The 122783-nt window shown below is 48.7% G+C and overlaps 6 protein-coding genes and 1 long non-coding RNA gene across 20 annotated transcripts in view; 2 read left to right on the forward strand and 5 right to left on the reverse strand.

Annotated features, from left to right (window-relative positions):
- AQP8 (aquaporin 8) overlaps positions 1 to 536 on the reverse strand; it is a 14376-nt gene extending 13840 nt beyond the window's left edge. The window contains exon 1 of the mRNA XM_083799400.1: positions 1 to 536. This exon is cut by the window's left edge and continues 830 nt beyond it. The gene's annotated coding sequence lies outside the window, so the exon portion shown is untranslated.
- Positions 537 to 9975: 9439 nt separating this feature from the next.
- On the reverse strand, positions 9976 to 26318 carry LCMT1 (leucine carboxyl methyltransferase 1). 2 transcript variants are annotated; one of them, XM_083799647.1, is made up of 12 exons: positions 26148 to 26318; positions 25422 to 25513; positions 24678 to 24799; positions 24197 to 24273; positions 23489 to 23550; positions 16829 to 16931; positions 15225 to 15345; positions 15031 to 15112; positions 14345 to 14478; positions 13835 to 13926; positions 12184 to 12281; positions 9976 to 10901 (listed from the first exon to the last, which is right to left on the reverse strand). In XM_083799647.1, exons 1-12 carry the CDS (start codon positions 26243 to 26245, stop codon positions 10879 to 10881), a joined length of 1104 nt encoding a protein of 367 aa, XP_083655773.1. In that variant the 5' UTR covers positions 26246 to 26318; the 3' UTR covers positions 9976 to 10878. The 2 variants fall into 2 exon arrangements, with proteins under 2 accessions (XP_083655773.1, XP_083655774.1); XM_083799648.1 differs by lacking the exon at positions 15031 to 15112 and having other exon boundaries at positions 14345 to 14446; positions 26148 to 26315.
- A 244-nt stretch (positions 26319 to 26562) lies between these two features.
- ARHGAP17 (Rho GTPase activating protein 17) lies at positions 26563 to 68849 on the forward strand. 6 transcript variants are annotated; one of them, XM_083799639.1, is made up of 22 exons: positions 26563 to 26717; positions 44667 to 44706; positions 48801 to 48905; positions 49715 to 49791; positions 50867 to 50978; positions 51171 to 51247; positions 51401 to 51512; positions 52490 to 52558; positions 52723 to 52804; positions 54868 to 54995; positions 55374 to 55485; positions 56019 to 56100; positions 56560 to 56640; positions 57455 to 57568; positions 57931 to 58022; positions 58165 to 58321; positions 59570 to 59812; positions 61828 to 61991; positions 62384 to 62995; positions 63979 to 64002; positions 65901 to 65945; positions 67928 to 68067. In XM_083799639.1, the coding sequence occupies exons 1-20, from the start codon at positions 26665 to 26667 to the stop codon at positions 63999 to 64001; spliced, it is 2535 nt and encodes an 844-aa protein (XP_083655765.1). In that variant the 5' UTR covers positions 26563 to 26664; the 3' UTR covers position 64002; positions 65901 to 65945; positions 67928 to 68067. The 6 variants fall into 6 exon arrangements, with proteins under 6 accessions (XP_083655765.1, XP_083655766.1, XP_083655764.1 ...); XM_083799640.1 differs by lacking the exon at positions 63979 to 64002 and having other exon boundaries at positions 67928 to 68849; XM_083799638.1 differs by lacking the exon at positions 65901 to 65945 and having other exon boundaries at positions 67928 to 68068.
- A 140-nt stretch (positions 68850 to 68989) lies between these two features.
- TEX47 (testis expressed 47) lies at positions 68990 to 78503 on the reverse strand (the record flags this gene model as incomplete). 4 transcript variants are annotated; one of them, XM_083799656.1, is made up of 7 exons in its annotated part: positions 68990 to 69129; positions 75042 to 75201; positions 75317 to 75518; positions 75967 to 76031; positions 76425 to 76528; positions 77394 to 77468; positions 78302 to 78503. In XM_083799656.1, 7 exons carry the CDS (start codon positions 78501 to 78503, stop codon positions 68993 to 68995), a joined length of 945 nt encoding a protein of 314 aa, XP_083655782.1. In that variant the 3' UTR covers positions 68990 to 68992. The 4 variants fall into 4 exon arrangements, with proteins under 4 accessions (XP_083655782.1, XP_083655781.1, XP_083655780.1 ...); XM_083799655.1 differs by lacking the exon at positions 68990 to 69129 and adding an exon at positions 72091 to 74630; XM_083799654.1 differs by lacking the exon at positions 68990 to 69129 and adding an exon at positions 72091 to 74663.
- On the forward strand, positions 78159 to 82386 carry LOC310881852. 2 transcript variants are annotated; one of them, XR_014572637.1, is made up of 3 exons: positions 78159 to 78289; positions 79943 to 80064; positions 82249 to 82386. It is a non-coding gene; the product is annotated as an uncharacterized lncRNA (long non-coding RNA). The 2 variants fall into 2 exon arrangements; XR_014572638.1 differs by lacking the exon at positions 82249 to 82386 and adding an exon at positions 80339 to 81099.
- SLC5A11 (solute carrier family 5 member 11) lies at positions 78275 to 93735 on the reverse strand. 4 transcript variants are annotated; one of them, XM_083799643.1, is made up of 16 exons: positions 92212 to 93733; positions 89594 to 89769; positions 88781 to 88852; positions 87962 to 88066; positions 87585 to 87644; positions 87196 to 87300; positions 85790 to 85895; positions 84857 to 84937; positions 84240 to 84445; positions 83644 to 83779; positions 83441 to 83548; positions 82903 to 83053; positions 82227 to 82395; positions 81296 to 81511; positions 79916 to 80078; positions 78275 to 78810 (listed from the first exon to the last, which is right to left on the reverse strand). In XM_083799643.1, the coding sequence occupies exons 2-16, from the start codon at positions 89723 to 89725 to the stop codon at positions 78593 to 78595; spliced, it is 2028 nt and encodes a 675-aa protein (XP_083655769.1). In that variant the 5' UTR covers positions 89726 to 89769; positions 92212 to 93733; the 3' UTR covers positions 78275 to 78592. The 4 variants fall into 4 exon arrangements, with proteins under 4 accessions (XP_083655769.1, XP_083655770.1, XP_083655772.1 ...); XM_083799644.1 differs by lacking the exon at positions 92212 to 93733 and adding an exon at positions 90308 to 90840; XM_083799645.1 differs by having other exon boundaries at positions 78671 to 79546; positions 92212 to 93735.
- A 419-nt stretch (positions 93736 to 94154) lies between these two features.
- On the reverse strand, positions 94155 to 120420 carry GRID2IP (Grid2 interacting protein). Its single transcript, XM_083800732.1, has 21 exons — positions 116850 to 120420; positions 113291 to 113545; positions 112734 to 112819; positions 112347 to 112416; positions 111353 to 111447; positions 109501 to 109684; positions 106932 to 107086; positions 105134 to 105551; positions 104756 to 105080; positions 104197 to 104314; positions 103714 to 104039; positions 103110 to 103523; positions 102158 to 102245; positions 101090 to 101167; positions 100165 to 100361; positions 99566 to 99721; positions 98701 to 98787; positions 98107 to 98236; positions 97104 to 97222; positions 96510 to 96674; positions 94155 to 96201 (listed from the first exon to the last, which is right to left on the reverse strand). Exons 1-21 carry the CDS (start codon positions 116882 to 116884, stop codon positions 96130 to 96132), a joined length of 3573 nt encoding a protein of 1190 aa, XP_083656858.1. The 5' UTR covers positions 116885 to 120420; the 3' UTR covers positions 94155 to 96129.
- Between the last annotated feature and the right edge of the window lie 2363 nt (positions 120421 to 122783).

Genomic DNA, 122783 nt, shown 5'->3' on the forward strand with positions numbered 1-122783 from the left:
TTTTCTTTTTCATTTTGTTTTGTGGTGTTTTTTGTTTTTGTTTTTGTTTTTGTTTTTGTTTTTTTGTTGTTGTTGTCATCATCGGTCTAGGGTTTTCTGCCAATGTGCAGGATGCAATTCCTCCCATGGTGTGAGCTGTGGGTAGCCAAAATGCTAGCACCTGTTTGAAGCCCAGCTGGCTTGCTTTCCTGGGCAGCCTGCTGTTGCTGCCAGAAGGTAGGATGTGTGAGAAGCCCACAACACTGCCTGCACAGGGGCATGCATGTGTCCAAGAGTTCCCCAAGAAATGGGGAGAAAGCCTTTCCTTTCCTCTGCTCACCAAGCACTTGAAGTCCATGCTTCTTGCCAGGGCTTAACTCTCCGTGAGGAAATGGAATCCAAGCCCAGGCTTAACATGAGAAATGTGGGCACCAGAGCCTTCAGTGCCCTTCCTGGCACAGTGCTATCGGGTGCCCCAAAACATGTGCAGAAGGGGGGTAATGGGGTTTTCCTGGCTGGTGCTCAAGGAGCAAGCAGAGCGCTGCACCCCGGGAAGGGGCAGCAAGCCAACGCGCTGCGGAGCCAGCCCAAGGCTCGGAGCAGCCTCTGGGTTCAGGCCTGGGGGGCAGGCACCCCCTTCAAACACCACCCCATGTCATTATGCTGGTGGTTTGTATGGCACTGACTCTGTGTTACTGCATTAACACCAAAGGGCTTTAAAACCTTAAGGGCGGGATTGGCACGGACAGACCTTGATGGCAAGGGTGTCCAGGGATCCACTGGCAGCTTTGCAAGCTGACATTGATCCAGTACCAACTCCCTTATGCCTCCCCACTGCAGAAGGGATCGCTGCACAGAAATCCTGACCCAAGCCCCAGCGGAGGGCACAGAGATGCCACCAGCACTTGAGATGGGGCCAGGAGGCTGCAGCGTGGCAAGAGACCCCGGGGGACCGCTGTGTTGCTGCCAGGGGCAGAGCAGGCACAGCCCTGGTGGCACAAGGGCTCGGGGCTGTGCAGTTGTCCTGCATCAAGCAGCGGGGACACGTCCATCGTCCAAACAGGGACGGATGCTGACCACCCACAAGGAGACGAGTGCTGGGGCTTTTCACCTCCTTAAGCAATCGCTTGCAGTGGTTCGTGTTTGTGGTGGGTAATTAAGGATTGGGGTTTACTGGTATTTTTTCTCTTGTAAGCAAGGGTAAAGAACGCCGCAGATGTTTTATGATGTTTTCACAAGATGCTGGGGATAGGAAGGAAATTTCCACTTGCCTGTCTCACAGGGGGCTGCTGCTGGCCATGCGCAGACACAGGCCAGGCCGGAGGGAAGAGGGAATCCCGCTTCAGGCACCTCTGTCAGCTCGCTTCCCTTTCCGAGATTTTGTTTCCTGCAGACAAAAGCTCTTGGCCAGAGGTTATAGAAGTCACTGGAACATTGAAAGTCGGTCGTGAGGCTGGCTGCTCTTTGGGCTCCTCTTTGCCCCATGACACAGGACAGTGCCTGGTTCGACGCCCTCAGCTGCCGAGCACTGAGCTCGAGCAGGCTCCCAGCAGGTTCGCCGAGCCCCAGCACCGCGCCTCGCAGCGCAGCCAGGTGGGAGTTTCACTGAGAGGGGTTTTAACTCGGGCAAAAGGAAGCAGAGCAGCTTTATTTTTCAGGGTGTTCATGAGAGCTGCAGCACACACCCAGATCCCACCTGGCACTCCTCACAGCGCCTTACAAAGCCCTGGCATCGCGGCATCGCCCAGCGCCTGGCGGCAGCTCAGGACCAGCACCACGAGGCTGCTCCCCGGCTGCCGTCGCTTGCAGCACCGAGCCCTCCCGGCGGTGCCAGCCCGCCTCGACAGGGGCCGCAAAGGCTTCGGCAGCATTGTCCCAGGGGAGCAGTGGCTTCAGAGCACTGGAAGGTCACAATCCAAAAGTGAAGATTAACTCAGCGTCCTTGGCTTTTAAACATTTACCATTATTGTTTGGGGAGCAGGGATGTTTGGCTGAGCCTTCGGGAGGAAATGCTCAACATTCAAACAACAAAGAAATCATTTTTTACTAAGCACGGGACTGAAACCGAACAGAGCAGAAGCACAATATTGAGGGATTTTTTGGCCTCTTGGTGCAAGTTTCAGACAAAAAGCTCTACGCTACGTGCCAGCCAGAGCTGCCCGGGCAGCCTGTACCTGCCATGTGGGACTGAGAGACTGCCAGAGCAAACTGGCTCCAGAAATTTCAGCACTGTGCAAAATCCTGACTGATTTAGTTTGGGAAGATTAGGGAAAGGAAGAAAAATCTGCACGGCCATAGCTGATGTGCTGTGATCAAAACAGTTCAATTTGGAGTGTTGTGCCTTCTTCCTGGACCCCAGGGAATGCTGCTATTCTTTCATCTCTCCATCTCGGCGTTACGATGGTTCCAAGGGAAAATAACCCTCCCCATTTGTAATTCAAGTTAACCTTAAAAACAAAGACTAAAACAAAATGATAAAACAGTGTAAATTTCTTCAGCACCTGTCAGCTGCAGCTCCTAAAGCGCTCTGGAGCGCACAAATCCTCAGCGTGCCTCCTGCCAGTGCACGAGCCTGGCACTGGCTTGGCTCCGCACCGTGCCCCGTGCAGCCCCAGGCAGCAGCACCCAGCACAGGTCGGCTGTGGGGTGCACGGAGCCTTCGGCCCTGCAATGCTGCGGATAAAAGTGCTGCGGGTTGCTCAGCAGGGTCAGAAAATTTGTATCTCCAGCAAGACCCCGGGCAAAGCCAGGAGCTGCTGACTGAGCGGTCCTCAGAGAGGAATGGCACCCCAGCACATTCTGGGCTCCCTGGGCACTCCCATGCAATCAGCAGTTTACAGCAGCCACATAAATGATCTATATTTATCATCAGGAGTTGGCAGAGGTGGCGTTGGGTTTCCTTTATGTTTACTCTGAACAGTGACTTCCCCAGACTTACAACTCTCCAGCATAATACGATTTAGGTAATAGGCAGCAAGATTACTACAGACCCAATTTAAGCTCAGTCTTAACACAACACTACCCAATGCCAATCTTCAGACGAGGTTGCTCCTACACCTGTCTTTTGCTCAGAGATGCTACAAACACATGAAGAAAACAGCCCTGCTCGTAGCACCCTTTGCCCCTCACGGATAAGATTAAATGCTTGGAAATAAGGTTTATTCAGCAAGCTTAATACAATCTGCACTCATGGAAAAAGGCGTGGGGATAAGAACAGATAAATCTGCTCATATTATCAGACATTTATTTTTGTCCTTGTTTGTGCTTGCACTGATAATGTGGATTTGTTAAATAAGTGACAACAGCAACTGTGTCAATTAGTACAGGAAATGGCAATACAAAACAAGCAACAGCTTAGAAAAATCCTTTTTAGGAACCATAGAAGACATTTCTCACGTCCGTCTATCTGTACAAAGAAGTCTGAACACCTTTATTAAGTCCTGCACCCCCAAAAATGTTTCTTTCTCTTTCTTCCTGCTTAATTACGGAGTTCCACAGCCTTTCTTTTGCATGCTTTTTGATATGAACAACAGTATCCCAACTCAAAGATTCCAAACTCGAAGTACTTAAACAAACACTTGACTCAGAACGCACTCAAGCACCATTATCATTCGACAGTGCCCAGCTGCGGGACCTGAGCATACCTCAAGTCTGCTGAATCAGCACGGGTATGTTTGATGGGACAGAATTCTGACTGGATGTCTATAAAAATTGTCAACAAAATATTTAGGGGCTGCACGATGGCATTGCTGCAATGAAAGACCCCAGCATAGCCAGCATCCACGTTCAACTTTTGAAAAGCAATAAAGAAGGCAAAGGCAACTCACTTGTCACTGCCTTATCTTTACAGTATTTATCTTGGAGACTGATAATCTAATGATTACACAACTGTTACTGAATGAGAACTTGCAGTATTATTTGCATCTCGTAGCAGTAACACAGGTTAGCTGACCTCTGCTCATTTATAGATCCTGTTGCCTAATAGCTTTACTTCAGATTGCTACAGTAATGCTTGATGGAAATTTCCAAGGGTTCCTAAGACAGACTTACCTTTTTCTGTTAGAAAACGGGGACAGATTTGGGTCAGTTCTGCAGACTCGGTAGAAAGAATGGAAAATAACCAGCAGGATGAAGCCATACTTAGACCTTAATCCTGATATTTAAAATTAAAATCCACCAAGCTCTCACCGAAGGGAAGGATGCTCCTAGCCCTGTGCAGTGCGTGCATCTTCCCCGCAACAGGTAACGCCGGGCTCCCGCGGGTGCCCCGTGGGGCTGGCTGTAACGGAGCCTTTCAGTTCTCAGGGACCCCGTTTCCCTGTGCCACAGCACCAGAAGTGAGAAGTCTTGTAAGCATGAAATTAAGGACTGGTAACTTTTCAGAGAAGCTTGAAACGTTATGTGCTAAGCTAGCAACTGCTTTACATTCAGTTCCTAGATATGAAGAGATGTGTAATTCCCGTGAAGAATTAGTTAATGTGATTCTTCAGAAGGAGACTTATTGATCTTTCACAAGTGAGTAGGCAATGCTCAGGCCCGGGTCACTCGAAGGTAAGACAGGCACAACAGAGCTCTGTCACCTAAACAGTGGTTGAAGCCTGGACAGAGCGAGGATCAGTCCCAGGACCCGGCACAAGGATTTTCTTTGATCTGCCTGGAACAGCTTGTGGCAGGCACCTTAAAGGCAGGTGGGGGATGCGTGCTCCAGCCCCTTTGGTTTGCCACAGCAACTGGACTCAGACCCCTGGCTGCATAACGCTCCTCAGCCTCAGACCTGTGGTGAAGCAGGGAGCACCAAGCGTGTCTCGCTTGAGAGCAGCGAGCAAGAGCAGGCAGCAACTCCCACGGCCCCCGCTCTCCACATCTCCCCTGCAGCACCCCACTGCCCAGACCCAGCTCCGTGGCCAGCAGGATGTGTCCCCTCAGGGGGACGCATGGTGCAGGACAGGTGGCAGATGCGACTTTTCAGGTGCTCCACAACCAGTTAGCGACGGAGCAAGGAACAGCATTACAGGATTGCAGGGGAACTTTTCCTGTCCACACGCAACCTCCTGCCGGCACTACATGCACAGGCACACAAACCATGTTCAGTAAGACAGAGGAAAGTATGTGAAGTGCTTTTAAACGACCTTTCACAAAATGACACAGGTGTGGCCATAGCGTGAAGACCAGAGCTAAATTTAGGGCTGACAGGAGGTACCCTCGTGGCAAAAATGACAGTGCCGTGCCCTTATCTAGGGGTGGGGCGGCCATCCAGTTTTGGCTCACGGCCTCTCCAGTCAGCACAAAGTGGCTCTGGCTCCGCTCTGTTCACCCCACCGAAGACAACCTGAGCTCACGCAGGCAGCACCTGACGAAAGTCCTTCAGGAAGCTGGGGAAGCTGTGAGCGGGCAAGGGGACTGCGAGGGGAACAGACCGAGCTGCTGCGCTGCAGGGGGCTGCTCTGCAGGCGACTCTCCCCTTGCAGCTTGCCCAAGCATAATTCTTTTTTTTATTTATTCTCTCAACAACCCATTTGCAGGGGTGAATTGTACTGTTCTGTCGGTACCAACAGCCTGGGCAGAAGGCTGGGGTGCATGCAGAAAACAGAGGCAGAAGCGCATCGTGCGGCTCTGGGGAGCCCCTGCCGAGAAGCGGGATCACCCAGACCACAGCGAGAAGCAGCTGAAGGCAAAGGCTGTCTCCATCTCTCTCGGCTAGAAAACCCTTCTGTCTTCTTCTGCTGGTGAGTTTCCAGCAAAGTAGCATCGTCTCAGCCCCACCAGGCACTCTCCAAAACCAAATATTCCCTGAAGAGAGGTGAAAGATTTATTTATCTTAGCATAATCATGAGAGCTAGACTGCCCACACCCATCTTCCCCCCACAAGCTCCCCGAGTATCACAAATTCTTTTGATCCTGTTGTAACCCTGCAGCACAACATGACCTACTTTCTCTACCACAGTTGGCAGCCGAGCCAGAGGAGACTCGTGAAGAGTTCTTACAGGACTGATTTCCCATCTCTGGGCTGGATGTGGAACCTTTCAGCTGACAGCTGCAAGATGGAAAGTCAGATCCAGCGAGACAAAGATCAGCCAGGGCACCTACCGCACCTTTCATCCCACCTCACCCATCACACCTATGCTGCATTCTTCCATGCTTCCCTCAGATGAATGGATTATGCGATGACCTAAAAATGAAGTGGGTGAGCAGAAATCCCGCCGGTATCTGCCTCATGCCAGCAGAGACATCTCCTCACACAGAGAGGATTAAAGCCATGGCAAACAAGGGGACAAAAAACCTGACAGAGCACATGCCTTCTCCTGTAGTGAGCTACATTCAAAACATTTTTACATGCAAAAGGCAACAATTCAGCGTCTGCACCTCAGATGGTGACTGGTTCAAATACATCGGTTTGTTCCAGAGCAGGTGAGACTTCAGTTTGGCTGCCATTCATAAAACTGAGGTAAAGATATGTTACAGGAGGGTCAAGGAATATGCTGTGAAAGGGAATCTTACCAATATTAAATTTATAGCATAGATGGGACTTACATGCAATTACGTATTTGCTCATTTGATTCAAAATAAATCAGCAGGATACTCTTGTTGCCACAGAGCATTTGTCAATGTACAAAGGCTCCTGCAGTGCAAAGGGTGTTTAGAGCTTTTCTCTTTTTTTTCTTTTTTTAAACCATGGCTCTTACTAAAGGAGATATTAACTGTCACATAACTTGTCAGACTTAACTATGAGCTGTGGCACTACACAGTCTTGTTTCCCCCATATTCACATTTAAACACCTTTGGCTCAGCTATTTCAGGTGCTTTTTGCACATCAGTTCAAATCAAGGGGTTTTTCAGGATGGGCACCATCTTTCACTGGGTGCTTGTATGGCACTCAGTCCAGGTAACGCTAACGCCAGCAAGCCAGATTGGAGCTGTCTGGGGACAGAGATCAAGGAGAAGAACATCAAAAAGTACTGCAGGCAGATCAGGTATCTTGTCAAGGCTGTACAGAGGAGTCTCAAACATTGTGAGGTTAGTCATCCACTAATAAATTCTTATTCCATAAACTGCAAGGAAGAAAATTGCATCTATATGAATATATGAGAAAGTAGGAACTAGCTTTTAAATACATTAGAAGCGGAATTTTGAGAGAACATCAGATATGTTCAAGGACGGTTAGGTATGTGATGAGGCTGGAAAGGAGATGAATTCTGATTCCTGATGGCTGAAAAGCAATGGCAGAGCAGAGCCACCACCGTGCTCTGTTCCAGCAGGCTCACCTGTCAGCCACCAGCAGCGCTACAGATTTAGCATGGCTCATTTCCAGATGATGGAAAGGCATCTGCAACATGGTTAATGCAGACTATGAGGACAAAGAAGACACGAGCCTACTCCCAAATGACAGTGATTCTCCTGATTTAAGAAAAAAAAAAAAAGCATGAAATTCCATTATCTCAGCTCAATTGAAGCAAAAGGAATTACAAGTAGAGAAGACCAGCTGGTCGAACAACAGATCCCAGTTCAACCACAATCCCCCTGTGCTACAGTCTACTCTGATTGGGGAAGAGGTAAAACATTTACTGCTTTCTCTTTCAGGAGCACTTTACTGTTTCTTAGAAATTGAAACAACCAAAAAATGCCCAACCTCTACTCATGCTTTCATAACGTTATGTCTTAGATCTAGCAAGCGACTTCCCAATCAGCACACACACCCCACAGTAGCAAAGCTCTCGTGAGTCAGTATCTGTAGGTGGAAGGGCCTCGTATGCTATAAGCTCATTAAAAGCAAGAAAAGCAGCTTAATGGTCTGCAGCACGATCCAAGATGCGGTACTGACGAATTCAAAAAAAGTCAGAAGGGGGCAGCATCCATAGGAAAGACTTACATGATTTTCAGACTTGGGAAAATAGCTGTTGGGTAAAGGAATAGGGCTGGGGGTGAAGGGGCACGGAGGTGACACCTCAGAATCCCAGCCTAAATAAAGATGTTATATAATAGTTCTTTTAGAAAGTTTTAATATCTCCTCAAATGTAGGAAAATGACCAAGAAAGCAATAAAACCAACAAAAACCCAGACCAAAACAACTGCCAGTGAAGAGACCACGTGTTATAAAGCCATCACAATTTCAGACAGCTCAAGGCCTGACCAGCAGTTAGAAAGATCAGGGCCGAGCACATTTGCGGAGTAACCATGCTTCAGGTGCCAATAACGCAAGCTTCTGGGCAGCACGAAGCCACGTGAGCAGAACTGACAAGGAAACCTTTACCAGACTGCCATTACCCTCAGCAGAATCAGAGCCATCTTTCTATGAAAATTTAGGTTGGCCTCATGGACAGCACATCCATAGTAAAAAACAAACTGCTGATCCAACTGTGATGAACGGCAGAAGAGGAGAAACAATTCCTGGAAATACAGCAGAACTGACTGAGATTGAGTTCTTTTTACCTTTTCTAAAGCCTGTATCTCAGCCTAGAAACAGGCCATTGCCATTTTGTCATTGTCCCATTAGAGTTTGCAAGCCCTTGCAGTTGTCAGTCTCTGAAATAAAACCAGAACAACACAGAGGGAGGACAAAGGTGTTTCCATAAGGAATCTTTTCAATTTTTATGCTGAGTAGCAACTGCAGATGTAATTTTGCACTGGCAGTGTTTCAAATGACATTTTATTCATATAATTTTGCCCTTGTGACTCTGATACTCCTCTCTTTTGGCAGTATCAGTGAATTGTATTTACCCAAATTAAGGTTTCAGTACTCACTAGCGGACCTTTAGAGGCCAGTTTCTTGCACCAGCCTTCTGAAGGGGCAAGCAGCAAGAAAGCAGTTGCATACCGGTATTCTTCCCTATGCCAGATGAATATCTACTCTTTGCACAGCCACACAGAGAGCCAGGAGGAACTGTATACTGAAGATGGGCATGGAGCCACAACGCTTTCATCTTTTCCCAGGTCTCTGGCAAAGATGCCACATTTAGCTAGGCAGTAAGTTTGAAGGACTCAGATCGAATTAAGACAGATTCATAGATGCTTGTCGAACTTAGCTCCTTGGATTTGTGTTGGTATGACAGAGTACAAGGACACACACACAGAAAGATTCAAAATCTCAAAGTAACAAGAGTGTAAAACCAGAACGCAAAACAAAAACAAAACAAAGGAAAAAAAAAAGCCAGAAGCTGCAGGCCATTAAGCGCAGCAGGCTAACTGCCCCCTGCTTCACAATAAACAGGCTCAGCAAGTCTACTTTTCCAATCTAGACAGGAGGCAACTACAACGGAAAACCATCCAATGGCAAATTTTATAGTCTCTGGCTGTAGCTTCTGTGTAAAAGAAGGAACTTTGATGGCAAGGTGCAAAAATGAGCCACACCTTTCCGGTCTGCATCTGCAGAGAGAAAGGGTCAACACTGACGCAGACCAAGACAGCCTGCACATGCCTCTCAGCAGAAGGGCACAGCTAAGCCCAAACGTAGAAAGCGCAGGCATAAGCATACTATTATGATCGTTATCTTGAAAGCAAAAGTTTTTAAGTTCCTTTCATTGCTGCACAGAGGATCCATCTCTTCTTTTTGGGAAACACTTAGCAAAGACCAAGCAGAGCAAATACTGTATTTCTGTGCCTTGTCATTTACGAAATCAGCTTGATACAAACATTACAGCAGGCAGCCTGTAGCTACCAGTGACTAAAATTGGTACTTGACTGTGAGAGGAGGGCAGCAAAGTAAAGGCCATTTCTTTTCCTACTTCTGTTCCTCCAAAATTGACTGTCACTTCTAAGAAGTGTTTAGTTTTTCTGGAATCTCAATAACCTCCTTCCCTAGTCCAAACCCATATCAACTATTTCCAAAGCCAGATACTTGTACGCTACAGGAATTCACACGGCATACAGCATACTAAAATGGCTGCTTATGCTTGCAACTACTTTTAAAAATAAAATACTCTTGTTGAGGCATTTGGCAAAGGAAAAACCATCACTAAAATAGAAATGAATAAGTAATTTTTGAGTAAGACAGTAGGCAAATTATAAATATTAAACATTTATTATTTTCCTCATCAGAAGGTTGCACGATTCAATTCCAAACAATAGGGCAGGTTTGTTTGTTTTGTTGCTGCTGGGATTTTCCTCATTTCTTTTAAGGGGAAAGAAAGAAGAATGAGACACTGGCGTAAAGATACTGCCAGAAGCAGTTCAAATGTAGATTAATTTCTTTCTTACCATTACAATTCCCATGTTGACCTGCCAAGCTAAGTCTTATCCAGTTAAATAAAATCTGCTTTACCAGTTTCTTGTACATCACTGAACAAGAATCACGGTCCCTTTTCTTCTTCTTCCCATACAAAAACAGACCAAATATAATGACAGCCTCGTAGCAACAGTAAAAGCCTGGAGAAAGCTAATAGTGTAACACTTCATAAAAGTTAAACCTGAACAGAACGAAAATGAACAAAAATTAATTTTCATGATCAGCCGTGCACAGTGCAAAGAGGTATCCAGTAATGCAGCTCACCAACTTTTTTTTCAGCTTCCTGTCACAAATACAATTTACACATCCACAAAGATGAAAGAGGGGAATAATATAATCCAAGAACACTTTACTTTCTGTTTTAAACTAAGGAAGGTGAGCTTTTAAACAGGAATTACCAACATCTTATAAAAGTCTGTCATTAGAGATATCCAGGAATGGGAAGTGAGTCTTGCTTCGTAACAATTGCTCACAATGGGCCAAAAAAATTGTTAAAACTACCAAAAGCCAACAGGAGAGTCAACATGAGCAGCACCAGTCGTTTTCTTTACTGGCACTGCTTACACAGATGAGCAGACTGAACTTGGCACATGCAGAGTCCCATCATTTCTGTGATCTCGTCTCAAGCAGAAGGCAGTAGCTGCGGCTTCTGGGCCCACGGCTTCCTTCGAGCAAGTACATTAGAAGGTGATATCTGCAAGACCTAAAAGAAAAGAAAGGGTGGGGGCATAGGAGGAGAAACAACTGTTTATACCTATACCACCCATATTTCACTATTAAGATAGATACAGAAAGTAGGATGCTTTGAGGTTTGTTTTGGTTTTAAAACAAATACTAAAGATTTGGTGGCAGGAAAGGAAACTAGGAATCAAGTTGATCTGCAATTTTAAACTTTTTTTTTCATAGCAATTCAGCAGTTGATCTGAATAAGCCAATCTGAAGGAACACTGAGGTTATCTGTGGCAGAAAGAGCAATACAGACTGTTGACAGAAGTACGAGTCTGCTCATGGAATTAAGAAGAGAAAGCTGGGACAAGTACCATTAATGAGGGCAATGAGTTCACACTGGATAAAGAAAAAGTGCTTTAGACTGAGGCATGCCCAGGCATTACACATTTGATTGAGATTTGCTTTTTCTGACTTCTAAGGTACGCTGCACCATTTAACCTCAGTACACAAAATTGTCCTAAATACTTCTCTAATCACAGCAAAGAATAATGCTGCAGATCCCAGGGATGCTAGCTACTATGAGTAGGTGAATTTGTTGTGCTTGGCTCCTCTAGAAATAAGTCCTGTAGCACAGTCATGACTTCACAGCAATCAGAAAACAAAGGAAAATTGTGCATTTCTGTAACTCAATACTGACAAAGTTGTAGGATTCAGATCAGCTGACGCCACCACAAGCTAGCACCTCTGTTACAGCAACAGCAATGGGATATTGCAGATCTCGCTTTACCAGCTTTAAAAAACAAAGGAACATCTAAAAGAGTTAATAACTTCAGGGGGAATTTCTTCTCCCAGGATGGAACACTTAAGCCTTAGATGGATGTAATGGGGACAGTGCAGAAGACTGGACTAAGTAGCAGAAAATTATTTTTATGTTGTCAGGACACTGTGATTTTATATACTGTGTGCCCATATGGTACTTTACGTTCATAGGATTTGTAATCCTTTCAATTAGCACTGATAGTATAAAGCAGGCAGTTATTTAAAGTAACCCATACGGCATCTTTCAGTATAAAAATTCAAACTCCCCTGTACTGAACAGGCTTGAGTTAGGCAATTTAGATGCCTATACAAACCCTCAGAAGACAGTGGAGAAACAGTCCTTTGTCACCATCTAGGAGGTGTTCACAGCCCCAGAGAAGCAGAACCCATTCCAGCTACAGGATACTTCTGTCATACATCTGATGGGACGTAGTCCCCGTCTTTCCATGTAAGATTTCAATGTGAAGGGTCAACTCCTAGATCTTGGAGAACATTACCCAAGTTACTGCTGTCTTTTGAGGCCCAGCAGATGCAGTAGTGCTGCATTAGTTGTTCAAACAGTTCCTTTTCATCTAGGAATTCAAGTTCTTCTATTCTGTGGGAACAAAAAACATGTGATTTAAACTGGAGTATCAGGGCAGTTTTTAATGTACACTTCTTCAGTCCAGAGAATTGAAAGGCATAGCCAATAAAGCAGTTATCTTTACAGTAAAATAAACATATTTGTTCATAATGAAGATACCACCACTGCTAGGCTTTGTCGTCAATGTATGAAACAATGAGATGTTTTTAACTTCCAATCCCAGGAATTTAATGTTCCAGGATTAGTCTGTGTAATTTCTCAGGAATACCAGCATTTCTCTTCTAACCCCTTTTACTACATGTATCTGGTCTTGCTGGATTTATGTAGAGACGGTAGTTACAGACTAATGGAATGAGATTCATCTTTAGCAAAGGATAACAGCTAACAGTCGAAGATAGTATTTTCTCCACACAATCACAACAAGCCCATATTATGTCTTGGTGAGTGATGGGTACACCAATGCAGTTCCTAACAACTCTCCCACATGAGCTCATGACAAAACACAAACCAAATGGTACATATAAGATGTGAGGATTTTTTTCCCTAAAATGGTCTCTACCAAGGATTCTTCATTTTTTAATGTTTTCCACTTCACCAAAGCGAGAAAACCTCTCCCAAGCTGTCCTTGCTTTAATGAGTTTAACATGGCGTGCTCCTCTCTGTGTCACTGTACATTAGCCTAGTGTCATAATTCCTATTTAAACAACCTATGATTTTCAGTTTCACCCATTCAGTTCCATAATTTGAGAAATCCCTATATGTAAATATTTATTTTGACCAAGGGGAGTTGCTTAGCTAATTCAAACAACAGGTAATGAACTGCTCATAGCAATTCACATTTCACGTTACATACCTAAATGTTACTCACTAAAAAAAATCCCCCTTTTTAGCATTTCTTTAATGCAAAAAAATAACAAAATCAATGCAGACTACTGACCAGTGCAAACAGCCTTTACTTATACCCACTCTGTACTCAACCGTGTACAGACCCAGCAATCCAGCTCATGAACATGATATGAAAAGGAAGGAAGAACATAACTGGCCATTTTCCACCCACTTGTAGCAGAAAAAAACAAATGGTAAGTAATCTTACGTAGGCCTACAAGACTGGAGCAAACACATGGATGTCATCTCCGCCTTGGGGACATGAAAAGTGGATGCCTGTTCCGAATGTATCCTAGGACTCCGCCTCACCCATCTGGTGTTGTGGAGGCTGGATGTTCACAAGAAACATCCTGGGTACTGTAAAAACACAGCACTTCTGTAGCATCTTTTATCTGCAAATTTCTGTCATGAGATGCTTTATACCTCACCGAAATAAATCATTACCACTGGCAGTCTACTCCTTACAGAGATAACCCTCTGGATCACTTGTGTTGCTCTAGGCATTATCCTTAAGGCTCTGCAGAAACCTCAGACTCGGACATGTTCTGCCTAGCTAGCTAGCATCTGCACACAGCTACCCTCTGATATATGAGGGGAACCCGTACTACATATTGGCATAAAATGTTTTGGAAATGGTGTGTGAAGATGACTTTTGGCTGCAAGCGAGCTACCAGCAATACCTTTTGACATCAGCCTGTGGCAAAAAGCTGTACACTTTCATCATATCAATGGCATGTGCATTTTCCCAGCCATTTAACAGCAATCGTTCCCTCTGTAAAATAAACAAGGAGGACAGTTTTCAGAAGACTCGAGGACATGATACCAGAAAAGTTTTTCCCCTTAAGGATTTTGTAGGGCAGCTGCTTGACCTGTTCTTTGAAGAGCTGTTATACCCTTTTCTAAGCATCTGCTGCTAACCTCTACTGAGAGGGCAGTGAGCTAGATAGAGTTGTGCTCTGATCTACTGCAGTTTTTGCACAATTGCAGAAGCTAACTGGTTATCTAGCAACCACAACATTAACAGCAGGGAATCACTGTAAAGCAGATGGAAAAGGGTTTCCTGTAGGTAGCAGTTGCCCCACCCCAAACCTGCTTCAGTTACTGCTCTGAGCCTTAGAGTGTACACGGAACTTGAAGACAAATAAAGTAAATTTGCTATTGAACACACCCAGAGCTCTGTGCTCTATTACCTGAGCTTCTAAGGATCTGCAGACTTCCACTCCCGCCAGGTTACACTGTCGTCTCTGCAAGTTCTCAATCATGATCTGTCCAAACCGATCCGTCATATTCACCTCAGGTAGAGAATGAGACAAAAGTGTTCCCCCTTCCGAAAAGAATGTAATCGCAATGAAAAGCAGTAACTTGGTTAAACTCTCTAATTGTCTGTCATAAAACGCACAGGATAACTTAAAAGTAAATTTCCCATTCTTAAACTAGGTCTCATTTCCCACAGCCACAACCTCCTCAGCTATGTCATGTTTACCACTGAGTGCTGGTCTAATGATAACAATACTACTTCCCCTGTGGGCACAGGGACTGTGCGCTGAAAACTAACTCTGCTTTAAGTTGTTCACAACCTGGTTTAGCTCCCTAGCAGTGACTTACAATATGGAAGATCCTGTTACTAACTCCTGCAGCTACCTAGTTCCCTCCAGGCAGCGTTTTACTAGCACACAGAAAAGCTAAGTTCATGCTGATATGATTTTTGCTCCCCTTTGCCAAACACAAGAGAGGTGATTATCTAATGCTATGAACTCATCGTCAATATTCAGCATCATTTCATTTAGCTCTGTCTTATCTAAACTAATATTCTATGGTTTCACCCACATATGGATTAAGCCTAGCTCTTTTGGTTCAATATAGTCCAGCAAATCACCTTTCAGAATAGTCGTGTATTCATTACAATGAGATAACAGATTGACAAGATACCACACATTAACACAGAACTTCAGCAGAACCTGTTGTCAATAGAAAAGGATATGGACAACTCATTTTACAAGCAGAACTCCCACTTCTGAGAACAATTTTTATGTCAATAATGCAGTTCAAAAAATGCCATTTTTGTTTTACCTGCTCATAATTTATGAACATCGCCACTGGAAAAGTGCTTGCTGCCCACTTTAAGAGATTTGCAGATTGTTGGGGTGTCATGTAAACCAGCACACACTCTGCTATCAGAAGTGTCGGCAAACTTTAAAACAAAAACCAAGAGAATCACTTCTAGCAAAAGAACAAGAATTATTGGCAAGTAATTTCATGCCCCCCAAATTCTTAAAAGAGCTCCACTATTATGAACTAGACATTTAAGACTGAATGAAATCACTTCATCAGTTTGACTAGAACTGGGTTTTCCAGCAGCCAACAAATTAATCACAGAGGACTCCCCTGGTTCCAGAACTGAGATATTAAGAAACGATCTCTTTTAAGCGAGCCATGCAATGAATACAGAAGAATGTGTATCCTGTAATCAATCTCTGAACTGTGGCAGCAGGAACTGAAGTGCATATTAAAAATCATTTTGGAGAAGAACCATACCCTATAGACACAATCCGTGCAATTTTAACAGATCAGCAAAATTAGGATTAAAGTACAAAGTGAAGAGAAAAACTCTTTTTTCTAAAACTTTTTAAGAACTATAATTAGACAAATTTGTTTGATATAAGTAAAAAAGCTTCATGTACTAACATCGATCAAAATGCAATCTGTAGTTTGCACTTTGTCTCTTCTTCTTCCATCCACAAGAAACAAGCAAACAAAAAAATAACAAAATCCACACCACCAAAACAGACATCTACGTGAGTGATTTTTCTTGGAATTAGAATTTTCTTTTATTTGTTAAAATCAACAGGAAAAAGAAAAGTCACTAGAAGAAGGAGAAATTCCACAAGGAGCAGCAATACAGACAAGCAAGACAAGATTTCAGAAGACGAAAATGTAAAGATTTAAATGGCAGTTTGATGCATTCTGCTTTCCCATATGCTCTCTCCCACCCATCCAGATAGCCGCTATTTATATATATCTTATATTTGAAAGGTATGTCCATCATCTGCTTTAAAAACTTAAATCCTGGCCCTTTCAGAAGCCTAATGCTTGAACAATAAAATGCTAGACATTAGCTTCCAGAGTTAAGTTCTCAAAAAACTCCATAGCAATCACTTCACCAAAAGGTCTAGGGAACAATATAGATTTTAAGTGGAGGCAATAGAAAATAATTACAAAGATAAAACTCTAAAAAAAATAAAATAACATTGACAGAATTATTCTTCATTTTTCCAGCTAAGCTCCTAGAAATCTTGACTCATGCCCATAAAAATAGGGCTGGAAGACCTAGGTACTGATCTAGGTACTCCCATAAGTCATCTTTAAAAAAAATACAACTGAATCAATAAAAACTCCACCCTTAAAAAAACAACTCATGATATTTTGATACATAGGTGATGAAAACGCTGTTTGCAGGAGGGACTACAGAAGGAACAACTCTGCAATAGTTCAGTTAGGCTGCATGAGGTGTCTGCACAATTCCTTCTGCTCAAAGGGCTCAGGAAAAGGTAACCATGGAAATAGCATAATGAGAACTGGATGCAGATACTGTATGCCCAAGCCTGACTTTACTCTCACCAGTCTGCTTCCATATGCTCTCATCAAAAAAAACAGTAACAATAAAGAAACCTTACTGTATGTCCAAGTTATGTTTCTTTAGCTTTTCCTCCAGATCTGATGAGAAACGAAGATCTGCTCCTACTATGGAATAACGACTGGAGTCTAGGCTGTGAGAATCTGCAAGTTCAAAATTTGGAAACCAACAGTTACAAATAAGAGGTATGCTGAAATTATAAATTAAAATATTCATCAACATATGAATACGAAGTCGAAGTTTGATCTGTTATACCTAATAATTAACTGAAAACTCTTCTTTTAAAAACACTAATTTCCCTCATACCAGATTATTGTGGTTTTCAGATTGTGTTATATTAGCATCAGACTCTGCCAAACACCTAATCTTCTACTCTGTAGCCGCTATAATGCAGACAGGATAACCTATCTGTTACCATGGTTTCAAGGAATGCAGAGAGGAAAAAAAGAATGAAGATTAAATGCAGGGGTATTTGCTTTCTTTTTAGAGTCTTTTTAGGTGACCCAATAGACTTCTTACTTCCTTCACTAATTTCTGAAAAACGAGACTAACAATGTTTCAAAAATTAACAAGCGATACAGTTATATAAACTAACAACGCATACATTATATAACATCTATGGGTATCAGACATGATCGGGGGCCAAAAAAGTTAGTTCAGCCTTCTCGTATGGTCTAGCAATGGTATTACATGCGAGGAGTCAAATTAGAAAAGATATTCTGAGATGTAAATGTTCAGCCCAGGATACAGCGGTAAGCAAGCTTTGATAAAGGTTTCCCAACGCAAAGGGGGAAATAATACTAAAGCCAGAAGGCACTTGCTATACTAGCAAAGCTGTAAGGAAGCCAGTAGCAACATGAGTATCTTGCTATTGGTAATTGTGACAACCAGTTGCAATCAACTCAGCTCTATAAACCCAGCCCGCAGAGAAAGCACATCACAAGTCCAGTATCTAACCCACCCTTAAAGAAGCAAGGTTCTGTCGGAATATGATAGATTGCTCTTTCGTGCTTTAGCTTTAACTCAAGAGCTGTACTACTGGAGTGAAGATGGGAGGACAGAATAGCAAGCAACCTTCCCTTCCTACCGTTTGGATGTCCGAGCAAACAGTAAAATAAGTAAGCTAAACAGTAGGGAGAGAAACGACAAAAACAACAACAAGAACAGAGTTTGAAGCGGTCTCATAACGGACAGCCAGCATCCATCTGCAGAAGCTGTCACTTGCTCTGGCACAGCTCTGCCTGGGAACCTGTGGCAGAAACACAGCTCTTGAGCGGCAGTACAAGAACAGATGTCAAGAGCTGGGTGAAAGAGAAGCCGAGTGGCTGAAGAGACAATGTGAAAAAGGTTTTCCATTCTGAGAGAGGAAAAATATGGAAAAAAACAAAAAGCAATTCATTGAATTAAACAGTACTTCAAACATTCTAGGAGAAGGAGCTCCATTTAGTTTTCAAGAGACCAACTCTGAAAAGGCTCTAGAAAGCCACAATAATTGTTTTTCTAGCAACATTTCCAAACAAGCACAGAGATCAGAATGGTTTGTGCAGAGTTACGGAGAGGGGAAGTTGTGCAGCGAGTGGTTCGACATTTTCAGTCAAGGCTTTTTTCTGTGTGCGTGCTCTGTAATAGCTTTACTGCTTCCCACACCCTTCTCTTTAAGTTATGGTATCAAGGCCACGATAATGGCACCTAAAGAACCTCACCACGCACAGGAAAGAACTCAGATAGTGATTTGTTTGCTTACCAGAGATACAGCAAAGTAAGCGTCAAGCCATCACAATTAGTATGAATTTAATGCCATCTTCTTGTCCAGCTGCACTGATGTGGACGTACTGGTACATTCAGTATGACCAGAAATACGCTGCAAAAGTCTTCAACTGACCCAGCAACAGACGTACTACAAACACCTCACCAGAGGTAGAAATAAGCGTCTTTTGCTCATACCATAAGTGTGAGCTTCTATAACCAAAGAACAGGAAAGAACAAAGCCTCTCAAATTGTAGGTTAAAACTGTCCTTTACAATGGTTCAAATTTCACCAAAATTACTAACATTGTTTTTAACATGCCTGTATACACCACGAACCACAGGACTTCAGCTATGCCGTGACAGGGCAGAAGAAGGGATGGCTAAAGTAAGCTGGCTGATCCTCAGTGCTAAGCAAACATTTACTTGTTCCTGGAGATGTGGGCTGGGGGCAAGTGAAAACCAACAGCCACCTAACCATAGCCTGGTGATTTCAAGTTATCTACAGGACGAAAAAACAAAAACAAAACAGTTTTCCTCAAGGGTTATTTGGCTCAGTGGAAATATTCTTTAAACCTTAAATCCAAGTATGCTTCATGCTTGGCTATGTCTTTAAGAATGCACAGGACTCTCAGCAGCAGAAACTTAAAAAAAAGTGAAGAAAGCTGATGAGGAACGGATTCTCTTCTTCTCTTCAAAAGCATTTTACACCAAATGCAATCACTTTACTTCTGTTTCCAGTATCTGGGCTGCCTGGTTCTTCTCTGGTCCATTCAAACAGAACATACTTGTTTCTCCACACATTTCCCTGCCAACATCCCTCAGCTCTCCATTGATGGCTGTTGGCAAACACAACCGCAGATGAAAACTGAGGCAGAGCTGCACACACATCATACAAAAGTTGATACAATTGCTAAAAATTGTTCATTTGAAACGTATCTGACAGCACCTCATTAAATATCTCCATAATTCATATACGTCAACATTTATGATCAATACTTTTGGAGGAAATCTTAGGGAAGGATATGAAATTAGCACAAGTCGATTTCAAAATGCAAAAAGAGAGGTGGAAAAAAAAGTTTGAGGAAAAAGTTTCGGCCGAGCCTTTTCTAAAATTCTGTGTAAGATTTTCTACCAGCTTCTACCTTTGGCCTATAAATGGCACAAAAAATATCCCCTTATATATAAAGTCAGAGATGAAGAGATCAAACTTAACTAGGCAAAATTCTTCAACATTTTAAAATCCAACTGACAACTGCTCCAGCATTTCACATACAGATAGCAGACACTCACTTATTGCGAGGCAATGAAAGCTGATGATAGCTGGAATTGCCGTTGTTCCCAGCCTGGAGGCCAAAAGTCGGAGCATGGTCATAAATGCCCCAGAAAATAACGTGATCCTACTTCACGGTCTTTGGCACCAATTTCTACTTCAGCATATAGCTTGATGTTCTAAATATGAAAATTTGCAAATACGCTGCTACCCTGACCAAGTAGCGTTAGTGCAAGTGTATGTTACAATAGCTGCCTACCTACAGAGCAGCTGAGAGAGGAAAAAAAAACACTTCGGTAGCACAGTCATGCGGTATTCACTGATTTTTTTCTTATGAACAAGAAGGTTCTTTTTAACTGAATCAAATTTTTGGTGCTCAAAAGAAACAAACATTTTTCTTACTATAACCTCACTCCTCCGAAGGCGCCTCCCACAGTGAGCTCCCCGCAGATGAGGTAGATAAAACCCCCCACCACTCCAACCCAGCCCATCAGTCCAACACAGGCTCCCCTCAGCCCCTGTGTATACTTCTGTTATCTGCATCACGCATAATACATTTGCCCCTGATCATACCACTTGCATGTGTATTTTCTGTGATTTTTGCCACGAAAGTAACAAAACAAGTAGTTTGAACTAGACATCACTACAGCTATTGAATGGTAGCAGGATTTGCTTACATTTACCTTTTGACCTTACTACAATAAAGTTTCCCTTTACAGAAACATGCTACCAGCAAATAAATGTTCTGTTTTATGGTGGCCCTCAGACACTCACTCCCTATCTTAATTTGTCTACTGAAGCAGCATTATAGAGTCACAGGAGCACGAAGCACAGCACTTACAATGCAAGAATTCAGAGTTTTCTTTTCTTAATCTCTTCTCAAATTGCTCTCAAATAACTTTTCCTGAAGATTTTCCAAGAGACAGCATACTATTCACTCAAACTGCTTTCTTCACATTCGTTTTCATGCTAAGTTATCTCTGGCAGCTTTATAAACAACAGCTTTACAACAAACCATGCTGCGGGATCACAGGCATGAATGACACAGTGTTTGTTTCATTTGGGTTGTTTGTAACTACAACATCAAAAGAGGGTATACGTCAAAAACACAAAGAAATTTAGCTTGTCCTGCAAGAGCAGGATCATCCTCAACGCAAGGCATACAAATCACCAAGACAGCAACACCCCTGATGTTTGTGTTGAGTCACAAGCGAAGTTGGAAATGTAGGAAAAAGCAAGTTAAAACAATCAACTCCCAAGCTGGACAAGACAGGGTCAGAAAGCGTATGAGCGACACAAAGGTAATAGTTCATTGAAACATAATTTGCACCCGCAAGGCAGCAAAATGTGGAGTACTAAATTCCTGACACTCACAACAGCATCATAAACCAGATAGAGTCACTGAACTTTGAAAACAATTTAACCTGATACTGCCACAGCAATGTCAAATTACTGCACAAATTCACTGCTTTCCCCTGGAGATCTGACATTCCCTCGGAAACAGCAAAGCTGTTCAATGACAAGTGTCATCCTGTTGCATTCAAGGGCAGAGGCCACAAATATCTATCCCTGAATTGCAAGCCTTGCTGCCACTTCTTTGTAAAAACAGCAAGGAGAAAACAAATGTTGCCCCGAAGCCAAAAAAGCACTAGGTTCCATAAAATGAAAACATTTAGCGTGAGGGGAAAAGCAGTGAGAACAAGAGTCACGTCAATGGTTATTACAGCAACTCAAGAAATGAATTCGAAAGCTTCTGAAATTATTCCTTGTGCACAAGAGACAGTGGTGCGGATCTGATTTACGAGGAAAAAGGAAAAAAAAAAAAAAGGAAGAAAAAAAAGAACCAATCACCAAACCCAAGATTCAAAAATCCTGAGCAATTTCACTATCTGGAAGCGCTGCTTCATTATGCCCCGTTTGCCCATCACAACCATCCTGACAGTTACGACTCCCAGAACACAGAGTTATTCTAACAGCCGTATAAGGTCACACTTTGTCAAGTTCCTTTAGAGCTGTAAGAAAGATTTAGGACCAGGCAAGATTCATCCGACTGATTTGTCTGCTCATTCTACACCCTCTTCTGGTGTTACTTCCATGTGAAGCAGTTCCATTAATGCGTCCTTGAGAGTTCCCACAGGGATTTCACTCAATCTCATCCGTGGTTACTGAGTGCCAGTCCAAGCTGGCATTCCACAGAAGACTTTCGCTGTCTCCGAATATATGCAGGTACTGTGCTACAGCCCAAAGGTCACACCATGGTAGCACCTACACCAAGCTGGTTACACTGAAATTCCTACTCTAAAGCATTAATGCCCAGCACTGAGAAAGAACAAGAAAAACTTTAAAGAAATAAGCCACTCCAGTAGGTTCACAACTGCAGTGACCTGTTAATTAGCAGGTTTTGATTGCAATACACTGCTGCAACTTGGTAACTTAGCAGTAGTTTTGCTGTACAAGTGGTATCTACAGAGCTATTCAGTAACACAAACGCTATCAAACCTTTCTGATTAGCTTTGTATTAATGCTTTTTTAAGAGTACTTATGCAGCATATCTCATTGTATCACACACTTACAAGGTCTCCTACCGAAACAGAGCGGTACTTGGTCTTTTTCTGAGATGGTGCATTGGGCTTTCATCTTTTGAAACCTGAATGAACAGCAGAGAATCCTGACATTCAAATGACATCTGAAGTTTTGCTAAATTACAACTCTCTAATATGCAGCAATAAAATGTTCATGGTATGCATAAATATGCAGTTCAGTCAGCGTGTGGCAGTGCTCTTGATCAAAGTTCACGCACTAAACAAGCCTTGGAGTGAGCACCTACAGCATGCCACTGGCAGCATGAGCACAGCTTCTCACTCTCTCTCTTTAGAGGGCTCCTCCAAGCCCTCCAGCCTCTCAGCTAGGACTATGCCTATTAAAAGCACTTGTAGATTTCACCATAACAGGAAACACGAGACTTCCAGCTCTGTTTTAGAGTGACACCTGCTAATGCAAACTAGCTGCCATCATAGATGCAGCTAATTACCGCTCCTCCTAAGTGGTCCAAAAGAAGCTACAGTGCAGTATCTGCAATTTGGGCACTGAAAACACAGCTCAACAGAATCCATTTTTTTTTTTCACAAATTTAAACTAATCTTGACACAAGCCTAATATGGCTGTAAGCCAAGACAGTAGAACGATATAACACCAACTGAGTGTAATATCCTCTTATTTAAATACCCAAGTATAACAAGTGCCACCGGCTCCTGCAAATTGACTTTGTAGGCTGTATTACTTCTGTGAAGACTGCTAAATGTAAAGACTTGTGCTCTTAACGAGATGGAAAACATGAGGAAAGCACTGAGATATTTTAGTCAAGTATATCTGACCATCGGTAGCATTCTTCCTTTTCCGTGACAGAGAAGAAAATGTAAGTTAACTGACATACAAGAGAAAAAAAAAAAACAGCAAAACTTTCCGGCAGAATAAAACCTTTTCAAAAGAAGACATTTCTAACATGACACAGAGCAAATGGGCAGGATTTTATAAGAAAAGAAAAAAGCCTCTTTTCCCTCCCAATTCTCTGTCCAAACAGCGTTTCAAACATTAAAAGCCTGCCCACATATCAGAACAAAGTGATCAGAAAAGTTTTAAAAGTGCTGCAGTACATTGCTGACTTATTTTAAAGATGACTCACCTATTAGAAGAGAGTCCCCTGAATGGGATTCTATAATAGGTTTTGACAGGGGAGGTTTTGATCTGTGGGAAGAAGGAAGAAGCATCTCTGAGCAGTTAGGCTTGTTTAACTCTGCTTCCAATTTTTTTTTTTTTATATATTTTTTAAATGTGTTAAAAAAAAAACAGACAAGAGAATACCTCTGCCCTCTACTGGAAACAAAAACGTCTGCAGGTTGGACTTGCAGTTGAGTTTTATAACCAACTCTTATGGTTCTGAGGTACTCTTTCAAGAGAAATCCAGACACTCAAGTATCTCCACAAGCCTTAATTTATTCATTCAAACAGAATATTCAGGCGCAGTACCAGCTATCCTATCTAACTGAATATGCAAGCCTGAAAATTTATTACGTATTCAGTACTAATAGAAGAGACTTAATTGCCTGTGATCATCCTGAGGTTTGCCCTGCCCCACTACATTTTATACAATTAAGAATAAAGTCTGCTTGCCTTCCTAAAGTTTCCACATAGCAACTTCTCCAAATTGAAACTGTAGTAGAGCAGTCTCATGTACGACTTGCCTGCACAATCAAACCTTTATTCTAAATCCTGGAGTGTGAAGAGTTCCTCAGAAGAGAGGTGAAATAATTAAAATTTATAGCTTCCAACTGACGACATTTAGCTAAATTATATCCAGTATCATATCAGTAAATGTGAGCGATATACTTACTTGATATTATGTATTTTTCTTGCAACTATCATTGGAAAATCCACTTCAAAATATTTTCTAGGGAGAAGATTTTCATCCTGAGAATTGGAGTAATACCATAGAATTAGGGCCATTCACATTTCACGTGCACAAAATAAAAGGATACAGGACAAGGAAAGTGAAATCCTAGCCCTAAAGAGGATAGCAAAACATTAAGTTCATGGTCTGTTCCCTGAAAGTCCTCTAGAGGTCAGCTTCGTGTCACATGCTTTTGGGTGAAAACCAGTGAAAACAGCCTCTCCTCAGGGGCTGCAGTTTAAAGATACCTAAACTTATTCTAAACTGAGAACTGAGGCAAACTAGCCAGGGCAGTCTGCAGACATACACACCTCCACACTGTGCTGCAGAACGTAGCACTGATAAGCCCTTGCAGAAGAGTGCTTCAAACATCCACACAAATCTTTGTCTTCAGCTGAGTTCATTACTTGCAGCTACCACTTACCTTTAATCTCCAGAAGAGGGTATCCATGCCAGCACCAAGATTCACAATTTGACAGTTGCATTCTGTTTTCTTTAGAAAGGCCTTAAGCAGATAACTGACCCCATGAACACGAGCATAATAACCTGTTAAAAAATAAATATATTAAAAAATAAATATATTAAAAAATAAATATATTATTTTAACTACTATTTTAATATAATACTGGATGCTTAACATAGAGATTTTTAGGTAACTTTAGAAACTGTTAACTCTTTTTTTTTTTTCCCCAAAAAGGTGTTTCTTATGAAGAATAATACATTCTTTAATATACCTAAGAGTTTTATTTTTTCCCCGCTTTTACTAACTAAATCGGATGCACAGAAAAAATACGATTCCTTGGGTAAAGGAAGAACAGACCAGATTAATTCAAGCTGTAGTGCGCACTTAACTGTTGCAGAGGCCAGGGCTGACATACTCTGCTGTCAATACTTGACCCAGGACAATTGATTGCTTTGTACAGCCTGTTGCACGTTAACTAAGAGACACTCCATTCAGAATTGGGAAAGCAAAAGATAAGAGCTTCGATTAAAAGAAAAATAACTGTAAGGTCAGACACTGTACACAATTTTACTGTGCAGGGTACTTGTCTCATTCTTTCACGTATATCCTGCGCTCCATATATGATATATGGAAATTTGGTTTGACGCTCTTCAAGGTCAGATAAAAATACTTTCGTATTATCTTCACGTTTATATGCCAACTTGCCTCTATTGATTTCAGGTGCTTTTCTTTCTTTGGCTTGTCTCACAAAACACTGGATGTAAGGGTCCTCCCAGTAGCCAACACTTACAGCAAACCTGTCCAACAAAGGGAAAAAAAATCATAAAGTAAGGCCAGCAAGATTTATTTGAAAAGAAACAAGCTGAAAAGCCCGCTGATGTGCATGCCTACGTGCACGCGAGGTTTGAACAGCCTGGTGAGCGCGTGGAAGCATTTCCATTAGGAAGTTACAGGTTGCCAAGTTAAAACATTTTGCCTGCTGCCACACTAAACAAGCCGCTTTCCAAGGGCCGTTGCGCTACCTGACGGCCTGCCACAGGCGAAGAGCCCAACCTCGAGCGGTTCCTCCCTGAGGACCCAACAACCGGGACCTGCCCGGCTGAAGTCTCCCAGCCCGCACGCACCCGCGCTGCGCTGCTGCACCGTTCTGCCCCGCGGGCCGCCGGCGTTCACCCGGGGGCCACTGTGACACCGCTGCCTTGGCCCAGCCGAGCTCAGCACCTCGGGGCTGGCGGGGCGAGCTCCAAGTAGAGCCCCCCGGGGGGCTCCCCCCGCAGCGGCGGGGCACGGCCAGGCCCCGCAGGCCCAGCGGCGGGACTCGGGGCCCCGCAGGGTGGGGGCCAGGCCCTGCGGCGCCCCCCGAGACGGGTCCGGGAGGCTCCGAGCGACTCCGCTCCCCCTCAGGCCCCGCGCCCCCCCCCCGTCCCGTACCGCTTGCAGACGGACGCGTCCTCGCACGTGCCCCGGACCGCCTCGTCCGCCTCGTCGGGGCCGGCGGCGGGGAGGGGGCCACGGGCAGCGGCCGCCATGGAGGGCGCGAGGCGAAGCGGGCCCCCCTACCGGCCCCTGCCGCCGCCGCCCGGTGCGGCCCGCCCCCCGCCGCCTCTCATTGGTCGCCCCCGCAGGGCGGCACGCCGGAGCTCGGGGAGCCCCGCCGCGATTGGCCCGCGGCCGCGCCCATTTCCACAGCACCCAATGGAAGGGCGCGGCCTGCTCGGCCCCGCCCAGGAAATGGCTGCGTGCCTCAGGGGAAGCCGGGAGTTGTAGTCTTCGGGGGCGTGGCCAGCCATCCGGGCTGTCCCGGTGCTGGGGGGCGGGGCCGGAAGCGGCGGCGGGTTCCGGTGTGGGCGGGGCGGGGCGGGCGGCGCCGCGAGCAGGGCGGAGGAGGCCGGGGCCGGGTGGCGGCGGAGCGCGGTGAGGGGCCCGGGGGGCCGGGGCGGCCGCCGCCATGAAGAAGCAGTTCAACCGCATGAAGCAGCTGGCCAACCAGACCGTCGGCAGGTGGGCACCGGGGGCTACCGGGGGGCTGCCGGGCTGCGGGGGGCGCGGCGGGGGGCTCAGATCGGCCGGGCCGGGCCGCGCCGCGCGGGGCCGCCCCGCGTGAGGGCAGCGCCGGGCCCCGCCGCGCCTGGGCCCCGCATGAGGAGCAGCGGGCGCGGGGCGGCCTCCGGTGGGTCCCGAGCGGGGCCTGGCGGGGAGGGAGGAGAAGGGAAGGGAAGGGCCGGGGGGGGCAGCCCGGCGTTCCCGAGCGGAACGGGGAGCGGGAGCGCCGAGGAGGCTCCGCCGGGGCCGGGTCGGGCCGGGGCCGCCTCTCGGCTGGGCTCCCTGCCGGCCGCCCGCGCCGTGCGCTTCCTGCCTGCCCTTCGTGACTTTCGCTTCCTTTGTTACCGCGTCTCACGGAGCTATTTTGATCCGCGGCGTGCTTTTTCCGCGCTGAGGAGATCGCGGGGGGGTGCGTGCTCGGCGACGAAAATAACCAAAGCCCCGTCTGAGCGGCTGCCACCAGCCTCGGGACGGCGGGGTCTTGGAAAGCCTTCAGGAACAGAGCCGGGCGCAGGCACGGTCACGCTTAGCTGCGGCTCCTCGGTGCGCCGAAAATGCAAATGGAGCTTTCCTGCTGGTAGAGCAGGGCTCTGAACTTATTCTTTATACCTCCAGAAACTTCTCAGGTTTTAATAAAAACTTAATCCCGAAGTGTATACTTTCAGGTTATCCGAGTTCGTGCTTTCACGGCCTCTGCTCCAGTAATTCATTTAATACATTATTTATCTTCTTTGGGGCCTATTTGGATGTAAAAGACCAGGGCGCCAGCTAATAATGGCAAAGTAGCAGATTTTGTTAGGACATTTGTTTTGCTGTAAGGTAGAGCATAACTTCCAAACCAGTCCCGTGTTCTTTCATCCTCATCTCATATAGTTTTGTTCATAAATTTGTAGACTTTAAAATCATTGGAGTGATTACTGGAGTTCCTGCTTGTACGTGTTGGGCCGTAGCTCCAAATCCCAAGTGGAATTTCTGGTAATCTGTGTTGTACCGAGTAGGATAAACATCTCGGGCTACTTCTTACCTCAGGGGGAAAAGAAGAATTAAATCTGGAGAAGTGTTTATAGTCGTGTTTGCGTTGGGAGCAGAAGTTCCAACCTTCGTTCTGACCTTTGACTACCGCGGCTGAGAAGTGTCTGTTGTGAGGATCCCCGGGAGATGCAGCTATCGCTTGTTTCCCAGCTGAGATTCCCGGGGTGTGGCTGTCTGTGTGCGTGATGTGGTGGTTGTTCTGTGCCAGGCAGTCTGCTGGTGCGGTAGCAGCCTGTGCCTCGAACGGCAAAGTTTTCTGCTTCCATTAAAATACAAACAGGTAGCTGAAATAAGTTTTCACTAAAAGTTATACCTAATGATACCAACTCACTTGTTTTCATACACCTAACATTAATAGTTTAAATTCAATTTAAACCATGTTTCTCCTTTTTTCCTGTTGGCATTAAATGCGAGCACATCCTTATTGGGTCTCTCTCTGCTTACAAAGTGGTTTTTAATAAATTGTCTTCAGAGTGTTCAGTTAGTGGTATGGATTCTTTACCCAAGAACATACGAGCTTTTCTTTTAATTAATCAGAAGTGAGAAGACTGTAAAGAATGAGGAGTATCTTGAAGTTTTGACCAGTACTTGTTGCCTCTTTTGCATAGAGATTGTACGCAAAAGGTTGTAAGTGGTTGTAAGTGGTTCGAATCGACCTGATTGCCCTTTGTAGGGGTTTGCCTGCTGTAGTCTTATTAACGTACTTCTTACTCTTTTATTGCTGACCTGAATATTTGTGTCTTTCCAAGTTAAAGAAAAGCGCTTATGTAATTGAAATGAGTTTAACTTCCGTAAATCTGTAAATTCTGTAACACTGAAAAATAATGCAGTGTACCTTTTATCTGTTTTTTGTCTAGGTGTAGTTGAATCAAAGCCAACTGCCTTCAGGTACGCGGTGTTTTTACGAGAGGTGTTGGTACGGTTGCAGATGGCTGTTTTCTGAGGCTGATATATATTGCGTTGCTGTAACTTGCTGGTTAGCCATATGCTTGGACACCATGAGGCAAATGCTCTGTCAGAAGCATTGCACTGGTCATGTAAGTCTCTTGAAGAGATGTGGTCAGTTTTTTAGGACCCCGTTCACCCTTGGGAGGCCGAGCTGCTGAGTGGGCTGCCCCAACAGACAAGCAGCGCTTGCTGCAGTGGGTCTGGCAGCCGTGCCGGGGGTCCCATCCCTTCGTCTCTGCCAGCTCACCTGTGGCACCCGAGGCTGTGGTGCAGAGTGCTCCCTGCCATTTACCTTGTTTGTCACATCTACCCGTCTGTGTCATCTGCTGCTTCCTTGGGTGACCTTTGGCTCTTGTTTTTTGTGGTGGTGTATCAGAAAGGGGTGTGTTCTGCTCTTCTCACTCGTTCTGAGCTCTTTTCCCCAAAACTGGGGACAGGCATGTTATGGTGAGGTCAGCACACCCATAGTTGTTTTATTTTTAATGAAGCAATGTTTAAATCTAAAGTTAAGGGCATATTCTATTGAGCTGGCCATGAGTATGAGTGATACAACCTCTCTTACGGTCAGCTTATGAAGGTTGGCATGCTTGGCCTACAGCTGTACCACGTGTACATGACTTAGGATCAGCAGAAAGTAACTCCTTAGCTGAAGAATAAGGAATAAGAAAAGGTGGTCAGGAGCTTTGCTAAAGCAGAGGAATGGCATTTCTGAGAAGCCTGTGAGTCTGCATGGTCAGAATTGTATAGCATTATGAAATACACGTAAGGAACTAAAGAGGGGATTAGTTAAGTGGAGCAGGATTCCCCAATAATTAGTAGATGTGGTGTTAAATACTCCACATCAATTATCTTGTGGATGTTGCTGGATGCCTTAAACAAGAGGAGTATTCAATCTGCCACTGAGTACTTTGTTTTTTTAACAGGTCCTCTGTAAATGATGCAGCTGTAGAAGCAAGCTCTGGTTAACCCCTGAAGTGAAATATCAATTACTTGTCCATATAAACATGGAGGAGAGGGGAAGATCGAACAGGATGTTTTGCCTTCCCTTGAAACCTGGCAGTTCAAGCACTGGTCCCTCCGGTGCTGTCGGCTGGGGTCAGCCGGTGTCGATTGTGCTGGAGACAGTGCCCGAGGCTGGGCCAGGCAGCTGTGCGACTGCCTCTGTCGGGAGGCAGCGCCCGAACCTCCTTGGGGCATTCTGATCTGGAGCGGGCGAGTGACCCCTTTCATAAACTGTTAATCTTGGTGGGAGTGTGGCGGTTCTCATGTCATCACGAAGCATCTCATGTCTGATGAGAGAGAATTCAAAAGAAGTGGGGCCAGGAGCAGAGAAGGGGAGCGGAGACATAGCTCACCTGGCAATCATTAGTTCCAGAGGAGCTGAATTAATGTATCAGAATAAAGAGACATTTGAAGCCCTAAGTGAGGCTTCAAGGACTATAAGGGAAGGGGAAAAAAAAGAGTCTCAACCTTCGTTCTGAATTTCAGGTGGCCTGTGATTCCTTAGAGACTGTGTGTTGAGATTGCTTTTAATGAAATTTAAGTATTAAGTCCTCCAAAACTTAATCTGCGTTGAAGTCCAAGCCCATGCTTGGACCAAGAACGGTTCTGTCCACACGCGTTTCAGGTGTGCTTTGCCTGGGCTGAGCACTTTGTGAGGGGCACATCATGGGATGCGTTCTGCGTGCTGCCTCGCGGCTTTGTGGAGGTGAGGTTCCCCTGCCTGGCCCGCTCGTACCTTTCCTTCGGGTGCCTCATAAGCAGGTAGGCGTTGTAGCAGATCAGCTGTGTATCAGGTTCAGAAGTAACAAAGGATTATATTGTGTGTGATGTCACTGAGGTAATTCGTAAATCTAAGTCTTACAGTTTTTATACTCTAATAAATTATGAAAGGAGACAGATTTTGATTAGAAGCTCAGGAAGTATTCTAGTTCTCTAACAAAAATAAATGTTCAGAAGTATTGTCATTAAAGGCTTTCAAATGATACACTAATAAGCATTTGAGCTACATAGCTGAGTAATTTCTATGAGAAATGAGTCCACGGAGGTGTTTGGGTCACGCTGTTTAGTTACAGAAAAACAGCTTGGTAATTAATGACACTTGTTAGACTGTCTAATAATTTTACACGAGTTAGGCTTTTGTGCCTCTGGGGACCTAACTATGAATGTTCCCATCAATTTCTTTTTTCATCTTTTAGCGTACCATACAGATTAAAAATTATTCCAGCCAACTGGTTTGGAAAGTTTAGATCCGTGAAGTCATGTAAGATCAAGACTGCTGGGTGGACACACGTGTCTTTACCAGGAGAGATATTTTATCTGCTTTTCAGGCTGTTAGGCTAATTTAAACCAGGGAGCAGCAGTTCTGACTAATTAAAGTCTAGAAGTGGCCACAAACAGCCTTAGATCTTTTTTTAGTCAAAAAGCTAGCTTGCTGTAGCTTCTTAACAAGTTTTACTGTTTGAATATATCTTGTGTACAGAGTTTTTCCATGCCTTGTACACATGACATTACTGCGACTCGGCAGGAGTATTTGCGCATATCTTTTAATAGCTCGTGCTGTGCATGAAAGGTACCGTGGTACACTATATTTAGGAGCTCTTCAAGCCCCTTGGCAATCTGTATGTTGGAATTGGCATTAGTGTGACACAACACTAAAGCAAGTTAAGTTAAAATAACTTCAGTGATTGTGTATAGCACGGAGCAGCTTGCTTTTGATATGTATAGGGGGAGATCTGCTGGAAACTGCTAATTTCTAGTAATGCATCATGGAAAAACTGGGTGGTCTGAGTTATTTTTTCCCCCATATTAGTACTGTCTATTGTTTCTGGTCTTATTTTTTTCAGAATTCTTCTGTGAATTATTGCTTAGGGCATTTTTTACATCTTGGTCTTCTGTTGATAGTACTGTGCGAACTAGTTTTTTTAAAACTGTGGTAAAATGAGTTTGCTCATCTCTAAATCTAAAGCACTACAATATAATACAAACCTTACAAAGCTATTTAAAATAAATTAAAATCAAATTGTTTTACAGATGTCGAAGAAATACTAGTTTAATATTTTTCTTGTTCTTCTGTGGAAAAAAGCCCTTATGAATCTGACCCCCCATGTGCAAGGGGAAAACTTGCTTTGTGCTTGGTCTTGTAGGTTAGCCTTTGTCTACATCGGAGTACTCGTGAAAAGAAAAAGAAAATCCTCATTTCAGTGTTTACAATAGCCATCTTAAACATTTCCTGTTTATCTCCAAATGAAGTTTGAGGTCTCTGTAACTAGAAAATTCACTTAAGATTCTTCTAGAAGGAAGATTAATTCAATGACAGGTTTAAAGAGTCTGAGGAGATTGGATTAGGGAAGGTCTGTTTTCCTGAACATGTGCAGGCTTTCAGAGTTCGTGTAGCTAACTGTCAAGGGCTGATTGAAATGAACTGCATGCAAATGCTAAAGCACTTGTCTACTAATAGCAGAAGGAGTGCGATATCTGAAAACCCGCGTGTTGGTGGAGTCTGGCTGTGGAATAGGCAGAGCGAGGAGGCAGTAAGGAGCACGTTGACTGGAGCAGCGCAGTCGGGAGCACAGCTGCTGCAGCTTTGTGCTACCTCTTCACCACTTCGAGGCAACCGTACGTGCAGCACTTGGAAGCACCGCTTCAGGTAGAATTTCTCAATCTGAGGTGTCCGCAAACAAATGGCTAACAGCCCCCTTAGCACTGCTTCTTGGCCTAAGCTATATCAACAAAAGTTGCTCGGTATGTACACATTTATCTATTTCTTGCACCCCTAAGGTAAAACTGACACAATCTATGCGCTGTGCAGCTCGTAAATCTTTTTTAATAGTGCAAACTTCCAATTAGAGAAAAATGTGCAGCTAGTATGTTTTCAGTGTGGGTCTGCTGACTGTTGTACTTAGCAGTGTATTTGCAACTTCCATTAACGTAGCAACAAGTGGAATAGCTTATGGAGATAAACTGTGTTCAAGCTGTCAGTTTTGTTTGTACATCTGTTAATCTCATTAATCCGCATACCCTTCAAAGCAGAGTTGCTAAAGCCAAAGGAAAAATGGCCTGAATTTGCCCACATTGAGGACTTTGTAGTGGCTTGTTTCAGTGCAGTTGTGTCCCAGTGAACTGCTGGTGAGTTCTCTTAGGCTGAACACCTGCTACTGGGGCCCTGGGTAAGAGCAGGGGTTGCGTCTCACAAACAGACGGTCAGAAGACAAGAGTGTATGTATATTTTGACCTCTATCTCAATTCCTCGGGGACTGAGAAGATCTCGTGTTGGTCTGAAGAATTAGACAGTTAAAAATCACTGAGATTAGGAGCTGTTAAGAATGCATTTTACTCAGCAGAAGTTGTTCAGTGTCTGAAGCTTTACTTTTAGTGCGTTGCGGTGTGGTGCTTTCCAGAGGACCGGTGTGTTAAGCTGCCCAGATACTTCCTGTTGCGCCTGTAGTGCACCGTAAGGGCAGCAGCAGGTTTTCACTCTCAGCTTAAAAAAGCTCACTCTCACTCTCAGCTTAAAAAGCTTACAGCTCACTCTCAGCTTAAAAAGTGTCGTCGCTTGTGGTCAGATTCCAGACTACACGAAAGCTCAGGAATGACATGGCTGGACTGTGTCTGTCTTCCCCAGCGGCCAGGAGCAGATGACCGGGGAGGAAGGCAGATGTCCCACCTGTCCCCTCAACCCGCTGCTGGCTGCTTGGAGCTTCCTGAGGCAGAGCTGGCTGCTCACGTGTAGCTCAGCGTCTGGCAGTGCTGGGCTCGCTTTGTTCCGCGCGTTGGCTGTGCCATCCTTGCTATCGTAGGGCTCCAGCTTCCCTGCTTCTCTGAAAGGCCACGTTTCTAAGTTTCAGCTCTTCAGTTTCACTTTAAGCTTTTCACGTAGGAGGGAAAAGCATTTCTCCATGCCTGCAATCCATAAGAATGAACTCCTGGGCGAGTTATCTGTTTTTCAGAACAGCGGGTGTTGTCAGGGCAGGTATAGCTTCAGTTATTTTGTTTTCCCTTAGTAGAGGCAGAAAAGGCCTTTCAAACCTTTATATAAACTTTTTGATAAAGTCTGCTTTGTATTAGACCTGTTCAATTTTGTTGACTTGAAGATATCTGAATAAGGTTTTGTGCCTTCTAGTAGAGAACTAGCTAAAGCCTGCTGGTTAGAAGAAAGAAAGTATTACATAACTGGCAGGCTTGCCTGTTGACTGCTGAGTGGGCAATGTGCAAAATTCTTCAGATTTTTGTTGCAGAGGGAGAAATTAAAGGACTCCAAACTGAGGGATTTGAAAAATATTAGTTGCCCTCTTGCGTGCCTCTAGCTGCATGCTCTCATCTCCTTTGGCTCTGGTTGTTGTACTGCTGCTTGCTGAAACAGATCAGAAGACTGATAAAATATTAACAATAAAAGGCAGACACGCACATGCCATGGGATGTGTTCTAGCTGGATTACCTCGGGCTTTTCTGTTCTGCCACGTGAGTGCCCGTCGGGTCAGGGACGCACAGCGAGGGAGAGCAGAGCACGCGCCCAAGGAAAGCACAGTCTTATGTTGCCTTAAAATGACAAATAAAATCTAGTTCTTTCAGTGTGTCTGTTTTTCCGGTTGTTTCACAAGGCTTTGGAGGATCTAGGAGAGCGATAATGATTTTGCCAAACTTGGCACGCTGCGCTTGTGTCGCAGCATGTTAAGCAGAGCCTGCGGCATCGTCCTGTGCCCGTGCAGCCACCTGGGCGAGGTGCTGTAGGGAACCAGAGGAAAGGATGGGTTGTGCAGGGGTGTCAGGTGCCTCTGGGGGGGAGATGTTGGTATCTGACATAACAGGGCAGCAAAGGGAGGCATTTCCTTGAGCCTGCCTGAGGGAGAGCTGCTCAGCTAACCTGCCAGCGGAGCACGTGGGAGCCAGGGCTGCTCTCCGGGGTGGCATCCGCGACACATCACAAAGCCGACCTCATCTTGGGTTTAGCCCCTTCGTGGGTGAAGTTGTGATTCCTTAATTCTAACTTGATCTGATGGTGGCTCGTAGAGCAAATAATTTTAATATCAGGTTATGCCCAGAGACATCCTAAAATAGTAATGATTTAAGCTGCTAAAATAGCTAGAAGTGATCTAATGAGCTGCTTCCACGTGATGCTGTAATGCGATACGCTTGGGATTTAGGAAAGCAAATGTATTTCCTGGATACTTGCATAGTTTTTTAGGTTCATTAGTGATAACGGATCTGTAACCGGAACTGTTCTTTAGATTGGAGGACACTATTAGCAAATAATGAAAAGCCAAACATGTATGGTCTTTTTAGGGTATAGTTAAATAGAAAGCGTCAGCGTGTTAGATGTTTTTTTAATATTGTGCACAGTGTTGACCAAAAAAAAAACCCACCACATTTTGTAGCTTGTTAGAATTAGCAGCTCCACATTTTAGTGCTTTGGGAGAACCTCCAGCCCTTCGTGTTGGGCCTTACATAGCACGTCAGTCAGCTGTGCCCCGTGTGCCGTGGGTAGCTCTGGTCTGAAACCCGTGGGAGTTTAACAGCACAGGCCAAACTGGGGAGGTTGTGGCTGACCTCCTGTAATTCAGAACCAAATAGCTTCGCAGCACTTGGTGCTGACGTATCGAGTGGTTTTACCAGATCAGTGTGTGTGATTACCTCCTGGTTCAGGCTGCCTGACTGCTCGCCGTCCCAGCCTTGCAAGCAAGGCTAAACTTGATCCTCAGCGCGGTGCTGTGCTTAAAGCAGTGCTGGATGTCTAGACAAGAGAAGAAGGGGGAACTTGCAAGCATCTTTTTTATCTGCAACATTGCTTCCTTGACTGAATTAAAGTGTTTTGACTAAAATGTATTCCTTAGGAACCACATGCTTTAAATGTTTGAGTTTGTAATCCTTATGCCATTGCTGATAAAAGCATGTTAGAATAGTGGTGCATCTTATGCTTGGACAGTCCTGCTGTCTCAACAGGAAGCTAGCTTTCATAAATACAAGCCAGCTGGGTGAGGTCACAAGTTCTTCTCTCAACTGAGGAGGAGCCTTTTTTTCCTTGACACAGATTGTTTTCTGGTGCAGTTAATTGCATTGCAAAATGACAGGAACATCCTGGAGTGACTGCAGCAGAGTGACTCAAGGAGCCGAGGAATCTGCAGAACTGACTACGCAAAATACCTGAATCAATTTTAAATAGGAAGGATCTATAAAGGAGGAGTTCTTTCATCTGTCTTACAAGTTGTCCTGCACCAGAAATCATTCAATGGAGACTTTTGTATAAATATGCTCTTTGTCCATACTGCATATTTCTCAAGATCCCAACAACACTTCCAGGGTGAAAATTAATACAAGAAAAGCTGATAACTTCTACATCTGACAGTTGCAGAGAGAAGATGAGGAGAAAACTGTAAATGAGTGAGGTTGACCTTCTATTTAGAAGATAAGTTGCTGTGCATCCAGATTTGGGAGTTATGGCTGTTACAGGGATTTGAAAGGCACAACAATTCCGATGCCAACTTTTTTGACATAAATGAACCAGTTATCAAGTAATCCACAAGAAATAATCCAACTGATTAAAAATTATTTTTCTGTATAAAAATACTAGCTTTCTATCCTACCTTCATTTTCTACAGAAAATAGAAATGTGTGAGCTAAGCTGTTGCAGCTTCTCTTTCAGTTGAACATTTAGCTGGTTTGTCCTGCTGTAAGCCGATTTCCCCTGCAGATTAAGTGTTCTGATCTGTCCGTGCTTTTTGTAGGAATGGAACACAAGGGTAAAGTAATTCTGGTTTTGTAACAGGAAGTCCAAGTGTGCGTTGAAGTGTTAATAAACCTTTACTAGGCTGTTAGAGGCTCATATTTCGCTCAGGAATCTAGCGATAGAGTTAACTTTCAGTTTCATGATAGAACACCAAAAAACATGGTGTGCAACACGTGGCAGAGTGGTAATGGCACGGTTCTCCATGTTACGCGCATTAATCTGGCCTTGTATATCCCGTATCCAAGCAACAGAAAAACAGACTTGTGTATCCAGCATTGTAAAACCCAGTAATTGGATGAGTAGTCTCAATTGCAGGCTAACCAGCAGAGACTCAACTCAGTTAGAAGCTGGTTTTCCTGTTGGTGAAACATAATAAAGGGTTTGGCTGTTAATTGTTAATCAGAAAATCAGTGCAAAGGCTTCACCGTGAAATGGTGGACATAGAGTAATCCCTACTTTGTGACTGTCCTGTTAGTCAATCGTATGATCTTCCAGGTTGCTGAATTACATTGGGCTTTTTTTTTTTTTACTGTTATTTCAATGCTTCCAGCTCCTCTTTGCATTTTTACTTTCTATTCCTACTTCATTGTTCTGCCTCTTCTGTATTTCCTTGTTTTGCTTTTTGTGTTGAATTCAGTTTGGTTCCTTTTCAGAGGCTTTCACTTGCCAGTTTTATGAATCCTTAGACTTAAAATAGACCTGTCTGGACAGTGTATTAAATTAACAACAGCGTTAACTTTGAAATGTTCATTTTGAATTCTAGTGTGTTTTTTTTTACACTTATGCAATGTAATATGTAGCTTGAAATGTCCTGCCAAAGTCCAAAACCATACAAACGTGCAAAAAAAAAACAACTATGATTTTGTAGCAGTTGTAGTTTGCTCATTCTTGTATTGTATGTTTATCCTATTCAAACATGTCGGCACTGAAAAAGTTTTCTATTTGCAAAAGATAAGTACTGCTTCTTCTGGTCTTTTGTAATGATTGACAATGAAGGGTTTCTGGTTTTAAAAAAAATCACAAAATTCAAGTATTTTTACTTGGTGGGCCGTCCACTTTTGTAGTAGCTAGAATGGAAAGTAACGTCTCACGTGAAAGTTCGGGGTATGTCTGAGTTGTATTTTTCTTTAATCATAAGGGAGTTCTTGTGTCAGCAGGTAATCTGGCAAGGGAACTAATCCTTGTCTAAAATTAAAAGCTGCCAAACCCACAGGTAGGAAATAACTGAGCCAGTCTTTTATCCAGAAATGTCGATCGCCGGCTTAACTCCATGTTTGCAGAGGTACGGCTGACTTCGGCCCCGCAGCAGCGCTCGCTCTCCCTGCCGACGCGGTGGTTCCCGAGCTCCCCTTCCATTTATTCCCACCCCTGCCCCGTGCTCCCAGGCTTCACCTGGTGGTGAAGCTGATCTGACCGAAAAATGGGTTTTCTTCTGGCCCGGTTATTTTTCAACCCCCTGGGCTGGCCGCGGTGCAGCAGCAGGACGAGCAGCTGAGGGTGGCAGGAAGACGCGGCTCCTGGGCCCTAAGGAAACGGTGGCCCCAGGCTGCGGGTCCCTCAGCGGCTCTGCTCCTGGCGCCTTGCTGCAGGGGACGGATCTCGTCCCAGTGCTCAGGAAGGAGAAGGGCTGTAGCAATCCCTCACCGTGGGGCGGTAGCACTGTGACCCCGGCACGCCCAGAGCCTGGCTGCCCTTGGGGCGAGACCGAGCGTCCTGGTGGTGCTGAGCGGCTGCGGCGGCCCAGGCAGGCAATGGGAGCGCCCGTCCCGGCAGCGGTTGCGTTGGTGCTGGCACGCCGTGGTTACAACCTCGTGTTCTACGGTTTTTCTGCCCTCCTGTTTTTCATATCAAAGTTGTACCCACCTAGTTTTAGATAAATTTACTCTGGGGAAGCAAAGGTTGCTTGCTTGGTCTTACGTGAAAATAAACTTTTAAATGTAAATAAATATTGGGCAGCTAAATGTTAAAAATAATTCTTTACCAAGATATTGTATAAGGATGTTTGCATACATCTTTTATAAATTAATAAACTGACATGTTTGGAAAGGTCAAGTTCTCCAGTGGTGTTAAATATTTGAGTTCACTTAGCATGAGAAATTTATATGGTAATACTGAAGGGAAAAAAAGCGAGGCATTGAAAATACACTGTGATTTGATCAGCTCAGAAGATTATTCTTCTGTATCTTTACTTTGTGTTGGTCTCAAATTCTTTGTGTTTTTTTTCCTCGCTGTTTTTTCACAGCTTAATAGGAGCTTTTACTTTGGAAGAAACATACGACCACTGCTAGATTTCATCCTGGCTGGATTTAAGCATCTAGAATTTTAATCCCTCACCACAGCATTTTGCGGAAGTGCTAATACCTTCTGAACAAAATGCAAATCAAATGTACCTTAAAGAGAAATCACATTTTGTTGTTATGTCCTAATGTACGTTCTGGGTGGTGGTTTTTTGTTTGTTTTTTTTTGAAAGTAAAAAGGAATACAGGGAGAGCTTCACCAGCTAAAGCTTTGTAATGGTATGAAACAGAATAGCAGTAAGTATTCAGTTTGCTGGGACAACAGTTGACTGAAAGCACTTAATTGTAAATTTTTATTTGTAACCAGAAGCTTAAAAACTATCAGACTCAAAGACTGCTCACTGAAACGTGACTTCCTCTATCAGGACAAAACTGCTTTAAATCTTGTTTTGCATTTAAACCACAATTGTAGTTTTGTCATCTAGAAAGTTCAACTGAAATTTGTCTCTAATTTGTAGTGTGTGTTGCTCGTAATTACCTTGATTTGTTAGATAGACCTAATTGTTTAAGCAGTATTTCTTTCCTCACACTGTAGTATATGTGGTTTAATTCTCAACATCAAATACTAAAACCTGTTTGTTTCACAGGGAGGGGTTTGGAGTTCTGCAGCGTGGTGTGGGCCTTGCTGCTGTGGCTGTGCCTCCTAGAACGGCCCTAAAATAGGATTTGGCTTGGGCTGCGGTTGTCCTTAATAGCTAAATTTACTGCTTCGCCTGGGAGAGGAGGCCTTGGATCCATTTCACTTAGTAAGGAATTTCAGATCTATTAATGCGAACAGGCTGTCATGGGCTTCCCTGCGACTGTGAAGGCATGGTCTGCTTTATTTCCAAGATCATCTTTCTAAAGCCCCGTCTGCCTTTAATTTGGGCAGACAAGCCTCATTCTTCAAAAGTGGGTGGCTGAGATTACAAAGAGGTCAATGTTGTAGCTTTTAGATTGAGCGATCGGGCAGTTTGATGGAGAAACTCAATGGAGAAAATGAAGGAAGGCAGAGGAGTAGAAACAGTTCTCTCTTTATTGAGTCCCAAGTTGTAGTTTTGCACCTACTGGGGTTCTGAAGGTGCATTAATTAATGAAGCATTTTGGTGCTTCGGAGGTGATGCACCATTTTTTAAAGCATTTCAAAAGGAAGCACAAAAACTGCAGTAACCACATGGGTTAAAATTGATGCCTTGAGCATCACTTAAGTATGAAAAACAGTTCTCCATCGAGGACTTCCCATAGGAAGTCAGTTTGAGGGTTATCGCCTCCAAAACAGGAACCTTTGGTTTTGATTTCTGCTACTGACACTAAAGTCTCCACAGTCATCAGATTTACTATGAACACATTTTTAATACTTGTGCAGAAGTGTATATTGTTAATTTGGGTGAAAACCAGGGGTAATAGGCAGGCTTGAAGTCTAACTGGTGGCTGGTTGCTAGCGGTGGTCACTAAACACTAAGTAAATATTGAAAGGTGATTCTCATCTGACGGTCATTCTGAAGTGATGTTAAAGCTTGTTTAAAAATAACTTGCAGAATATTGATTTTGAAAAAAATCACCTGCAGTGAAGGTTGGTATTTGTTGCTTTACCTCCAGTTTGAGTGCTAGTTTTGTCATGGAAGCGAGTCAAAGGGGATTAATTTGAGGCTTGTGTAGCGCAATAAACTTGGTTTCTGTGGTGAGGAGTGCACTTGGCCAAACGTTTTTGCTCTGGCTTGTCCTCAAGATGCTGCGCAGGTTAAACCAAACTCCTGTAGTATATCCAGAAAGCTGAGTATTCCCACAGATTGCCAAAGGAAGCAAAATACTTCCTCTGTAATGAAGTGATTTTGAAAAGTGCCCTTTAATGTACACACTTACAAAGGCCACAGTCATAGAATTTTTTGCTTTCCAGTTACACACATTTCCTTTAACATACTGATGTTTAAGATCTCAGCTTCTGAAAAGCATACAGAAATACCGAACATGGGTAGAATACAGGGAACAGGAAATCTGTGTGTTACAGCCTGTATTGTTTTAAAATCTAGTTTAGGTAACGAGCTTTATGTGCGCCTGGCTGCCAGGGAGGAGGAAGGGATGGAGTGTACCTCGCATCTGCTGAGCTGAAAGACGAGGGGTTCCCTGCATCACCTTCATTTCAAGGAAAGTCCAAAACAAGTAGAACTTAAGAAAGATGCTGCCATAAGCAATGATCTGTTTCACATTTGGATACTGATTGTAGCAGTCACTTTTGGTGCAGAGTAAATGGCACTCAGGCCTAGGTTCTCCTGAACGTTGGTGCTGTTCTCCTGTGCCTTTGTTGGAAAGGGGTTGTTGAATTTGTCTTGTTCAGGTCTTTCCCAAGGGCAGGGTTTTTTTGATTTTGAAGTGATTTGATGTATTTAATGATTAGGCTCCATAAAGTTGGGTTATATATAGTTCATACTGCTTAAGAAGGCAGGCTGTCCCTGGAATTTAGTACCATGTTGAACTAAGCTGCTAGTCCCGAAACATCTTTAAGTTATATTTGCTATGAAGCAGACAGTGTAGGATTAAAAAAGCAAAGCTTTTAGAAGGGAAGTTGTCACCTAATTCTGGATTCCTTGTTTTGGAACAGAGCTGCTGATTCTTCCATTTTTCCTGGCACCAAGTCCTGCCTATTGTGCTGTGGAAGCAGGCAGGATGTGCTGCTAGCGCAGTGCCCCGCAAAGGTGCTGCAAAGCGTTAACTTGCCAGCAAGCGCTAATCTGGTTACTCTGAGTAACAAACAAATACTTTAAGGAAAATCAAACAGTGAGAAGGCTAGCTTTAATTTAGTCTCATGTTTCGGATGGGTATCTCCTCATTTCCGCTGAAGTCTTCCCAGAGTTTGGGAGCGCAGACTCGTCTTTCCGTCACGACACGAGCTGCCCTCCCGGGCCATCACCTGCTGCCAGCTCTGCATCTCGGCCTCGGTGCGTGAGTCAGGGTTTCTGTTTCCACTTTGATACTTGAACTGAGTCACTTGTTCTGTTGTGAATGTCCAAGTTTTTATGGCTCTGCGTGTCAGGATTGCTCTTGTTCCCTCCTTGTTAGCCTTTCGGGGGTGTAAATTTCCACTGGTTTTGTAGCTTTGACCTGCTCTGGAGATCTTCCCCGGTCAGTACTGATGCCTTGATGGTGGACAGGATTCTGCTGTGAAGCCAGTGAGATCTCAAACATTGTTTAGATGAAGCTTTATATTTATTTTTTTTTAACTTTCCAGCTCTGGTTTAATAGATCTCCTTTATTTCATATGTGCAAATGTAAATTCTTGCCCCAATAAAGGTACACATTTTTATCTCAGGAATTCTCATCTGCTGTTTCCAGAGGTACAGGGAGCCGTGTGCTTGGTGTGCGTGCAGTGGGTTAATGTTGTGCTCATTCCTTGCAGAAAACAGTTTGGAAGTAATGTTTCAAAGGAACTCAGTATTTATCCTCTGTATTGGTTATGGGGATGATTATAGCTGCAATATGCCATTGCGCATTCACCATTTTGTTTTTAGAATCAGTCTTTTAAAAATGCACCGCTGAATTTTACTTGAAGAACTTTGTACCAGCCATCGCATATAAAAGTTTTGCCATAACAGTGTCCTGCCTCGAGGTGTAGCAGGAACCTTCACCTCCGCTCCTCAGAACCCCCCCTTTCCCAGGGGACCGGCGCAGCCCTGCTCGTGGTGCTCGGCTGCCGGCCCAGTGGCTGTTTCACCGTGCGAGGAGCCGAGCAGCCGGCATGTGCCCACTGCACCACTGGGTCCTGTGCTCAGCTCCCGCTCCCAGTTGCGGGCATCCCACCATGCCGAAGCGGCTACGGATCCTGCAGAAACAACACGTTTGGGGCCTCCTGGCCCAGCAGGGGCTCTGCCGTGCTTTTCCTGTTAGTAATGGCTTGCAGGGGCATCCCCGTGCGATGGTGAGTTAACTGTTTTGATGGCATGGAGTCCAGCTGCTGGGAATGCCAACAGCCAAGTAACCTTAGCGTGAGGCTGGCTGTGTCCGTGGCGTGCCTGGGGAGAGGCTTGAGGCGGTGGGCTCCCAGCCAAGGGCCAGTCACCTGCTCTGATGGGCTCCTGGGAGCTGTAGTGGCTGGGGAGCTTCTCTGCAGCTGTATCTTCCCCTTGCTACCCAGCTCGTGATTCCAGGAGGCACTGTTCCTCTGTTGCTTCATGCTACCTAGTAGGAAAGGCACAAACAAGACCTAATAAGGGGTAAGGAGCAGTGGAAAAAAATGTTTAGCATAGGTTTTCTAATTCTTTAATTAGTTGGCAGAAGGAATTAGTGTCCCGTGGAGCTGCAGTTAGACATAAACTTAGAACTAGAAGCAGTAGTAGCTGTTGTGCCGAGGTAGGCAGGTACCTTTGCTGGTTTGTCGCTTTTCCCCTGTTGACGGCTCAGCAAGGAGATAAGGGCCGAGCTGCTGTCACAAGGCTACGTTCTCTTTTTCATGGCAGTGGTCACTGAAAAACAATATTATTTAGTGGCTCTTTCTTGGCTTCATTATTAAAGGTGGAATGTGGGCCTGCAGGAAGGGTGAGGTCTTCCCTCTGCGTTTCCAAACCTGACATCATCATAAGTGGCTTTTCTAAATCAGCTCTGGCCTGGGGACGCCGTGCTGCCACAGCCGATGACTGGTAAAAACAATCCCTGACTTCAAAGGAGATCTGGATTTTCTGGTTGTGACCCTAAATACTTGATAAACCAATCACGTGTGCAAAGGGGACTTGTTGTATACACAAGAATTGTTTTGCACAACGATGCATAGTCTGCAGGTAACAATATTTAAAATGAAAATGAACTTCTGCCAGCACTTTATGTAAATTTCTTTACTTTTTCACTCAAATGGGTATTACTACCTAGGAAAAAGCGGGGGAGGGAGAAATCATACTTTTTATGAATGTGAGGTTGTGTGCAATTTCTAGGCAAGTATTTGGTGGGTTTAAATTAATATTGTGCCTAAAGCTGTTCAAAAGCATCCAGTAACTTTTAAGTAGTATAATGGGAGGATCGTGATCATGGGATAATATTAGAATGAGCCTTTTTTCTTCCAAAGGTAAAATTCATTTTGTATTTCTCAATAGCTAATAGAGAATTTGTAAAATTTTATAGTAACTGTAATTTGATTACTGCAGTATGGGTGGGAAAAACTGTGAACTCTCAGTCAAATTGAAAGCTTTTTCACATAAGCCTGCGTGGTACTCACTGCTAGTTCATGGGATTTGCAGCAGTTCAGTGGTTTAATGATGCATACGTATCCAGTTGTAGGTATCCTAAATGTTTTTAGAAATTGTTTTGAATTATGCCATCTGAGGTGGCTGTTTCATTTCACAAAACTGCCTGTTAGGTTAATGTGTGTTCTCTTCTGGTATGCTGGAATTCCTCTTCTGTGGTGTGTGTTTCATATCACGTAAATATATAAAAGTGGGTCAGCACAGAGGGTGAATGAACTGCTGAAATACCTGCCTCTAATTTGTTTCTCTTGCATTAAGCCAAATTAAGGGCTAGAGTTATTTAAAGGGGGGATAATGTAAACTTTGATTATGTAACATAGATGTAGAAACCAGTTGCATTTTTTCTGGAGCAGATCTCTAGGAAAAAGGAAACATTTGCATTTAAGAGAAGTTTTTCAGGATTCCAGTTTGTGTTAAGTCGTGTGCAGTTTGAAATATCTCTGTACTCGATGCAGTGGATTAGTGCTGTGGGCTGAGAATTTCGGGAATGTCAGGCTTTCCCGAGCACTCTGCGCTGGGCAAGCCATCAGTGTTTCTTCCTTGGCAGTGGCCAAGAGCCAGTGCTACCTACGGCATGGTGAACGTGGTGGTGTTTGCAGCGGTGGTTGTAATGGGTTACACTTGCAACTAAGCAGTTACTAAAGGCAATCTTTGACCCTGAGCATGCTAATTTGACTGTGTTCTTTTTTTCCTCACTTAGGGCTGAGAAAACGGAGGTACTTAGTGAAGACCTGTTGCAGGTATCGTAACACAGTTAATATGCATTCTTAAAATTCTGTTTCTAAATTTGAGCCTTCTGAGTACCCAGTGTGGAGGGAAAAATGCAAATGACAGGGATGAAAACAATGATGTCCTTGGCTGACTTCTCAGCACATGAAAAAAATTAAAACTTGCAAGGAAAAACTGTTGCTTCTCTTTCTGAATCCTATCATATAGCTTGATAAAGTGAAGGAAGAAGCTTTTTTTCTTCTTTTTTTCTTTTTTTTTTCTTTTTCTTTTTTTCTTTTGATTAGATGAACTAGCTCGTTAAGCTTATGAACCATTAGTGCTAATGACTTGCCAGGCTGTCTGGTGGAGTATGATGAGCTGGAAAGAAGCTATGATTAGGCACAGCTGGTTTCTGTCTTCATTTGTGCTTCTCTTGAAGAGGTCATCTTGGGCCTTAAAAGAAGTGGCAAAAAGCATACCAGCTGCTTGCTCACTGATAATGACATTTTTCTAAAAGCCTGGAATTGCTCTGAATAAACGTACAAATGTTTCATATTTAGCCTGCAATATTCTCAAATCTGTCATCCTGACATTTGTTCTGTTTGCAGACTTGTCATCTTTCTAAAAGAATGCCATCTAATCAAACATTAGTTTCATGGTGGAATTTTAGTTGCAACTGTTAGATTAACAAGGTTGACTAATCACATGAAACAAATTTGACTATAGACTTGTTCTTCTACATATTTTTCTTCCTTTGGTTATTTTGTGAAAGGTTCGTACAGAAAAAAAAAAAAGGCAGAAGGTGAATTGGCTGGGGAAGTTAGATGTGCTAGCTGCTCCTTTGAACTTGGAGTGTAATGGTGATTTCAAGTCAATTACAAAGCATGTTAGTATGTTTTAAGTTCAAGACCTCTGCAGAAAACACATAGGCCAAACAAATGAGGTGTTTCTTTTGTTTCAAATCTCTCCAGCTGTTTGGATTAAAGTAGAAGGTGAGAGAATATATCGGCTTTAAAACTTGAATTCAGCAAGAACAAGTGAAATCATCTTGAGTAAGGGTGAAATGAGCTGACCTGAAACACTTTGCCCTGCTTTCCAGGGAACTGCTTTGTTTGAAACATAAGTATCTTTACAGTTTGACAATATAATTTTTAATTTCTAAAGGAACGTGTGCAATTAAATGGCAAAAAGGCTGTTAAAACACCTTGATAGCCTTCAAGGGCCCATCTGTTTTCTTGGTTAACTGCAGAATAGTAACAAGAAGTGAAAGCCAGAAGTCCTGCTGCTCGTTGCCAAAAAAATTTTGCAAGCAAGGCTTTCCCAGGCACAGAGCAGACTGGCTACACCCAAGTGGAAGAATTTACTCACTTGTTTGTTTGCTCTTGGGGGCTTGCGAAGGGGAGGGAGGTTCTTATCTAACTAAAGAGCTTAGAAGCATGGGGCTGTTTGTTTTACAAACATGTTTCACAGTGTTCCTTTTTATATTTATCTCAGACTTTGACACAGGATTGCCGTAGCTTGCTTTCTGTTTTGTGAAGTGTAATGCTCCATTTCAAGTATCTCTGTTAAATGTGTTCCTGTCTGAAGAGAAGCAATATAACTCAGTACTGGAAAGGCTTCTACAATAGGCCCACTTTCTGGAATGCCCTTGTAGCATATAGTGGAGCAATTGTTTGATGTCTTTGTACGCTGAAGATGCCCTGTGGGTGCAGACAGTAAGGCCTGTAGGTCACATTTTCAGTTCAAACGTAGCTTAATGGAGATTAATGTCCTTCGTGGTTTTCCTGATATCTTTGAACTAAAAAGCAGATCAGAGGGGAGACTCGCAAAGTTCTGGGGTCATGTTCTTCCTATCAATCTTCTGCCCTTTGAATTTGGCATTCAGACTGCCTGGAAAGGGGCTGTCAGGAATATGCCCGCCTTTCTAAGGCGCGTAAGCCATCGCGTGTGGCTGACAGAGGCTGTTAGTGCGCTGGGATCTGTAAGATGGTTCAGTTACTGGTATTACTGTGTTTCAAGTGTGGATAATCACAGAACCACAGGATTGTAGGGGTTGGAAGGGACCTCAAGAGATCATTGGGTCCAACCCCCCTGCCAAAATTGTGCTTGATAGTTTAAGAAGTCTTAAACTACCTGACCTTGCAAAAAAGTACTTTCACAATTAGAGGCTGATTTGGAATGTCTCGGTAGTATTTAATCTTGATGATAAGACAATAGAAATTAAACTTCTCAGTTGTAACAGTAGGCTGTAAACAGTACTGCCTTCTTCATGCATCTTCATATGGACTTCAAAGTGGACTTTATTTGTAGAACACAATCTCAAAATTAAAGGCAGTGCCTTGTGCTTTTAGAGCAGCCCTTCATGGGCAGTTTGTCTGCACCTTACTCTACCAAAATAGATTTTACTAAGCTTTTTGAGCAGCCCAGCTTGGATTCATCTTGTGGCTGTCAAGCTGTTAGTCCCAGTAGTGCCTTGTGTAGCCAGTGAGACTTCAGTCTTCCTGCTCTGGTCCTCCAACTCACCAGCCCTCCTACACTGGTTCTTTTCCACCTTCCCCTCGGACTTGCAGAAGCTGCTGCCGGGCGGCGTGGCAGCCCCAAGGCCCAACTTTGGGTGCTCCTGCAGGCCTGCACAGCTGCTGCTCCCCTCCTCTGGGGGGCCCAGTCCTGTGCGTGCTCGTGCATCCAGGACAGGGCTCCCATGTCAGCAACAGTGATCCTGTGCTGATCCTCACCCAGTCCGTCTCATCTCCCTGGGCTTGTCTCCATTAGCATCTTCTCCCTCACAGATTCTCTCAGAACCCAGCCCTGGAGGCTTGTCTTCAGCCGGAGCTGCCGTCTCTTTATTAATCTGCAGTTTTCACTACTTGCTTTTGCTGGGACCTAATTGTGGACTGCAGTCACTTTAGGTCTATACAGTAGTTACTGTCCATAAGCGTGAAATAAATGTGTTGGGAGAGGAAAATGTCATTCTTACCTGGATGTATATTGTTCTAAATGAGAATTTACAGAATTCCATGTTCATTAGAATGTAGCAGTTAGCTTCTTCTGGAAGAGTGAGTATTTCTTGTTTTAAATCTAAGTACTGTGCCCTTAAAGATACTTAACAAAGTATAATAACTTAGCACTAAAATTAATGCTCTTGTCAGCAGTTATCTGTATTTATGCACTGACAGGACAGCTGGGGAGAATTATTACCCTCCTGAAAATGTAACCTGTGATTTTAGAGCTGTATCAAAAACTTGAGTCTGTTTAGATTTTTTTTCTGCAGAAATTTACTTTTTAAATAACCATTCCTCCTCCTAATCCTGAGGAGTCATCAAAATGTTGATAAACCACATTCTTTTGGTGCTGTGCCTCAAGAGCTCAGTGCCATGAACAGTTCTGTCCCAGTGCTCATCACTTGCTGTTGTTAGCTCTTTTGTGTTCTTTAATACACTGTTCTTTCAAGGGTTTTTATTTCATTGTATATCTTTGTCATATTCACATTCCATGTATTAAGTCATGTTTCCGATATACCATGGTAAGCAGAATACTTGTCTGTACATTGATGCTATTTTTTTCCTTCTACGAACTTTTTTGAATCCCATTAATCTGTGCCTGAAGATACTATTTTACTTAGTATTTAGGAACGTTGCCCTAGCATTTAAAAGCTGGAGGAGGTTACCTTATAGCAAGGCTGAAATGCCACAGGTTTGGTCCAATGTAAAGAAATGGTCAGGTTCTACAATTCTATTTTACAAACTCACAATGAAAGACTGAGAGTTTTTCCAGTTTTCTTCCTAAATTATTGTCTTGGATATCTGCATGTGCAGTCCGCCCCAACCTGATTATCTCTTGCTGGGACAAAAAGTAGGGAGACTTTTTTTTTCTCTTCTACTTCATAGTATCGTGGGCATTACAAGTTCCAGCTGAATCTCCACTGAGAACAAAAGCAATTTAAATCTCTTCCACATATTTTTGCTGTCAAGATGCTGCTAAGCATCTGAACTTCTTTTTAATCTGTAGACCTTGAGAAATAAGCACACCAAAACTAAATGTCACATAGGAGGAAGATTTTCTGCTGAGGCCAAGAAAATAACTTCTGTTTTTTGTTTTCCTCCTCTCTCCCCCTTCCGCCTACTAGATTGAGAGACGTCTTGACACTGTGAGATCTGTTTGCCATATCGCACAGAAGCGATTAATTGCATGTTTTCAGGGCCAGCATGGTACAGATTCTGATAAGCGACATGTAAGTAAAACCGCTCTTTGGCTTGTCTTCTGAGATTGGTCTGAATATGGTCTGGCCTTCTACATGCTGATCAGTCACTGTACCTTAAATTATCCAAAAGAAAAACTGTAAAGTCATCTCACATGCTGACATTATTTGTTAAAATGCTAGCTGTAGTTCACCATCCAGATATAAAAACATGACCGTGGAGTATTATCTTAGTAATGTCAGGACACTCCTGCAGCATGCTGAGTACTTACAGCTTTCATAAGAGCTAAGAAAAGATGATACTCTGCTCTGATCTGCTCCTTTTGTTTAGAATTACCTTTGTGCACTGGTGTCTCAAATTAACTGTAAACTTTCTTCTGTGCATACTTGATTTCTGCTCCTTAACTTTCTTTAGTAAAGCCGTAAGAAGGCTTTCTTGGTGCATTAAAACCAGAAATTACTAATATTCAACTTCACTCCTTTTATTGAAAAACAGTCCTTCTGAAAACAGGAGCACAGAGAAGGAACCTCTGCAAGGAGATGAATGAGCTAGTTGCTTAAATCTCAGAGCTTTTTACTGGTCTTACAGTAGTTGGTGTAAATTTTGGGCCAGTCATTCCAACTAAGAGAAAACAGTGCTTTTCAAAGTATCTGAGAAACATGAGTATTGTGGGTTGAAAGTTTTTGTGACTTGGCATTTTCTGAAGGTCAAAGAATGAGGCGCATATGTGTATAATAGAGACCATATGGAATAAGAGAAAAATTCAGTGGGAATGTACTGGGAAAGCTGGAAAGGGTGATTAGTATAAAGTAAATGAATCACTGTTCCTTCTGTTCTGTAGAAAAAGCTTCCTCTAACAGCTCTTGCTCAAAATATGCAAGAAGGATCTGTCCAGCTAAGTGATGAAACTCTGCTGGGGTAAGTATCTGACTTTCTTTATAAGATGTAGTCTGTTATTTATTGCTTGTAGAGCTCTAATTAGAGACTTTATGTACACAAAGGCTGTTTTCAACCTAATAAGACTAATAGTTCTAGATTCCTTCTCTAATCCATGGGGAGAAAAAGTGAACAAGCATTTCTTCTTGAGTGTTTATGGAGGCAAGTATTAGGCTTGCTCTGAATTACATTCCAGAGGATTCTTATTCTCTTCTATTGTGAAAGCTTTTGAAAATTTCCTTTCTCCATATGGACTGATAAAATTATCATCTCTGTTTAGAGTTTAAAATCTAATACTGTGTTCTGCCGGTTTGCGTTAATGGCTTCTACTTTAGATAACGCCAGTTTCCTTATCCTGGCAAGGTACAGATTTGCTAAGTACAGGGAAGTGGCTGAAACAAAAGAACATCAATACAATGAATTGCCAAAGCAGCTCTGTTTCCTTGCTGTTGCTGGGGATTCCAATGGAAACTGTGTAGAATGACCCAAAAATGTGTGCATTTTTTTTGAACTGTTGCAAAATTTAAACATTTCAAAGAAATCAGGTAAAGCCTTTAAATAGAATGGGATTTTTTCCTTGGAACAAGCTTGAAATAAAGGTCAAATTGTGATTTTGGAACCTGAGACTTCTTCCTGTTGATTACATAATGTTACGATGTGTTAAGACTTTTTATATCAAAGTGGCTTAGGAGAAAATTAATTACTGCACTGAGCAATTTTTCTGCATCTGGTAAGTTGGGCTACGAAATAAATACTGACTTCTCTGTATTTGGGGCCAGTATAATCATCTAGATGACTTAAAGCCTCCAAAGCTATTATAATGGCTAAGGAATTATAGACAGCAAAGGTTTTATAACACTCCTTGTCTATACTGAATTTACCAATGACACCAAAGAGCAGCTTGGTTTTATGCTGTTAAGTAAGGCCTTGCTTTGTTCAATGCGAATGTTTCCAAATGGGTAGCAGAGGACAAAGACCCACAGTTGTTTTGTTTTGAATCTTTTCTTGTTTAGTCAATAGTAACTCATATTGCAACAATTTTCTACAATTCTTAAAGGAAAATGCTAGATACATGTGGTGATGCAGAGAATAAACTGGCAATGGAGCTGTCTCAACATGAAGTTCAGATTGAAAGAGAAATTTTAGAACCACTGAGTGTGCTAACAGAGGTAAGTCACTCCAGCCTGACTAAAGAAGTCTGGATACTTACGTATAAACTGAGCAAAAATAGTTTATCTTGCTGCTAATGATAAAACTGTTTTAAGTAGTCATGTGTTAATAGTGGAAAGTGGATGTGAAAACTACAAAGTTTAGTATAGTATACAATTTAAAAATAAATGTGCTTTGAATTCTGTTTTTAGATGGAGATCCCTAACATTCAAAAACAGAGGAAACAGCTTGCAAAGTTGGTGTTGGATTGGGATTCTGCAAGAGGAAGGTAAGCAGTTTGAACAGCTTTCTTAATTCAGTTGGAAAACCTTTGGAATGATCTTTTTTTTTCCCTGTCAAAACAACTTTAAAAAGGAACTATGAATGCAGATTCATTTTTAATACTAGGTTTCATCAAATGACTGAAGCCTTTCTTCCACAGATACAACCAAGCACACAAGACTTCAGGAACAAATTTTCAAATGCATCCTTCAAAAATAGATTCTCTTAAAGAAGAGATGGATGAAGCTGGAAATAAAGTAGAACAATGCAAGGTAGGACAGGATGAGTCTCTATTCTGTACATAACTGATAAGCAACAATAGTGATCAGGGTATGGCAGCCTCTGTAAACCTTGTTTGTGGAACTAGCTGTCTGCTTTGTTATAGTCACAAGTTACGTGACTGTTAATAAATCGTATGTCTTAAAGGTATAGTTAGTGCTCAGTGAGCGTTAAAATGCATTAATGTAAAAGGTACTTTATTTTTGAAGATGTATATTTTACATTACTTGCTGGTTTAGTCTGAGACACTTATGAGAAGGAACTGTGTCTCAGTCTTGTCCTAAGTGTTCAGGGTGTCCATGTGCTTCAGGCCACTGAGTAGCCATGAAGTGTGAGCTACCTGGATGAAGCTGTGGCTGCTGACATAAAAGGAATATTGATGGACTGCTCTGGGCAGTTCACATTTGCTTTCACTTCTCAGTTGTTGGATACTACGTTATGATGCAGCTGATCCAAGCCTCCAAAACCTTTTAGTAGTACTTGTCTTTGCATTCTAGGGTTGGTTGTAAATAACATATTGCCATACAATTCAATTGCTGACTTCAGGGGCCAATTTCTTTGCATTGTAGGCATTTTGAATGAGTTTTGCTTGAAAGAAAATCAACCGTGTGGCCTAAAAGCATTTTGCCAATTATACAAAAATGAACTGCACTCTTGCATGTACTTTCCTCACAAGTAGTACAATATGGATTCTATATTGTATTCACACATGCACACAATTAGGTATTTTTAAACAGCATTTTCCGATTTTAACCCCAAGGAAAAGGTTGCAGTTGCCTCTAGTTCATCCTGTAAATTCATTTGGAGCTTACCACTTAGTGTGTAGCATGGTGGGTGGCTTACTGGTTTTCTGTGCTGCCTGAATCAATAGTTCCTGCAGATAAAATAAAAGTATATACTGTCTATGTATATGAGTTGAAATGTGTTTGTAAATTTCATTTCCTATTTTTCATCCTTTTCTTTTTCAAAGGATCAACTAGCAGCAGATATGTACAGCTTTGTGTCCAAAGAAGGGGAATATGCTAGATTCTTTGTTATGGTGAGTATTTTTTCAGTATGACTTTGATTGCAGCACTAATGTGCATAGACACTCAATTCTCAAAGATAACATTTCTTGTGCTAAACCTTCTAGTCTTGTATTATGTGCTCATCAGAAGCTAATGCTCTTTTTGTTTTTTTTTAAAATGTGGCTTCTGTTCTCAGTTATTAGAAGCACAAGCAGATTACCATAGAAAAGCATTAACAGTCATAGAAAAAGTCCTACCTGAAATTCAAGCCCATCAAGGTAAAGTAACCTGTGCTCTGGCTGATGCTTCTCCTTGCCTGTGCCACCTCTGCACAATATTCTCCTCCTTTATCTGATTCTTTTGCATGCAGACTTTCTTAATAGGTCATTTTGATCTACTTAACAATTTTACATTCCCAAGCATAATTCCATCTTTACTGTGTTTTCTGGAGTTCTCCAGCCATATTTTAACACACTAATAAAATACTATGGATCTGTTTGATACCCAAGAGGGTAAAGGAAGGATTTTTCTATTTGTTTGCACTTTTTCCTTGATATCATGTGACCTTTTGCTAATTCATACTTGGCTCTTCCAGACGATGAAGATTTCATTATGATTTAGGAACTTTAGGGTCCTTGTTTCTTGAATAGCTACCAGGCAATTATCAGAAAAAAATCCCCGGATTCTAAGGAGTGGGACTGCTTTCTCTTTTTTTCTTCCTATGTAATCTTTTTTCCCAATGTGCACGCTGCACTACAGCTGGCTAATTGATTTTCGTTTTGTTGTGTTGAATATCCACAATTAAGAAGCTATTAAGGCAGCTTTATCTCTGCCCCATGCTACTAAGCTTTTCATTGTCAACAGAAGTTAAGGAGTATCAGTAATAGTTTGGTATGAAGATGCACTGTATACTGTTGAAATTGCTATCCTAAATTTTGGCTGTATTGTCTTCCAATTTGCTAATTGCTTTGAACAAGAAGTACGCTGAACAAAGTCTGAGGGGAAAAAAATATTCTGAGCCAAACAAAACTCAGGTATCTTCAGTTGCAGAACGCATGCAAGTTGTAAAAATATGAACCAGTAAACTAAAGATGCCGATATGAGTATCGTGCTGAAAGGTGATAGAGAATATATGTTCTCTGTAGATGTGGTGAAAGGCAAAGTAATGCAAATAAGTTATGCTTGCACAGTGTTATGGCTGCCTTATGGCTGTGTGGAAGGTTGTGTATACAAGCTACAGATCCAACTGATCCAATTTTTCTTTGTTGCTTACCTGCTTTGTACAAAGTTTTTCATATGGTGAGTATTTCAGAACAGATTAGCCTTCCTTAGAAGGTGTGCTAGGAGGCCCGGTGTCTAAGACTCAAATGTAGGACATGAATTCAGTTGTTTCTAGCTGTAGTGTAAATTGCTTTGACTTTGAACAGTTACTAAACTGTGACTTGAAAAACTGGTGAAAATTATGTGGGCCTCTCATGGTATGAACGAGAGCAATTAAAGCCATGTGAAAGGGGTAGCGTTGATGTGTTGTGTTTTTCATTTTTAAAAAAAGTATTTCAAATCCTTTGCAGAAAATGTCTTTGCTCTTTCAAAATCTTTCTTAATCTTTTTCCCCCCATGAAAGAAAGAATGCATCTTTACTAACAGTTAGTAGTCTTTTTACTGCATTTTTCAATTAAAACAGCAGAAATAACGGGTGAAAAATAACATGTAGAAAACAAATTCACATTCAATTTGTAGAAACTTGTAGCAATTTTGACTTTTAAAGCTAAGGAACAATCAAGAGAAATTGAGTTGAAAATCTGTGCAAGCATTAGTGTGATGTGCAGCTAACGTGGTCATTCTAATCATGACATTGGAATTATCAACACCCATTTCAAGTTGTTGATTTTTAAATCAGCAATAAACTTGATGTTAAGAGCTCAGTTTATATCCACTTTAAATACAGCTAAAATTAAGATCAGCCCAGGTCAAGCAATCTGGGCAAAAAATTTCTCAAAGATTCTTGTAAATCTAAGTCTTCTGGAGTCCTGGCAAGTCAGAATTGGTGTAATTGTCAGCCATGTGACATCACCTGTGTTGGGACATGTACTTCCAGTTACACAAAGGATATATACGTGGTGTGCTATCCACAAAGATGCTGAATTTTATTGGGAATACCAGCAGGCTTATTTTTAATTTACTCATGATACAAGAAACTTTACCAGTCAAAGGCTGTAAAACTACTATTGCGTTCTGAAAATTTCTTACCCGTACTAGAGGCTTTCTTCTTTTCATGTCTGAGACATAATTTAAGTGATTGTTAGATATTTTGTTTAACGTTTTGATACTCTTCAATTAGACAAATGGACTGAAAAACCAGCTTTTGGAACTCCATTAGAAGAGCATCTCAAGCGCAGTGGTCGTGAAATTGCAGTCCCTATTGAAGCCTGTGTAATGATGCTTTTGGAGACTGGGATGAGAGAGGAGGTAGGTAATACCATATGACGCTCTATGAAAGAAAGGAAAAGCAGCGAGTCAAACTCATGGACTGCTGTCTGTACAAGTTGCGTAAATAATTTTGCTCGTTATTGTAGGTGATAAACCTTTTGCAACAGAAAAGCCTTCAGCGCTATTTGGAATATATTTGAAATGAGTGCGAGTAGATTGAAAAATTACTAATGGGTCAAGAGTGACAGGGGACCAAAACGTTATCAGATGGCAGTGACATTGGGAGAGAGCTCGGTCATATCAGTTTAAGGTGAAGACACTGAACTTTAAACTGCTCTGAAAGAGGCTCTCATAAAAATTCACACTTGTTATAACATGTTTTTACCAGTCAATTACAGTTTGGTTTTTATTATGCAGGGCTTATTCCGAATTGCTGCTGGAGCCTCCAAGTTAAAAAAGCTGAAAGCTGCCTTAGACTGTTCAACTTCACAGCTCGATGAATTTTACTCAGATCCCCATGCTGTTGCAGGTACTGTGAATGTACTGAATCAAAACCAGGTATAAATTGATACAACGCAAGTTTATTCTGTTCATTTAACTGTTGGCTTGCTACAGTGTTGCTCTCTGTGCAGAATAAACTATGAATGGAAGTAAATTGGAAGTCCGATTAGTTGCATAATTTAACATGGATAAGTATAGGGCATACTTGATGTATTTGCATGCCAGAGTGTTGTTTAAAATTCAGGTGGTCACGGTAATTCCATTATCATATTTCTAATGAGAAGAGTGTTAACATGATCAAAGGAGATTAGAGCCATATGTAGCTTTAATAAGGGTGTTGTTCCAAAGAGTTGTTTCATAGCACATGTTTCTGTCAAATTAAGACAAAGGCCTCTTGTGTTAAGTGTTGAGCAGATACTGTGGAAATACTAAGCTGTCCTGATGTTTCATTGGGACTTAGATCCTGTTGCATGGATAAAATCGCAAATCTAAGAACAGTATTTTAAATAAAGGCTGAAAGCATTGGCTAAAAAACTTGCCTATTCGTGGTCTTCATTACAGGTGCCTTGAAATCCTATTTACGAGAGTTGCCAGAACCTTTAATGACCTACAGTCTTTATGAAGAATGGACACAAGCTGCAAAGTAAGTATACTAAAAATAGTTATATAGGTAAATATTTCACATTTCTATCAAATTTGGTGCTTTGTACAACTTCAAAAGAAAAGTCTAAGCTCACACTGCTTTCTTTCCCATTTCTTTTCTAATAAGTAAATATTTTGTCTAACAAATTGTTTTAAATCTTGTGTTGTAGCTTAATATTGTACAAAAATGTGAAGAAGTATCTAGGTATTTTATAATTAAACATAAGGGCTACTCCAGATTACTGGCTTCACAGTGTTGATGCTTAAGCAGGTTTGATTTTGTTGCAGGTAGAGGTAATTCACAGATTTGAAAAGGAGGTTATTGAATTACTGAATAAAAAACAGTGCATTTATTAGGCATATATGGAAAATTACACAATCATCTTTTCTTATTCTCTGCAGAAATAACAATTTTCTGATCTGGAATTAAGATGTAACAGATTTTTTTTTTTCCTTCCAGTATTCAGGACCAGGATAAAAAGCTACAAGAATTATGGAAAATTTGTAACAGATTACCCAAGCATTATCATGCTAATTTCAGGTACATATACACCTGTTGACTTGCTGCACAGCAGCTTTGATGATAGAGTATGTTCCAAAGTTGATTAGCTGAAACTCTAATCCTTTTATTATCTTCTTGGCCTGATCCTATTCGGTTTGTAAAAGGACATCTTGTTTTATCAAGTAGTTGGTGTACGTTGGCAGTGACAGGCTTTCAGTCAAGGTAGTTCACTACTGGCTGTAGCAAAACAGTGATGCACAGAGCTCTGCCATTTAAAGGGTCCTGCTGTTGGCAATAATACCTGACTTTTCAACAGTTGTGCTCTTCATTATATTTTCTAGTCTTAGAAATATCACCTGGATGTATTTTACATGTGTTATTTTGTATTATTTTACCTTTTGGTTTTGCCTTTTGGGAATGAATTGGAGCAAAACCAACTTGTGATTCCTAAAAGTGTGGAAATTCCATTACATGATGTGAAAATAGCTGCTGAGTAGGTGTTCTCTATCTATTTATTTTTTTTCTGGAGGTCTAATAGTGCTGCTTTGTTAAGGTGGGAGTTGCTTTCTTTTCAACCCGTTCAATATCTGTGATTCGTAGGTAGAAAAGTAGTAGCCAGCCACTACCTAAGGAGGTTGTTAGTTTTGTTGTCTGTATTGTGGGAAGTTGTCTTTAGGAGTTAATTGAATGTTGACTTAGTTGCTTTCAGCAAGGAACATTCTTAGTTTGAAACATCCTTTCAAATGAACAGAACTATTATTTGCCATAAAAGCTAATTATGTCGTAATGTCAGTGATGTACTAGCTTATACCATGCGGTATGGAAAAACTTCCTGTTTCTTTTCTTTTTGTAGGTATTTAATCAAATTTTTGGCAAAGCTTGCACAGAACAGTGATGTTAACAAAATGACACCCAGCAATGTTGCGATAGTCTTGGGCCCCAACTTGTTATGGGCAAAGAATGAAGGGTAAGTTGTTTAGGAAAGCTGCAAAACAGAGCTTCCATGAAGCTACAGAATTTTTCAACAGATTGTTTTAAATCATATCGACAATTCACAGCAACAGAGTATTTGCCTAAAAAAGTACTTTGTTTTCTCAACCTGTGCTTCCAGATCCTTTTAGGAATTCACATTTTTTGGATCTTTTTAGGAATGTTTTAAACACCATAAATTTTATTGAATAGGCTAGATTTTACTAAAGTGTGAAGTGGTAGCTACTTAAGATTCTTGATTCATCATGCTTACCATAACATGCCATTTAGGCAAGATTTCTTGTGTTTTATTACTTTGATAGAACTCTGTATATAGTGTTCTACAAATTTCTTCCACAGATCCCTTGCTGAAATGGCAGCAGCAACTTCAGTCCATGTGGTAGCAATTATTGAGCCAATTATTCAGCATGCAGACTGGTTCTTCCCTGGAGGTAAATTCTTGCTCTAGTTAAAGGAATTCTGTATTTGTGATATCCCTGTGCAGGTGAACCTCCAACACCTTTTTTTTTTTTTCCAGTGAGACACCATTTTGTATCTGTATGTCATACGATACATTTTGTCTCTTTTTACCAGATCAAGATTTCAATGTGTCTGGGGCATTTGTTGCAGTTCCTCCTGTTAATTCAAATCACTTGTCGCACACTGGGAATGAATATGAATCTGGGACACTGGAACGGAAGAGGCCTGTTAGTATGGCTGTAATGGAAGGGGATTTATTGAAGAAGGAAAGGTATGTTTCATTCTCAGGTTAGGTTGCAAATCCTCAGTCCTGAGAACTGGACTACTTAGGAGGCTGTAGTTAGACATGCTTTTAGTGGTCTCAGGAAGAGAATTTCATAGAAATACTACAGGTAACAACAGCGATTTATTTCCCCCCATGTTGTTGCAGCCTGAGGAAGATTCAAAGGTAATGTACTGGTATTTCCTTCCAGTTATACTATGTGCATGACTTCATTTAAAAAAAAAAAAGGCAGATATTTACTGCTTCAAATTACCATCTTCCTGTTACAGATTTGGGGGGTCTAAAATCCAGTGAAACACTGTATATAGTAACATCTATCAGTATCTAACTTCTGATATTCCATGGCTTCTTTTCAAAGCCCATAAGCTGAGGTGGTGTTACCTGGTGCCTTCATGATAAGACTTCTGATTTGAAGATGGTACAGTATGCCACAGCAAATAGTAGAATGCTAAAAAATAAAAATAAAACGTGCTGTTTTCCCATATAACATGTAGTATAACACTCATTTATTATTACTCATACCATGAATATGAAAGTGGTGTGCTGTTTTGTTTTTAGCTGTTTATGCAAATGTTGAAATGTTACCTAAGTATTTGTGGCTAGCCACATGCAAATTTATCATTACTGACAGAAGGAGCAGAAGAAAGTCAAGTCAGGATTCAGTCTTGAATGCAACTGGAATAAAATTTGGTTCTAGAATGAATATAGTATACACATTCTAAAATCCATTAGAATTTTAGTCTTTTTATAGTTAAATAGGGGTTCTTTTTTCTCTTTGAATGATGCAAATCATGGAAGCATATATCCTAGTGGTTTTCTTTATCTATCTTGAAATCTGTACAGCAGTGTAGAGGTTTCAACACATCAATTTTGTTTCTATTATGCACTGTATTTAAAGAGGAAATACTCTGGTGTGAAAGGAAATGTATGTATTTACATGTAAAATTACTGAGTGTTTCGACCTCATTGTTGTCAATGTCTGTCTTCAAATGTAATTGAGTAGCTTGTTCCACTTTTGTTTAGTTTACCCCTCTGTGCAGATAAGCCAAGTAGTGTTGCATGTCTTAACATTAATGGTGTTATATGCAGAAAACTGAAGCTTTCCTTGTTGCTGCTTTGCATGCTAAGCAGCAGGGGTTGCACTTGTCTTTGTGGGTTGTAACATCCAGTTGTCCTGCTGCTTTAGTTACCTGGTGTTGGCTGGTGTGGTGTGTTTACTCTCTCTTCTTTCTGTAGCTTTGGTGTCAAGGTTATGGACTTCCAAGCAAATCCTCGGAGATGTGGCACTATAAATAGAAAGCACACATCCCCAGCTTTCCAGCCACCACTTCCACCCACAGAGGCTGGCGTGCTGGCTCAGTCTGGAGCGGAGCAGCACTCACAAGCTGCTGTGGCTGAAACAAGCCCAGTAGGTGCTGGTTTTGCTCTCTCTGCTGGCACAGCAGAACAGTTACAAAGTCAAGGAAATGAGGATGTCAGGTAAGAGGTATTGCTTCAGTGGCTTGGCAGGCTGCTTCAGCAGCAAACTGATTATGTCAGCTGTATCTGCTTCACCAGGCACCTCTTGTAATTAGAAGGCATGTTGTCATGTGCAAAGCCTTCTCAGATGTGGGCAGAAGTGCTACAGAAGAGCTCTCTTGCTATCTATATTTATGACCTTAATTTGAATGTCTGTTCTAGAATCGATCTTACAAAAAAATTCCTGGGGGAAAAGATCTTGAAAAATACTAAAAAAGACTGTACTTTTACTGCCCCCATTGACCTTTCCAAGTTGTACTCTAGAAGTATTCATATAGCATGACTGTCAGTTTGCTGCTGAAAGAACAAAACCTGCCAGTGGCAATACTAGAAACCAGGTGGTCTTGTTTGTTGCTTCTTGTACATGTTATCTGGACATTGGTTATTTGTCTTTTTGTCTGTAGCAAGTCTTAGTGGTGACCAGACTTGCTTGCTAGAAAACTGGAAGTCAGTTTATCATATTTCTGTATTAGTTTCTTTAGGATAAGCACGTATATGAGTTTTGCTATTTATTTACTGTTGAAACTCTGTGCAGTCATGTCCTCAGTATCAGGATACATGGACTCCAAGAATAATTGCAGTAGCCTTGACTCTTATTTTCATGTATGGTGAAAGCAGCATTTTGCTTTCAATATGCCTGAGGTCTGAGGGATGTAGCAAACCACGTAAAAATGCCTCTAATGCTCTCCAAACATCAATCCCTTGCACAGCATCATACATTAAGCCACCACCATCGAGTTTTATGCAGCACTGATTCTTTTGCATATAGCTTTTGGTTCCAGATGACATTTTTACGAAAACATCTCATTCAGATATCCCCTGTAGACTAGTATTTCCTCCACAGATGTATCTTGTGGTCGAGGCAGCTAAAACGAAACCTTGAGCGTAGTGTCTAAAAGCTACATTTTAAATCTGCACAAACTCTGCGTGCAAGTACTTGCAATTTAATAACAGTATCTGGAGAAGTGAGGGTTGTAATGTGTCAATAAAAGTGATTGAAGGGTGTTTGTCCTTTTGAGATGAGCGAGATGCTGCAAGAGATGCTAAAAGCAGAAATGAGTAAAGACAAAGTGCATAGGAAGAGGAGGAGGTGCTGCCAAGCATCACCTTGTCTGCTTCATACCCAAGTGTTTCATTTCCCCCCAGTTCTACTGTCTTCACAACCAGAAGTCAGGAAGAAAAAACAGAGTTGTCCTTGTGTGAATCTCAAAGATTTTACTGGGATTGTTCCCTCAGATGAGTTCTGGTCTCCCTTGATCAGGGGCAGTGAGGTAAAAGCTTAATTCCAGATAGGGTGGAGAGAAGTTCAGCCAGTGAGTAAGGAAACACGGCTCCCTCCACACCCCCAGCGTTTTCAGTCCCTTAGGCCCCCTGAGGGCTTTCAGAGGCCCCACAGACTTCGGTGAGGACCACATCTGCCTCGTCTGTGTGTTGTATGTAGCAAGTTGGTTTGTGTCTTTCGCGTTTCTGGGAGAGCTTCAGAGTGCCTAATGCTTGGTAACTACATCTACCAGATAACTGCCAGTGAATTGGATGTGATGCTGTGACAATATTCTGAGAAGGCCAACAGCTGCAGGGATGGTGGTTATATTTGATTGAGGAAATGGGAGAAGTCATTTTATATGAACTTACTTGTTGGGACTCTTATTAAAGGACCTACAAAATGCACTGAGGGTGCTCTGGCATGGAGACTGCACTCTAAGTACCAGTATTGTAATTCAAACAGGTATTGCAGCACTGTAAAACTACTTGGATTCCTGATTTAGTTTGGTAGTGGATCTTTTGTACAGGTTTATGTGAAGCTTACTCGTGACTTGTTTGAATAGTTCTAGCAGTGTTTAGTTTGTCAGTAAATTTTCTGAGGTGTTTGAGGGTCACAACTGGAGCACAGTTGATAATGTAAACTGTAATTGATGCGGTTGATCTGAACAAGGCATTTTGTAATCATCTTCTAATTTAGGATTTTTAATTTTCAGTACCTCAAAACCTAAGGACAGCGCGTCTTCAGCTACTCCTCCACCTGTGAGAAATGGTGGGCATGCGAGCATTGTCCAAAACCAGTCAGCAAGTAGCACTAATCAGCTTTCTGTTAATCAGCCACAGAATGCAGCAGGTCCCAGTCCCCATTCAATGAGGAGAGGTGTGTTTTTTCATTTGTTTTTCGAAGCATTAAGTTCCAATTCATTACATACTGCAGAAATGCTTTCTAAAATAACTTTACCGGTATCTCTTCCTTTATTCCAGATAATGGTTTAGTTCCTTTGCATTTCACTAAGGCCTAGCTAAATGAATCTTCGGAATGCTGGTAGTAATGTTACCAACACTTTTAATGAAATCACTCAAAGGCTGTTGCTTAGTAAACCAGTATATGTGTTTCTGTAGCTTCCTACTGATAACCACTTTTATTTGATAATACAATACTCGATTTTGATAATGTACTTAAGGGTTGTTTAGAGCTACTAACTCCATTTTTTTTTCAGGAGTTTGGTTTTACAACATTCAACCATGAAATCTCACCTTTTATCTTCACAGCTGTTAAAAAGCCTGCACCAGCACCTCCCAAGCCAGCCAACCCACCACCAGGGCAGCCAGCAAGCCAGAGCTCTGCCTCAGCTGCTCAGCCACCTTCTATCTCACCAAAACCACCTGCCAGAAGTTCTTCTCCTCCTGCCCAGCATGCAAACCAAGGAGCAGCCCAGACCTCCAGCTCCCAGGTTTCTGCACCTCGGCGATACTCCAGCAGCCTTTCCCCAATACAAGCTCCCAGCCATCCGCCACCACAGCCCCCAACACAGGCTACTCCTCCACTGCAGCCCAAATCAAACAGTCAAGCATCTCCTCCTGCTGCAGCCAGCAGTGAGCACGGACCAGAGCAGCCCTGTTACACTCCTCCGCAGACTCCAACACCACCCGATACACCCCCTCTAGGAAAACATAGTACTAGTTCCCCATCGTCACAGTCATCTACTCAAGAAACCTCTCAGTCTCACTCTCCACCTCACAGCGGCACACTGCCAAGGCCACGGCCAGTGCCTAAACCCAGAAACAGACCCAGTATTCCCCCTCCGCCTCATCCTCCTTCTCAGCTGGCTGGAGATGGTATTATTGCAAATCCCACCCAAACAGCTTCCAAAATAGTAACAGGTGAGTGGATTCCTTCATATTCGGTGTCTCCTCAGGGACCGGGAATGAAGAAAATGTCTGTAGCTGTAATTTTTTCTACGAAAAACTGAAAAGGACAAGTACCAGCTAGAATACAAAATTGCTAATTTTCAGTTAAAATAAAATGCTCACATTCCCCATGCACAGATCAGGTTTTGGGACATCTTCCCCAGATAGTGAATGTCTTCATTCTTGAGGCAGAAGTGCTTGGGAAGAAGTGTGCAATAGCTTGCTTTTTTTTCTTCCTGCTTGGGAAGCAAGACACTAGTGTAGCAACCAGCTCTGCAGGGCTTTCTCTGGCCTTGGCACTGTAGCAGTCTCAGGCTTATGCCTTTGTTGTTGAAAAGACAAATACTTGGAGGAGAGAGAAGATGCAGCCAAGGACAGTATATTTCAGGATACACGGGAGATAATAAATGAGCAATGTAGTCACTGATACATGTTCTGATAGGAAAGGTACTAACACAGAGGATGTTCTACCCTGTGAGAATGAAGCCTTCTGATGTCCTTTTAAGTCAGACATCCAGAAGCTGAAGAATCAAGTGCATTTAACTGTATATCTTAGGCCAATTTCTAGATAGATCTTCATGTTTTAAATGCAGACTTTTTTGTGCTTTGAGACATTCATGAATTAGAGACCAATTTTCTATTTTCTCACAGGAACTTCATGAAGTTTGTAGTTATTACCTTGATAGGGGTAATGTTAATTTAAGTCTTGGAAAAAAAATTAACTGCTAAAGACAATAAAAGCTAGCAGATCTCGAAATGTGCTCCTGAAAGGTTTATTTTAGGAAGTTCTGAAGGAAGAGAGAATGTAAAATACTAACGCTTTTAATTCTACTTATATTCAATAATGGTTAAAATTTTCTAATGACACTGCAGCTTCTGTACAATAAGACTAATGTTTTGGAATGCAAAGTATAAATTCTGTTGCCTAATAGCTTTACCCCATGATGCCTTCACAGGTGGGGATGGTTACTGCGAATAAGGTTTGTACTTACTAGAAACATGCAATATAAGCTAAAACGCTCCTGCACAGCAATATTTTTTTGTAGCTTTATTTTGTATATGCGCTTTGGAATATGTGCTCTCTGTCAACTCTGTATGTTATTTCATTACTACATATCATTCTGGTTGTAAGAGATACTAGGCCCTATGCTTAATTTTAATAGTCCTGTGAACATTAATTTATACTTCAGAACAAATCATAAAAATAACTATTTTGAATAACACTTCACACAGTTACCAGGTGTGAAGCAGTGACCCATATAAAATGAGGTTTCTTCTCATCAGTGCAGGCAAATATTGCAGCTCATGTTTTTTCCTTCAGTATTTTGTGGTTGCATTTTAATGTAGCTTTCACTTTAGGTTTTCAGTTATTTTTAACTACTTGGAATTTATTTGGCAAAATACACGTTCCTGTGACTAAACCCCTTTGCAGATGCAGCAGCATCTGCATTCTGGCATGTTTGCATTTGCATTCTGTCAGCTCCAGTCTCACTAATAGTACTAGTCTGTTCAATCGCAGCTGCCAAACAGCACGTTAATAATCTTATTGTTCATGGATAATGGTTTGGAAATGCTACCTTTTTAAGATATCAACTGCATGGCAGGCTGGAAAAGTTAAAGCTACATTCCTGAATAATCTCAAGATTTGACTGCTTACAGGAAAGACTCTTAAATTAGCATTCTATTAATATTAGAATTCAGAAATAAGGCTAAGTTTGGGATCTTTACAGTGCTTGCAAATAAGCTGAGAATGGGAACTGTGCTGATGAGTCAAACTTCAAGCAAAGACTTAAACTTAATTTCGAAGTCATGTTTCATACGTTGACTATGCTTGTTTTCATTTTGGAATTTTTCTGGTTCTGAGGGAAACTGTTCTAATGATAGCAGACAAACAAGATTTGTTTTACCCTAATGTAACTGGAGAAATACTTGCATTCTAAACAATATACAGCTGGTCTGCAGGGGGCTGCTTAATTATTGGAGGAGTTTAAGTTACACAAACAAAGCATCTGCCATATGAGAACAATTGTGAATTGACCAGAGGATTGTAAATTGTTGTAAGAACTTACAGTTAGTGCTGAATTTCAGGGATAGTCCATTTTCAGTCATTACAGGCATGAGATACACAGCTGTCTTGTACTTTGAATAAATTAAAAAATAATACTGAAATTAAGAACAGATTATTAACCTGAAAATATTGAAATTGAAAAGACTAAATATCATTCCTCCCTAGTGCAAACCTTAGCAAATTGGCCATGTAAGTTGTATATGGTAAGCAATAGTATGAAAGCTACCATGCAGGAGAGTCAGTAAAGGAAAGCTGATGAAGAATCATTCTTTAGCAAAGCTGGTAAAGGAACCTTCAAATTTTAGTGTGTCTTGGAAAACAAACAAAAACCTTCCACCAAAAAAAAAAAAGAACATTTAAAGCAATAGCCAAACTTACCTACAGCAGTACACTCAGTGAGGATCATCCAACTTTTCCAGATCAATCTGTTTTTAAAAAAGAATTAATAGTTGCTATGAATTAACATCACTGCATATTATGTAAGAGTATCTGCTCTAACATTTACACATGTAAGCGTTTATTTTTAAACAGTCTGATACCATAAACTGTCTTATCTAATTCACAGTGTGAAATAGCTATTTTTAATTTTAACCTTAAATAGTGAAGCAAGGGAAAACAGGAATTATGGAAGCCAAAAATAAGTTGTAAGCAAACTTCCTTATATCAGAACTGGAATTCTGAACCATTTTCAGGATAACGAATTCCTTTGTCCGTATGCTGGACAGTAATGTCTCAAATTCTATTTATGGTATTGAAGTTATGAGCCCTTGGAAAGAATATTCTAATCAAAAATTTTATTAAATAATCTAGATGTTTGACCTGCATTCAGTATGAACTGTATTGGAAAGTTCAATGGTAAGGAAAAGGCATATGATTGGCCAAAAGTGTTGCTGATTCATAATCATGTGTGTGCTAATGCCCACTACTAACCCGTCACAAATAACACTGCTTGCTTGTATTATCATTAGCGTGGCATGCAAAAAGCATGGCTGTTTTATGCTTGCTTTTACATTAACGTACTAAAAGTACTGGAGAGAAGAATATGTAAAATTCATGTTTTGACTGGGCAGTTTCACGTTGTACTTTTTCCACTTACAGAAAATCACACAGAAATCCGTGGTTTTAGTACAGTGGTTCATTTTATATTCAGTGTTAGCTGTACTGTTGTTTATCACACATTTCTTTCCTGTGTCATGTCACACTTTCAGATACCTCCTCTTCTGATTCATCCTTGAGTATGCAGTAGTGGTAGGGAGAACTTCTGTGTCTGCTTCTAAAGTTGAAGTACATCTTTTGAATCATATTTTAAATGAAAATTCAGCGGTACTGTGGGTAATGATAGATATTAGGGTGCAGGATCTCTGCTATTCGGGTTCTGTGCTCACCTCTTCTAGGGCCCAGCTTGTTGTGGAACGTTTTGAGTAAGAGACTGTGTAAGAATTTGGGAAATTGCATAACAGCAGTTTATTCTTCTATGTAAGGGTGCTTCTAATAACAATAGTGAAAATGCCTAAAAAAAATCTAAAGTTAAAAACAAATCAACTAGCTTTGAAAGTACTTACATTTTTATCCGTTGTAGAAACAAGCATCGTAGTTGGGATAAAGGGGAGCTGCTGATGCTAGGAAGTTTGGTTTCATGGATCAGCAGGGTTTTAGTTTAAATATTGTGAATGTGAGGCTAAGTGAAAAGGTTTGATTTTAAAGTAGCCACAGTAATTATTTTCTTCATTGCTATCAAGGGTCTACTGAACATGTGTCTTCCTGTAGACGCAACACAGCCTTGTTCACGGTCCTGCAAGCAGGGCACTGGTCTTCAGAATGAGAATGGGGGCTGGGGAGAGGAGTCTTCTTTAAAGATTCACCCTGGTGGATGGCATTTAACAAGTCGTAACAGTACCGGTGTTTTGTTCTGTGCCTTCTGGATTTTTTTTATTTACCACTAAAATTTTAATACAGGACTTGGGAGAAAATGTATGGCTCACACCTCACAGAAAGCATTAATCCTAGAATAAAGGTTTTGTGAATGTTCTAGTAGTGCACATTTGACTGTCCTGTGCAAGACAAGTCAGTTGGTGTCAGGAAACAATATGGTACAGTTCCAGCTGTTATATTAGCTGTGTCACTACGGAATTACTGCAGATTACAAGAGTGCCAGCCAGCCTTATGCAGTGGGCCTGAGAAAGAAGTGGGGGAGGCTGCACTCAAGACTTCTGTTCTCTACGTGCTTTGGCCTCTTCCATGTCACTCACTTAGCTCGAAAGTTTTCAACTCGAACATTTACAACGTAACTACTATACTAAAGTTAAGACTTTAATGCTTAAGATACAATTCAAAGTCTTTACAAGATTCCTGTTGATGTCACCTTAGTTTAAAAGCAAGCTGTTTATTTGGATTTGTTGATCTGAACATGCACTCATCACTTCTGCAAGTCTTAGGTGATGTTTACTTGGATGATGGCCTAGGTGCCAAAGTTTATGCCGAGTGGCAATCCTGTTTTTGATATTACTGTCTGGAGTGTAATATCACTCCTGTGAGGATTTGAGGAACGTGATATTAAATCACACTTGATTCCTTCCGTTCTTCAGAAATAAGTGCTTTTCTTAGTGTACCTAAAATAAAGGTATGGAGGAGAAGCAACCCAAAGATTAGATTTTTAGTTTGGCTTAGCCTTTTCCTGTTTTTGTGTGCACATGCACAGATGTTCCAGCCCTCTGTTAGCAGAGCCTTTGTTGATCTTTCCTTTCCCTTTTCTTTCTAAGGAAATGCACCAGAAATACACTGTTGAATGCGATGTCACTGTCCAGACTGCTAAATTTGCTGTTTCATTTTTTGTGCAGACTCTAATTCCAGTATTCAAGAACCACTTCAAAACGCTTCTCCAGAGCTTCTTACAGAGACAGCGAGCAAAGAACTGCACAACCATCTCACGCTAGATGTTGACAATGATACGGAAAGCACTGCTCTATAGAGGAAACTCTCAAACTTTTTGTACTTTCCTCTCCTGGTGGGAAAACTAACAGACTTAACAGTGAAAAGCTTCTTCTGACAAAATGGCAAACCTGTGCAGAGTTCTGGCTTGTGAGTCACTGCAAAAGTGATTGAGCCATTCAGAAGAAGTTGAATGATCTGTGTCTCAGCAATGGTTTTCAGAATCGTGGATAGAAGAAATTAATTAATGCAGAAACTTGCATAGGAAGCATAATTGCTGCTAATACAACTGGTATTAGCAAATATTCCAAACGATTAAGAAGCAAAACGTTAGTTATTTAAAGCGCATGTATTATGGAAATAATCTTTTTAATGTCATGGTTAGACTTTTATTTCTAGTTCTTAAGACATTACAAGGAGATGCCTTGCAAGAGACATTCCCTCACTGATTTGCTGCAGATTCTTTTTAAAAACATGAACCAAAAAATGTCGGAGTGCTGGTGGTGACTGCTGGTTATCAGTTGCCTCATCAAAACTGTGGACGTATTCTAGTGCCTTGAAGGACTGTCATACTGTAGAAGGAAACTTACTGTATCTTTAATCATTTCATTGCTACTCAATGATCAATACTTAATACTTATTTCATAGTTATTTGTATTAACCAAGCCTGCTTTTGTTTATGTGAAACTTGCAAGAGTTCTGAGGTAAAACTGTGGAAGTGTTTTTTTTGTGCTTTCATTGAAAATGGTTGAATTTTGAAAGAACTTTGAACAGCTGGTTTGATGCATCGGTTGGTGAACGTTTATAAAAATTAAAGACCATCTTTTGTCAGCCTGAGGCCTGTTTATTGGCGTGCGCACGGAGCACCCGTGGTTCGCGCTCCGTCAGAAGCAGAGTTCTGCCCTGGAGGCCGTGTGCTCCTCCCCGGGGCTCCGCAGCTAGCGGGGCGCTGCCTGCTCCGCGTGCTCTTTCTTTCACGGGCTGCAGAAGACGTGGCCTGGGACTGAACGTGCCTGTTCCGTAACACGTGGATCCCTGGGGAATGGCAGGAGAAGCGCTGGGCACAGCCTGGATCGTGCAGAGAAGCGGGAGGGAACGGGCCGTACTGTTTCTGAGAACGGGAGGTGGGGCAGAAGAGGAAATCAGACCCCGGGGGTAACGCTCCCGTAACTAATGAAGTTAGCTGCGTTCCCCAGGGGACGCGTGGCTCTCGGTGACAAACCCCGCGCGTTTTGGCTGCGCTGTCCTTGATGCCGCATCAGAAAGAGCCTGGCTGCCCCCTGCCCTCTGCTCAGGTGCGCCTTGGGAGGGAAGGCGCCTGCTGGTAGCGGGTCACCGCTCCAGCCCCCAACGAGCGTTCCGAGCCCCTGAGCCCCGCGCTGCCCCCCGATCGGTTTCAGCCCGGTTACCGGCCCAGCCCCGCAGCTCAGCGCTCCCCAGGGGCCGCAGGGCTCCTGCCGTCACGCGGGGGGGCCGCAGCCTCGGGGCCTCCGGGGGCGCAGCAGCAGCAGCAGCAGAGCCCCGCGGGCAGCGCGACCCGCGCGTGGCGCTCCCGGGGCTCCGGTCGGCCACAGGGCGGGCACGGAGCAACCCGGCGGGGCCCTGGCGGGGCGGTTTTGTAACGCTGCCGCGCTGCCCCGCCGGGTGCCCGTGCCCGCAGGCCTGCTCGGAAGGCGGTGCGGCTGTGGCGCGCTGCGGGGCGGAAACCGGGGCCGTTCCGCACAGCCCGGCTGTCCCGGGCCCACCCCGGCGCGCTGCGACCGGACCCGCGGCTCGGGGCCGCTCCCGGCGCTCGGCGGCTGCGCCCGGCCCGGGCCAGACCCCGCCCCTCGTCGCGCGCGGCCCCGCCCCGCCCAATCCTCGTCCTGCTCCTGTCAAGCAGGAACCGCCCCCCCGCCCCGCCCCGTCCAATCCCCGTGCTGGCCCTGTCAGGATGGACCCGCCCCTTTTCAGGCGCTTCTCCGCTCCGCCCAATCATCGTCCGAGCCCTGTCAGGATGGACCCGCCCCTTTTCAGGCGCTTCTCCGCTCCGCCCAATCATCATCCGAGCCCTGTCAGGATGGACCCGCCCCTTTTCAGGCGCGGCACCGCCCCGTCCAATCCCCGTGCTGTCCCTGTCAGGATGGACCCGCCCCTTTTCAGGCGCTTCTCCGCTCCGCCCAATCATCGTCCGAGCCCTGTCAGGACGGACCCGCCCCTTTTCAGGCGCGGCACCGCCCCGTCCAATCCCCGTGCTGGCCCTGTCAGGACGGACCCGCCCATTGTCAGGCGCGGCTCCGCCCCACCGAATCGCCGTCCCGGCCCTGTCAGGATGGACTCGCCCCGCCCCGCCCCGCCCGTGCCGCTCCCCACCGTGTCCCGGCCCGCCGGCCCTGGTCCGCCCGACCCCGGTGCCCGCCCTGTCAGGCCGGAGCCGCCTCCCGACCCTGCCCTCCCCGTCAGGGCTCGCTGCGGCCCGGCCGCCCGGGGACCCCCCCCGCCACCAGCGTCCTGGAGACGCAGCCCGGCGGAGGCACGGGGAGCCCGGTCCCGTCCCGTCCCTCCCGTACCGTCCCGTCTCGCCCCCTCCCGCGGCGTCCGGCCCGTTTCCCTCCGCGCCTTGCCCGGACACCGAACACGGCCTCTGCGGGGCTGTTGGGGGAGGGAGCGGGCCCTTGACAACTTCCCGCCGCGCCAGGAGCGAGCACGGCGGGGCCGCGGTCCCGGGACAGTCCCCGGCGGACGCTGCCGGGCGGGCGGCAGCGCTGCGGCGCCACGGACGCGAAAGGCGAGGGGGCGGGGCCGAACTGACAGAGTCAGGGCCGGGATTGGGCAGAGCGAGGCCGAGCGAGACCGGATTGGGTGGGCAGGGAGTTGCTGTAGGCAGTGATTGGGCGGGGCGGGACAAGGCGGGGTGGGAGGCGGGCCCGGCCTGAGAGGGCCGAGGCAGGGATTGGACGGAGCAAGGCGGGACGGGATTGGTTCCAGCTGTAGCTGCTGAGGTCAGGGATTGGCTGTCACCTACCGCGGGGCGGGGCCGAGGGTGTCAAATAGAGCACGTGGCGGAGCAGCTGTCACAGTGTGAAGACGACGACGACGGTGACGGATGAAAATAGGGGAGGTGTCAGCAGAATGGGGTGAGCTGAGGGTGACGAGAGGGTGGGCAAGAGGAACGGGTTCTTGGGTACCTAAAGGAATGGGGTGGGCCGGGGTGCGGCCGGGCGGCGGGCGGCCGGGCGGGGCGCGGCGGCGGGCGGCCGGGCGGGGCGCGGCGGCGGGCGGCCGGGCGGGGCGCGGCGGCGGGCGGCCGGGCGGGGCGCGGCGGCGGGCGGCCGGGCGGGGCGCGGCGGCGGGCGGCCGGGCGGGGCGTGGCGGCCGGGCGGGGCGCGGCGGCGGGCGGCCGGGCGGGGCGTGGCGGCCGGGCGGGGCGCGGCGGCGGGCGGCCGGGCCGGGCGGGGCGCGGCGGCCGGGCGGCGGCCGGGGGGGTGCGGCGGTGGGCAGCCGGGCGGCGGCCGGGCGGGGCGCGGCGGCGGGCATTTAATGAGAATATCAGTAACAGTCTGACTATGAGTTGGTTTTGGTTTTTTTTATTTTTTTTGGGGAAATGGGCAAGAGCTGAAATTCTTGGGTGGGAGCTAAGACTCCACATTCAATAGGGGAAATGGGGGAGCAAAAGGTGAAATCTTGGGAAAGAGCTGAGAAAAAGAGCTGGACCTGAGCTGAAGAGGAGCTGAATAATAAAGCTTTTTTGGGGAAAAATGGGGCAAAAGCTGAAATCACTGACTCTGAGTTTCTTTTTAAACCTTTTGGGGGGAATGTGGGGAAGAGCTGAACTCCCTGGGAGGAGGCTGAGAGAAGGGCTGTTCCTGAGCTGAAGAGGAGCTGAATAATAAAGCTTTTTGGGGAAAAATGGGGCAACAGCTGAAATCACTGACTCTGAGTTTCTTTTTAAACATTTGGGGGGGAACGTGGGGAAGAGCTGAACTCCCTGGGAAGAGGCTGAGCGAGAAGAGCTGGTCCTGAGCTGAAGAGGAGCTGAATAATTAAGCTTTTTTTGGGGGAAAAATTGGGGAACAGCTGAAATCACTATGAGTTGTGTTTGTTTTTTAATTTTTCTGGCGACATGGGCAAGAGCTGAAATTCTTGGGTGGGAGCTAAGACTCCACATGCAAGAGAGGAAATGGGGGAGCAAAAGGTGAAATCATGGGAAAGAGCTGAGAAAGAAGAGCTGGACCTGAGCTGAAGAGGAGCTGAATAATAAAGCTTTTTTGGGGAAACATGGGGCAACAGCTGAAATCACTGACTCTGAGTTGTGTTTTTAAACCTTTGGGTAGAAACTTGGGGCAAAAGCTGAACTCCCCGGGAAGAGGCTGAGAGAGAAGAGCTGGTCCTGAGCTGAAGAGGAGCTGAATAATAAAGCTTTTTGGGGAAACATGGGGCAAAAGCTGAAATCACTATGAGTTGTGTTTGTTTTTTAATTTTTCTGGCGACATGGGCAAGAGCTGAAATTCTTGGGTGGGAGCTAAGACTCCACATGCAAGAGAGGAAATGGGGGAGCAAAAGGTGAAATCTTGGGAAAGAGCTGAGGAAGAAGAGCTGGCCCTGAGCAGAAGAGGAGCTGAATAATAAAGCTTTTTTGGGGGGAAAAATGGGGCAACAGCTGAAATCACTGACTCTGAGTTGTGTTTTTAAACCTTTGGGTAGAAACTTGGGGCAAAAGCTGAACTCCCCGGGAAGAGGCTGAGAGAGAAGAGCTGGTCCTGAGCTGAAGAGGAGCTGAATAATAAAGCTTTTTGGGGAAACATGGGGCAACAGCTGAAATCACTGACTATGAGTTGTGTTTGTTTTTCTTAATTTTTCTGGGGAAATGGGCAAGAGCTGAAATTCTTGGGTGGGAGCTAAGACTCCACAGTCAAGAGGGGAATTGGGGGAGCAAAAGGTGAAATCATGGGAAAGAGCTGAGGAAGAAGAGCTGGCCCTGAGCTGAAGAGGAGCTGAATAATAAAGTTTTTTTGGGAAAAATGGGTCAACAGCTGAAATCACTGACTCTGAGTTTCTTTTTAAACATTTGGGGGGGAACGTGGGGAAGAGCTGAACTCCCTGGGAAGAGGCTGAGCGAGAAGAGCTGGTCCTGAGCTGAAGAGGAGCTGAATAATAAAGCTTTTTGGGGGAAAAATTGGGGAACAGCTGAAATCACTATGAGTTGTGTTTGTTTTTTAATTTTTCTGGTGACATGGGCAAGAGCTGAAATTCTTGGGTGGGAGCTAAGACTCCACATGCAAGAGAGGAAATGGGGGAGCAAAAGGTGAAATCTTGGGAAAGAGCTGAGGAAGAAGAGCTGGACCTGAGCTGAAGAGGAGCTGAATAATAAAGCTTTTTTTGGGGAAAAATAGGGCAACAGCTGAAATCACTGACTCTGAGTTGTGCTTTTAACCTTTGGGCGGAAGCTTGGGGCAAAAGCTGAACTCCCTGAGAAGAGGCTGAGGAAGAAGAGCTGGACTTGAGCAGAAGAGGAGGTGAATATTAAAGATTTTGGGGGAAACATGGGGCAACAGCTGAAAGCACTGAGGTGTTTTTTTTTTTTTTTTTTTTGAAATTATTGAGGAAGACCTGGGTCTAATGGTGAATTCACTAGGGAACATTTGAAAATAAATATTTTGGTACTGAAACCATATGTTTCAGCTGAAAAGAAAGAGATGGCCTTGATACCGAAGGCGCAGTGCGTAAAGCCCCACCTGTCAGCAGGGTAGGAGTTGTGAGAACGCTGTGTTTGGATAGTGCTGTGCAGTCCCACAGCATCTCTTTCTGGGTGTGCCACTTCTGGAGGTGCATCGCCTGGCACAGGCTCTGATTTGCCAGGGCACCCGTGAGCTGAAGGTTTTAAAAGACGGTGCAGCCAGCAGCAGCAGCCTGGAGAAATGAGAGCACCTCTTCCATGGACTGTGGCATCTTGAGCTGGGATGAAGCTGAACGCTTAGAGCTGCAGCTGATCTTGCCACATGAACATCCCCTAAAGATCTTGGGACAAGCCTCAGGTCGTGAGCTTGCATATGACGGGGCTCAGGAGGGTGCCGGGGGTGCAAAGGTGACTGTTGGGCGGCGCTGTGTGAAGCCAGCGCCTGTTCAGGGGGTGTGGTGCCAGGAGGGAGCAGCTGCTGCTGGGCCCATCCCAGAGCTCTGCCTGCGGCCACCACCAGCCCCATGTGCGGTGGGCTCCGTGCCCGCGGGGTGCTGCTGGCCAGAGCTCACCTGGATGTGGAGCTGGGGCTGCGGCAGGGCCCTGGCAGCCACCAGCCAGGTTTGCCCGGCCACAGGGCAGTGGCACCCTCAGCCTGGCCTGGGGCTGCCTGCAAGATGTGGACCTGCACCCAGGGATGGCATCGCTGCCACAAATCAGCCATGACCCACTCAAGAGACCGTCCATTGTCAGCCTGAGGCCTGTTTATTGGCGTGCACACGGAGCACCCGTGGTTCGCGCTCCGTCAGAAGCAGAGTTCTGCCCTGGAGGCCGTGTGCTCCTCCCCGGGGCTCCGCAGCTAGCGGGGCGCTGCCTGCTCCGCGTGCTCTTTCTTTCACGGGCTGCAGAAGACGTGGCCTGGGACTGAACGTGCCTGTTCCGTAACACGTGGATCCCTGGGGAATGGCAGGAGAAGCGCTGGGCACAGCCTGGCTCATGCAGAGAAGCGGGAGGGAACGGGCCATACCGTTTCTGAGAACGGGAGGTGGGGCAGAAGAGGAAATCAGACCCCGGGGGTAACGCTCCCGTAACTACTGAAGTTAGCTGCGTTCCCCAGGGGACGCGTGGCTCTCGGTGACAAACCCCGCGCGTTTTGGCTGCGCTGTCCTTGATGCCGCATCAGAAAGAGCCTGGCTGCCCCCTGCCCTCTGCTCAGGTGCGCCTTGGGAGGGAAGGCGCCTGCTGGTAGCGGGTCACCGCTCCAGCCCCGTAACAAGCTCTTCTACCTCCAAGTTCAGTGGCATGAGGCAGAACTGCAGCCATGTGACTAAATGGGATGCTCATCCCTAAAACTGTGTGCAGCGTACCTGAATCCAGGGCAAGTTGTAAAGGACTTAGATACATTCTCAGGAAGTCTCCTGGGCTTGCACATTCTCCGGCTCTGCACAAACGGCTAATTGTCTCTGCCGGGATCAGCAGCTTGGGTGCAAGAGTGTGTGGACTGTCGGTCGCGTCCTCGCTGTCGTCCTTGGGAATAATCATCGTGTGTCAGGGCAGGCGGCACAGGGGATGGCAGGTTGCTGCCATTGCTGTGGGGGGGCAACCGGGGAAGTTTCTTACAGCTCGAGTATCTTGAGCTTACCTCAGCAGGTTTTGGTGTGCAGGCTGCCACTCTGAACAGGAGATTAAGGCACTCTGTGACTGTCCCTTCTGCAGGCTGTGACTCTGTTGTTTCTTGTGGTTGTGTCACAGGAGATGTCACCACTGTCACATACCAGTCTGGGAACAGTCTGGTGGGGATGTTATGTGCTACCACTGCAACTTTAATGTCCTGAAGTAAAGCACTGAGCGGAAAGAGTGAAATCCATCCTTAGAGCAGCAAGGATTTTATATCACAACACATTCAAGTTTCATAAACCATGTGACAACATGGCATCTGCAGGCCTAATGCTATGCTAGAGCACTGTATGCCTGGGGCGTGCAGCAACCCTCCCACCCCGGGCCGTCCACCTTGCAGACCCTCCAGCAGAAGCTGTTTCCAGTTGCACCCTAACAACTGGGCAAGGGTCTCAAGTGGACTGGTTGGATGGGAGGGTAAAAAATGAGCAGAAGAGCAGTAGGGATTTAGTAAACAAATGCAGGAGTGGGATGGTGGTACTGTACTCTGCAGGTACACAAATGGTTACTAAAAAGGGTGTGTAACCATAGCTAATGTTCAGTTTAACCTTAAAGGGAGCATTCTACCACTTCTGTTACCATTTTCTTTTGGAGAAGCTAATGGGCACCGCTTACCTGGGACCTTGATCTTGGAGAGAAGCAAGATCTCGGATGATAAGATGTATTGTGCTGCTGCAAGACTGCCGAGGAATGGGTAGAGTTTTTATGGAATTGCATATTACAAAATAATTTGTGAACACAAAAATAACTTATCAGCTTCCCCTCCTGTAAATGAGCTTTCTCTTTTAGTCCCAGACATTGCAAACAAAGCACATTCTTATTACATTTGATGGAACGTGTCATCTCTTTCTGTCAAATTACTGTTCTGGGGCAGTTATCAGAAGTATGAGGTGGAGCAAGTTTCAGAGGTAAGCTTCGGAAACCACCACACCATTATTCAGGTCTTAGTTCTTACGTTAGGCCAATGTATGGAGGAAGAGGTGGTTACGCATCTGTAGTTGCTGGATTTTGGAAGCCAAGTTTGTACAAAGATGAACTGAAGTTGGATCCCACCAGGAATTTCTTTAACTCACCTCCACTACATGAAGAACATAGCTGGAACAGAGAAGTAGCAGACCTGAGACTGGTTCTCTTGAGTTGTGTTTTGAGGCATATTCAAACAATCTTCTGTGATAACCTTGTTTCAAAAGAAAAACCGGCAGTTTGTCAAACTGCTTATAGTGATAGTTCCAGCAGCATGTGCTGTTTGTTCTGTTCTGTGTACTCTCTGCTGCCACAGACAACAGCTTTACAAATTACGCTTTTAGTATTCAGAAGGAATGTTAAAGTATCGTTAACACGGGATTCCCTTCTTCACATATGCAGTGACACAATTCATGTTAGCTCCTAAAACCGCACCAAATCCTGTACCATTTAGTGCAGCTGAAGCCTCCAATTTCTATCAGCATTTGTTTACTCGACAGATGAAGTTACATGTTGGCTGCTCTAGATGCACCACCTGAAGGCCTCAAATGTGGAGCACTTCAGTAGTTTTGTAGGCAGAGTTGGATTCTTGCCTGTGCTTGGCATTGGCACAAACTGATGCAATTTTAAGTACCTGTCTTAATGTATCTCACTCACCAGAAAAAAAACATCTACTTTAAGATGGCTGAGAACGTCATGCTTGTAAGTTGTTTGTAAAAACTGTATCATACTGCAAAAATAAAGTCTTGCTCTCCCTCAGGGTTTCTAATTGTCCTGTCTTATTTCCTTAGGAAGGATTCCTAAGTGATAATTCTCTCTATATGCTCTAACAAAAATGGTGCTTTCTTATTTCATGTGCTATGACAGGGCCTGTACAAATCCCTGCTCCATGCTGCCCATTGTGTCACTCTGTGCACGTGCAGCACAAAGAGCTTTAGCACACGGTATTTGCTCCAACTCTGCAGCAGTTCTGCTGCACCGTACAGCAGTACCGTGCCCTGGGGCACGTCCCGAGCGAAGAGGAAGAAACGAGAGGGGGGAGGCAGCACTTGCCGCGCACCCAGGTCCCCACCACGCACCTGCCACCTCCTCCGCCGCCGCCTCGCCCAGCCGCGCCGTCACCAGCAGCCGGTGCAGGGGGAGCCGGGCCTGTGCTGAGAGGCGTGGGGTCAGGGCAGGGCATGGGCAGGGCGGGGTCGGGGTGGGGCAGGGGTGGGGCAGGGCGGGGTCAGGGCAAGGGCAGGGCAGGGCGGGGGCAGGGCGTGGCCAGGGTGGGGCGGGATGGGGCGTGGTCAGAGCAGGGCGTGGTCCCTCCCGCCCCGCCCCGCCCGGCCCCGCCCCCACCTGCTCCTCGCCGTGCCGCCGCAGCCGCCGCAGCGCCAGGAGGTTCTGCCGCTCCGGGGCCGCGGGCTCCGCCGAGTCCCGCTGGGCCGCCGCCGTGGCCGCGCCTCAGGGCTGGGGCCGGGGCCCCTCAGCGGCCGTCGGGGCCGGTTCTGGGCCCGTGCTGGGCCCGGCCCCCCTGCCCCGCGCCCCCCCCCCCCCCCCCCGGTCCCGGCCGGGAGCAGCTCGCTCCCCGTAACGACGGTCTCAGCAGCCGCAGGCCCGGCCGGCGCAGCTCACGAGCAGCAGGCCGAGGCCGAGGCCCGGCACCGCCCGGCCGCCTTCCCCCCTCCGGGTTGAGGCCGCTCCTGGGGGCGCGGTCGTTCTCCCGGCCCCGCGGTTGAACGGCGCCCGCTCGCGCCCAGCCCGTCCCGGCAGCGGCACCCCGCAGCCGCCGGCCCCGCGCAGCGCCCACCCGTGTCGGTGCCCCCCCCGTGGGCGCCCCCTCGGGGCCGGGAGCGGGGCTGGGGGGGGGGGGGCGGGCGCTGCGACCCCCCCCGAGCCGCGGGCTGAGGACGCCGAGGGCAAAGCGCGTGCGGCAAAGGCGGTCGCGGAGGCACAAAGAGGAGCAGAATCCAGATTTCCCGAATTCCAGGTAGTGCTTTACCACACAGAGCGTCATTAAATACTTGAAATAACCGCAGCTCCCGCCCAGCTGCCTGCCGGAGCTCTTCGGGCTCGACAGGGGTCTGGTTCGGGTCTGGCTGGGATGGTGCCGAGTGCTCAGCACCTTCCATGGCCGGGCTCCTTGCGAGAAATAAGCTGTTAGGGAGGAGGGTCTGTCTTCTTAAATAAGATTTAGAAAGCATTATGGATTACATTAACCCTCCGCTAATTATTATCATTGTTTACACCAATTAAAATTAGTTGATCTCGTCTGGAACCAAATGGCTGACTGCTATGCGAAGTAGGCCCAGAGGAAGATCCCAGCACACACGCTTATTATCAAGTTGATGTTCAGGATGTGTTTCACCAGCGGTTTCTCCTCCAGGGAAGCCATGGGAAGCTCGGGTTTAATTGGCGCCACGTTCTCAGAGTTTTCCGGTCTGCGCTCCATCCCGCAGAGCCACAGAAAGGTCTTCATCAGCTTCGAATTCCTTTTGGTGTCAGTCGTGCCTACAAAGCCAGTAAATAGCGAAGTATAAATCTCACTTACAAACCAAATCCCAGGGATGTATCAGTATGGTCCTGTACAAAGGGTGTGATGCAAAAATGCATCCTCGCTCTTTAACTGAATACACTAGCTACACTGAGGTGTGGGGAACCCTTCAAGGAACATCTGTTTGGGGCTGCAGGATCAATTTCATTCTTCCCAGGAGGTCTGAGCTCAAGTTCTGCTGCTCCCAGCATTCTAGGAAACCGTAACAGGAGAGCACACCTGAAAGCTCGGCTGTAACTGCTTGGTGCCCATCAGCTTCCTTCTGCACGTGCATGCTCTAGTCCGTTTAGGGTTACTCCACAATACACGTGTGCAAAATGATTTCTCCCAGCTTTGTTGTCGATTAGGACATACGTGACAAAATGCCAGGAAGATTGTGCTCATACACAACAAAAGTGAGATTTCCCAGCATTTAACTTACTCATTAACTAATTGATCTTTTCAATAGCTTTTTATAGATCAGAGGAATACACAGCAAAAGCTGCAGAGCTGCACAAACAGTGTCCCAAGCCTGGCAATAACAAGTGATGATAATCATTGCTGGAAAGTGCAGAATGAGTTGCTATGCATGTTTGTACCTAATACCGACAAGTACAAGTTTTAAAAAATGTAAATCCTCCTTCACTGATCTGTCAAGAACTCCGCCCAGGGCTCTGGGTTCTCCCTGCTGCTAGAGTCGATCAGAAAACATCACTGAAAAACAGAAATGGAATTTCATGAAAATAATTGTGGTTTTCCTCCACCCTCCCCTTTTTCAATCAGTTCTCCTTGCAGCAGGTGCAAATAGCGCTAATCTTTAGTGCAGGACAGTGGGCATGGCTTCCTGTATCCCATCCAGCTCCTTCTTGATTTCAAGCATATGTAATGCCATCAAGAGATGGAAAAGAAACTAAAACTAAATGTTTGCTCAGGTAAAACTGTCAGGTAAAAACCTTTTAGCATACCCCGAAGATACAAAAATCCAGAGGAAGTAGTTTTAAATTTTCTTGTCTTCAGAGCCTTTACATAACGCGTAGGGTTTTTAATTGTGGATATTACTGAATGTGGTGTTGGAGCACTTACATTTATTATCATTTGAACTATTTTCAGAGGCAATGCTTATATCAATCTGGAGAGCGGGACGCTCAGCTTCACACGCTCCTTTTGCAGCATCAGGAGAAGTGCTGACTGCTAGGTCTTTCTTGACTGGTAGATCCCCGCGTGTGAACCAGGTAAGCCGACTTATCTGATGGCATGAAGAGTGGTGTTAAAGAAAACTGCTTTCATGGTTGTTAAAAGGACTACCTTAGCAGCACAGCAGCCTGGAGAGAGAATACTTTAAAGGGTCAAAATCTGTTCTCCTGCTCTGCTGGAGCAGGTGAACAGCTAAGTGCTCAGCTGCTAGTGACAGAAGCGATGGCTACCATTGGCATGCTGGTTTTAGTTTTGTCTGGAACGTGATAGCTCTCTGAAGGATCACATTCTTCACTTTTTGTTACTGAACAGGAGACATTTCTGCATGGGACCATCACTGGGTGCAGATTGAGAGCAGGCCAGCGAAGGGAGCAAAAGAATGGAAACTGCAGCCAGTGAGGAACGATTCAAAGAACTGGGGTTGTTTAGAGAAGCCAAGACAGATGAGAGACACGACAATTTTCTTCAAATATGTAAAAGATTCATTAAAGAGGAATTTTCTCAGTATCAATGACAGGGCAGACAGGAAAGGATGAGCACAACATGGAAGCTAGAAAGATTCAGGTTGGAGATGAGGAAAAACCTTTACTGAGAAGGGCAGGTAAGCTCTCGAACTGATCATGCACTCCCTGGGCATTCTCCCTCTCTGGGGACTTTGAGAGTAAGTTTGCCAGAGATTTTTCAGAAATGTATCGGGTTAGTTCTGTCTTGAAGCAAGAGGATGCATTGGCTGTATGATTTCTGAAGGTCCCTTCTAGTCCTCCTTTCTGCTATTTATGTTTTTCTGTAGCCTCAGTATATCTATTAAAAATAGTCAAACTGGCACAAACCTGTTCCAGAGGAAGTGTGCTCTCTGCCCTTGATTTCTCTTTTCTGCGAGTAAAAATGGTTCCTCACTAAATTAGTAAGAGAGTTGATAAAGATGACCCAGAAGCTGGAATTTCTTGGAAAATAGAGGGAAAAAGCTAATTTGTCATGGATTAAACACACGTTTGAATTTAAGAACAGCTCTTTAACACCTACTGTTGACCAGTTTCCAGGGTGGGACTCTGGATTTACGGGACCAAAACCTTAAATGACAAGGCAGCAGAGTGCTGGAGCAAAGTAGGGATTGCTGTTACAAGTTATTGCGAGTGTTTTCACAGACATAGAATGAATGGAAACTTCCATTTCCAGATTATTTATCTCCACCTTATTCCCATGGAAGTAACTCGGGGCATTCTGGAAACCATTTAAGAATAATGAAAGAAATCTGAGGGGTTGACGCACCATTTCTTCCGAGGGGGGTTCTGTGAGCATGCTCACGACCAGCACGGTGAGCGTGGAGATGGCAGCCAGGACCATGGAGAAGTAGAGGTAGTGCATGTACCTCACCACGCCCGGCCTGAGATCCCGCTCCCCGCACTGGGGCTCCGGGTAGACGAAGTCCAGCACCAGTCGGATGACGCCCAGCAGCAACCCAATCACCAGGCCCCAGAACGCGCCCTAGGAAGTGAGGGATATTCTTTACTGGAGCAAGAAGCATGAATCCGCCCAGGACCCAGGGCTATACCCGTGCTTGCAGGCTATAAGCTGGCCAGGCTTTCTCCTTGCAGGTTTTTTGGCAGGCTTCCCTCGCCTCCCTTTTCTGCTCCTGCTGTTCGTCTAGGTGTGCTGGAGCCTGGTAATTCTGCTGCGTGGGGACGAGTGGGTCATGCATTTTGGTATGGAGGGGAGGTATAATGTCTTATGCCAAAATACTCTGAAGGGAAATATTCACATCCTAATGGTTGCCTTAACTGTGGGTGCTTACAACTGTTCTCCACCTAAGCAAAAGCCAGTTTGGGAAGGCTTTGCCCTGTACCCAGCACCAATCTTTGCAGAGGAGCTGGAGGCTTTGGATTCCTGCTGCCATTCGGCTCCTTAAGTTCCCAGGACCCCTGATGCAGATCATAGGAGTGCATCTAATAAATGGCTACTGAGGCCCTAACACCCTGCAACCAAGTGACACAGTCATCTCACTACTTCTGAAATGCCAGTGGAGCCTTTGAAAACCAGCAGGAATTACTGCTTCCTGCCCCAGGCTGATGGCTCTGCAGAGGTCTGGGTGCCTTTGTTCTGCTATGCACTAGAGGAGGAGGCCGGACTGCAGCCTGGGGCTGTGCTCTGAGCCTCTGTCAGGCCACAGAGGTGACTGCACTGAGCACAGGGGAGTTGTTACCTTTTCATTCGCTCTTTTCCAGAAGCAACCCAGTATAAACACCATCGCCACAGGGGGCTGCAGGTAGGAGCTGATGGACTGGATGTAAATGAAGAGCTGCCCGCCCTGGCCAGCCTGGACCAGTGGGATCCACAGGATGGAGATCACAATGAGCAGCAGCACAAAGACCCTGTGCAAGAAGAAGATGTCATTATTGGTAGCCCAGATTGTTCTTTTCCACTTGCTCAGCTTGCAGGGCTCCTGCTGAGATCTGTAACCACCAGGCCTCTGCTGTTGACCCCCAGCACCCCTGTGCAGAAGGGGGCTCTCGGCCCATCCTCACCTGTAGTGGATCCCTTGCACCCGCCCTGCCCAGGCTTCCCCAGACACCCTCTCCAGCTGCTTGATTCATGTCTCTGCATGTCTTTGTGCTATGGCATCTTGGTTTGCTCCTGTAGTTTGGTTTGACCTGAGCAAGCTCCTTCCCCCCATCTCTAACAATGCTGTAATGAAGTGGCTGTAATTAAAAATGGTCTGAAATACAGGGGTCATATTCTTTGTTTTTTCCCAGTTTGAAGTAGAGAAATTGATACTGGAGATACTAAATCTCCAGAGGGGCAGCAGGGTGCAAACTGTGCAAAAAGGTCTCTTGAAGGCTCAGGGTCTGACAGAACACGCATGCCCTGGTGCCCCGTACCTGCCAACGATCATGAGTTCCCATTCGGAACAACGAGGCCGGAATTGTTTCCAGAGGTCCATGGTGAAAATGGTGCTGGCACTATTGAAGATGGAAGTCAAGGAGGACATAAGCGCTGCTATCATCACTGACATCATCAGGCCCCGGAGTCCTGGAAACAGAAGTGTCGCCCCCTGAGGACTCCTGAATAACCTCAGCTGCAGGATGACCTTGAGTTCTTTGAACTACAACAGACTTTTAAAAGTATTTTTAGCCCCAATTGTAAAATGGCTAGTGGCAGGGAGGCTTTAGCAGTTGATTCTCGTTGTTAAACATCTATTTATCTCTTATCTGAATTTGTAAGAAGTAGACCTCTAGACACTGGACTATCACCCATCTCTCTTGTTGCATGCTGTCCCTTGCTGCTGTTTCATCAAGCCCAATGTAACCTCCACTGAAATTATAGTCGCAGGGCATTTTCCTCTCTGGACTTTTCTCACAGATGCCTTTCGGCTGGTGCCCAGCCCACCGGTGCCAGCACAGCTACCGGGCTCCTCACCTACAGGCAGAAGTTCTATGACCAGCTTAGGGTAAGCGATATCAGAACAGCCAGATGGGTTGCCACAGATTTTTCGACAAATTTCCGGGTCTGCACAAGCCACCAGATCTGAAATAAGCAAGGGGGAGTGAGAAGCAGCTCCACAGAGCAGTCACCATCATCAGTTACTGGCAGAGGGAACAGATCTCTCCTGCAGCACTTACCTGGGAAGAGAACCCGGCTGATCATGCCCGGCATTACCATCATAAAGAGGGGCAAAATTTTCAAGTAGGAGGTCATCAGGGAGCCTCCCTTGGCGTGAGAGAGGTTTTTAGCAGCAAGGGACCTCTGAACGATGACCTAAAAATTAAGAAATGCGTTTGGTCTGCTGCTCAGCAGCACTCCTCTCAGGGTAAGACAGAGCCTGAAATGAACAAAACGAGTTAAAAGAACGCTGCAGAAACATCAGAAGGTTGCCCAGGGCTCCACTCCTGCTGGCTCTGATGTTGTCACTAGGGGTGACGGCGGTCAGACCCCTGCAAGGCTGAGAGAAGTAAAAGGCTGAAGTTCAAAAAAACCTCTACAGACAGATTAACACCCTCCACACACACATTTCCCCCCTTTTTACATTAAAGTTATTCACAAAGCTTAGTTGTCCATGTCAGGTTTTGCAGGTTGAGGATTGAAAGCATCAGCTTTTACTGCATTCCCCTAAGAAATAAACAGTCCAGGCTATGCTGCAAACCTTAGGTTTGTAACCAGATTTAAACAACCGAGAACATGTTCATGAAACCAGCCAAAGGAATAAGCAGTAACCCACCTGATCTGTACACCAGTACCAGAGGGATGGGATGGTCATTCCCACCAAAACCCCCGGCCAGGGAAGGTCGGAGTTAACAGGGTCCCGGAAAATGTGAAAAGCGTCTTCCCTTGGCAAGCCGCAGCTGCTGTTTTCCTTGCGGGTGCTGGGAATGGCATCAAAGTATTTTGTCTGCAAGCCTTCGAGACCGCCAACTTCAACAAAGCCTAAAACAAGTCACAAGAAGCAATTACCATCTTCCATGCTCTGTACTCTACAGCTTGCTGAGGGTGATCCTCCACAGGTCTTCTTTAAAGTCAGAAGCTAGTGACTTTAACACTGGGCTGGGGACAGCATCACGCTGTAAACCTGCTGGCTAGAGAAGATGCTTGCTCATCTCTTAGACTACCTTAGAACATACTTCTTTAGGTATTTTTCATGGAGTACTTGTACACTTTTACCACGTAAAGAACTACTGTAAGATTATTTGTGTAAGTTTATATTTCAGCAGGAAAATACATAGGAAGCAGTTCTCAGAACATCAATTAAGTAATCAGCTGTAATGACCCAGCGTGTCTGTGCCATTTGTTAAAGATTCTGTCGCAGTTTTATCAACATGGCCCCAGGGTAACACTCACTGAAGACCATGAGAGTGACGGCGCCGATCAGCATGATGAGGGTTTGCAGCGCGTCTGTGTATATCACCGCGGCCAGGCCACCTGAGAGAAGAGAGAAGCAGCAAGCGGTGGGAAGCGGGAGCTGCTCTGGGCCGGACCCCTCGCGCCTCGGCAGCGTTTTGAGAGCAGGGCAACCCCGGAGCCCTGCCGGGCGCGCTGTCACCTGCTGCCGGGCGCTTTGCCCGCGGTGGGCAGGTCAGCCCTTCCTCTGCACGGCACTTTGGCTGAAACTTCTCATGTTTTGAATCGTAATGAATCACCATTTTGGCACTAAAAAGCCAAAGTCCAGTATAAGTACTTCTACGGGAAATACGTGGAAAAGCTCCAAGACAAAGCCCAAGCTGAATAAGGAGGAGGAAGAAAAGCAGGCGTGGGGGGGATCATTACGAGCAACGTCACGGGGTGAGCAGTGAGAAAGGAGCAACCTTTATTTGTTTGGGATTTGCTGCTTACTCCGTGCGTGGCTTTGTTCCATTTGGCCACTCTTAAGCCCCAAAAGGGCACCCGAGACTGACAGTGTTTTCCGCATTGCACAGCTTGCTGTTATGTTAGTCCCTCATACCTCCAAAAAGCCCAGAGGAGAAACTGTACTGGGCAAATACCATGAGCATAACTTCCCCGTAAGGAGAACCTGATGTACATCCATGTCTGGCATGGCCTTGCAAGGGGTGTTCATTTACTCTGACCTCATAATTCTCTTTTAACAGGTGAGTTACCGATTGCTCGTTTTGCTGTTCTCCATACTCACGGCAAAGCCAGACAGTATGGGAAGTGCGGGACTCCTACCATGAGCGTCAGGATGCTCTGTGCATTGCATGAACGCACCCAGCTCACTAAGCAGGATCCGTGGTGCTGCGAAACGTTGGCATTAGGATCTGAAACTCAGCCACGTACCTGCAACAGTGTAGACAGCGGTGATTGCCAGCAGGCCCACAACAGCAATGTAGAGGTCCCAGTGCAAGGCTTGCTGAATGAAGAGGGCCCCAGCGTACATATCAACCTAGGGAACAAAGCGGTCAGTGCAGCTGCTGATGGTGTTACCGAGCCCCTCTAGGCTGCCCGAGCCAGGGAGCGGGAGCGCTCGGCCGACTCAGCTGCCTCTTTCCCCTTCTTTGCACATCCCTCTGCAGCCCCAGCTCCTGTGCGTGGGACCAGGCTCCGTCTCGTGTTAGGATGAGTTTAGGATCACTGTTTGTTGTGGGGGGACGCAGTGGGAGCTACCCCAGGAGGAGCCTGCACACAGCTCCTGCATGCAGGTGCCCGGGTGGGCTGAGCTGACCCCTTCCCGCTGCGGAGGAGGCAGCGAGGGGGCAGGAGGGGGCAGGAACCGGAGCCCCCAGGTGCTGAGCTCTCCCCGGTGCCCCAGCGCCTGCCACCAGCCCCAGCACCCTGGGCTGTGCAGTGACTTCCTCGTTGCTGGCAGGGCCCAGCCCGTGGGTGAGGGCAGTGTCCTCGGGGTGCGGTGGGCCCAGCAGCCACCTTGCTCCGCAGCTACATGGAAACGCTGCCTTTTAGGACAGGCAAACCGCAGACCATAGAGTGACAGATGTATAAAAGCATCTGAGCAGTCCCTTTTCTCTATCAGGCATCATGTCATCAGAGAGATGCACCGAAGGGGCGTTTTTTTCTAAAGGAGCAGCCGAGCCTGGCCCCTGGGTGCCCACAGGAACCCCGCGATGCATCACCCCCCAGGGCCGCAGGCAGCATGTGCCAGACAGCTCGGCCCCCCCGGGCCCTGCCTGCACAGGAGAAACACGGGCAGGGACTCTCTGCTTTCACCAGTTCGCGCACTGCTGCCCAGTTAATAAACAGCTTGCGAGGTGTTGCGCAAGGGTTGATTCAGTTATTCATTCAAGGCACTACATCAAACAGGAGCAATAAGTCACTGAACTCTTTTCACCTGAATGCATACCGACTCCTACATTCTTATTCATCCTGCACAAAGCAGTGTTTGGTGTCTTTGCAGGAAATGAACATGCAAAGGGAAACTGGGCAAGCAAGCCAGACGCACAAAATCTAACAAGTGCATCCATCAGGTTAACTTTTCAGTGGATTACTGCTCAGGACATTGACATGCAGTTTCCCCCTTACTGTAGCAAGCATTCAAATCCCTCCTGGGACAAAAGCTGTAATTCTTTTCGCGTAGCTTCTTGAAACAACTGTAGACTACCTGAGGTATTTTGAAAATACTCCCATCTCTGATACTACAGGGAAGGGGCAGTCACTGCCTCTCTCGGTCTTGCTGAAGACCTTTCCAAAGTGAGTTGAACTCAGCCTCCTTTCATTTTCTTCCTACTTACTGATATTTTGGTGAAGATATAGATGAACAAGTAGAGAATCGCCAGGAACATCTGAATTCTTTTGCCTCCAAAGCGCTTCTGCAGGTACTCTGGCATAGTAGTGACCTGTGCGGGAGAAACAGGGAGTGAGATACGGGACCCCCCAGCTCCCTGGGAGATGTCGCAGCTCTCCCTTACTGCCGGCAGCCCGAGCACTGTGCGCAGGCAGCAGCTCCTGCCCGGCCCTCGGCCCCTCACACACCGGGCCCCAGGGGCATCGGGTGCTCTGCAGCTGCCTCGCTGCTGTCAGGAGCAACGCAGCTGCAGCAGGGAATGGCCAAGCCCAGGAGCCAAGCAGCTGGTGTGAATCCCACAAAGTCATTGATGGACACAACTTCCCATTTACTTACTCCTGCCGCTATATAAATTGGAAGGAATAGCCAGGCCAGCACCAAAACACAAAACATCCCCTGCAAAACAAATGGAAAGGAAGTTCACGGATGCTGGTCAAGGCTGTGATGAAGTGTAGGGAGCACGCACACCCTGGGGACTTGGGGACTTCTCACGGGCCTCAGGCCCCCAGCAGCTGGAGGTGACTCTGAGCTCCTGCAGCAGGACTCTGAGCCTTGGGAGCTGCTCTGCCCTTGTGTGGCAGTTCCTTGGGGCTCAGGCTTCCTGGGGACCTGCCCTTATAGCACAGAGGCAGCTGGAGGGCTGCTGTGCCGTGCTGTGCCGTGCTGTGCCATGCAATACCATGCCGTGCTGTGCTGTGCCGTGCCACACTCACGTTCCACTCGTAGGCTGTTGCAGCAATTCCTGAGGCAGCTCCTGACCCAGCCAGGCCGATGAAGTGCCCGCTCCCAACATTGCTAGCAAACAGGGATGCGCCCACCTGGAGAGAGATGCGGGAGGTCAGGCGCGGTGCCCTCAGCTGGGCCTGGTGGTGCACGGGGCCGGGAGCGGGGCAGCTCCGTGTCCCAGCGCACAGGCTGGGCGGTGATGCTGTTCCCGCACACCCTGCTGTGGGACATGAATCCTTTTCACCCTCTGCCTCCTTCTTTCGCCTGCATGCTCAGTGGCTCTGGCACCTTTCTCCAGCTCCTTTCGCCACTTGCAATGTGTCGCTCACTTGGGGGCAAATTTCGGGGCATCCTGCTCCCAAACGGGTGTCCAGTCTCATGGAGGATCAGGGCAGAAGGTGGAGGGCACACCAGGAATGTCGGGCCTCCAGGTTCCTGTATTAGCACCTACTGCCTCACCAGGCCAGCCCAAATGAAGCTCCCCACCTAGCAGAGAGCAACACGGAGCTGCGGCCGCAGCAGGGACCACCCCGTTACTGCCAGAGATCTCCAGACAAGGCACGAGGAAGCAGACGGGCTTGGCCAGCCGGGGGGTGGCTGCCGTGGTGCCCGGGGCTGGGGCGGGTGCCCTGCAGCAGCTCCTCTTCCTTGAACATGGAAAAACAACCAAATTGTACCCGGGTCTTTGCAAACCGTGGGAGTTACCTTTTCCTTTCTGTGTGGAGAAATACATTCTGCTTGGACAAAATTGCTTTTTAGTCTCACTGTAACTTAGGGGCTAGCAGTATGATTACAGATATACTTACAGGCCACCAAACCATCTGTCCCCCGGCTAGAAAGTAGCCTTTCACAGTGCTGCGCTGCGTCTTCCACATGGACTGGGAAAGCAGAAAAGCAGAACAAAGGATCATCATTTCAGCTGCTGCCCAGAACAGCACTGCGCACGTGGCCGTTTCCCCGGTGGGACAGTGTCCTGTCATCACTCCAGATCCACAAGGAAGTCAATAATTTTGGACAAGAGCTGCGGACATCCCTAGTTATCAGGCTCAGCCAGGAGAAATGCGAGGCACTGCAAGCATTGCTCACTGACTCGTGTTGTTCAGAGATTTCAGAGGTTTTCATGCGGTATCGGGAGTTATGCACCGCATGTGAAGGCAGCAACCATTCATCTCTGCCTTGTGACAGCCAGATTGTGCTTCTGCTATTATAAAAGCCGTGCCAGGAGGATGCCTTAATTGTATATAAAGATTATTTTTAATTTATGGGATCTGCTGTCAGAACCTCACTGCAGACAAGCACGGATGATTTATAGGACAGCAATTCCTTCCCGGATAAACAAAACATTATTAGTAGTAATACTTGGTACTTACACAACCTCTTCCTTACAAGTGTTCTCAAAACCTTTGCAAACACTGGAGCTGAAGAGCCCTCCTGCAGCGCAGTGAGGGCACTTCCCCGGGCTGAAGTGAGGGTAAGGGCCTGTAAACTGCATCCTTCCACTTGTGCAGTTGAATTCAGTGAAGTGTGGCTTGATTCAAGCCAAACTAGAATAATTCAAGGCCCAAACAGCCATATTTTTCAGTATAACAGGGCACATACGAAAACTGTTATATGCTTACCCAGAGCCCAACAGCCAGGACAAACACAAAGTACAGCACGAGGACCGCGATGTCTATGGAGTCCAGCGTCTTCTGGGGAAACACATCCCACTGGGGAGTCACGGACACTGGGGTGCTGCTGGTGGTTTCCATGGCTTCTGGTGCAGGTGGGCACTTCTTTGTCCTGATGCATATATCTGTTAAAAAACGGGTCGGGCGGTTGGGGGTGGATGTGGGGTGGTGGCAGCAGCGGGGAGGTGCCGGCTGCTTCCTGGGGTGGTTGGTGCTGGCCGGGCTGTGGAGCTGCGGTGCTGCTGATGCCGGAGCTGCGGGGGTGGCTCTTGTGCCTGGCTCTTGTCCCCACTCACTGATCCCTCTTGTCTGCAACGTGCCAGATGGTTCCAGGGTCAGGTCTCTATTAATGTGGGTGAGTTTTTACCCGGCAGAGAAATGGGCACGTTACAGAGAAGTAACTAGCTGAACAGGAAAAATTCAGGCAAGGAGGCTCATTGGGAATCAGTGTCATTCCTTTTCCTTTCCTCCTCCTCCTCTCATCCAGGCTCTACCTTGCTTTGAAAGCAGAACAGGATGTGAATGGCAGCACCAGCAGTGGCACAGAAAGTGAGCCTCTGGCTTGGTGCTGGCCTTTGGTGGTCACGCAGGATCTCTGTGGCCCAGCACACCCCCGCCCTGCTCGCCCTTCCATGAGGATATACGGGATTTGCTTTCTCTTACCCTGCTGAGCCGAGGAGACGTCCCCTGGGCAGGGCAGACCCTGCACCCCTGGCCTGGGTTGCGGCACCGTCACCACCAGGACACCGGGCGCCTGCTCATCCTCCTCCTCCCCATGCCTGCAGAGCTGCCCAGCGCCTCTGGCCACTCTTGCACTCGTAAGGTGACACTTATAAGCTCCCCCCACGATAAAGCTGGAAAAGGTGGGGCAAAGGGAGGCGGTGCGCCCTGCCCTGCCCGCCACGCAGAGGGAGCTGTGCGGGTGCTGTGCTGCGGTGCTGCTGGCCGGGGCTGGCGAGAGGGGCGGCCGGACAAGTTCTTCCCCTGAGCGCAGCGCTCAGCGAGCACGGACAGAGGCATCCGCCCCATCCCTTGGTCCTGGGTTTCACAACCTCCTCTGGCCTCACCTCTTTGTTGATGCATGCAATTGCTGCTTTGAGCAGCAGCCGAGAGCTGCCCTTAACTCGCCCGTAGCCTGAAGAGCCGGCCGGATGCCCCTGGCATCGTGGCACTGCCGTGTACTCCCTGCCAGGTGTGTGAAGGGAACAGATACACAAAACTCACCCGGTGTCCCCGTGCACTGAGGCAATGTTGCCAGTGCACCGGTGATGGAGATGGAGCAGTTTCACTGCTGGGCAGCACTGAAAAGCCCAGGTTCTGCCCTGTGCCACTGCAAACTCGGCCCCAGTGCAGTCTGCATGGATGAGGACCTTGGGGCTCGTGCGTTTATGGCAATAAGGGCAAGAAGCAGTTTTGGGGTGGCAGGCAAGGTCCTGCAGTCCCATCACCCACTGTCCACAGCCGGCAGGTTGCATGCTGAGACATCAGCATCCTACAGCTCACGTCCCAAAGACAGTCCAGAGCCACACTGTGGTCAGCTGAGAGCGGTGCCGGTGCTGGGCTGAGAGCAGGACCCACAGGACCCCACAGAGCCCTCCCTGTGCCCTGCAAAGCGCCCAGGTCCCACTGAATCCCCTGGGAGCACTGGCCTTGCAAGGAGGCAGAGCACGGACTGTCAGACGGTCAGTGGTGCCTTACATCTTTAAGAGGCAAGGTATCTTGGCTGTCGCTGCGCTTTCACTGGCATGCTTAACCTCTAACTTGGAAAAGAGAAACACAGTTTGGTGCGCCCGCCTCAGGAAGCTGCTAACCCCTCTAACACCTCCCACTTTCTCTTTTGCAGCTCTGATATTGCCATTTCTTTTCACTTCCCGTAGCAGGGCCAGGTGCTGCACACCTGCAGTGCAGCCAGCACCAGGAGCTACCTGCGCTCAGTCTCGCATGGGACAGGGCGCACGGACACCTCTGTGCCTTTTCCTCTGCAAGGTGTGCAGCACCGGGGCAGAGCCCTGCGGGCATCTGTCCTGCCCGTCAGTGACAAAGGGACATGCAGAACATGCTCGGGTGAATTCCCGGCACCAAGGTGTGTCTGTGGGTCCCGTTTAAAGCCATGCAGGGTCCCTGACCCGGCGATGAGCTGCAGGGCGAATGCAGTGAGCTCAGCTGCTCTGATTTCTAATTCTAACCCTGCCCAGGCCCAGTGGAAATTTTGCCTGTTTTGTGCATTCAGGTCACAGCTCGGTCTCCCTCGGTTCCTGGCACAAGCGGCAGCGCTTTCCCCGCCAGAGATTGTGAGGAAGGAACATCCGTGGCATAGAAATGCAGCCGCTGAAGCCAGCCTTTATCAATGGTCCCAGGGAGACGCAGCCCACGTGGGTGTCGAGGCACCGTCTGGACTCTACCACTCTAAATGCCGCTGTAATGGGATTTTTTAAAGCTTTTCCAGCTCTATCCACCTTCTAAAGACACCACCGCTCGTCAGGAAGAGAGTCAGCCCCGAAGCCACCCCAGAGCCACCCAGCACCCAGACCTCCCCGGCACGAGGCAGAAGGCGAACGGGAACTTACTGCGCTCAGCTGGGTCTCATTCTGTTCCCTCGCGCTAGGCACCACCAAGCCTCTGCCAACTGACAGGCAGCTTAAATATTGCCAGAGAATCGGGATTTGCCAGCAGAGCTGTTAACAGTGTCACAAGGAATGAGGAGGAATATTTATAGTCAAACTTAAACTAATTGCCCGAAGTTACTCTTTCGGTCTCTTGCAGCTCTGGCAAGAAGGGCATTATTTCCACTATCAGGGCTCACGGGTCAAATTCCAGAGTGCCACCCCCTGAAGCAATCTGCAGCTAAGGAAGGGACACGTAACAATAAAAAGGTCAGTGCTGGTGTCCTCTCAAGCTGACATCCCAAGACACAGGAGGGAACCCGCAGCTAGTCCTGTGTCTAAGTTAAACAATAATAAAATCGAGCACCCCAAAGCTCAGGGAACCAGAAGCAAAGTAGGAAAAGCTAGTGTCTGTATTTTAGCTCATTGTTTCCCTCTCAGCTCACATGCTGATGGACGTAACTAAAGGTCTTTGAAACCTGGGACTGGAGATGCTTGAATTTGGTCTGCTAGAATGTGGAAACTCCAGATTTTCCTGAATTGTGCTACAACAATGCAGATCCTCGGAGGCTTCAAGCTGAGCATCCAGGTGCCTTGCGCTACCTCCAGCCCATGCAGCTTTTTTATGACTTCCAGCTCTTCCACTCTGAAGCTGAGACTTCTGTTTGTCCTTTTGGCAGCTCTCACTGCTTCTGGGAAAAAATCACGACTCACGGCAAAAAAAATCACGACTCCCAGCACTTCAGGCTGGATGCTTAGAAGAACGTCAGCCATGTTCCAGCGTGGCTTGGAGACGTCAGCCTGGAATTATTTTATCCCAGCCAGTCCACCAACAGGAGCTGTGAGGGCGTCCTCACCGTGACTTTCCTAAGCTGCTTGTTCTCTTCTTGATTTTTTTTTTCCATTTCTTGCAGGAAAGAGTGAAAACCCTTAAATATTCCCAAGCATGAAATGCAACCTGGGATTTCTGTGCTGGCTGTTTCACTGCCTGTGGATGGAGCCAGCCCCGCAGTGGTGGAGGAACTGGGTCCCGGAGCAGGGCTGCTCCAGGAGTTACTGCTCCCTTCCCAAGGCCACGCTCTCCCATGAGGACAATGCCATGGTCAAGGCTGACTTCAGTTCTGCTAAGGATGAGCTGGACAAGGCTAAGAGGAGAGCTTCCAGCCACTGCGTTCATTCTGGGGAAAAACTGACCAAGTGTTTGGAGTTATCAAGAAGGAACGAGACAACAAGGGCATGGCTGGATGCAGCCAAGGACCAGACGCAGTGTGGAGGCTGCAGGGTACCGTCTCTGGCGGTTTGCAGACCTGTGTGCAGCCAGGCATGGGCAGCCAGGAGAGCTGAAGGAACGCCGGGAGGCTGCGGGCACTTGGCGTGCATGTGCCCTAGCTCTGCTCAGAGCCATCTTACAGTTGCCTGTGCCATGGCCTCCAGGGAGGAGCCGCTGCTGGAGCAGGTTGCTGTAAACAAGCTAAACTACAACCAGGAAATCTGATAGGAGACTGGCCCCTATCTATCTGCTGTTAGGGTAAAGGGAGATAAATTGCTCCAGGGACATAAACTTGTCCTCAGCCAAGAATTCCTTTACAGAGGAAAACAATTCACTGGCTCATATGCACACTGACTACTTTCTTCTGAAGGCTGCAGAAAAAATCCATACTATTTTAAGAATTTGCTGCTCATATTCATCATGCTAGATTGAACGCTGCTCGCAAACTGCTCTCTTCTGAAGTGTGCAGTTATTTTCCTCAGACCAGCAAGGTCAGATGCAGCAACCTTTATCTTGGAGGTACAAGGACCGATATTGCGGTGTGCAGTCACAGAAAAGCCAAATGCAGAATTCCTCACACCTTCATCTGCACCTGTGGTACCAAGCGATTTTTAACAGAATGTAAATGCACGTGCAGTCAGGAGGCAGAAGGCAGTAGCTTTATTTTGGGAATAGCACATAGGCATTGGGTAGAGACTGAATTGTGAATATACATAGTCCCATTATCAAATAATATAACCATATCTCAGAAGTTCTGGTTCTTTGAAAATATTCACATAAAAATACCAAGGGGATTGGAGTTCTAACTATTCTGGAAAGTTACAACATGTAGCAAAATCTATGTACAGCACTTTCATATTTTTAATGACAGTTTCAAAATAAACTCCAGAAGTTTAAATGTTTAACATAATTATTAAAAAAAAAAAAAATCAACTGAATGCAGTGTGCAACACGCAAAATGGGGAGTGGAGCTGAGGGCACGTTGCCCTGTCACCACTGTCAGTGGAGAGAAGAGACCGAGACGGGCAGGGCTGGGCTCTGCCAGCACAAGGCTGGAAACTACCTGGCACTTCCAACTGTATGGACTGAAAATGCTGTGAAAACATACTTCACTTTCTACGGCAGGGTTTAAAAAATATTGAAAACTGATGATTTGATGGTCATAAGGTCTCCCATAAATAATGCACCGGCTGGTGATTCTGCGCTTCAGCACAGGCTGCAGGAAGAGCTCTTGCTCTGGCATCGACGTGCAGAGGCTCACCGAGGCTGCGGCTTGCGGAGCGCTTCGGCAGGCCGGGAGGTTTGAGCATGTCGGGTTGGAAAGGCAATGGATGCATTTTGCACGGAGCAATGCCTCACAATATTAACGCACGGTAGTTTTGCTGCCGCAAAGCTCTTGGGGCGCTGCGTCGCCTGGAGGCGCATGCACTGACCGCAGGATGCTGTTAGCCCTTTTGTCCCGGGGACAGCTCGCAGGGAATTTAATTAATGTAAATAACAATCAGCTGTTGTTGAAAGATGGGCACGAATGCTTCTAGAGTTCTCTGGGTATATCCAGCACGAACTGGTCACATCACACGGTGCGCCAAAGGGACTGCAAGGACCCCAGCCCCTGGCAGCGAATACCAGAGGGCACAGGAGGCGTTTCTGGCTGCGCTGTACTGTCCCTCGGGGGCAGTACTCAAGGCTCCAGAGGGCTCCCTCTCATTTTTAAGCTAGTAAGGATTTTGTGCTTTACAAGGAGGCACCAAAATGCTCAGGGATTCGTGTCTCCTGGCGAGCTCAGGTAAGTCTAGGGCTGATGACATGAAATTATCAACAAGATCTTTTATCAGTCATTGCCGCACCTTTAAGCAAAGCTGACGGCCAGAAGGGCTCTGGAGCTTTCCTTGCACTCCCGAGCAGCTGGGTACAACCACCCTGGACCCAAGGTCGGCACCACGCAGGTGTGCCATGGGGTTCTGCAAGGTGCTGTCTCTTCCCACTGCCACTGGCCGACATTGGCAGGCATCAGAGCCCCCGGGCCACCACCGGTGGTCTGCACCCAGCTGCTGCCACCTGCGCAGGCAGCACTGCAGCCCCACGCTGTGCTGCTCCAGTGCACAGGGGGCCGAGGGGGTTGTACTCATCCCCAGCGCTCCCATCCCGGCCTGACCGGCTCTGCAGCTGCGAGGGGAACGCTTGGGCACGAGGGGATGTCCTGCACGAGGGGCAGGGGCCCTGCGCAGCCACGCACCGCTGGCCACAGGGACAGGGGACAGGGCTCCTGCGACTGCTGGTGCCAGGTCTGTGTGCTGCGGGGACACAGGGCAGCGGGGTTCTACCTGGGTGTGTCTGAAGCCCTTGATTCTGTAATACACTTGAAGTGAAGGATGCTAAGAAGGACATTGTCAAACCAAGGCGGTGTTTGCCTTCCTGTGCCCGTGCCTCACCCCCGCTTCCATCTGTGACCGTCTGTGGTGCCCGTTCAGTGTCGGAGCTGCCCCAGCCCCTCGGCCTGCGGTTCTGCTCGGTGGTAGCAGGCAGCAGCAGTGTATTTACAACCAAACTCAACGGGAGCAAATTGCACTTTGTTGGCAATAAATTGTTGCACTTCGCGTTGCCACAGCCTGTCACCAGGCAAGGGGGGACGTCATCCTGGGGCTGCGCTGGCTCTCACCGACCTGCACGTCAGTGAGTGCCCGCTGTGGGGAGAGAAAGCAAAGAGCAGGAGACGAGCATCAGGCAAAGGCAGCTGCTGTGGTCAGGGAGAACACGGCCCCGGCACCGGCCTCTGTGCCCTTCACTCTCCCCTAAACTGCCCCACGGCACCACCTACCCAGTGAGTGTTACCCACTCGGTGCCACCCGCCCTGGGGTGCTGCAGGCCGGCCTCTGTTAACTGGGGGACACAGCTCCTGCTTCACCCTCCCCACGGCCGTTGCTTCACCCCTGTTTAGCAGGACCCACCCCCTTCCCCCCCCCCCCCGCCGGCTTTGAGAAATACAGCTCACCTCAAACTTGCTCATGAATTCTGCAAAAATGCCAAAGAAAGATTCTGAAGTTGTCATTTTAGAGTCTTCCCCGAAGAAGGACAACACCTTGCCAAATTCTTCCATGGCCTTGTGCTGCAGGTCATCTAGCGAGCGCATGGCGGGCTGGGCACTCTCCAGAAAGGACTGGGAGAGATGGCTTAAGGGAAAACAGCCGGACTGCAGGGCTTGTACAGATAATAATAGCTTCTGCTTGTGAGTGTGGCCAGGTTTCCTCCCAGATGCAGGAAAGGACCTGCTGCAGAGGTCCACATGCGAGGGCAGCCCGCTGCCATGCACAGCCGGCACAGCAGCACTTCCCTGGAGGGGGAGATGGCCCGGAAAGCTCTCTGGCACGGCTTTCTGCCATGCAGAGGCCTGGGGGCTGGCGGCCACGACAAAGCTGTTTCCCACCTTGGCTAGGAGAGAGCGGAGGGTGGAGGTCCCCACACTTCACCAAGTGCTGAGATGTGGGCATAGCGCTGCTGCTTACCAAGCGGGGACAACGACAACCAAACGGTTTTACTTGAGGGCAGTAAGTCGTGTTGGGGATTTGGCCCTTTCCCAGAAGGATACAGTCATCACGATTGCAAATCTGTCCTCTGCGGTAGCGGGCATGTTGTGGCAGGCCACCTGTATGTCGCTGACGGTGGTGTGGAGGTCCTTGAGGTCAGCCGTCAGCGTTCTCTGGTTCACTGCAGGCGCAGAGAGGAGCCAGCAGCGTTACCTGGGTCTGGCTGCCTTCCTGCCACTAGCTGGGCAGCGAGCAGGGGCCGTGGCAGGGGTCGGGGCTGCCCGGGGACACGCAGCTCCACGCGCCCTGCTCTGCCCACAGCCTGCCCGTGGGCTGCAAAGAGCAGCTGGGCCAGGTGCAAATTCCAGCTAGGAAAGTGACCTTCATCAGGGGAAGGCTTACATCTCTGGGACTGAGTTTTCTTCTTTCTTTACCGCCTGTAGCACCAATTCCCAGGGGAATTGCTCGCAACCAGGAGGCAATGGTGTGCAAAGGGAAGGCAGCCCCACGGCTTGCCTGCAGCCAGCCTGCTGGGACCCCACCACCGCACACAGATGGTAACCCCGAGATCTCGGTGACTATTTTAAAGGCAGCTAGCCAAGCCGTGTGATCCTCAGTCCGTGCAATACCTGTGACTGGCCTGTGAACCTGTAGCTGCGAGGTGGTGCACGCTGCAGGCAGGAATAACGCTGGCACCAGCCCTGGGGCACTGCGCAGCGGGGATGGATGGAGACAGGGGCTGGGTGGAGCAGGACGGCTTCTGGCACTTCCTGCTTCTGCTCCTCATCGGCACTTACAAGGTACGTCTGAACTCGCCACCAAACCTTCTCGTGTCAGAAGGAAGGTTCAGCACAGGGACAGCTGTGTCTGGGCACTGCTGGGTGCAGCAGCATGTCACAGCTGGGACCCCCCCCCCCCACTAAGCTCGTGCCTTTCCAGCCCCCTCCTCTCGCTCAGGACCATTCCCCCTTGTCTTGGATCACCATCCTGCTTGTACCAATGCTCATGGCCAGTCCTGTACCCGTACCAAACCAGGAGGCAGTGCAGATGCTTTTGTTCGATTACCTTTGGCAGCGAGCGGCACTGTGGGAAGATCCTTGGCAAAGCCCAGGAGCTCTGGGAAGTGTTGGCTAAGTGATTTGGCAAGGATGTGCAGGAAGGTGGATTTCCCATCAACAGTCTTGGTTGTGTTCAGCTACAGCAAAGCAAAACAAGTAAGGAGACCCCATGCAGAGCAGGTTTGGGAAGCACCCAGTGGGGTTGGTTGCACGGGGGCTCAGCCTGCGTCCATTCCCCTGCATGGCCGTCCCCTGCCGTGCTGCATGGATCAACGTTCAGACGGGACGTTTAGTGTTTACGCAGTGTGTAACACCCAGACGGGAGGCGCTGAGCTGCTAAGCAGTCCCCCCACCCCGCGGGGGGCTGTATCCCTGCACCCCGCACACACCGTGGTGCCCCTGCTGGGACGGAGCCCGCACGGGGCACTCAGGGCCGAGGCCTCCGGGGCCGGTGCTGTGGAAGGCCCCTGCCCTGCCGCGGGGCCCTCGCTGGGAGCTGCAGCACCCAGCACCCAGTAGAAGGGCAGGCGTGACAACGGGTCACTGCAGCTCCCGGCGCTGGTGCCTCCGGCACGAGGAGGCGCGTGCTTCCTCTCCTTACCTCAGTGAGAAAGTTGATTTTAAAGCCTGTTGTTTTGCCGGTCTTGGGCTGCCCGTTGTTCAGGTAGTTTCCCATTGCCAGCACAAACTGCAAACACAAACCACGGTGAATGACTGGCCAGTCACCTCCAGCGTTTACACTGCCCCATCCCCGTCTCCTTCGGTACCTTTGGCACCTGCTGTTGGGTCAGAGCCGCACCAAGAGTGCAGCTTACGTGAGCGCTGCCCACGACTCCCTTCCCTCCCCTGCAGCAGTCGGGCAGGTCTCTCCTGTGGCCAGGGGCTGGCTGGATCAGCTCCTTTGCCACTTCCAGCACAACGTGATTTTGCAGATCTTTAAGGGGATCTTTTAAAGAAAAAGCAGCGATCCAGCAGGGCTGTTTCCCCTCCGAAAGGCTGACTCCTTATGCTGTGTCTTTGCAGCACTAGGGGCACGGCAGGGCCCTCGGGCAGGGCCCTCGGGACCACCCTGAAGTCAGCCTGGGGCTCTCGGGATTCCTGTTCTCTGCTCGTTAATGTGCAGCCAGCCACTGCCTCCCCGGCACTTAACGAGGTGTTGGGGGTCACTGGCCAGGAGCCACCAACGCGGTTCATCTCTCATCTGGAAATGCCTTCTGTCACACCGTGTTCTCATTCATCCCACCTGCTTTTTTTTTTGTCTTTTTTTTTTTTTTTAAGCCAAAGCCAGATGAATTAGCATTAATTTGGGGCAGCTCATCCGAGTCAGGCCAAAGGGCAGCTGCCAGCACCCAGTGGTGGGACCCTGCGGGCCAGGGGCCGGGGCTGTGCGGGGCTGTGCCACCTCTGTGGGCTTTGGAGGGGTGGCAGGGACCCCAGCAGCTGCTGCCCACAGGGACGGTTCTGACCTCCAGGATTTTAGCCAGCTTCTTGCTGCTTTTCAGCTCCAGAGAGGCCTTGCAGATACACTCGTAGCTCGCTTTGATCTCCTCCGTCTTCTCCTGCAGGGTGGTCTTAAAATGTAGGCTGCGCAGACGGATCTTGTACTCTGGTACTGACAACATCTGAGAGCAAAAGGAGGAGAAAATTACTGCTGTCACCTTTAACCAAATCCTTCCTAGATGATGCTCCCTGGCATATTTCCCTGTGCTTGAAAATGGTATGGTGCTGCAGGAGGAGGTTTTGTGCCCATACCCACAAGTGTCAACAGGAAGTAAGTCAGAGGAGGGCAAAGTCACTCTTAGCATGCAGTAAATTTTGTGGTATGCTTCAGCTGTGAAACTGCCACTGCTGGGAGCTCCTGGACACCTCGGGCATCGGCCCAAGCATCACCCACAGGAGGTCTCGGTGATGGGTGCCCCCAGCTCCTCCCACCCACAGCATGCACTCGGAGCACATCAGAGCCCTGCTGGCTGCGTGCTTTCTGCTGCGCCCTCCTCCCCCATCCCTCTGCAGGACATCCCACGGGCAGGGCCCCGCAGCCGGAGCACCTCCAGCCAGCAGGTACCTGCAGCACAAACTGGTCGGGCTCACTCAGCTTGCCGGGGTTCTCCTTGTAGCTCTGGAAGCGCTGTACCTCCTCCCCATCCGGGGCGTACAGCAGGAGCTGCTTGATGTGAGAAGGCTCCAGGCGGTCCGTCTCCATCGTCATGAGGATCTGGCGCAGCTCCATGTGCGAAAGCTTGAGGTGGGCGATCAGGATGGCTGCAGGGAGGGACGTACATCAGTGGGGCCGGGAGGAGGGCCAGCCCTGGGGATGGGCTGCCTGGCAGGATGGGGCTGGGAGGGGAAGCGCAATCTCTGCAGTGTGAGAGCAGCCTGGGCTTCGTGTGCCCACACCGACAAGGTCAGCTCTGGGAGGAGGAAGGGCTTTCCACCCCCCGAGGCCCTGCAGAGGCTGTAGGGGTGGCTCAGGAGTCACTCGCCCCTGCAGACCCCTACCAGGCTATTGCAAAATTTTGCAAGGACATCCCCAGCATGTCCATCTGGGAAACTGTGGAAACTGGAAACCATGCCCGGAGCCTCCCCCGCTGCCACATCGCTGCAGCCCAGGGAGACGGGGGCTCGCAGGTCCCAACAAGCCCTCCCACTGCTCCTCCCCACCACAAGCACTGGAGGTGCAGCACTGACCCCCCTTGGTGCACGGGGCAGCCCCAACACCACTCTTCCCCTGTCCCTTGGAGGCCAATGAGCCACATCCCATCCCGCTCCCATCCTTGTCCCCCTGCCCGGGCTGAGCCCAGCGCCGGGGGGCACTCGCAGCGGCTTCTGCTGGGCTGCAAGAACAGCTGCGGCCAGAGGAGCCGTGCTGGGACTGTGCTCCTGGGATTGTGCTCATGTAGCCTCCTTCCTTTTACCTTTCCAGTTCTCTACATCCCTGGTCCCATCTCGGGGCCCGTTTTGCGGGTATGTTCACCACGATGTTTACTTACATGTGTTGTAGGCCTTTTTGTGGGACAAAATTTCAACCACGTCTTTCTTTTTAAAGGTTTCAGGCATGAGAGTTGGCTCTGGAAGAGAAACTGAGAGATTTAATCATGGGTAAGGACAGGCTCAGCCGGCTCCAGTGGGAATAAAACTGCTGAAAACAGTGAAACCATGAATGAAAGTGAGGAGAGCTGATGCTTTGCGCACAGCAATGGCTCCGGGAATCCTTGAATTCTGCGATTCAAAGATCTCCTGAATGGAGGACGCAGTTGGAGCTGAAAAAGGTAAAACAAGAGGTGAAATACACAGAAAATCCCAGATTGCCCAGAAACATCCCCGAAACAACAGCCCCTGAGAAGGGTCCCATTTCGTCCCACTTCCACCACCAAGCCCGTCTGAATTTGCCCACTCGAGCTGGGCCTGCCCATGTCTGCTGTCACTGCTATACATTACATGGGTAGAACAAAAAACATTACTCGTAATGCCCTCTATGGGCAGAGAAATGTTTTCGCAGCTTTTTCAGGGCCGAGTTCTCGAGCAGCAGAGCTGCAGTTTGCTCCCAGCCTGCAGCTGGCTCCCACTACACAGCACCGCTGGCTGCCACGCACTTCACAGGCACGGGGAGCGGAGCCCGTGCACAAAGGTGCTGCAGGTTTAGGGCTCTGCTCTACTGAAAGCCAGGCCTGTCGCGGCAATGAGGAGCATTTTGGGACCCAACAGCCTGGGGGCAGCCGGGCAGTGCTGACTGAGCGCATGAGAGCAGGAAGCAGAACGGGAGCAAAACCGTCCGGCCGAGTTCCACCGCCCAGCCCGACTGAAACGCAGAGCGACAACGGACAATGAGAACAGACAACGGCAGCGAGGAGGATTAAGGGAGACAGGGACACCATCTCCACCTTAACAGCCTGCAGTGCCGCCGGTCACAGCACCCTGCGTGTGGACGCTGCTGTGCTGCCCCGAGGCAGAGCCAGCACCCCGCTGCCTGGCGGCCGCTCAGCCCCGCGGCCCCCGCAGCCACACACGCCCTGCCCTCCGCCTGCCACCAGCACCCGCCCCAGAGCTCCGGTACTTACTGGTTGGTTTCTGCGTCCCGAAGTGCAGCTCCAGGTCCAGGTATTTGACCATGTCACTCAGCTTGTCGTAGTCCGAGTCTTCCCCGAGCTGCAGGAGGAGAAAGAGCGGGCGGGTGGCTGTGCTGTCCCCGGGGACCGGCGGGCACTGCCACCTGCGCTGTGCCCCTTCCCTCCAAGGCCACCCCGGGCTCTGAAAAGCCCAGGACACGTTGATGGCACCGTCCTTATAAGAGGAGAGTCAGCCATCGTAAATCCCCCGCTGAAAACCTGTGAATAGCTCACTGCTTGTGGAGGTGGCTTCTACACAAGGTGCTGAGCTCACCTGGTGGGACCCACTCTCTTTTGAGAAGGGAGGAGGAAGCCCTGAGACGACTCCTGTCAGCGCTTCCATCTGTCCCTGCGGCTGGCCTTGCTGCCCCACAGGTTCGTTTCGCTGCTGTCCTACAGCTGAAGTCCTACAGAGCGATACTGCTGCTCACCTGCTGCTGGGGCACACTCGCTCTACTAAAGGATCAGGTACGAATTCCAGAGGTTTTTGGAATTCTTTGCATCCAAAAAATCACCAGGAAGAAACACCTTGTTCCCCAGAGTGCCGGGGCAGAGGGAGCTGCCCACAGGGATGCAGGGCTTCAAGTGCTTGCTGTGCGGGCAGTACTTGTGGGACTGGGAGGTGATCCCACAGCTCCCAGCCAGCTGTTCAGGGCAGGAGGAGAAACACAGGGGCTGGAAGATGAACTCCACCAAAGCCAGCTCCTCCCTACAGGGACCTGAATCCCCCTCCATCACCTCAAGTCCATGAGGCCAAAGGCTTAGCACACCTCGCCTCACTCCTTGCCTCTGCTTTGCCCCGTGGTGCTCTCGGTGCTCTCCCCACCACTCCGCTGCCACCCGCGCTTGTGGTTTCCCGTTGATAAAACCTCCTGCAGCCCCCGCGCCCCCGCCCGGGCCGTACCTGCCCCCAGATGGTCCCTTCCGAGTTCTCCACCTGCTCCCACCGCAGCCTCTTGACGCTCATGTGGTTGGTCTCGCTCCTGCGGTGCAGCAGCCCCCGGTGCAGGGGGGGCGCGCAGGGCACCGGGGGGGGCGGCGGCGGGGGCGGCGGGGGCGGGATGGGGTGCAGGTGGCTGATGAGGGACTTGGGGGCAGGCGACGCGCTCGCCTTGGCGGCCTCTGCCTTAGCGGGGACGGCCTGGGGGTCGTGGAACTGCAGGGGGGGCGGCGGCGGAGGGGGGCTGAGCGGTGGCGGGGGGATGTGGTCCGAGAGCGTGGAGTAGGTCAGGGAGCTGCCCTCGTCGCTGCTGCTGATGTACTCGCTGCTGCTGACGTCGTTGGTGACGTAGCTGCCCTGGTCATCGTGGAAGCTCATCTGGGTGGGGAAGAGGGGAGAGGCTGAAGGAGGCTCCTCGTCCTCCATCCCCGGCCACCAGCCTCAGCGGGGTCCTGCCCCCCTCTGCCCCCAGCCCGGCCCCGGGACGTGTCCCCAGCACGGCACGGGCTGCTCCAGGCTGCCACATACGGCTGCTGGAGACACGCACCAAGCCCGGCACCACGCTCACCTCCTCGTAGTCATTCTCGGGGGTGAGGAAATCATCCACGATGGTGACCCGGTGTCCCAGCTGCTCGCTGAGGGCGTCCAGGAACCGGTCGGTGTCGCGGCTGCGCGGGGGCCTGGAGAAGGTGAAGAGCTTCTTCCGCCGCGACAGCGGGCTCAGCGGGTACTGCCGGTGCCGGGGGGACGGGGCCGGGCTGCTGTCCAGGCTGACGTAGGGGTTGGACTCGGTGCTGCTCGGGGAGGGCATGCTGCTGTGCAGGCGGTAGTAGCACTGCTGGGAGGCCAGCGGGTCGCTCGGCCATGAGACCGGCATCCCCGACTTGCGAGAACCTGCGGGACAGGGCGCTGCCGGGGGTCCTGCTGCGGTGCTCCCCAGAGCCCCTCCTGCGGGCTGCCAGGGGCCCGGCACCGCGATGAGCACCAGGAGAGCCCCCCCGAGCCCCCCCAGCTCTGCATCTCACGGGAGCCGTGGGAAGACAGACGGTACCTGCGGTGCGCGCTGGCTCTGGGGCCGGAGGCGATGCCCTGTGCAGGGCAGCACTGCCCATCTTGCTGGCGAAGCTGCCGAGCAGGCGGTTTTCCAGCTCTGCGTAGACAGCCGACATCTGGGAAAAAGGGCAAAGAGCTGCTGCCAGTGCCCAAACTGAGACCTGGCTTGTGACCCCCCCCAGGGACGTGCAGTGTCCTGGGGCAGGACAGCCAGCACAGATGTCTTTTATTCTTTAAGGGACTGCTTCGCCCCAAACCTAGGCTACCTCGCCTTTTCTGAAGCTCCCCAGGAGCCTCCCACAAGGCTGCAGGAAGACAAGGACAGACCCCCCCGGTACTAAAGCTGAGTAATTGCCCAGAGAAGAGCTCTGAGGCAGGGATGCTGCCAGGCACAGAAAGCAGGTGCTGACACACAGACACATCGCTGCTGCTTTCCTGCATTAACATGAAGGGGGTCAAACTGTCGATGCTCCCCATGAAGGCAAAGGTCCCATGTTCCTGGGGCAAAGCGCTGCCAGGAGCCCTCCCCGCCTCCCACCCACGGGTGACAGCCGCACCATTTTGGGGTTGGGGGTCTCTGGCAGGGACGTGCCGTCCCCAGCCTGCCTCTCTCCAGGGATCAGGCGAACCGGGACCTCCACGGTGTCACTCTGACCTGCCGAAGGAAGACACAAATCCGTCAGGAGCCCCCTGTCCTGCACATGCCCCCAGCAGCCCCTGACAGTCCCGACCCGTGAAGGTCCCTCCCATCCTCTGCCTGGCCCAGACCCGTCCTTGCCCCGGCCGGGCGTGCAGCGAAGCTGGCAGCAGCAGCCACCCAGCAGTAAAACATGGCGTGTACCAGAAAACAAGCACAGCTGAGAGACAGTCCTCCTGTGCCTTGCCCCTTACCTCTCTGTACTCAGTTTGTCTAAATGAGAATAAACAAAATATACTTTTTGGTTACTGAAAACCCCACGGGCTGCTGACCCTCGCAATTCACTTCTGAGCAATGGAAGGGGCTGGAAACAACGTTCAGGCTCAGCCCAAGTGGCTTCTTATTGGAAGTGCTTGTTTCAGCTGTTCCAGAAAGCAGGGATTTCCAGACAAAGACCTGGGGCCCGCTCCGTGCTGACCTCCACCTTTTCCCACCATTTGTGCTCAGGGACAGGCCAGGACATCGACCTGGGGCAGAGCACTCGGGTGCCGCCTGTGGGACCCCAGCGCCCTCCTCCCCGCAGCGGGAGCCCCGCGCAGCCCCCTGCCACCCACCTGCAGCCCCCCCTTCCTCGGGGCGGGGGGTCCGAAGGCTGCCCCGGCACAGGGAGGCCGCTCGCACGGAGCTGCGGTAGCGCTCCTCTGCCTCCGGCTCGGCTGCAGCAGAAAGACGCACAGTGAGACACGGGGAGCCGTGTAGGACCCCCGCCATGCCCCGCTGCAGGACGAGGATACCAGAGCATCGTTCTCCCTGGTATCCGACAGACTGACGGTCACACAGCCCGATACACACAAACGTCAGAGATAGCCACTGAGTTTGGAAGAAGCCCAGGTGAAGAACCACCCAAAATTCATGGATCTCCAGCCAGCCCGCTCCCATGCGTGGACACACATCATGCACCAGAACAGCCAGAACCTGGGGTGCTCACAGGCTGCCCCTCGCTGCTGAGAGGCCGAAAGGAGCCACGGAGCAACCCGTGCGCAGCGTGGTCCTGGGAGGCTCAGCACCATCCTCATCCGTCCATGGCTGGGGACACCTGCTTGGCATCCCTGACACGGGCTGCTAACTGCAAATACACAGACTTCCCCCTGAGATCTTCTCAAGTTTATAAACTCCATTTTTAGGGTCTTAGCTCCTAGGAATATCCAACAATTTAGGTACATCGGGCCATGATTTCGCACACACAAAAGCAGTGGAAATTGTGCACATTAGGTGAGCAAATACCCGTCAGTTTGCCACGCACAACAGGGGGTGTTTGCACCAGGACTGCTCAGCTGTTTCTCCCTGTGAGGGGAAAGGCTGTGCCAAAAGAACTGTGCTCTTCCAAATGTCTCTCTGAATTCAAACACCTTTTTCATACAGTTTTACCTACACTGAGTCTAAAACAACCATATCAACAAAATGCAAATGGCCTAGAATAGAAGAATCTGAAAGCGACTAAGAAGCCCAAATCCAAAGATTAAAACATTTCAGTCCAAATTTGCCCTCCACTTTCCGCTGCCTGAGTGCAGAGCCCGTGATCCTCACCGAGCCACAGCTGGGTTTGTGTTGCCACAGCAACAAGCGATGCTGGCAGCAGAGGCGGACCGCAGGCATCCCTCAGGGGACAGGGACAAGCGATGTCTCTGGGCGAGCTGCACTCCTGCCGCCTCGTCAGGTGGAGATACCTCCTCCTACCCCAGCGTTAACAGCAGGTGCCCGTGCAGGGCTGACTGCTGCAGACATCCCGACAGACACCGCTGCCATCCGTCGCCCGCCTCTCTTAGCCAAGCGCTGCCCCTCGACCATCCATTTCCTTCCTAACCTCCAACCTCCTGAGCAGCTTCTGAAGCCCTTTGCTGCCACAGACAACCTCTGCTACTGCACCAGCACCACCTCTCCTCTCAGCCCTCAGCCTGATGGTTACAGATCAAACCCTCATCGGTGCCAGAAGCCGGAGACACGCTCTGCACAGGGGCAGCAAGGGGCAGCACCAAGCTCCCTGGGGGCCTGTGAGACTCGGCGCGTCCCTGCCGGAGCGCGGGCTTTCCTCTCACCTGCCAAGGACTTGTAACCAAGAAACCTGGCAATCTTTTGCTGGCAGTGCTCCTGCTCTTCGTACGTCAGCAGCTGGTAGATAAACTGCCAAATGACTTGCTTGGCTGGTGTGTCTAGCACCGGGTACACATCCACAATAAGAGTGTCAATATTCCTGCAAAATTGGAAAGAGAGGGCTAGGCAGTGAGCACGTCCTGAGCTGCACAGCCCCATCACACAGCTTTGTGCTTCCCGTCCTGCCTCTGCCTGCGTCTCGGCTTGCCTGAGCCCTCGGTGCAAGCACACCAGGTCAGCTACACGCAGAGCTGCCAGGCTGCCAGCAAGGGACCCAGCCCTTCAGGGCGAGATGTCAGAGACCTGGAGCTGTGCAGGTGGTGCTAATGCACAGAGTGATCTCCTGGGCCCAGCAGCACCTGGCAGCCAGGCCATAAAACCTGGTTCACGAGGCAGGCTGGGCTCTGGGGGAGCTGGCTGAAGGAGCACCAGAAGGCAGAGATGCTCTGGCAAGGCCCGAGGTGCTGATGGCAGCAAGCAGGCTCAGGTAGAAGCACACCGGACACAAGGGCTGGGCTGAAGGCTCTGCTTCACGTAGCTACGTGGTGGGTGGAGGTGGTGGAAGGGCTGTTGAGAATGACAGGGCTGAGCACCCAATTCAGGGAGGAGGATGAGGCAGCCCAGGGAAGGAGGGCTGTCTCAGGAAGAACTGCCTTCTGAGAGCTGAGGTCAGGCTGCTCCTCTGCTGAGAAGCTGAGGTGGCGATCTGAGGTCAAAGCTTCCTGTGACTACTGCATCCTGGTTGTAGAAGCAATAGTAAGAATTTCCTATGAAGAACTGGAAGGAGACCTTGTATTTAGAACAGATCTGTTGTCTTGATGTTAACCAAGTGGAGTGTCCCTGCCCCCTAATGAGCAGGGACCAGGTCTGTGAGGGAGAGCTGAGGGGTGAAAGGGGTCATTTGCTGAGCTGCTCTCCAGCTCTGCACTACTCTGCCTTTTCTGTGGAGCTGGGCTCAGCTCCTGGCTGCCAGAAGCCTGTTCCCTGCTCAGAGGTTGGTATTTTGGAGGTGCTGCGGGGGCAGAAACTGCTGTGCCCTCTGAACTCGCTGTTCTCCTGGTTTGTGGACAGGGCGAGCTGGCTCACAGTGCGTAAGCTGGCCAAAACCCAGCTGTGGGTGTCCTGCTCCCTCCTGTGCTCACAGCTGGGAAATGCTGCTATCTGCTTGCTGAGCCTGCAGGCAACATGAACTTAATATTTGGGACTTCTGCCCTTCTCAGAGCAGTTACAGGTCACAGCTGGTTCACCCTGGGGCAGGCACACGATTAGCTGATGGTGAATTATCATGAAATGGGGCAGCTACAGGTGAGACAAGCTCAGGAGGAGAGGGGTTCCCATGCCCCTCGTGCAGCCCTGGGGCAGGTGAAGGCGATGGCCCCAGAAACAGCCCTGCTGAGAGGGAGCTGCCTGGCTCTGTTTGCAGGACTCCAGTTCCCAACCTGCAGAGCCCTGCTCAGCTCGGGTCTGTGCTTCCCAGCTGCAGACCCCAGGGGCTGGTGCCTCGTCCTGCAGCAGCTGTTCTCACCCAAATGCCCACTGGGGGAATCCCGCAGAAGCAGAGTGGTCTCAGGAGAGCTCACAGCAATGACTTCTGCTTTATTGTGGTAGAGGCAGTGACTGCAGGGCCTCAGGAGGGTTTGCTCAGCTGCTGGTGGGGGGTTCAAGCAGCTGTGCATCCCTCAGCACCTGCAGGTTCGTGGGCAGCACAAGGCTCTGGTCGCATCGTGGTGGTGCAGCCCTAGAGCTGCTGTTGGGAGTTTGTCTATTACTGTCAGTGACCTAAATACAGAGGGGTTTGTTGTGTTTCCCTGTAAAACTGAGGATTCAGATCCTTATCTGTCTTTATAAAGCAGAGTGCTGCATGAAGGCAGCAGGAGCCTGCCTGGTGCATCCCCAGCCTGTGGTGGGACCTGGGCTCCGGGGAGCAGCTGGGCAGCACGGCTCGGTCGGGGCAGCAGCTGTGGAAGGGGGCAGTGAGCACCTCCCAGCACCCTGAGCAGTGGCTTCTGCACTGCTGTGTGGGAAGGTTAAAGACCAAGGGCAGAAAACAAGGTCACTACGGCAAGTCTAGGTGCTGCCCAGGGATGGGTTTTAGCCCCGCAGCAGGGCAAGGAGGATGTGTGCAGCTACAGGATGAGGGCTGTGCAGCTGTCCTGCTGCAGACAAAATGCTGGAAAGAGCGAGGAGTCGGGAATGGAGCGTGGTGAGATTACTGCCAGAGGCAGCAAGAGAGCCTGTGCTGTGGGACACAAGGTCATCTTACGGCCGGGGGGGAAAGGAGATGGAACTGACCTCCAAAGCTAATGTGTCTGACCGCCAGGACACCTGGCGAGAGATGGGCTCGTGCCTCAGCTCTTTCCCTGAGGGAAACGCACAGCTGGAGAAAGGGATCAGAGCTCGCTGCTGACAGCCCGTGAGGCTGAGGTCTGCTCCTGCTTTGGGACTGACCCTGACATGGGCATCGCTACCGGTCCAGTTGGCAGTGTTAGAGGAGTGGGGCTGCTGACGAGTTACCGATGTTGGAAGAAGCTTTCCAGGGCTTTGCAGATGGTATAGCGCTCAGGTGGAGTGAGCAGGTGTTCCAGCTGCTGGTGGAAGGTCCTCCCTTGAATCTTGATGCTAGAGGGGAGTATCTCTGCAACCCACTGCAGGGAGGTGAGCGCGGAGGAGGCGGTCGGGGACTCAGCAGAGTCAGAGTCTGCAAGGCGCAGGTAGAGAGAAAAGAAAGTTCAACAGAGAAAGGGGCTGGACTGGGGCTACGGGGCTTGCCCTGCAGCAGCCCTGTCTGCTGGGCAGGAGTGAGAACAGTGTGGCTGGGGCTGGCTTGTGCCTCTTGGGGGGCCTGGAAAACCACGCAGGTTGTGGAGCCACAGTGCTGCAACCTGCCTCTGGGTGCCCTGGCCTGTGGCCCCCCTGGTGAATGCAGCAGCTGGGCCCTGCGGGGTGCCTTTGGCCTTGCTGGGGTCTTTCAGGCTGATGCCTGCCCCCAGACCACTCACACCCGGCTCCACCTCCTGGTTTTCCAGGTCAGATCTCTCTGATAAGGGAGACCTCAGAGCATGAGCACCTCACTCCATGGACATACACAGCCTGATGTGCGGGCGCACACATAGCTGCACCAGGGAGGTGGGGGCGGGGGGGGAATCAAACAGATTTTGGTCTCTGGATGGCTGATAAAAGGCTGCTTTCTGGCCAGCTTGGAGCTGGGGCTGCCCTTGCCTTTGTCCTGAGCCACGGGGAGCTGGGCTGGCTGCTCCTGAGCTCCCCGCTGTGCCAGCAGGCCCAGCAACCTGCTGCGGATGGGCAGGGATGTTCTGCCTGGGCTGCTCCTTGGGGGAGCTCTTTGGTCAGGCTGCTTCTGCACTTGTCTGGGAACATGGGTAGCATTCCTTCTCTTGCTCTCCAAAGCCTGTGCTCAAACTTCAAAGCACTTTACGATAATCACCCCCTTCAAGGGGCAGCACCAGTCAAGAGTTACCTGCAAGCAAGCTGAGGAAGGGGAGGCAGCTTGCTTTGCTGGGCATTTCATGTGCTGAGCCTGGAGCAGTGTGGGGCGATGGTCCCAGCTGGGAGAGGGACCTGGCCCCGAGCCCTGGGATGTGCTCAAACATGGGAATGTGGCCAGGGCTCTGGGGGCAGAAATCCCATCCCGTCTCATTTTTTTTCAAGGGGTTTTGAGTGCCCCTGGCCCTCCTGATGAGCAGTGAAGATCTTGCTTTTGTTTCTAGGGTATGTGCAATCAGGTTGGTAGCACAGGGCTGCCAACGTGGAGCTCGGGGGAGTCTGTCACTGCTCTGGCTGGACGAGCCACTCACTAACTCCTGCACTGCAGAGCAGCACCCCAATAATGCACTGACCCTGCTTTGGAAACACTGCAGCAAGCCCCACGCTGAGCTGTGGTGCTGAAATCACTGACAAATACCCACATCACCCCAGATACCCTCCTCCTGCTGACACGCTCACCAGCAGTGAGCTAAATTATTCATAGCAGCAGCAGTTCTTCTGAACAGCACAGTCCGTGCACAACCGCGATATTTGCACAGCGACCATGGATGCACAGGGTTGGATTACTTCGGTCAAGTACACGGCACAGACTGCATGTGGAGGACGCTGGACAGGGCTGTCAAGGACGATCTCACAGTACACTGAGCCTTCTGGGCAGCAGCCAGGCTGGGGATTGAGCCTGACCCCAGAAAGCCAGCAGCTGCCTGCCCCGGCAGGAGGAGCAGCGTTCGGCTGGAGGCAGTGCCTGCAGTGTGCTGAGCCCATGAGGGTGTGTGGTGCTTCCCTCCTGACATGGCAATGTGGGAGCCCTCGGATTTGGGATTCCCGTTAACTCCGCGCCCCTCCTGGCCGGCACGCTTACCGTTGGAGAAGTTGACGATCCCCTCTTCCACCACCAAGGTGGGCATCGCCCCGCTGCCCTGCAGCATCGACACCACCTTGTCGTGGGAGCAGTTCCTGCAGGGCACAGGGGAGCTGGTCAGAGCTGCCCTCCTCTGTCTGGCAAACAGCCCCGGCTGGCTGCTTGGAGCCCCTGCTGCCCTGCTGCAGTCTCCCTGGACTCTCCATCCTTGCCTGGCTCCCCCTGTGCTGATCAGACAGGGGCAGCGTGAATCACGCCGTGACACCCTGGGTGTACCCACAGCAAGGAGTCAGCGTGTGTGAGCGCCCCACGGAGCTGTTGTGCTACATGAAGCCAGCTTTAAGCTAGGCTCAGACCCAGCAGATAACTGTCCATTTAAATGGTAGTGCTGTGGTCTCTGTCTGCCTGTCCCCGTTCTGCGTGGAGAGTAAATGCAAGGTGGGTGTGAAATGCATGTCTGTAGGCAGGCCGGTCTGCGTGGGAAGGGCACGGGCTGACCTGGGACAGGGCCTGCCAAAATGTGGGCTCAGAGGACAATCTTCAGCTGGGTTTCCTCTGTTTTCTGGCAGTGCTGCATCAGCCAGCAGTTTGCTGGATCAGCCGAAATGTGAGAACTGAAGCACTGACAGAAGAAGCATCAGCTGTTTAACCTTTAAATATTCATCGCTCTCTCTTATCACGTAGCCTGTTCTAACCCTTTGCTCTTGCTTTTTGTGCAGAAAGTCCAAGCTGATGAAATATGGGCTGCTGCCACTGCACTGGTGAAGTACAAGGAACAGCAGGGCTGGAGCTGAAGTACTCCTCTTAGAGCCAGTTTTATAAGAGAATATTACAGATGTCCATATGGGGCAAAAACCCTCATGCCCCAACAGCCAGCTCTCACGGACACCCAGCTCTGGTCTCTGCACAAAGGTGAACAAGGAACACAACCGTGCTGGCCCCCTGCCGCTGCCCAGGGCCCCCCTGATCCCAGGGGCTTTAAGGAGCCTCTTACCTCATGTCGAGGCCATTGAGAAACAGGATTCGGTCTCCGGCTTTGAGCGCAGCCTTCTCAGCCGGGCTCCCTGCATGTGGAGGGAAGGAGAGGGGCTTCAGCTGATGGGCCCCTGCCCACCGGGCTCAGTGATGCCAGCACCCAACTTGTACTCAAAAGCAGGTGTGGTTTCAGACTGTTCACTAAATACGCCTTCTACCTTTCAAAACAGGGAGTGCGTAAAACCAAGATAAATCCCACCAAAGTTATTAATTATTCAACCTGGGAGACTCCATCACTAAGCCTTGTCGAAGTCCCTTTTGCTATTTCTAGCAAACAACAAACACTCCAAATTTCACATTCGGACCAGAGAGAGGTCTGACTCCTGAGGCTGGCAGCTTTTCCTACCTGGCAGAACAGACTCGATCCACACTGGTGCATGTCCACGTAACGTGAAGCCAAAGCTTTTGTTGCCTTTATAAACCCGCACTGTTCTGCAGGTGAAAAAGCAAATGAGACATCAGAGCCCGACAAGCATTCAGTTCTTGTTTCCTCCCTCAGCCCCACCAGAGCCCCCTTCCCTGGACCCTTCCTGGGAGGATTCCCCGGCTCTGCTGACAGACCCCGTCCTGCTCCATCTGTCTGGGGCTGGGAACAGAGCAGGGCACCACCAGGGCAGCTGGGTGCTCCGGGGCTGCTGAGCTCTGGCCATATGGGCAGCGGGAAGTGGGTTAATCCCCTGCGCACCAGTGTGTCCTTCCCTCCTGCTGCTGCTGGCACCCAGACACCGCTGGGGCAGGGCAGGGTGACACGGCCTGCTGTGCGCCTGGGCATCGTGGCCCATCAGCAGGGCCGAGCGTCCTGCATCCAGCGTGGCCAGGTATCCTGCATCCCTCCCAGCACACCACCATCCCCTCCCAGCTTGCGAGTGCTGTGAGCTCGAGGGCACCCAGGGGAGGCGTTACCTGCGGGCAGCCCCCGAGGCCACATTGCTGGTGATGAGCGAGGTGCTTTTCCGCAGGCTCCTGCTGGCCTCCTCGTGGCTGCGGGGCACGGAGCTGGCGCGGGTGGACACGAGGAGCCGCTCCTGGTGGTCCTCGCTCCGGCTGCGCCGCAGCCGGTTGCTGTGCTGCTGGCTCTTGGAGCGGCACAGCTTGCTGATCAGGCTCTGCGACACCACCTCGTCGAAGCGCTGCCGGTGCTTCTTGGGGATGAAAATCCTGGCAGACGGGACAAGGGAGGGGGTGAGGACAGGGTCAAGGTGGCCGTGGCACAGAGCTTTGGATCCGGCTGTATCTGGGAGAGGCCAGAGCAGCACCAGCCCCTCGTGTGCTGTCAGTCTCAGTCCCGCGGGAGCTGTGAGCACCAGGGCACCGGGCTGGGGACACCGGGGATGTCAGGAACAGAGGGAACCCTGGTGACACCGGGGATGCTGGCTGCATCTCCTGCTCTGTCCCATGCACAGCTCCATCAGGGAGAGGAATTCAGAGCCCTCCACTTGCAGAGACCAATTCAAGCAGCTCTGTTCCTCCTTGTGTCCCATCCCAGACCTCTTCAGCCACTGGCCCTGGTATGCCAATGACAGGGTTCTGCTCAAGCCTTAAATTAACTGCTTTTCCCCCAACAGCAGCCCAGGAGCCAGCCCTGTGGGGGAAAACCTCACTCTGTGGAGCCTGTCCTGCTGCAAATGTCGCTGCTGCCGAGGGCTGTGGTTCGGAGCAGTGTTTGGAGGGGACGGGACAGGCGGTGTTAGCAAAAGCAGGATGAGACTCTTTGCCCTCCTCTGGGTCCTCTCCCTGTCCCTGCTGTCCAGGCAGACAACCCCTGCACAAGAGCCCCCAGAACAGCTCCTCCAGACCCAGCCTCTTCACCAGGACCCACCAGGACCCATATGGTGCAGCTGCCCATCTCCTGCCCAGGCCCTCTGCTGAGAGCCCCGCGGCTTTCACTCCGGGCTGTGGCACTCCTCCCGTGCTTGGTGCGACGGGGGAGACGCTTTTCCTTTCTCTTTTTTTTTTTTTTTCCTCTTGCCATCACAGCCGCAGAACACCGACACCTCGTTCACCTCCTCCCACCCTTTCCGTTTGCACATTTAGGGGCTCCTCGAGGAGGTGTTATCTCCTGGTGTTTCTATAGCAACTCCGCGCGCTGCGCCCGGGCCGCGGCTCGCTGCCGCAGCTGCGCTCGCTCGCCAGACACCGCCTCGTGCGCCTCGTTACCGCTCCTCACCTCCGCGCGCTAACAGCAGGCCTGGCACCCGCGGCGGGTGTTGCCGCCAGGCGCCGGGGGCACGTTTCGCAGAGGGGGTGGCAGGGCCGCGGGCAGGCTGCTGCTGAGCACCGCGGCCGGCTGTGCGCTACTGGGGGGCTCCTGAGGGGCTCCTGGGCGTCTCCTCCACAGGAACCTGAAAGCCTGGACGAAGCTGGAGGAGAGCAGACCTCCCAGCCCAAGCCTCCCAGGACCAGGACGTCTCCGTTTGCCTCCTGAGGACAGGCAGAGCTCAAAGCAGCGGCTCGTGCCCTCCCGCTGAGCCGGAGCAGGCAGATTGCAACTGGGCCCGATGCTGACACATGCTCACACAAAGCATTTGGTGATAATTTAAAACAAGTAACACATCGGTGCAATTCACAGTCAATTTGTGATGAAGCAGCAACTAGAAAAGAGTGAAACTCTGCTAATGAATCGTTCCCCCAGCTGCACGCAGGCCTCTGCGGCCCCGCGGCAGGGAGGAGGCAAGTGCCGGGCAGCAGCGGGGCCGGGCTGCGCTCCCCCCCCTTGGGGAAAGGGCCCGGGCCCCTCGCAGGCACAACGAGCGCGCTCCCATTTCAGTTGGCCAAATTAACTCGGTCCCACTGCCGTCAGCAGGACTGTCCCACTTTGCACTGACGGCTACTTCACCTGCGGGCGCACAGAAAGGAGCTGAGGAGCAAAGTACAGCTGGCTCGTAGCAGGCACAAAGACACGTTCCTCTACGGATTGGCTCAGTGTTCAAAGTAAAACTTTGTGTTAGAATGGAGAGGAGCAAAATGACTGGTAAAAATAATCCTATTAGAGCACACAAATGGTTTTCCTCCTGCAAAACCTTTTGCAGAGAATTTCCAGAGTGGCCTCGGAGCGTGCAGAATGGCCACGGCGCTGCTCGGGGACCTGCAGGGCAGTGCTTTAGTGTTTTGGATGGCCTGAGAAACTGCGTGTGCTCACATCTGGTCCTTAACAAGCAACGCAGCAACCAGGCGGCGCAGGGGATGGTGCTGGGCTGATGCTGCAGCTCCAGCGCAATGCACCCACGCAGCACACACCGACACCAGCACCAGCACCAGCACCAGCACGGGGTGGATGGTGCCCGGCACTTTGTGGGAAACCACAGCTGCCCCGCCACGTCCGGCCATCCCTGGGATCAGCCCTGCCCAGCACCCAGCTGGGTTCCCTCTCCCCCCGAAGGGATGCTGTGGCAGGGCTCTCCCCATGAGCACCTGGGGACCCCGCGGTCCAGCAGCCCCGCAGGCTGCCTGTGCTGGGGAGCCAGGCAACGCCGGCCTCGCACCATCGGCTTCCTCCCTCTCCTCTTCCTCGTGTGCTCCATGTCAGCACTGGCTGCATTCCCTGTTGGAGGGGGGATGGGAAAGGAGCTCCCAGCCCTGGGCACAGTGGCCCTGCGCCCACTCCCCAGCCCTGCAGAGCCCCAGCGCACTGACAGCCCTCCTCTGTGGAGTACCAGGACATTTCTTCAACAGGACTCAGTCTGCACCAGCACCAATGTGAATCCAGGGCATTTTCCAGGCCAGGAGAGGTCCCCGAGCGCTGCGAGTTGCTGCATGCTCCCATGGGGCCGGGAAATGCGGCCGGCAGAAGCCCGCCTACCGTGCCCCATCACAGCTCTCCACCCTGAGGTTCACTTCAGCAGAGGGTGGTCAACACATCTCAGTCTTTGCCCGCTCTTATCAAAACTCACAGACAGGTCATTTGCAGCTTATCTCCTCACGGATATTCCTCCTTCCTCAGCTGGCACTTGCTAAGGGTTTTCTCTTGCCCCCGCCAGCCCAGGGGCCTCCCCTGCCCTGGAAAGCTGCAGTGGGTGCCGCCCAGCGCTGGTGCTGTGCCGCGTCTGCAGGACCCACAACTTCACACCAGCTCCCTGGGGCCCAGCCGTGGTGCCCAGCCACGAGGTCTCCCGGCTCCGCGCCCCTTCCCACCCCGGCACCAGGCAGCGCCCCAAAGCAGCCTGCTGGTGGGCTACGGTCACGGAGCCAAGTCAGACCCAGCAGTGCTCTTCCCACCTCCCCAGCCCCAATTTTTGCTTGAGCTTTGCCCGACTCCCCCAGCTCCCCGCACCACAGCCGTGGGGGAGCAGGATCTGGCCAGGCCAAGGCGATGCTGGCAGCCGTGGTCCCCTCGCTGGCCGTGCCCCACCACGCGTGGGGGAACAGCAGCAGAGACATCGTGGGGGTGCCCGTGGGAGCACGAGCCCTGCCCGGTAAATCTAACCCCAGGCATCGCACGCGGAGGAGCAGAGCAGAGACGTACCGAAAATGCCGAGAGAAACTCCGGTCCTTTCCCATTTGTCCAGGTGCGGCGGGAACAAAAGGGAGACGCTTCAGCTCCTCATGCAGCTGAGATTCAGCCTCAGCTCACGCCCACGACGCGGATCCAGCAGCCGATCGGTGCCAGCGGGGCCCTGCCCTGGCACCCCGCGGTGCGGGGAGCGCGGCCAGATGGGCGGCCAGCAGCGCCTGGGCTGCCTGCCCTCGCCCTCGCCTCCCAGCGCCGGGGTTACCACGCACCGCGTCCTCCTCCTTTTTTATCAGTTCTGCTCTAATGTCTGCTTTGCTTTCCCTTCTCCCCAGCTCCAGCTCTGCCCCGAAATTCGGCTACGAAGCCTTTTGCTTTCCCTAAAACTGCAGCCTCTGTAATTTCCAGCTGGAACTCTCTGGTAAGGATGCTGCACAGAAAGGAGGGCACGGCTCCACGCCGAACTCCAGGGGGATGCCTCGCTGGTGCTAATTAGTTGACTTCTAAAGTGCTTCTGTTTAAATTACATGCTGCTGTAATGGGTGAGAAACCTTAAAGGAAAACAGCAACTGTGCGGGTGTGGTGATGCTCACGCACGGCAGAGCCACTGCGGCCACCGTGGCCACCGGCTCCAGCCCTGGCTCGTGGGGTCACCGACAGCAGGGCCAGGACCCGACCTCGGCTTTCTGCCATCGTGGGCCCAAACCTGCGCTGCGGGGCATCATTCACCCCCATCATTCACCCCCAGGGTGACGCAGCCGCGCATTGCGTTAGGGATAGAAGATGAAAAAAAAAACACAACTGTTTTTTATATAATGCCGTCTTTAAACACAGCACTGTCTTTTGATAAAGAGGATGTGAAGCTTTCCGGAGCTGCAGAAATAAGACATGATCTCCAGGCAGCAAAGCAAAGAAAAATGAAAAATGTATGGTTTAGCCCCAAAACAGCCATCAAAGACCTGACCTTGAGTCTCTCGCTTGTGCAGAAAACACATCCCAGGGTGGATTAAAACACTGAGCTACATTTGGATTATGTCTAAATTATGCCGTATAAACAGCTGCCAAGCTGGAAAAACACTTCTGCCCCGATAATAAGCTGCAATGCTAAATTTCACATCCTTCTGTGATAGAAAACTCTTCACCCATACAGTAAGGAACTGCACAGATCTTCACAAATCTAATCTGCTTTTCCCTGCCTGGATTCCCCTACTGACACCTCTGCAGACTTTAGCCGGGCTCTGGGCACTCGTCCCGTGGTGTGACGGCGGGGACGGGCAGGGCTGTGCCGGCAGCCCCGCGCTGCCCTCCAGCCCCGCGGGGACACAGCCGCAGAGCCAGCGGCACTTGCAGGCGGTGGGCGCAGACCTCTGGTTTTCACAGTGGGTTCTCCGTGCGGGCAGGGCTACCGTCCCACCCCCCAGAATGGAAGGCTCAGTAATCCTTCATCTGGCCGCAGCTGTTTTGCAGAGGTGCCCGCTGCTCTCATGGAACAGGACTGACGGTGCTCCTCCACCCAGCAGCGCAGACGCGGAGCCCACCGCAGCGCAGCGCCTTCCCAGCCCACTCAGCCCCCGGCCGGGGACCCCTACATGCCCTGAGAGCCCCCCGGTCACCTTCCCCTGCCAGCCTTGTGCCTGCACCACGCAGGTGGGGTTTTTTTTGTAAGCTCTTCAGTGTGGGAACAGCAGGACAAATGCAGTTTCTCATGTTTAAGACACGAGAAACCCCTCAGACCAGGCAACTGCATTCCAAAATCGAAGTTGCAAATCAGTGTTGGTGTGAAAGCAGGCTCCGCTGATAAAATCTGCATTACAGCAGTAGCTTGACTTGTCAAACCAAGTTAATCCCATAACAGATTTTGCACCGAGGCATTTTGGTCATGACCTATTTGAACTCAGCTGCAATAAAAGGAACTTCGCTCCCAACTGCTTTCACTGCTGGCACATTTTTTTTCCTGCTGCCCTAATTCCTTTTTTGGGCCATTTAACATATGTCTGGCTATAAGATTAGTGATTTTTTATAACGGAAGCAAACCAGAGCTGCTTTTCCTCCATTATCGTCCTACTGCCCACGCGGCCGTGCAGCGGCCCTGCGCAGACCCCGGGGCAGCAGGGCCCGGCAGCAGCAGCGCGACGCAGCGGGCTCGGCATCGCCCGTGCCTCGCACGAGCTGCACTTCCAGCCCCACCGCAAAGGAAAGCTTTCCCCAAAGCCTGCAGGCAGGGAGACGTGGGGAGGGGGGCAGGCAGGGGAGCAGCGCGATCTATCCTATATAAATCCTGATAAAATGAAATTTCTTATCCAGAGAAAGTCACAGATGGCTCGTGCATTTTAATACGGGGACATGCCAAGTGATTTTATTGCCGTGAAAAACAAGCTGAGACAAATAGATTGTTTGGAGCATTATTAAAATGAAGGCGGTGGAATTTCTCCTGTGATAAGAGAACCCCTGTTGGGCAGCGATTTTATCTTTGTCAGGGATCAAAAGTGGCTGCAATCACAAGCGCGCTCACTGCAGCTCAGCCCCCGTGCAGCCCCTGCAGCAGCGGGGACACGTCTGCTCCCTGCCTCGGCTCCCAAATCGAGCAGGGGCTGTTGCAAAGGCAGCGTGCTGCAGCCGAAGAAGTGACGTGACAAACTACAGCTCACTGTATTCTCCTTGCAGCAGAGTGAAGCACAACAGAATGACCTAAAGGAGACCCACGACAACACGTAACAGCCTAAACAAACCGAGAGCTGCCTCCCGCTGAATTAACGCACCCTGGACCTTAACACCTCCCACTGATCAAATCCAGGTTAATGGGACGGTGCCTGCGCACGGGGCATCCGCGCTGGTGTTCAGTGCACAAGCTTTTGTAACACTAAAGGTCAATGGGGAGAGGGGAGATCTGTGTGATTTCCGTCACCCCGCAGTTGTGCTGTTCATCTGCTTGAAACAGATGTTTCAAACGTCGCTGCCAGGAACCGAAACAGCACCGGCATGGGGACGGATGGTGCTGGGGGACAGCGCAAAGGGAGACGGCGACCGGACCGGTATGTGGTGTTTCACAAGCTCTAAGCCTCACTGAAACGCAGGCGAGGCTCTGTCCGTACCACTTGCCTCCGAGTGACTCGGGGCCACTTTGTCCCCTGAGCCCCAGGACAAGCCCTCGGCGCTGCTCGGTGCAGAGCCGGTGCGATTCCTCTGCCGGAGCCGCAGCTCGGCCCTGGCTGGAGACATCTCGGAACAAGAGCAGTGCCGCGAGGCGCACACCCCCGGGACCCCCCTGCCCCATGTAACCCACCTGCCCCTTCCCCTCCCGGCACGCTGCAGCCCTGCACACGCAGGGAGCGGAGCAGCCGAACCCCCGGCTCCCCCAGCTCTGACGCTTGCAGGCGATGGAGGCACACAAAACGAGAGATTTCCCTCTCCCCCGGCCGGCAGAGTTGTGATGCCCACGGAGCCTCTGGCGGCAGCAGCTCGGATGCAATAAGAGTTAATTAACTTTTCACACATCTCGTTTTTGCGGTGCCGGGGGTTGCTAGATCTGAGAATTAAGCTGCTTTAAAAGCATTCCCCTCCCAGCCCCCTCGGGTCCCGGGGACGGTCTGTTCGTTACTTACCCGAGACAGCTCATCTTTCCCCCTCGCTGCTGCTTGTCATCATCCTTGAGCAGAACTACAATTGTGCACTTTTACTACACGGACCAACCATATGGGCAGGGGATCTGAGCGCAGGGAGGAACTGGCGCAGCACGTGCATTATCCCTGCTATCCACAACCAAACGGATGAAGAAAATGTCAGCAAATTAAAATCTGCAGGAGCTTAATTCTGGGCAAATAGGATGGAATCCATTTGAGCTAAATGGAAAGAAAAAAAAAAAAAAAAACTCGAAAAAGCCCAGCCCGAGGACAGCCGGAGGAGGAGCGCTGTCTGCAGCCACGGTCCCTGCGAGGGCGAGCTCTGAGCTTTGTGCTGAGTCCCGGGGTCTTGGGTTACGCTGCACAGCAGCACCGCGCGGGGAGCGTGTGGGGGAGCCTGGGCAGGGGGGCACGGGAAGGAGGAGAGTGGCAGCAGCCCAAAACTAAACACAGCCGGTGCAGGGGGAAGATGCAGCCAGGCCAGCACCAGGACAGGGGTGGACGGGGACATGCCGGCTGCCTGACTCTGCTTGGCAGAGGCCCCACGGCCACCCACAGTGGGACACTGCCACTGTCACTGCCACCATCACACACCGGAGCCCAGGGCTGCCAGCACAGAGGGCTGGGGACCCCAGCATCGCCCCCAGCACCCTCCCCAGCCCCTGCCGGTGGGCACTGCCCTCGCCTGCCCCACACTCGTGAGAAGGGCTCGTCCCGGTGCATGGGTGCACAGCGCTGCCTCCCCTGCTTGCGGGGTGTAGCCGTGGGCAGGATTGGGCTTTGCACAGCCACGGGGGCCTGGGGCTGCTCTGCCAGGGGGCTGAACCTGAGCCCCACAACCCAGCCCTTTCCCAGTCCTGAGCCCCATGGAAATAACCCAAATGAAATCACAGCCCTACACATCCAGTGCCTATGGGAGTCTCTCACCACCTTTTGGTGAGTTATTAAAAGCATTAAAAGCTCTTGCTCAGCAGTAAACCTGTTCGATGACAGACTGCGGGTTAAGCAGCTCATGTTATGCCCGAGCAGCAAACACACAGCTGTATGTGCCTCCCACCAGCACATCCTCAGCTGGGAAACCTGGTTTCCAAAGCAACTTTTTTTTTTTTCCCCTTGAATTCATTTCATTAAGATTAGACGGTAAATCTTTTCCGTAAGCTAAGTATTTCATTTCCATTAAACCGAGATTAGCTGCCTGATTTCCTGAGCGTGCTGCCCCAGCCCCGGCGCTAACCACTCGCAGCGGGCGCGGGGCAGGCTCTGCACGGCGGGGACGGGGACGGCAGCACCGGGTCTGGCTGTGCTCTCAGCTGCTCTCCTGGGAGCGCTGGGTCAGGGACACCCCGGGAGGAAACCGGCTGTGCCCCCGGCAGAGGGGCTCGGGTCTGGAGAGAAATTTAGACAGTTATTCAAACTCCCTCTGCGGGGGAAAAAACAAACAACTGTATAACCACCCAGGTGACAATGCCCAGCACCCCTGGCTCTGCCAGGCTCCCCACAGCCGGGCCACCTCGGCTGGGGTCTGACTGAGGGGTGCTGAGGGGCTCCTGGTGCTGGGCACTGGAGGGCCCCTGTGGCAGAGTCCCAGGGAGCAGGGAGCGCTGCGGGCCACGGCACCCGCCTGCTCTCCCCACCCTCCCCACTGCGGGACCTCAGCAAGCGCGGTGAGACCCCAGCACGGGGACGTTGTTATGGTAACTGTAATATCTTGCAATTCCACTGATTAAAGCAGGAATTGGAAAGCCAGGCCCGGAGCGGGGCCAGATGGAGACCTGATTCCCTAATGGCCATCGTCTCAGCCTGGCCGTAATCCCCACCACGTGCCCGCGCACCGGCACCAGCCCTGGCCCCATCCCGTGCCACTTGGCCGCGACAAGAGCAGCAGAACAGCTGCGGCGGCTGCACGCCCACCCACGGCTCTTCTGCAGGGGGGAAAAGGGGTGCTGGGGACCCCGAGCTGAGCACTGCCAGCGTGCACAGCCTGAGACCCCACGGGCAGCGCTCACCCCGATGCAGCCCCAGCCCCACGCAGAGCCTCAGCCACCGGCAGCTCTCTAATTGCAGAGCCTGGTTTATTTTCTGGCCCGGCTCCTGCATAATCACCAGCCATTCTGCACCTAATTTGAGATGACATCCAGAAAAATGAGCCACGTCCCGCGTGGCGGGTGCAGCTGGTGACTTGGTGGGCACTGCTCCCTGCAGGGATGGGGACGGCCGGGCAGCCGGGGGTGTCCCCGTCCCGTGGGCAGCGAGTGCTCCTGCGCCGTGCCACTCATCACCGACAGGCAGACCCCAGGGGATAACCACCAGCGCGGCAGGACGGGGGCTC

Source organism: Anser anser, assembly GCF_964211835.1.
Source record: "Anser anser genome assembly, chromosome: 15".
NCBI classification, from domain to species: Eukaryota; Metazoa; Chordata; class Aves; order Anseriformes; family Anatidae; genus Anser; species Anser anser.

Excerpts from the sequence above, each read along its gene's own strand:
- LCMT1 (XM_083799647.1), bottom strand. The coding sequence starts at position 26,245 with ATGGCGGCCGCTGCCCGTGGCCCCCTCCCCGCCGCCGGCCCCGACGAG. Across the intron at positions 23,551-24,196 it reads AGAAAAATACATAATATCAA|ATCAAAACCTCCCCTGTCAA; the intron begins GTAAGTATATCG and ends TTCTTCCCACAG. Across the intron at positions 10,902-12,183 it reads AAAAGACAGCAGTAACTTGG|GTCTTGCAGATATCACCTTC; the intron begins GTAATGTTCTCC and ends CTTTTCTTTTAG.
- SLC5A11 (XM_083799643.1), bottom strand. The coding sequence starts at position 89,725 with ATGGAAACCACCAGCAGCACCCCAGTGTCCGTGACTCCCCAGTGGGAT. Across the intron at positions 84,938-85,789 it reads CGCTGTCTACACTGTTGCAG|GTGGCCTGGCCGCGGTGATA; the intron begins GTACGTGGCTGA and ends CTCTTCTCTCAG. Across the intron at positions 82,396-82,902 it reads GAACTCATGATCGTTGGCAG|GGTCTTTGTGCTGCTGCTCA; the intron begins GTACGGGGCACC and ends CTTCTTGCACAG.
- ARHGAP17 (XM_083799637.1), top strand. The coding sequence starts at position 26,665 with ATGAAGAAGCAGTTCAACCGCATGAAGCAGCTGGCCAACCAGACCGTC. Across the intron at positions 50,979-51,170 it reads CACTGAGTGTGCTAACAGAG|ATGGAGATCCCTAACATTCA; the intron begins GTAAGTCACTCC and ends TTCTGTTTTTAG. Across the intron at positions 56,101-56,559 it reads GAATGGACACAAGCTGCAAA|TATTCAGGACCAGGATAAAA; the intron begins GTAAGTATACTA and ends TTTTCCTTCCAG.
- GRID2IP (XM_083800732.1), bottom strand. The coding sequence starts at position 116,884 with ATGGGAAAGGACCGGAGTTTCTCTCGGCATTTTCG. Across the intron at positions 100,362-101,089 it reads CAAAAAGGCCTACAACACAT|CCATCCTGATCGCCCACCTC; the intron begins GTAAGTAAACAT and ends CCCTCCCTGCAG. Across the intron at positions 96,202-96,509 it reads AATTCATGAGCAAGTTTGAG|CGGGCACTCACTGACGTGCA; the intron begins GTGAGCTGTATT and ends CTCTCCCCACAG.